Source organism: Staurois parvus, unplaced genomic scaffold, assembly GCF_062004578.1.
Source record: "Staurois parvus isolate SC_StPar_1 unplaced genomic scaffold, SC_StPar_1.0 ptg000012l, whole genome shotgun sequence".
Lineage (NCBI taxonomy): Eukaryota > Metazoa > Chordata > Amphibia > Anura > Ranidae > Staurois > Staurois parvus.
Window position 1 is genome coordinate 8,278,629 of NW_028317808.1, and position 144,179 is coordinate 8,422,807.

General features: G+C 43.2%; 2 protein-coding genes across 3 annotated transcripts; both read right to left on the reverse strand.

Annotated features, from left to right (window-relative positions):
* Positions 1–2,388: 2,388 nt before the first annotated feature.
* Positions 2,389–68,010, reverse strand: LOC149473682 (prostaglandin reductase 1-like). Its single transcript, XM_089674748.1, has 10 exons — positions 67,934–68,010; positions 37,265–37,380; positions 35,176–35,221; positions 30,626–30,685; positions 29,997–30,164; positions 22,781–22,898; positions 20,669–20,824; positions 13,420–13,525; positions 7,680–7,798; positions 2,389–2,721 (listed from the first exon to the last, which is right to left on the reverse strand). Exons 1-10 carry the CDS (start codon positions 67,936–67,938, stop codon positions 2,608–2,610), a joined length of 1,008 nt encoding a protein of 335 aa, XP_089530874.1. The 5' UTR covers positions 67,939–68,010; the 3' UTR covers positions 2,389–2,607.
* Positions 68,011–86,425: 18,415 nt separating this feature from the next.
* On the reverse strand, positions 86,426–130,745 carry LOC149473683 (prostaglandin reductase 1-like). Of its 2 annotated transcripts, XM_089674852.1 has the most exons (10): positions 130,639–130,745; positions 110,881–110,996; positions 109,754–109,799; positions 106,492–106,551; positions 102,336–102,500; positions 100,590–100,707; positions 99,164–99,319; positions 93,943–94,048; positions 92,646–92,764; positions 86,426–86,820 (listed from the first exon to the last, which is right to left on the reverse strand). In XM_089674852.1, the coding sequence occupies exons 2-10, from the start codon at positions 110,984–110,986 to the stop codon at positions 86,710–86,712; spliced, it is 987 nt and encodes a 328-aa protein (XP_089530978.1). In that variant the 5' UTR covers positions 110,987–110,996; positions 130,639–130,745; the 3' UTR covers positions 86,426–86,709. The 2 variants fall into 2 exon arrangements, with proteins under 2 accessions (XP_089530978.1, XP_089530988.1); XM_089674862.1 differs by lacking the exon at positions 106,492–106,551.
* Between the last annotated feature and the right edge of the window lie 13,434 nt (positions 130,746–144,179).

A 144,179-nucleotide genomic window follows, 5' to 3' on the forward strand; every position in this document is an offset into this window, starting at 1 on the left:
TAAAAATGTAAAAACTGTCTACCAGTTGTGCTTCTGAGTATTCATACTGTCACATACTACATAGGGATTTTTAAAAAAAAGCTAAATGCCTTCCAGTTAGGGTTTGTATCTACTTTAATTATAAAAAAATAAACCTCTTTTACTTGAGACACGTGTAAAAACTAGTATGCTCGTGGGCAAGAAGAAACAAGTGTGAGCAGACAGTTGGCTTTGGAAACCCTGCAGCCTTGGCAGGTTTAGATTTTTTTTCTGCTGTGCAAGTAGTATCATATCATTGAGCTCGTATGTTTCTAAATCCCAGTCCCATGGAAAGTTTGGCATTAGTAACACAATTGGTACTCCACCCAGTCATATCATTTCACATGGTAGATATATTGTCTTTCTACAACTACCATTGCATATTTATGTACAGAAGTTCTATTGTTATAGCCTAACTTAGAAATAGTGAAGCCAGTGGGCCATTCTAAAAGCCATTTTACTCATTTTTTTCTTGAAGTCAGCAATGGCAGCATCTACAGTTCCTGCATTATAGGTATATTTTAAAACACTAGACTAGTGGCCTAGTGTGAATGCATTTGTGTTTACAGTGAGTTAATATATCATATAAGAGTCTTCCTTTGATTGCCCTAAAGGTTTCCTTTGGACTTTGATTTGTATTGTTGTGGCCCAATAATATTTTGATTGGTCTGAGGATATATGTGTTACGTTACTGGGAACCCTAGTAATTTGCAGTAATGTAGTCAAAATGAATATATTTGGTTATTACCTCTACATATTCTCTTACATAGGTGCTCTACAATCTCTTGAAGAAGTGACCCAAGTCACAAAAGATGTAGAACATACCTGTGAAAGGTGGGACCCCCGCAGCTGGAGAAATTGGAATACTGGTTCACCTAAAATATTTGTATTACAACTAGGTGCCTCTACTGATTTTGCAGGAATACACCTTATTCCACATATTGAGTGCATAACTTGATAACTTGTGATAAATGGTTTTAGGATTTGTTAATAAATATTATTTTTATTGTAACAATTGGTGTATAGTTTATGTGCCTATAAAGTCAGTATTACACATTTCAGATATTCTTTGTCTCAGGTTATAGGAGGTGGCACTGAATACCTTACCTGCAACTATGGTGCACCCATGTGGATACTATTCTATATTAACTTTCAGCAGGAGAGTATAGAGGTGACATTGCAGATATAAGAACAAGAGTCTTGAAGGGATGGACTGAAAGGAGATCCTTTGTACCGGGGAATTAGAGCAGGCACGGAAGAGGAGAACAGGGAACTGAAGATATTGAACAGGGGGAATGTACAGCAGGAGAAGAGAGTTGGTCCTTAAACCAATCTTTAAAGATTCTTTTTATTAGACTTGCTTTTGAAAAGAAAAAGAAAAAACAATAGTGTTGAGTTACTAAAGGCTAATAGACTGTACATTTGCAAGTACAGTTGCTCCAGGGCTTAGTAAATAAGGAGGAGCTTTGCTAACTTCCATCATCCAATCATGTACAAGCAAAAATGCATTTTTTTTACATTTTCCTTACATGATTGGTTATTCTTTGTAAAGTGAAGTTTTACTTCATTTACTAAGCTCTGGAGCAACTGCACATGCAAATTGCACAGTTTATTTGCCTATAGTAAATCAACCCCATTGTCTAGTGTTAAAGAAACATTTAAAATGGGGTATGGAAATATTTACTAAAGCCACTATTTTTTGGATATTTTGGAAATGTTTGGATAAAACTAATGCTGCATTTATTTGGCACTGATTTGTAGGTATAAAATAGAGTAAGAAAAGAAAATCCCTCATATGCTTACTCTGAACATATTACCCATAAGGAATCCACTCTGGGGGCAAAATTGTTTTTATGCGGCATACAGTTATCGTAATTAGCTGTAGTTTGCAGTGGGCAAAAGTGCAATTTCTTCTTGGAATTGGGGAATGGTTTAAAAATAAATCAATTTAACTGTATGAATTTTTTTAACCACTTCAATACTGGGCACTTTTACCTCCTTCCAGCCCAGGCCTATTTTCGGCTTTTAGTGCTCTTTTTGCCGCAAAAACTTTTTGATTACAATGCCTATTTATAAAAACTGCCAAACTATTTGGCTTTCATTTCACTGCATGTTTTTTTTTACTTGAAATTTAACTTTTATTTTTTATTGTTCATAAAAGTTTGATACAGGGACTTCCAATTAAAATGCAGGGTAAAAAGATTGGCGAGTGGATGGGTTGGTGAAAAAAATATACAAACTGTAAAAAATGATGCTACCTGTTCACTGAATACAACAGATTACCATAAATTAAGAATGCTGTAAATTTCTAATGCAATTCTTAGGACAAAAACAATTTTTTAAAACTGGTAAACTATTTACAAAATAGACTTCAGCAAATAATTTTTAATTTGGTTAAAATACAGACATGGGATATTGCCCAGAACATGTTTATTACCAGGTGAAACTTTCAGAATGGATATTTTTAATGAAAACAAATTGACAGAATAGCAATTTTGACCTTTAAAAGGTGGCCCCATAATACAGAAAGCATCTGTGGCTGAATATAAATCAGTGTTTATCACTCTCCACAGCCAATGCATAATGACATTACTTTGCTGTTATTATGGCTTTGCCAATGTTATCTCCTTTCAACATTCCAATAAACGCAGAGGGCATGTTGTCAAAGCCTTTAGTGATGTGCTCATGGTACTTCAGCTTCCCCTGTGAAATGAGAAATAACCACAAATGAGTCACTGTTGTACTGATTTGTGTAGGTAAGATATGTCATATACTATACATCAAAAATGTTAATAATTATAATCCCTGACTATATATACATAAACAGACAAACACATTTTGGCCTCATACACTTGTGCAGTTGTGAGCAGCTGTGTGCAAGCAGCCTGTTCAGATCAATGACAGGTGGCCGGTTGCACGGATGTGCATGGATCTCCAAGCGCATCCCAGAGCGTACATCTGAGTGGGACTAATGCATGGCTCAAAATGCCATGCTGATCCATGCACTGGATCCATGCAGATGTCATTGATTTGAACAGGCTGCCTGCACATGGCTGCCTGGAACAGTTGTGATCCCGTATCCTCTGCAAGTGATGATGGCCCTTCGCAGGGGTGTGCTAAACAGTAAGCCCTTGTGAATGAGGCCTTTCAGTGGTGCAGGGAAGGTTTTGAACATATGACAATGTTTTTATTTCTGTCTGTACTTTCCAGTCCCAGTGATAACTACTTGCCCCATTTTTGACATGGTATTACAGGGACAGGATGTGAAGTGCAAAAAAAAACAAAAAACCCACTGGGGGTCGCAAGAGACAAAAAATCTGATAGAAGTGTTAAAAAAAAATATTACATGGACATATTTTTGCAGGGAAAAAAAAAGGTGTATTTGTTATTCTTTTCAAAGATGCCTGTAGAGCATTGCACCCGCAATCGCCCCATTTATGTTGCAATTGCTGCAACTAGGGTTGCCACCTTGCTAGTTATTTATTAGTCTGGTCAGCAAAAATAAGATTTATTGCCAATGTTATTAATAGGGATGAGGGATGAGACCATGAGGCCAGTCTTTTTTCCCAGAAAAAGTGGCAGCGCTAACTGCAACACCTAAAATGGTTGTAAAGGCTGAAGGTTTTTTACCTTCATAAATTCTATGCATGAAGCTAAAAGAAACCTGTGTGCAGCAGCGCCACCAATACTTACCTGAGCCCCATTGTGATCCAGCGATGTGCACGAGAGCCTTGACTCTCTGGGGACTCTCCCTCCTCATTGGCTGAGACAGCAGTGGTCCCTGCTGCTGTCAATCACAGCCATTAAGCCAATGAGGAGAGGGAGGGGGGTGGGGTCGGGCTGCGGCTCTGTGTGTGAATGGACAAGCAGAGCAGCAGCTCAGGATTGAGCCTGGATGGGTGCCCAAAGCTGCTTGCTCTGTCTGCACTTACCAAGAGGGAGCGGCCAGGAGTGTCAGGGGAGGACAAGAGAAGAGAAGGATCAGGGCTGCTCTGTGCAAAACCATTACACAGAGCAGGTAAGTATGACATTTCTATTTTTAAAAAATGCCTTTAATATTACTTTAACTTTTTACAGCAACTATTTACCACATGAAAACATGAAAATCGGTTTACGGTGAAACACTACAATTTTTATGGGGCCATAAGGCCCCTTTCACTTGATCGGTTTGGTGGGGTCTGCTTGTCTGTTTGCAGGCAGACCCTCCATTCTCCTCTATAGAGCAGAGGATGTAAATGGAATTGTGTCAATTTAAACCATCCTACCTCCAATCCGATACGCTAAAAAGAAGCAGAAGGGGATCCATTCCCCTCCATATAAGTGGATTGGAGGGCAGTCGGTGGACAAGTACAGCAGGTCAGTTTACATCCAACCGCCCATACAGCAGAGTGGGCTGTGTCCATTCTGCGTACGCGGAGTGAGCACGGACCTGTCATCAGCCCACTCCACTCTGCTCAGTGAAGGATCAGCGGATAGATTACCCTCTGATCAAGTGGATTCCGCCTCGTGTGAAAGGGGCCTTAAGGTGGTAGATATAGGTTTTCTTTCCTACAATCATTTATTTTCCTTACAGAATAGTCAGTATTGTCTGGATATCTTTATTCTAATATTCTATCAAGCTAGTCATCTTGTTGAAGTGTATATTCATGCAGGGGCATATTTACCATAAGGCAAACAAGGCATTTGCCTAGGGCGGCATTTTTCAAGAGGGCAGCACCGGCCCCCTGGAAGAAGGGATGGAAGAAGGGACACATGCGGCTTGGGGACCAGTTGGCATGTGAGAGAGGCTGCGGGCTGCTTGACTCTCGTTCCTAGGGATGTCCAGAGCTGTGAAGGTGAGTGTCTCTTTCGCTGGGAGGGGAGTGGCCAGTGTATGGGAACGATGGTAGTGGAAGGCTCTCTCGGGTGGGACGGGGGGGGCAGGGGTGTTGTTGGTCAATGTCAGGCTCTCTCCGGGTGTGGGGGGGGGGGGATTTTGTGTTGCCTAGGGCAGTGCAAAACTTAAATACACCACTGTACTCATGTGAAACTACAGTATGTCACTAAAATAGTGGAACACATTACGCTACATTCACACCTCTGAGATGCATTAACCAGTCTGGTAATGTGCATTATTTTGTGTGTTACCATGCATTGCGTAGGGCAGCCCTTTCATTTGATGGGGCTTCCTACCACACTAAAATGTATTACAATGCACAGTAAGTTATAGCGTACACACTAAAATGTTCAATTGTTAGCAAGGTTCTTTCGGGTGCAATTAAGATCTAATAACACCACAGCAGCATACCGCACAACCTATAACACATGCTTTCATGCTTTGCATGAACACACATGATGATGCACACATTCGTGCTGTACTAAGGTTCCAACAGAGCCGTAGTGTTAGTGTGGGCATACTAAAGAGTCTATTACCATTTTTTTCCAATTTCACACAACGTTCACTCAGGATTCACACATTTTTCCAATTGAATCCAATTTAAAACATGTCAGTTTCAAGTGAAAACTGCATGACTATTGAGTGAAAACATTTATGAATAGACTCATGAGTGTATAGCTGATCAGTTTGTAGTATGGGCAGAATTTACAATATTTTGGAAGTTATCGAAGTAAAATGAAGCATCCAATGAGAATTCAAAAAGAAAACAAATTATTTGAAGGTAACAGTACTGCTAATCTGATGCCATTTTGTTTCCAGCATTGATTACAAGTTTAGCAAATGCAGCCCTTCTGTATATTAAACCGTTTGCCCTCCTGAGGATTTACTCCCCTTCCTGACCAGGCCATTTTTTGCGTTATGTCACTGTGTTACTTACAATTAACTAACAATTGCGTGGTCATGCAACACTGCACCTAAATGAAATTTACGTCCTTTTTTCCACGAATTGAGCTTTCTTTTGGCAGTATTTGAGCGCCTGTGCGGTTTTTATTTTTTGTGCTATAAAAAAAAAAAAGACTGACAATTTGAGAAAAACACAATATTTTTGAATTTTGCTATCAAACATGTCCAGTAATAAAATTTAAAAATCAAATTTCGTCATAAATTTAGCCCAAAATGTATTCTGCTACATGTCTTTTAGTAGTAATGGCAGTGATCAGTGAATTATAGTGGGACTGCGGTGGACATTCTGACACTGGGGGGAACTGACCTGGTGTCACTGACATCCCCAGTGACACCAATACAGTGATCAGTGCTAAAAAAAAAGCATTGACACTGTACTAATAACATTGGGCAGGAAGGGGTTAACATGAGGGGCAATCAAAGGGTTTATTGTGTGCAGGGAGTGTTTTACTAGGGGGCTGTGTCAGTGTGCTTCACTGTAAGCACACTGCTTTGGATGGCTATGCTATGCACAGCCATCCAAAAACAGTGTGCCCGAGCTGACAGGAAGGAGAACTGTTAGTAAACAAAACAGTCCTCCTCCCCATCGGAGATGCTTGGTAATCACCGGGTGTCGGCAGGTAATCACCGGGTGTCGGCAGGTAATCACCGGCCGGGACCTGGTAATTTACAGCCACGGCCGCAAACAGCAGCGTGGGTAGGGCTCATGCGCGCCCCCTACCCGGAAATGCGAAATCACATATATATGTGATTTTGCACACCCTGCTGCCCTGTAGCAGTATATCTGCTATAGAGCGGCAGGGAAAGCAGTTAAAGAGAACCGGAAACTGTGCTCAGTGAAAGGCAGGGAGAGGGCAAAGGACTAGGCACCAGTATTGCCTATGCTCTGTCCAGCTGATCTTTTCCCCAGGACTGACATTCCATGTTGTGGCTTTGTGTTGGGGGGCAGCCATCTTGGTACATACGGGACATTGCTCTCTCAGGTCGGAGCTGCCCCTCGATAACTGGTGGTTTGGTGACTGATAGAAAAATAATAAAACAGAAGTAAGAGATTCTTAGAAACCAAATTACATAGAAGCAGGAAGATTTTTTTCTCTGCAGCTTTCACTCCAGCAAGGAGAACAGTGAACAGCACAGTAGTAGCATCATTAAATCGCACTCCAAATCCTCTGAGACTAGCAGCCAGAGGCACAGTGACTTAGAACTTACACTGCATATGTACAGCTATGAGGCAGAAAGCAGTGCCTGAGCACGGGAAACGCACTGCTATTTTCAGGAGAAACTGAAGATAAAAGATACATTTTTTGTGTTTCAGCTTAGGCACAATTCACATTTCTATGTTACCTTCAAAATAGCAAATCTCCACTTTTTGAATCCAGGTCCACGTTAACGTTTTACCACAGTTAAAGCCTAATAAAGCCATGTTTTTCTTTTTTTGAAAATAATTTGGAAGATTTAACATTTTTTTTCAAGTATTTATTATTGCCTGTGACCCCTTTGGGTGATTTTTTCTTACTTCCTGTTCTTTTAGGACTAGAACAAGAAATAAGGGGAGGAGATGTCACTGAGATATACAGCCATGGCAAAATAATCATTGAAGTTCTTACCCTTCTCCACTCTGTTAAAAATGTTGTTTTGTGTTTACTGTATCACTGCTGGAGAGATTTCATATCACTTCCTGTCCTGTGAAAGTGAATGGAAATCTAGCCAGTAGTAATACAACCAGCAACAGAAAACCCATTAGAGGCATATTCCTTCCCCAATCTATCCCAAACAAAGTAAAATATAATACATAGTATTAGGATAAATGCTCATCAGTTACCTCTACTACCCATTGCATTAGTTTCTCGAGACCCTCGTCATATCTGTTTAGCCACCTTTGGACTGTGAATCCCTCCATTCGCAATTGTTTGAAGATTAATGGGAAATGGACATATTCCCCTGCAAGAAAGATACAGATTGTAGATTTAGATTGCAGGCTGGCATGTGGATATGATATTTATTGCAAAAACAAAGCTGAACTCTGCAATAAGCAGATGTTGTCTAAATATAATATGCATGTGTGTTCTTACTTGAATCTCAGTTTTCTTTGTGTATTTCCTCCAGATCTGTGCATTAATCCGGTGTGAAACTTAACCTCCCACTATTCAATGTAATAAAGACCAGTCATTGTTGCTCTTTCCTCCTGTGGGGGGTGACTGCTCTTGTATCTACCTCTCCTGTAGTTTTCTACAAGCAGTCTGTAGTGGGTGGATCTGCTGGCTGTCTCCCCTAGTTCAGCTATCTGTTCAAGTGACGTGCAGCATAGTTATGTCATTGATACTTTCATAGGGTAATAACTAGGTTTGGAAAGGTTCTAGGTGAACACAAATTGGATTTATATCCTCTATGTCTATTGAGGAATAAATTGTAAAGCAGTAATAAACACAAACGCAAACATTTATTATATTGCAGCTTACCAATTCTTAGATAGTTACATAGTTAGTCTGGCTGAAAAAAGACAAAAGTCCATCTAGTTTAACCATTAAAAAAAAAGTTATAATCCTATACCCACAGTTGATCCAGAGGAAGGCAAAAAAAACCCAGCAAAGCATGATCCAATTTGCTCCTGCAGGGAAAAATTCCTTCCTGATCCCCCGAGGGGCAATCGGATATTCCCTGAATCAACTTTACCTATACATGTTAGTATCCAGTTATATTCTGTGCAGGGGTGGACTGACCATTTGGAAACTCGGGCACTGCCCGAGGGCCCGGGGTCAGTAGGGGGCCCCATGAGATGCCCCTGGTACCTTTTTCATAGGCTTTTTTGAGTTTGGGCAAGGATACAGGGGCCCCATGATCCCCTATTGCCCGGGGGCCCCATGAGTTGTCAGTCTGCCCCTGATTCTGTGTATCTAAGAAACAATCCAGGCCATTTTTAAAGCAATCCACTGAGCTGGCCAGAACCAACTCTTGAGGGAGTCCATTCCACATTTTCACAGCTCTCACTGTGAAGAAACCTTTCCGTGTTTGGAGATTAAATTTCTTTTCCTTCAGACATAAAGTGTGCCCCTTGTCCTCTGTGATGACCTCAGGGTGAATAGCTCTACACCGAGTTCACTATATGAACCACTGATGTATTTATACATGTTGATCATATCCCCCCTTAATCTCCTCTTCTCAAGAGATAATAAATTCAGTTCCTCTAATCTTTCCTCATAGCTGAGCTCCTCCATGCTTCTTATCAGTTTGGTTGCCCTTCTTTGTACTTTCTCCAGTTCCCCAATGTTCTTTTTTGTGAATCGCTGCCCAAAATTGAACTGCATATTCCAGATGAGGCAAAGGCTGCATTAGTTTTCTTTTTCTATTCTTCTCTGGTGATCCGGACAGTAAATCTGGTATTTTTTCCAAAAGAACAAGTTCTCTTCCAGATGTATCAATTTAGAGTGTTGTGACAAACCATGTACCACTGACATGGGTGCTTACAATGATCAACTTTCATTTTTTGTAATACCTTTATCCCAAAAGGAAAGAAACTGTTTGCTACAACTGCTTAAAAAGTGTTGGAATTTGGATTTGTTTAGTGTATGTAAATCTGCTAGTATATCTAACACTTTCCCCCCCGGACTGACAATGCTGGTATGCAAAGGTGCCCCTGTGCTTCTTCATCCAGAGTGGGGGCACTCTAATACAAGAGGTGTGTTACTGGCCAGATCACTAGGGAAAAAAAGCCTACAAAAAAAACGAATGCTGCCACCACCACTAATGACTGGTAAGCTGCAATATATTACATTTTTTTTTATTTAATGAAAGTTTTTGTGCCCAGAGTTTGGCTTTAGGCAATCAATGCCTTCCTGCCCATGTGTAAGTTTAAAAGAGTAAAAAGGCAACGTTCCTAATCCATTCACAAGTATCATAATCTTTTAATAATGGACATTATAAATCTACATATTTATCTACATTATATATAACTACATATATTAAAAACAATCCTTTTGAAATCTTAAAAACCTTCAATTTTTAAAAAAAATAAGGATCCTTATCCTAGACTGTTAGTTTTTTTTTTATTTGGTCTATTGACCATGCATATGTGTAAACATATGCATGGTCAATAGACCAAATAAAAAAAACCTAACACGTTAGGATAAGGATCCTTATTTAAAAAAAAAAACTATGGTTATTTTCACCTGAGTCCAACAAGATTTGAAAATTACAATCAGATGTCTGAACATATATATCTTTATCCATATGTAAAGCTTGTGTATAATGTTGCAGAACCCAGGATTTACAGAGTTATTAACAGGTATGTGAAGCCAAAATTTTTTCTTCTACATTTGGATTGCATTCATAGCTACGACTAAGACTGTTTACTGAAACATGTGTCTCTCACTGTAATTTTACCAGTTGTGCTAATAAAAGCTATGTTTTAGTAAGGACATACAGGTATGTCGGGTGCGCTCCTTCCTATCTTGGATAGGTGACTAAAACTATCTGGCTAGCCACAGGGGTTAAATCATCACAAATAAGATCGCATGGCACAAACACAGATATTTCCCAACTGATAGGGCTCATGTACACTGCAGCTGATAAACTCACGTTTAGGAGCTGTTCAGCTTTTTTTTCAGCAGCCCCTGAACTCTCCCTAATGTTTTCCTATTTGTCCATGTACACATCTTCGTTTACAGTCATTTACAGGCATTTGAGTTTACAGTTGTTTTTTTGAAGGCAGAAAACGTGCGTTCAGCAGTCAATTTTATCAGCATTTCAAATGCAAAATGCTTGTAAATGCTTGTAAACGCGGTAAATCGCGTTTATAAGCGTTTGCGTTTGAAATTTTTTTTAATTCTTCCAGTTCCCGATGCTGTCCAGAGCCTTTTTCCAGCATGAAAAATGCATGCAAATCATTTTCTAGGTACTCAAATGGACAAAACACTGAACACAGGATGTTCCTACCAAGTTTGTCACACATTGTAATGACCAATTCACACCTCAGACCTCTCCCACCCTTGGAAACAAAAGATATGTTAATGACCATTCACACCTCAAATTCCTCACCCTGCTAGGTGGCCTTAATGACTCACTCCAGCAGACACCTTTCCCACCCTTGGAAACAAAAGAAATGTTAATGAGCAACTCACACCTAAGCTAATCTCAGCACATACTGCTCTCTCTGCTTCTACTCTCTGTATTTCTCTGAAACAGTCTGAAATAGTTAATAATTTACCACTTTTCCGTGCATTCTGGGCATTTGGGAGGTCCTCCTGTGCTTATCTTTAAAAAACGCGCATAAACGCAAACACGCATAAACACGCATAAACGCATTATGCAAACACGGCTAAACAGACGTTTTTTTAACCTACTTTTTCCAGCAGTCAGTTTCCATCGTTCAGAAGTGTCCCGTGTGCATGGGGCCTAAATCCAGAAAACGTCTCATAGGTCAAGATCAGGGACACAGCAGCCTCTAGAGACTTAGAAGTGTCACCTAAAAATAAACAAGGTTTCAACAAGCTATCTTGTCCTTGCCAGTGTACCTACGAAAACCAACAACATCTGGAGATTCCCGAATGGCAGCAGCAAGTGGCTCTAAAGGAAAAGGAAAAAGTGGGGCAAGCGTACGTCCCTGCCATGTACCATGAAAGTGAGTAAAAGGATCAGACAGGATATCATTTACCTCAATACAGGTAATAGAAGCTGAATAGACAATTTTTATCCATTGAATGAATTGTGGACCAAAACCGAATTTATGGAGAACTTGCTGGATAACTGTTTTACGTTTGATTTTCATGCACTTGGAATTACCTGCACATAGCTGAAGCAGCCTTCAAAATCTTTCTGCCATGGATGCACACCCCCTGAACATTCCAAGTGGCTTGTAATGTTGCTAATCAATCAGCCAATGACTGGCCTATAGGAACATGGGAGAGCTTTGTTGCAAGTGCATACAATTATTGGACTTGGTGGAGCTTTGCCTGTCAAAGCCAAGAAATGTCAAGATGGTTTAGGAATATATTATACCTTCAGCAGTTTGCCCTTTTAATAACAATGTCTCTTTAAAGAGATTTTCTGGATATATGAAGTAATTTTTTTTTGTATTTCAATGGTTTTTATTAATTTATAAACATTTCAAGAAAACGTGAGCAACAAGACTCGCCTACGCATGGGCTATCAATTGCACATAAAAAGTAAAGAAAACAGTGCTCTAACACCAACAGAGCAAAAGGTGCACCCACGCAGGGGCTATCAATGGCACATAGATTACAAAAACAGTGATATAACACTGACAGCAGCTCAAAGGCAGCTATCCACCGCCACACAAAAAAACAAACAAAAATAGAAAGGAAAGAGGAGTAGAAAAGGAAGAAGAAAACAAGACCAGGAGCAGGAGTCCAGGAACGCCAATACTGAACAACATCAGAACCCCAGAGTAACCAGGAGGAGCATGGGAAAAGCATATGTCAACGACGGCTCCCATATTTTCAAAAATTTCCAGGGAGTCATTACAGATACTCGACATCTGTTCATTGAGCATCAGAGTGGTCATACGGTCCCTCACCCCTTGAAGAGGGATAGACGGGAATTTGGGATGGTTGTACCTGAATGTATGAATGTGGCAATAGGCCCAAAAATAGTATTTGTGACTGGCAATATCCCAGTCATTTTTTGTATAAAAGGGATGTGTTTGTTCTGTTTAGGTGGGTATGCAATTAAAATAATGCCAAATACCACCAATTACCATTTTTATTGCAGCATGATTGGGCCAATAGCAGGATTGAGACATTGCTAGTTTTAGAGCCAGTTCACACCTGAATGCATTCATTTTAATGAGCTTCCAAATGTGCTGGAATGCTCAAAAAAGTACATCAGGTGTGGCTTTTAAAATCACTGTACATCATACCGCATGGTACTGCGATAACAATGCGGTTTGGTGGCCTACTACACATGTTTCCAAGATGTGTTTGGGGTGCTATTAAGAGTTAATGGAACCCACATGCATCTAACAAGGGCAGTGTACTTGCTGGAAATGCAGAAAACGTGCATTTTCTGCACCGCAATTGGTGTAAATGGGACCATGAGTTAGTGTTTGGACTAGAGTTCCCAAAATCCTCAGGAATTCGGAATTTATTATTCCACCTCATGTGAACATTGTCTTTGTCAAGTCTAGCAGTAGATTTTACAGCAAACTTCTTATTTTTTTTTCTATCCAAAGCTATACATGTAAAAAATACCAAAAGAAAGCTCTATTTGTGATAAACATTCACTTGGATATTGCAAAGTTTAAAAATGAATAAAATTTAAATAGCCAAATACATGGAAATAGCTCTGGTTGCGCATATAGATACTGGAAAGTCAGACATGCATGATATGAATAGCTCCATATGGCTATAGGCATTTTCATGCCCCACAGACAAGCATCACTCTGGTTTATGTTAGGAGTAAAATCAGATAAGATTTCCAATCTCTTAATTCACTAAGAAAGGTCATTTGCGTAGGGAGACTGTCATCTAAGGTTTATGTACACTTCAGAGCAGCAACATACCTCTTGTTCTAAACAGGGGTAACAAATACACTTGGATTATGTTTACCTTTTCGGGGGACTTCATCATTGTATAGAGCAATAGCTCCACAAACAGCAATCCTTCCAAATGGTCTCATTTGTTGTAAAGCCACATCGGCGAAATATCCACCAACCTACATGGACACAACCAATGAATAGCGATTCATGTGTGAAAACCAATACATTTACAGAACAACCATTAAAAAGAAGATATACTGTATGTCCTTTCAAAATGTATTGCAACATACCAATAATTAAATGTGTTGGCTGCATGTGTTTCCTTTTTAGGCTTTTTTCCCTTTATTTTCACCACGTTATGTGGACAGTTACACACTTTATGTTGTCTCTATACTACTGAAGGAGCAACCTGTAGACAGCAGCATTGTCAGTCTGAGAAGAGGGTAGTAAAATTAAAACTGAACTCCAGATAACTTTTTTTTGTATCATCTGTGTTTATTGTTTTCCAACAATTATATTATCAGCTAACATTTTTCAAGCAGTTACGGCAACATTTTTTTGGATACTTGGTACTTTTTGGATAAGTTTTTACATAAATGAATAAAAGCTAACCATTGTAATCATCTCTGCCCATGTTAAATGGTTTGTCTCAATTCTCTAACTGGCACTTTTGCTGGACATCTTGGTCTGCTTAAAGAGGTTGAGATATAACAGACATACTGGCTGGATTACCAAGTGAAAATAAAGGAGAAAAAGCCTTAATACGTCTAAGAATTGGTAAACTGCAATATGTTATATTTGCGGGGCTTTAAAGTGTTACTAAACCCATAACAGTAAAATCAGTCTGTATATGCAGTAAAGCATGCTTGCTATTCTCACTGTGTAACCTGTGTAAAAAGGATACTTGATCCTGTCCTCTGTGATCCTCCCCTTCTTCTACTGTCCCCAATCTGTCTGCTGATGGCACAGTGCTCTTGGAGTCACTCTGCACATGCTCAGTTTAGTGTATATTGCTAGTGAGTTTTTTTTCTTTGGAAGTGTGCATGTGATCAGCACAGGGCCAATCAGCATTGCACAGCACACAAAGGGCCAAGGGTTATGTGGTCTCATAGGACAGTCAGAGGAAAATGAAAACTCCTCCTACAGGCTTTAACTAGTGCTCAGCTGGACACTAATAGAAGTCACAAGACTGCTATATACTGCTGATGAGAAAAGGTATTTAGCAGTTTATTTTTTACTAAAATAATTGCATTTCTATGTTGTGTGTACTGTGGGAGACCAGATATAGTGAAAGCAGGATCCTGGGTTTAGTAACACTTTAATACCGTTTTAAGGAAGCACGGTACCTGAGCTGCTATAGAATGTATAAGGAAATAGGAGAAAAGAGACACACTTTAAAATTGCTTGAAATGCGGTCCTAGAAGAATTGAGGCTGCTATAGCTGCAAAGAGGTGGTGGAACTCCATATTAATGCCCATGGTTTGGAAAAGATATATCCAACAAGTTGATACAGACATGGTGTCAGGAGGTGTCCAAAATTTTTGGCCTTTTGGCACATCATCCTATGTTACCACATCCATTTCTATATGCCTCCAGGAATGTAATGAAAATATGTGCTGCTAGACTGATTCGATAAATTCTGTATTTTCTAAGTCACTGATCAGAAGCTCTGGCCTTTCTGTAACTTTCTAATCTGCACACTTGTTTCTGGTTGGTGTCTCAAAGTACTGAAAGAGGAATACAGGCCACTGCCTCATTCACACCACACTGTCAAACCTGATTGTAATTGCATTTAGGGGACATTTGTAAACACATAAAAATACATGGCATGAGTTTTCAATGGTGACATTCAGATTGAGAATTTACTGTGTTTAGAAGCAATCAGTTTAGCTATGTTTAGAGAGGATAGAATTATGTATATCCAGTGGCAGAACTTACCTAAGCCCTGATTCATATACACTGCTCATAAAAATTAAAGGAACACTTATTAATCAGAGTATAGCATCAAGCCAATTAAACTCCTGGGTTATTGATCTGGTCAGTTAAGTAGCAGAGGGGTTTGTTAATCAGTTTCAGATGCTTTGGTGTTAATGAAAAGTGCACTAGATGGGCAACAATGAGACAATCCCCAAAACAGGAATGGTTTTATAAGTGGAGGCCACTGACATTTATTTTCCTTACTCATCTTTTCACTAGTTTTGCATTTGGCTAGAGTCAGTGTCACTACTGGTAGCTTGAGGTGATACCTGGACCCTATAAAGGATGCACAGGCAGTCCAACTCCTTCAAGATGGCACATCTATACATGCCATTGCCAGAAAGTTTGCTGTGTCTTCCAACACAGTCTCAAGAGCATGGAGGAGATTCCAGGAGACAGGCAGTTACTCTAGGAGAGCTGGACAGGACCGTAGAAGGTTCTTAGGCCAACCAACAGGACCAGTATCTGCTCCTTTGTGCAAGGAGGAACAGGATGAGCACTGCCAGAGTCCTACAAAATTAATAAATGAACATACCCTAAAACTAATAAATAAATACATAAATATATAGATACATGCATGCAAGGATGAACCCCTTTCAATCCCCAGTGGGGGGAAACGTGACCATGTATATGATGGTTACTAAACACATGCAAAGGGACAACACACTGCAGCAGGTGATAAAAAGTGAATAAATGCAGTCCACTCCAAACAAAAATGGTGATTCTTCAGAACGTGAGAGTGCCAATAGTGCCACAATCCTACAATGGTCTGAGTGCCTCCTCACCTCCCCGCATCGACCACAAGGGCCAATACGCCTTGATAATATATAGGGTGTAACCCTCAGATGTCAGCCGGTCACAGATCCACAGTAGATTCCACCTCATGTACTGTATTCCAAAAACCACCTCCAGCCGCTGATAATGGTGGTAATAAGCCACCAGGCGATGCTGCAGCTGCCAGTGAGGTCCCAGCTACTCTAGCTGGGACCTCAGAGTAGCTGGGACCTCACTGGCAGCTGCAGCATCGCCTGGTGGCTTATTACCACCATTATCAGCGGCTGGAGGTGGTTTTTGGAATACAGTACATGAGGTGGAATCTACTGTGGATCTGTGACCGGCTGACATCTGAGGGTTACACCCTATATATTATCAAGGCGTATTGGCCCTTGTGGTCGATGCGGGGAGGTGAGGAGGCACTCAGACCATTGTAGGATTGTGGCACTATTGGCACTCTCACGTTCTGAAGAATCACCATTTTTGTTTGGAGTGGACTGCATTTATTCACTTTTTATCACCTGCTGCAGTGTGTTGTCCCTTTGCATGTGTTTAGTAACCATCATATACATGGTCACGTTTCCCCCCACTGGGGATTGAAAGGGGTTCATCCTTGCATGCATGTATCTATATATTTATGTATTTATTTATTAGTTTTAGGGTATGTTCATTTATATAATGATATTTGTTTAGCGCTGCACCAATTTTTTATTAATTTTCTCATACACTTTTGGTCAAAGAGGGTGCTGGCCGCTTAGTTAGTCTTCATTCATCTGAAGCGCAGGAGGTTTTATCACATAGTCCTACAAAATTACCTCCAGCAGACCACTGGTGTGAATGTCTCTGACCAAACAATCAGTAACAGACTTAATGAGGGTGGCCTGAGGGCCCAACGTCCTCTAGTGGACCCTGTGCTCACTGCCCAACACCACAGAGCTCGATTGGCATTTGCCATTGAACACCAGTCTACCACTGGCACCCTGTGCTTTTCACAGATGAGAGCAGGTTCACCCTGAGCACATGTGACAGACATGAAAGGGTCTGGAGAAGCTGTGGAGAAAGTTCTGCTGCCTGTAACATCGTTCAGCATGACCTTTTGGTAGTGGGTCAGTGATGGTCTGGGGAGGCATATCCATGGGGGGACACACTGACCTCTACAGCCTAGATAATGGCACCCCGACTGCCAATAGGTATCAGGTTGAAATCCTTGGACCCATTGTCAGAGCCTTTGCTGGTGCATGACAATTCCCGGCCTCATGTGGTGAGAATATGCAGGCAGTTCCTGGAGGATGAAGGAATTGATACCATTGACTGATCCCCATGCTCGCCTGACCTAAATCCAATAGAACACCTCTGGGATATCATGTTTTGATCCATCCAACACCGCCAGGTTGCACCTCAGACTGTCCAGGAACTCAGTGATGCCCTGGTCCAGATCTGGGAGGAAATACTCCAGAACACCATCCGTCATCTCATTAGGAGCATGCCCCGACATTGTCAGGCATGCATACAAGCACGTGGGGACCATACAAACTACTGAGTACAATTCTGAGTTGCTGCACTGAAATTTCAGCAAAGTGGGCTAGCCTGCTGCATCATTTTGTCACTTTGATTTTCAGGGTGTCTTTGATGGAAATGAAAATTATCAACCTACAGAGGACTGAATTCAAACGATGGGGCATCCTTATGTTCCTAAGACATTACCCAGTCCATATCAGTATAGATATCCAGCATGATATTTTTCCCCATTGAGATCTGATGGGTTTTCAAATTATTCCTTTAATTTTTTTTTAGCAGTGTATGTGAATGCATTGTTTTGAATGCATTTTAACTGGCACGATTCCGAGGACATTCAAACCAAAATGTTTCAATGGAGACTTTATAGATGTAACGCCCTCCTAGGTAGGTGGTAGGATTAGATAAATAATATTAGTAATGTTTTTGATAGGTAAATTCAGTTGTCACTCTGTAGTCATAGTGCCTGTAATTATTGCTAGGTAAAAGTATAGTCAGCTCACTGTACTGAGTGAGCTGTGATCATTTCGTAAGGTCTGCTCTTTGTGCTCAGGTGCTGTTAGTCTGCCTAGCTTTCTCTGTATCCAGGAGACTGCAGATGTTTTTGGGTGATACATCCTCAGCCCTTCCCAGAGTGAGGGGCTCCAACACATGCTAGGTAACGTTATTTATTCAATGGTGACACAGAGCTCTGGGTCTTTCCTGGCTAGGATTGCCCTGGCCTGGGAGAAGGCATGTTACACTCCCAGGCAGCTGCTGCTGTAGGCCTCAAGTGGACTACCTGAGCACCTGAATTGCTGAGACCTGGGTTTTGCTATGCTGACTAAGGGGCTATCTCCTGAATATCTGGCCTGGTATCACGGAGGAAGGCATCCAGTTGCTCTTGGGCCTTGTGAGTACAGATATCCCTAAGGATCTTAGACTGTGTGCTGTTTAAACCTCTCTGGTGAAACAAAGTCAGCTGTGGGTTTAGCAAAGGGGACGCCCAGGGCAGCCATCAGAAATTTTGGGGCCCCTTACGCAGCCACCTCCAACATTCCCCAGGGCTCGCCCACTGGTAATCCCACCAAATCTGCCCACTAGCCATCCCATTTCCTCCTCCATTTCTATCCCAGTCCCATCTCCCCCATCTCATGTCCTCCTCTTCCAGTTCCATCTCCCCCATTTCACGTCCTCCTCTTCTAGTCTTACATTCCCCATCCCATGCTCTCCTCCTCTTCTATCCCATGTCTTCTTCCTCCTCCAGTCCCATCTCCTCCATCCTATGTCCTCTTCTTTCTCCAGTCCCATCTCCTCCTTCTCCAATTGCATCTCCTCCATCCCATCTCATTTTCCGGTCCCATCTTCTCCATCCCATGTTCTCTTCCTCCTGCAGTCCCATCTCCTCAATCCCATGTCCTCTTCCTCAGGTCCCATCTCCTCCATCCCATGTCCTTCTCCTCTAGTCCTATTTCCTCCATCCCATGTCCTCCTCCAGTCCCATCTCCTCTGTCTTATGTCTTCCTCCAGTCCCATCTCCTCCATCCCATCTCCTGCTCCAATCCCATCTCCTCCGCTTCCTCCAGTCCCCTCTCCTCCCCCCACAGAAGGGAGATAGTGTGACAGGTGGGGGAAGTGAAACAGGAGGGGGGCAGGGGGATTAGAGGGGCAGAGAGTGACAGGAGGTGGACAGTGTGACAGGCACACACCTGGGATCCACCCACCACTCCACCCTCTTCTGCATCCTGGCAGTCCGCTCTGACAGCAGCAGGTTAACGTCAAAGATGGCCCTGGTGATGCCTGGCCCCCCTACATGTGTAGGGGCTGTCCCCCCTGATGGCAGCCCTGGGAATCCTGGCTGGTGTTCCAAAGAGCTTTGTCCATCTGCCTGGGCTCTTTGCTCTAAAGAAGTTACTGCTGTTTGATTCAAGCACAGACTCAAATATAGCTTGTTCTGAAAATTAGATAAAGTCCTCAGTGAACATAGTTTGTTTATTTGGAGTATCCCACTCATCTCCCTAATCGATATCCCTATTCTTCAAAAATAAAAACAACATCCCTAGACTGATTATTGGAGAAACGAGTGAATGTGCCTGGCTGCAGAACAAGGAATTTGGGGAGGACCTAGACAGTATCCCTGTAGCTCCTATGGGAGTAGCATTACATATATATGTGGTGGAGCCGCAGAGCATTTTTATAAAAGGGTCCTGTGTGAGTTTGCAGGAGTGTGATCCAATTTTGTATTATACAGTGTTCAACGGGATTCACATGTATCCTGTGCGATTTTTTGCTTTTAGTTCTGTGTTGGAGAACCGCGTGAGAAAGGTGTTTAAGTAGAACTGCATGTAATTTGGAATGCAACTGCCCTCTGAAATGCACTAAAAATTGTGTGATTTAGCACTGCATATGTGTGAACCTAGCCTTAACATGTCCAATTATTTAAAAGAAGGAACACCAGAACATGGTATGGAAAGCATGAAAGTTGTTTATACTTCCCAAATGATTGCTCCTGCATTTTCAAAGGCTAAGCATAGGAATGCCAGAGTGATTTAAGCCTAATATTTTCAGAAATGGGTTAGCAATAGCTGTCTCTGTATGTTTGTCTAGAAGTTTTGTTTTCCTCAAGTGAACGGTAATGCTAATGTTCTACATTTTTTACAAGGCATAATTTCAGGGTCTCTAGAGTGTGATTTAAAGTGCTCTTTAAGAGTGAAGTTTATAAACCTTGAACTCATGCCTTCTTACTGTAACTGCTGTTGCCATTGAGGAATATAGTACCTTCTATCTTGAGGATTTCAGGGATTTCAAACAGAACAGAAAGTAGTGACACAACACATTTTTAATAATGTGCTTTTAGACCCATTATCCTTTCTTGCCTGTTCATGCTACACATAGATCCCCATGGAAAAGCTGTGCTCCTACCTCAATTTCTCATTATGGAACATCTGTCTTGTATTGACATAAGTAGAGCCCGACCCTAAGACTGTAACATAGTCTAATGAAGTACTGACATTTAAGTAATTGGGAATAGTAATGATTATTTTCAGTTGTCCTGTCTTACAGATCCAACTTACATTCTCAAAGTAACAATCATATCCCTCTGGAGATGCCTTCTTCAGTGCCTCCTCCAAAGAACCAGCTGTCTTGTAGTTGAAAGCTTCATCAAATCCAATTTCTTTCAAAAATTTAATTTTGTCATCTGAGCCAGCAGATCCAACAACTTTACACCCCTAAGACACACCAATAAAAGCACTTAGTGTTGATATTAACAATTTGATTCAAAAAGCAAAACAACAGAAAACACTGCAACAGATAAGGTTTTTCCTTTTTTTTTAAAGTCATCTTAGGGGAATTGTTCTAGATACCTATAGAAACCTAATTATCCCTTTTAATTTTCCATGCATAGAACAGAACAATCCTCTTACACCCTCTAGTGTAAGATAGTTTTCTCGTGTTCATAGTTACAGGCTTGCTAGATGCCTGGGTATGAGTCAGCCTGGGAGTGAGTCAGTGAAGTTACTTCAGGTTAAGGCTGAATGGCTCTGCAGGTCAGTTCTCTGATACCTCCCCCTGCTCTAGAAACTTGGAGACGTTTATAGAAGCAGTGGGTGGGGGTGAGGAGGGGCTGATCTGCTTAGGGCAATCTGGCCAATCCCCAGGCAAGAGGCCTGGCATGGTGGCTAGGTTAGCCCTTAAATATGAGACAGCCTGGTCAGCAAGAAGTTAGGTGTTAGAGGAAGTGCTGTTGGTGTGGAGCCTGGGAGGGGGGCCCCATAGAAGAGGGGTCTGCCTACAGGCTGAAGATGGACAAAGCAACCTCTACTGTCCCACAGTCTACTGGGGGAAAACAGCCTGTCAGCAGGGAAGGAGCCAACCCAGCGTAAGGCCTGAAAGCAGCTTCAACCTTTAAAGCTACAGGAACAAGACAGTGCGAGTACATCTACACCCCCTTGGCCAAAGAATGGAGAGGGCGGTCAGGTGCAATGCCCATCTATTTTTCCCTGGGACTACATTCTTTGTGTGTCTCGGAATCCCTTGCCCTGGGATACTCTTGAGGCAGCCAGGTGGATGAGGAGATTTTCTACTGGGGCCAGGGGTGGTTCACTTAAGGGGTCCAAGTGCTCCTTGAAAGACTGTGTGCTAATCTGTCAGAAGGGATTGTGCCACTCCTAAAGAGTACAAAGCTAAGATCCATTTGTTCTTTTGTTGTTTTTGCTGGATTGTTGACATTTTAATCTAAGAAGTTGTCCTCCAAGTTTATTTATTATAGGTACTTGTATAACGCCATCAATTTACGCAGCGCTTTACATATATATATATATATTGTACATTCATATCAGTCCCTAACCCTCAAGGGGCGTAAAGTCTAAGGTTCCTTACTTACAGTGGTATGGGAAAGTGTGCATTACTCAGTGCAGGGTAATGTGTGTTAAGCACCGTGGTGAGAAGTGGTGCCATTCAATCTTAATGGCACCCTAACACACCTTCCTAAGGCAACTGCAATCTAGTTTTTGTTATTTTTGTTAGTTATTTTATGTTTGGCCAATTATTTTAATGATTTGATAGAGCATTATTAAAATGTTTGTGATGTGCAGTAATTTATTGGAGCCTTTGAACAGTTTTAATATGGATGCAAAAACTTTTCATATTAAATTTTTATATCTTCTTTGATAAAAGTTTTTTCAGTCGGTAGAGTCTAAACCAGACCTTTTTATTGTAGTTTGTTTAACTGCACTGAAGTGCAATGTAGGTTACCATACTACTGTGTGTTGTGGTTTTGCTGCCAAAAAATGGTACGTCCGCTTTTTAGTGTGCTCTGGTATGTTGCCAATGCATTCAACTTAAAGGGATTTTTTAATGCAACACACAATAACATGCAACTTAATGCATGTGTGTTGATGCAACACATCTGACAGTGACAGTATAAATGGGCTTCAGGGTTCTACTAAGGCACAATTTACATATTTAGATGCTCTCTATAATATAGCATATCTTTACAATTCTAGTTCAGGTCCACTGATGCTGTGCTAAAAGGCAAAAAATTTTCTTTTCTGAAGTTAAATATGTGTTTTGCCATACATGACAGTAAAAGCTACAGTATATGAGCCGATTGAGTAGCCGGTTGTATAATATGACAGTTGTGATGTATACAGTAGTAAAAGGCTATTATTACTAAAATTACTCACAATGATTTTTCCTATTTGGCCAGCTATGGATCCCACAGCCCCAGCTGCTCCATTGATAAGAAGTATTTCACCTTTTTTTGCAAGGAGGATCTCGCGTAAACCAAAGTATGCCGTTAAACTGTTTGGAGTATAAGAATGATACAGTATATATAAGTAGCGTAATATTCAGAGGTCAGCTGTAATAATCTAAAGTCGAACAGGACTCTGTTGTAATATAAGTTATGAGCAGCACTAGAACTATTTTATAAAGAATGTTCCCTTTCGTTTTGCTAGGTGCAGCAAATAGATGTGTAGAAGATGTTTACGTGCTACATTCTGTGACAGATAATGTATTTATAAATGGAATCTTTAATGATAGAATATTGAGAATCTGCTATAAAAAACATGAGTTTTTAATAGTAAATGGCTATCATACTCATCTTTGCTTTACTATCAATTGTGTCAATGACTTGGAACAGGCCTACAGCCATTGAAGCATGAAAACCTACCCTGCATGCAAACCAGGCTTGTACCCTGAAAGTTGCACCTTAAAAGACTAATTAGAAGTGGTAGTCCCTACTTTCATTTCTTTTTCTTTTCTTTTCTCCCAGAATCCCTTTAATATTAAAGCCCAACTCCAGTCCAAATGTTTTATTTTTTCTGTATTTTGGACAGAGTGGTAAAGGTTTAAATGATAAGTTAAAAACATAATGAATGCACATATTTTTGCAGATGGCTGTGCTTGAAAAGTGACAGTGGGGAATCCGTGCCCGCTGTTATGGGAAGGGGGGGAGGTCAAGTGAAGTGGGGAAGGAACCACTAGAGCATATATATGGGAGTGCTCCAAAAAGGTGCACTTAGCCTTTGAAATCTATAGTGGCTTTTAAAAGAAATGAGTGTACTGACGTGATAGAGAGTACTGACGTGATACTTTTTTTATTTGCACTATCATACAATTTTGAGGACAAGCTTTTGAGGTATGTCTCCTTCTTCAAGGTCCAGGCAGTACTACTACACAAAGTTTTAGCAGAAAGTTTAAAGAGATGTTGAAAGGGGGAGAGAAAAGAAAAACAGAAAGAAACACACACAAACAAGACTAGGATTAGACTAGAGATAAAACACAGCAAAAGCAAAGACTGGTGGGGGGGCGAACAACACTCACAGAGGGGGTCGTAAAACTGTTGGATAATGAGTGAGGAATCCCATGTTATCTCTTGTGTCAAATAGAATTATCATTCTTAGTTCAAAAGTTTTCCTTTCCTGAATAGATTTGAAATTTCCTTTAAGAACTAAAATATTGAGGTCTCCCATTGTGTGGCCTGGTTCTGCGAAATGGTGTCCCACAGGTGTGCAAAAGTCATCTTCTTTATGTTCCTTGATGGTATGTCTGTGCAAATTCATCCTTGTTTGCAACTTCTGTCCTGTTTCTCCAACATACGATCCTTTGCTACATTTTCTGCACTGGATAAGGTACACAACATTGCCAGAAGTGCAGCTGTATGATCCAGAAATATTGAAGATCCCTTTTGAGTGTCTGACACTTTTTGATGGATTGATTTGGTTGCACAGTTTTAGCAGAATGTTAGAAGGGATGTTGAAAGGGGGAGAGAACCCGAAGAGAAAATCTACTTCAGTACAAAGAGAAAAAAACAAACAACCGTGTACCTCTAGTGACCACATACAACCCAGCACTAGAAGGAATAGGAAAAATAATCAAAGATTTACAACCCATCATAACAGAGGATGGAACTCTGAAAGAAATATTCCAGCAACCACCAATACTGGCTTTCAGACAACCCCCCAACCTCAGAAATAAACTAATCAGTAGGAGACTTCCTTCTGATCAAGATGTCACAAATAATGGAAGCAAACCCTGCAATAAAAAACGCAAACTGTGCAACCAAATCAATCCATCAAAAAGTATCAAACACTCAAAACTTCAATATTTCCGGATAGTAATGTTGTGTACCTTATCCAGTGCAGAAAATGTAGCAAAGGATCTTGTGTTGGCGAAACAGGACAGAAGTTGCAAACAAGGATGAATTTGCACAGACATACCATCAAGGAACATAAAGAAGATGACTTTTGCACACCTGTGGGACACCATTTCACAAAACCAAACCACACTATGGAAGACCTCAATATTTTAGTTCTTAAAGGAAATTGCAAATCTATTCAGGAAAGGAAAACCTTTGAACTAAGAATGATAATTCTATTTGACACAAGAGATAACGGCCTGAATTTGGACATGGGATTCCTCAATCATTATCAAACAGTTTTACGACCCCCTCTGTGAGTGTTGTTTCCCCACCCACCAGTCTTTGCTTTTGCTGTGTCTTATCTCTAGTCTAATCCTAGTCTTATAACCATTGCTGTGTACATTTGTTTGTGTGCGTTTCTGTCTGTTTTTTTTTTCTCTCCCCCTTTCAACATCTCTTCTAACATTCTGCTAAAACTTTATGTAGTAGTACTGCCTGGACCTTGAAGAAGGTGACATACCCCGAAAGCTTGTCCTCAAAATTGTATGATAGTGCAAATAAAAAAAGTATTACGTCAGTACTCAATTGTTTCTGTCGCAAGTGCACTAATACGGCTACAATCACCTCAAGCAAAAGAAATGAATGAAATCAAGAGTTTTCAGTTCCCCAAACTTTTGGCAAAAATCAGGAGAAGTTGACAAAATTTTACATTTGTGGTATAGCGCTTTGTACTTAATTGGCACAGATGAAAATAAAGTGGCTTTTGAAGGTTTTTCACGATATAGTGGGTTACAAAAATCTTTTTTGCCAAAATACAACCTTTTTTTACATAACAGAGAAAATGGTAAAATAAAGCATTTAAAGTGGAAGTACACAAATGTCATCAAATACACAACAAAAGGAAAAACATACAAAAATACTGTATTTAGTAAACCAAACTAGCCTAAACACATCCCATGAAAAAAGAAAAAAGTAGCTATTTTTATTGTTTTTGCCAAAGCAGCTAAATGAGCAAATTTGGGTGTGTCTGTTTTGGGTAAATTTTGCCAATAGTGAAATCAATTTTGTCAAAATCACAATACTTAGTTTTAACTTTTGTGTTCCTGTCCATAGATTTCCATTTATTTTATGTACTGTGTTACATGAACAGTCAGTGAAAAGACATCTGTTCAACTGAGACAAAAATTTCAGTCAAAATTGACAGAGACTCTAACCCTTCACAATTCTAATACATTGTTTATTGTCTGTGTTCGAATGTGATTTCTCCCCATTTCCTGTTCTGTCTTATTCTATCGCACATCCATGAAATACACAGAAAATTTCTTCATGTACACATCAATAAAAAAGGGACAAATGCTCTAATACAGGGGTTTCAAACTGGCGGCCCTCCAGCTGTTGCGAAAGTACAAGTCCCATCCTGCCTCTGCCTTTTGGAGTCATGCTTGTAACTATCAATCTTGCAATGCTTCATGAGATTTGTAGTTTGGTAACAGCTGGAGGGCTGCCAGTTTGACACCCGTGCTCTAATATATTCCCTAACTCTGACAGCTGATTCACACTATACCAATCAGCTGTGGCGCATTAATGCACACAAACGGCCATTATGAATGGGCATCATGAACATCAGGACTTATGAAAAAATGTACATCACCCTCTGTGACGAATGTGGCATCAGACCCCTGATCTTCTCACCAAACTCGTGACCGAAGGACTAGCCAATCTAAAACTGCGATGTCACGTGCGTAACAATGCCACGCCCAGCTGCACCCTGCACAACGATTTTTCAGATAATTGGACCACAATCAATGTACCGGCAGCCTGGGAGCGATTGTTACTGGGTCAGGTTAATTACGCAATTAACTCTTCACACTGCCACCACCTCCTTTTTGTACAGAGAAAGAGGAAACTCAGCAATCTCAGCAATAACACTATGATGGTTGAGGTAATCGTCTGTATAACACTGTCACTACAGAATGGTTATACAGAGGGTAAACAAACGCAGTAGCGCTCTTTTAGAGGCAGGAATTCATAAATTGCATTAACAAGCTATAGAAATAGTTCAACACTTTCAGCAAGTAAGATTTATTACTAAAAGGTCAAAAGGGTGCAATAAAAATATTTACAGAAAAAAGATGTAACCAATATATATATAAATATACAGAGAACAACAGCACAGAAAAGAAGAAACAGAAAGGAGGTTAAAGGTTTAAAGTACTTGCCAATCAGTCTTGGGTTTGCAGATAAAGTTTCAGAGCGAAAGGGTTGTCTCCCAAGTTGGTTCTGATGTTAAACAGGAGAATTCTTCAACTTAGCTCTCTTAGGCCTGACAGCCCATTTTGTAATTCCCCAGCAGGGGTGTCTCTGAAGTCAAGGACCAATGCCCTGTTTAGGGAGGGAAGGTCTGGGCGTAGACCTAAACTAGAGCCAAAATCTCTAATAGTTCATATTTTGGCTCATAACTTTTCCTATGTGCAAGTGACATTCCACCCGTGGGTAGATTACTATGCAGACGCATCTGAGGAACGGGTAGATATGAAATATGAAATACATATTTGAAGGGTTCCAGAGATGTAATTTTCTGCTTTCCTAGGTATTCCAGTCAGGGAGTGTGACCTATCAAACTGTTTGTCTTCTTGTTGCCAATCTGAAGATATACCTGGTTTTTATGTAGGTCTCTCATATTCCAAGATATGAGACATAGGGGAAAAATGGATTTTAAAAAATGTTATCTGGTTCTTACTCCTCTGGAAGGTCTTTGAACTCCTGGGAAGGCTTGGGTTATCCTTTACGATGTACTAGATTGCACAACTCTCTTAGACAACCAGGTACTTCAGCTCAGAGTTGGTTTATAGCTCTGAGCCCCTGCTGTGCCCTGCACGGCCTGTGACACTTCTAACACACAGGCCATATGTCCCTGTGTATGAACAGAGAAGAAGGGGGAGAATGAGGACAGATATGTTTGTACAAGATGCTTGATCCTTTGCCAAGATGGAGATTGGAGCAACATGGTTGAAACGCTTCCATCTCTGGGTGTACACTTGCTACACCCTCATTTGCCATTGCACCACACCATAATGCATGGTATGTGTAGCGTTGTGCACTGCACTCTACTATACAGTGCATTCTGGGTGCCATTTACAATGAAGGGCACCACAATACAGTGTAGACAGATCAGGTGCATTGCAGGAGTGCTTGTTAACATGCATGTTTTTTAACATATTGCCAATATTTTACAGTTGGGTTTTAAATCAGTACATAATTACAAGCAATAGGAAAACGTGGAAGAAAAAGCTGAAAAAGGACTGCTTAGCCCATCAACCAATCAGATGTTCAGTATGCTTCCTAGCCTGCTCTAGAAATTTTCTAGCAGTATTCTGGTTGTCGCTGCCAGTCTAACAGCCTGTTTCTGTAAATCTGTGGTATATTGTTATCTCACCAAGCTGTAATTATGTTGAAGAGAAGATCAGTTAAGCCCTCATGCACACTGGACATTTTGACATTTTGATAACGCTGGTAACGTTAGCTGTGTACAGTCACATTAAAACGTGAGTTTTTCAGCTTTTTTTTATCGTTTTTTTCATTAGCGTTCAGCAACATTTTTTTGGGATTAGCAGCTTATTCCCGCATTTTCCTGCATTTTCAGTTTTTAGCAGGTTTTTTTTAACCGAAAATAATTTTTTTTTTCGCTCCACAAACGCGGTTTGTGGCGTTTTACCACATTTTTTTTCAACATTAGAACGTTTTTACAGCTAAAAAATCTCCTCTAGAAACCCACTAGTCCTGGGGTTTTTTTCCAGCCAAAAAAATGTCCAAGCCAAAAAACGTTCACTACAGTCTATGTATGCATGGACACATAGGATAACATGCTGGGGGGTTTACTGGCTGTAGAAAAAAACGTCAAAAGCCAAAACCAGCCGTTGTAAAAACGTCCAGTGTGAATGAGGGCAAAAGGCTATATTCAGATGGCTGAATAGCAGCGACCAGGGCAGTAGCTGGCAAGAACCAGTAGATTCCTGCTGGCGGTTGTAAATGCTGCCTGCACACACTGTTAGCAGTGGCAGTCAGAGTTGTACTCTATACACATCTATGGCTGGTGCTGCCACCGTTCACATGTAAACACTCATCTGAGCAGTTTTTACATTTTCTGCCTAAAAATGTCCCTATATGACACCCTTAAAATGTAAGTTTGATTCAGGCTTAGGAATAATGTAAACGTACTTACCAGTATTGTAAGGGGACAGCACCAAGTTCTAGGGGCCCGTTCTGACCTCTATAGACTATTGTAGTTTTTTGCAGTAATGCATGTGCATTAACATGTTGTGTTAGGAGGCCACTTCATTATTAATAGGCCTCCAAAACACCTCAATGAACATGCACCACAGTGCATGATACATCTGTGCATTGTGCCTTGGCACCTACTGTACAGTGCATTAGTGTCCCTATTGCAATGAATGGCACAGTGGCTAGAGTCGTGTGTTGATTTACACTGTCTTAACATGCATTACTGCAAATCAATAGACGGGTCCCTAAAATTTACTAATTGCTTTATCTTTTTCATAACTTTCTTTATATTTTCTGTTTCCCTTTTGGATATTTATGTTTCAATTTAGCAGCAGAAATGAAGTGGAAGGGGGTGTTTGGAATGTGAAGAGAACCTACTCATCTTACGCACACCTTAGAGTCTTATAGAGAGTATGTTTTGCTGCCACATTACCCATGTTTTGCAGCCATGTTACCCTGACTACATCACAGACATATTGCTGTAAGAGTCCATGTTTGTGCAGCTTTCGTAATCTGTTTTGTATTATTCTGCAATGTATACATGCTTCTTGCCATTCTGACCCTGTTTTGAGTTATTTAATCTAAATTTGCACATTCCTATTTCCCTATACTGGTTTTCATATCTGCCAAGAAATGGCTGCCTGGTTTTGGGTAGGGATTCATGAAAATGCACTCATCATGCCCCACTCACTTATTAACGCCCACTACATGGTCTGTAAATGCTACATTCTGTCACAGCTTGGGATTTGCCATTATTAGATCTAGAGCCAGAAGCTCATGCAGAGTGGCTTTTCTCTGCTACCCCATGCGGCCCATCAGTGGAATAAACTGCAATTGATTTCAAATACAAAGCTTTGGATTTCACAGGTGGTAAATACATTTCACAACATACTGAAACAGCATATGAAATATCAATATCTCTCTTAGAATGACTACAGATCAGCTGTAGAAATAATTTGTAGATGGTAGTTACTCACCCAGGCATTCCTATTGTCCCAAGTGCCAGGGATTTGGGGATACGGGCAGGCCAGTTTTTCAGCAGAGGACTCAGGTCTTTGCCTTGAGAGATTGAATGAGTAGTCCAGCCAGCATTTGATATGGCATAACTACCAACTGGAAATGCTACGTCTTTGCTTTCCAAAACCCTACAGATATAACACAATATAGTTCAAATGCAAAATATGCATACTTTTATCAGCTCAATGAAAAAAGATTTTGTATAATAATTTTTACCAACAACCTTACTGTATTTTAAAAGATGTGCACTAGGTGGACATACTGTAAGCCCATAACACTTTACTAAAGTTTAGGCAAGGAAGGAAGCAAGTTTTCATCCTAAAGCTATAAGTATCATTTTGACATTTTTGGCTTTTTTTGGTCAGTTCTCATTTCATAAAGGAAAAATCAACAACTTCCATGGGGTGTACTTCCATTTTCATGTGACTTTTATAATGTAAATAACATAAAAAAAATATAGTAAATGTAGATATATCATTAAAGTATGTTATGTTCATTGTTACTAAGAAACATGAAACATCCTATGACTGTTTTTACTAATGGAAAAAGTAATGAAATATGCAGCCAGAAGATAATACTAAACTGTTACCTTGCAACCTGAGTTCCCATCATGATGTCCCCTTCTTTCATCATTCTCTTACTGTATGGCCTGGTACATGGATAAAATTGGTCACGTTTAGGATATCACAAACATGTCCAAGGCAGCTTTACATGTTTTTACACGTACATTTTATTTTTCTATTGATGCAGGTAAGTAAAACAGAAGAATCTTACTGAATACTGTGGTCAATCGTGGTACTTTATCATTCAGGTACTTCTGACATACAAGTCCTATAAGGACCCTTCCCTATGCTGTTCTGTCACTACTTAAATTTAGTATTTTTTCTGCTGGGATGTCCCCAGCCTGAACATTATTTATGATTTCTTAGGCTCTGCAAGTCTTCCTTAACCACTTGCCCTCCAGAGGATTTACCCCCCTTCCTGACCAGGCCATTTTTTGCGTTAGGGCGCTGCGTTACTTTAACTGACAACTACACGGTAATGCAGCGCTGCACCCAAATGAAATTTATGTCCATTTTTTCCCACAAATAGAGCTTTCTTTTGGTGGTATTTGATTGCCTGTGCAGTTTTTATTTTTTTGTGCTGTAAAAAAAAAAAGACCGACAATTTTGAGAAAAAAAAAACAATATTTTTGACTTTTTGCAATTAAACATGTCCAGTGAAAAAAAAATAAAAAAATCAAATTTCGCTATAAATTTAGGCCAAAATGTATTCTGCTACATGTCTTTGCTAAAAAAAAAAGTCCCAATACGTGTAAATTGATTGGTTTACATGAAAGGTATAGCATTTACAAATGGCGGTATAGATACTGGAAATTTATTTTTTTTTGTGCTAGTAATGGCAGCGATCAGCGACTTATAGCGGGACTGCAGTGAGCATTTTGACACTGGCATCCCTAGTGACACCAATACAATGATCAGTGCTAACAAAAAGCACTGACACTGTACTAATGGCACTGGGCAGGAAGGGGTTAACATGTGTGGCGATCAAAGGGCTAACTGTGTGCTGTTTCACAGTAAGCTGTGTCTGTGCATTCAACTGTAAGCACACTGCTTTGTATGTCTCTGCTATGCAGAACCATACAGAGCAGTGTGCTGGAGCTGCCAGGGGAGAGAACTGTATTGTTTACATACAGTTCTCTCCCTCCCATCGGTAATACTGGGTGCTGGCGAGTAATCACTGGCTGGAACCTGGTGAATGACAGCCGAGGCCGCGAATATCGGCACGGGTAGGGCATGCATGCGGCTCGTGTGCGCCCACTACCCGGAAATGCGAAATCATGTATATATACATGTAATTTTGCACATCCCTGCCGCCCTGTAGCAGTATTTCGGTTATAAGGTGATGGGAAAGCGGTTAAAGGATAAGATCATCTTTTAAAAAAAATAATTAATGCAACTTTTTTGCAGGTATAAAATGTGCATTTACTATTTTTTTAGGAGCCTGCAAAGCATTGCATTCACATTTAGGACTCCTGCAGATTGTCAGTGTAATCTGTCTGCTCGTACCTCGTATGGACAGGCAGTTTCACACTGACAGGAAGAATCAATGAACTACCACAGTAATCAACAGTGCCTTGGTAGTTCATTGAGAAGTGCAAGCCAACATCCGCAAGGAATGTGGGTACTTGTAGGTCATTCATTCACAAAGCTCTATGAATAACTGATGCTACCGTGTGGACGGAGCCCTGCACAGCCATGTTTTTTTCAAAAAGTGACAGCTGGAACGGGGAATTTCTCCTCATACTGCTGTCACACCCAAAACAATTGGTGGAACATGTTACATGTTCCCGAAGGTGAAGTTATCCTTTAACTTTAGCCTTTATGACTGTCTAACATATACAGTATTTGTGGCAACAAAAGGGTGGGTTTTAATGATCACATACCAGCCGGTGGGACTGGCTTCCGATCTTGGTCAGTGGTCACATGATCGCCAATCCTTCCCGCTCCCACAGATGCTCAGAACTGTTTAAAGGGACACGGGGGGGGGGGCAGGAAGGGGTTAAGCTGGGTGGCTTGACTGTGTTTCCCTGTTACTGTGAAGGAGGCTTTAGTAACCAGTGTGGGAAGGACAATCATTGCATTATGAATATACAGTATATCTGATTCATCCTCTTTGTCTAGAGGTATGGTTTGGGAAGATAAGCATGTGTCACCTTTCTAGAGTGTTCTGTCTACTCCATGGACTTTTCTGTGGAGAGTATGTGTGTTTAGAGTTCATCTCCACTTGGGCAGCCTGAGGCATGTTCCAGAGGCCCACAATTAAGCTACTTGCTGAGGTAGATATCTAGAGCTGAATGGGCTTGTGAAAATTTTTGCTGAAGATTGTCGCAGAGAGGCTTGGTAGATGCTACTGTATGGACATTGTAAGAAGGATTCACCACCTTAATCAAGGTATCTTAACTGCTATTAGAGCGTCAAGAGACATATTTATTAGAGAGCCATCCACTGCAACCTAAAGTACATCCATTTTTGCAAATTTGAGAAAACCCTACTATATGTTTATGTGTTCCTGTTACATTTGGTAACTATACACAGTTACATCAGATTCTGTGTGCATCAGTTGGTTACAGCCAATCACATGGTACAGGATGTTGTGATTGGCCCAAGTACCATGTGATAGCTGTGGACTAATTACATAGTTAGTCTGGCTGAAAGTCCATACAGTTCAACCATAAAAAAAAAAGTTATAATCCTATACCCACAGTTGATCCAGAGGAAGGCAAAAAACCCAACAAAGCATGATCCAATTTGCTCCTGCTAGGAAAGAAATTCCTTCCTTATCCCCCAAGAGGCAATCGGATATTCCCTGGATCAACTTTACCTATAAATGTTAGTATCCAGTTATATTTTGTGTATCTAACAAAGAATCCAGGCCTTTTTTGAAGCAATTCACTGAGCTGGCCAGAACCAACTCTTGAGGGAGTCTACTCCACATTTTCACAGCTCTCACTGTGAAGAAACCTTCCCATGTTTGGAGATTACATTTCTTTTCCTTCAGACGTAAAGAGTGCCCCCTTGTACTCTGTGATGACCTCAGTGTGAATAGCTCTACACCAAGTTCATTATATAAACCACTGATGTATTTATACATGTTGATCATATCCCCCCTTAATCTCCTCTTCTCAAGAGAGAATAAATTCAGTTCCTCTAATCTTTCCTCATAGCTGAGCTCCTCCATGCCTCGTGTCAGTTTGGTTGCCCTTCTCTGTATTTTCTCCAGTTCCCCAATGTTCTTTTTGTGAATTGGTGCCCAAAACTGAACTGCATATTCCAGATGAGGTATTAGTAATTATTTGTACAGGGGTAATATGATATCTCTCTCTCTGGAGTCTATACCTCTTTTAATACAAGAGAGGATTTTGCTTGCTTTTAGAAGCCGCAGCTTAGCATTGCATGCCATTAAGCTTGTGATCTACCAGAACTCCCAGATCCTTCTATAATTACACATCACTATAGAAAGCACAGCTGTTATTAATATTTATTCATAACAGCTTTGTTGACATTGTGATCATGTGATCGTAGAGCAGTCGCATGATCCCCCGACTGCTATCGGGGTACCAGTTCCTGGTACCCCGATACGACTGAGGCAGGGTACCAGGAACTGACGGTTACAGGATCGGCGCACTGTGCATTCCAGTGTGCACTACAGAGCACATGTGCCAAGCAATGTAATTTCACGTTGCTGAGCCTGGCTGTGCTGCTCGTCAAAAGTAAAATTACTATTGGTGGGCGGCAAGTGGTTAAGAAAGCCTGTGACTACTCATACAGGGCCATAGATCTGCCTGGCTGCCTTACTAAGAGGATGCTCTTACACAGGCTACCACTGCTACTTCAGAATACCAGTCTTAGTTCCATGCAATGTTTGGGCATCCTGCACCTCTAAACCCTATCTCCTAGAACTGAGTTCAGCAATAAAAACTAAAAATACTAAAGCTATTGGCACCTTATTTATTGTTCACCTCACCATACACCATGGACCAGAACCTGAAATTGAAATGTTAGCCTGCCACACTACTTAGGGGGTTATTCCACATGATCACTCCAAAGGAAGAAGTACTATAATCCCTCATCACTATCCACTTAATGGATGTAACTGGGATAATTTACTATAGGCATAGAGGCTGAATATTTCCCAAAGTAAATGCTAGTAAACAAGGTGACAACAGTTTCCAGTATGCTGAACAGCTTCTACTTTATTAGGAAATCAATCATGATGATGAATAGGCATATCTGACTGATGTTTGTTCAAACTCCTACTAAATCTCTGATTATTTCAGGTGTTTAATAATAACTTTGAGCAATGACTGTTACTGTAATATTTGATTTTTTTTCTCCTGCCCATTCAACATACACGTTATCCACAGTTTTCCTCTGTATGAGGATTGTCTAGGTAGGTTGAGGAATGACAACAGATTCTGACAAGCACAATAAGCAGGAAAGATCAATGGAAGAACTTTACAACCACTGACACCAGCCTGCTGTCATCTCAAGACTTTTGGGTAGAGTTTCTCAGTTGGCAGATAACTGAATCCTTTGTTAATACACTTAATCATAGAAGAATTAAATAATTTCATACCTCATGTATGGGTCCACACTAAAACACTCAGCTTCCAACAAAACCTCTGTAGAGTGAAAATACATTCAATTAGTTGGCAACATACTGTACAACACTGACATATACAGTATAACATTACATAGACAGTATAGCATTGTACAAACCACAAAAAAAGTGTGTAATTTAATTTACGTACATCCTTTTCGCATAATATGCTTTACAGGATATTAGTTGTACATATATATATTCAAATATTTGTGCATTAGAGATGAACTTCTGCTGGTGTTATGCCATCATAAAGCATCTGTTTGCTTCAAAGACTTAGTTAAAGTTATACCAAAGGTTCACGTTTAAAAAAAAACCAAACAAACATGGTATACTTACCTGCTCTGTGCAGTGGTTTTGCACAGAGCAGCCCCAGGTGCCCCAGCAATCCTCCTGGCTCCTCCCCCCTGCTGAGTTCACTCACTCGTGTGTGCTCGCTCCTGAGCCACCTCTGGGTGTGGCCCCGCCCCCAGCTCTCTCCTCAGTGGCTGTGATTGACAGTAGCAGGAGCCAATGGCTACTGTGTCCAAGCCAATGAGAAGGGAGAGACTCGGGAGAACTGCTCCTCTCGTGCACAGGGCTGGATCATGATCAGACTCAGGTAAGTATTAGAGGGGGCTAAGAGGAGAGCTGAACACTGAATGTTTTTTACCTTCATGCATAGAATGCATGAAGGTAAAAAAACACTTTAAATTAACCGCTTCCTGCCCCACTATAGCAGAAATACTGCTACAGGGTAGCACGGTTGCGCAACATCAAGTATATATACGTGATTTTGCAGTTCCGGGTAAGGGGCGGGCGCAATCTGCGTGCACGCCCTACCTGTACCATTCATGTATCAGTATTTTTACCATTCATGATACCATTCATGTATCAGTATTTTTTTGTAGCAAAGACATGTAGCAGAATACATTTTGACAAAATTTGAGATGAAATTTGATTTTTAAAATTTTTTATTAGGCAAGTTTAATAGCAAAAAGTCAAAAATATTGTTCCGCATAAGGGTCACGCCCAACCCTGGCCACCGCTGAACGCCGCCATTACCAGTGAAAAAAAAAATCCCAGTATCTATACCGCCATTTGTAAATGCTATAACTTTCACATAAACCAATTAATTTACACGTATTGGGACTTTTATTTAGCAAAGACTTGTAGCAGAATACATTTTGGCCTAAATTTATGATGAAATTTGATTTTTAAAAAAAATTTTATTAGACATGTTTAATAGCAAAAAGTGAAAAATATTTTTTTCTCTTAATTGTCGGTCTTTTTTTGTTTATAGCTCAAAAAATAAGAAATGCACAGGCGATCAAATACCACTGAAAGAAAGCTCTATTTGTGGGGAAAAATGGACGCAAATTTCCTTTGGATGCAGCGTTGCACCGCCCAATTGTCAGTTAAAATAATGCAGCGCCGTAACACAAAAATGGCCTGGTCAGGAAGGGGGATAAATCATCTGGAGGGTAAGTGGTTAAAGGAGTTTTACATCTAACAGCAGTCATAACATGCATATTTATTTATTACAGGTACCGTACTTATATAGCGCCGTCAATTTACGCAGCGCTTTACATATATATATATATATATATATATATATATATATATTACATTCACATCAGTCCCTAACCCTCAAGGGGTGTATAATCTAAGGTCCCTAACTTACATACATACATACAAATACTGGGGCCAATTTAGACAGGAGCCAATTAACCTACCAACATGTCTTTGGAGTATGGGAAGAAACCGGAGTACCCGGAGGAAACCCACGCAGGCACAGGGAGAACATGCAAACTCCAGGCAGGTGATGCCGTGGTTGGGATTCGAACCAACGACCCTAGTACTGCCAGGCGTATGTGTATATAGTATAATAGAATGTAAAAAGTGCAGTAACTCATAACAACCATTGAGATTTCATCTATTTTTAAGTAAAAAATGTCAGAAAGCTTGTTGCTAAGGTTTAATGGGATGCTGGCCTTTGCAACCTGCTTTTGCCTTTTTAAATAAGCCTGACAGATATGCAGTCTATGGTATAATCCTGCAATATAAGAAAAACATACAGACCTACCTCCATTTTTTAACTTTTGCAATTGAGTTTCTACTAATTTGAAGTCAGACAGTTTGGGTGCACCCTCGAAGTGCTTCACCAGGGTCCATGAACGAGCAAGCACCATTCTGTGGAGACTGCAAGACAGCAAAACCAGGTAAAATCACACTCAAGTGCACGGCGTCCACACTGTCCCAGCAAGGAGGTGGTTCCATCTAAATACCTGTGCAGCTTTATTGGCTGCATGAACAATGCCCTGTGCCACACCAAGATGTCCTGCCAAAAAATCATATTCGTGTTTGTATTTTCATGGGGCTGCTCAGGCTCTCTGTTATATTCTGGGCAAATATTTGTCTTATATACATAATGACTCAAACATCTGCAAACTAGCATTTCACAAAGGATGACTAAGCAAATGACATATAATGAACTGTTTTTGGTATGCAGTTGTTCTTGCCATAGCTCGCAAAATACAGAAAATATCCACCAGAAAATGTCTTTATGATGTACACATATCAGTAATTATAATTTACTTATACTTTAAGATGTGTATCTAATACAGACTCAAGTAGTTATTAAGCAGTATAATTTTCCTTGATCTTGTCAGTTCACAATTAAGCAAGTGAGTTCCGGTGTTGGGCCAACAACACTCCTCTATCCATTCAAACTGAGAATGCATTAGCAGTGTACGCACCTGGCAGCTTTCTCTTTTCGATCATAATGGCACAGGCTCCTTCTCTGCTCCCTGCCTTTACACTTTGCTCCTCAGATTGTAACTGTTCACCAAATGCAAACAAGGGAGACAGTTTTTATAGAGAAAATAGAGAAAAGGCCTGAAATGCATTGAAAACATGCATAAAAAACACACGTTACGTTTTTGATGTGTTTTGTGTTTTTAATCTGCCCAGCAAGGAGCTGGCCAAAAATAAAAAACATTCAAAAAATGCAAAACATATAAAAAAAATGCATCAAAAACATGCATGCAAAAATGCACTGCAAAAAAAGCACAACAAAATGGATAAAACACAAACTGCATTGGTGTGAACCAGGCCTGAAATGCATTGAAAATGCAGCAAAAACGATTCAAAAGCACACGTGTTATGTTTTTGATGCTTTTTGTGTTTTTAATCTGCCCAACAACAAGTTGACAAAAAAAAAAGAATGCAAAATGCATTAGAAAACATAAAAAATGCGAATGCAAAAACGCAAAATGCACTGCAAAAATCACTGTAACATGGACAAAATGCAAACTGCATTGGTGTGGACCAGACTTGAAATGCATTGAAACCACAGCAAAAGCGCATCAAAAACACACACGTGCTGCCATTTGTTGAGTCACATGACCTATGAAAAATGCACCCTAAACGTGGTAAAATCGCTGCACAATTGTGGGTAAAATCACAGCAAAATTGCGAGTACAATCATGGCAAAATCACAGGTAAAATTGCAGGAAAATTCCAGGCAAAATCGTGAGTAAAATTGTGGCAAAATCAGGGGTGAAAAATGCTGCAAAATTGCAGGCAAAATTGTGGCAAAATCTTGGGTAAAATGGCAGCAAAATCGCTGGCAAAATCGCGTTTTCGGTGGTCATTATCAGAATCTTTTTCTTATGGGCAAAATGGAGATAAGGAGGAGGAGGTGCGGAGACTCCTAGCTAAAGCTATGAAAGTGTCCTGAGCTGTCATTCTTAGATCACTGCCTGGGTGGGAGTCAGACTCCGTCCACTACAGTGAGCAGGGAGGAAATACATCACCTTCCCACATCAGCTTCCTGGAGAAAGAACTACAGAGGGGATGTGCCAAGACCAGTGTGGCTGGGGGAATAGGAGGCATAGCAGATGCTAGTCTTACAAACAGGAAACCACAGGGGATTAACAGTTTGATTTTAAAATCATCAGCTTGTTTCAGAGAACTAATGAGTGAACCAGAAGATGGAAGACATACAGTATGCAGTGAAGGTAGGAGATCAGCAGCAAGGACATAGAAAAAGTTTTTGCCCTGAGTTCTGGTTTAACCCTACTGAGCAATCGGGAGTCAAATGTAAACTATGGACAAAATCAACCTTTCTCATTTGTTTGGTCTTCTGGAGAACACATCTGGCAACATCTGTCTGCGGCATAACTACTGCTTGAGAAAAAAATGGCAGGTGACAGGATGACTTTCTTGTGCCTTGCTGCTATTTCTCACTAATGCCATGGCGTGAGCTTTGAAGGCTAAACCACCAGATATACTGCAACCAGGGGTGGACTGACCATTTGGAAACTCGGGCACTGCCCGAGGGCCCGGGGTCAGTAGGGGGCCCCATGAGATGCCCCTGGTACCTTTTTCATAGGCTTTTTTGAGTTTGGGCAAGGTCACAGGGGCCCCATGGTCCCCTATTGCCCGGGGGCCCCATAAGTTGTCAGTCCGCCCCTGACTGCAACCTTGTCTGTTTATTACGATTTCTATTCTTTCGTCCAATTTTCCTACCTCTAAACAGCTGTTTCTCTTTAAGGTGTTCAGTTTGGGTAAACCAACATAATACGTAATTGATCATTAGCTGTTTGTTATATTTGCTTCGTTAAACACTGAGTTATATACTCACAAGGAGCACACAATTTTTTTTACTGAAAAATTGTCTATTACTATATTAGTTTCTTTCTAGAAAAAGTATGTAAACCCTAACAGTGTAAAAATGTACAGAAAATGGAAAAGAATGGGTTTTCGATTATACTTTACCAGTGTTGTGGAAAGCTAACACAATATTACATAAAAATATCCATGTTATTATTCAGAATAATAAAATTCAGTAGGAAAATACTTCATCACATATGTTTTAGACCAATGGTCTCCAAACTGTGGCCGAGGGGCTGGATGCCGCCCTTTACTTGCTGTTTTCCAGCCCTTGGGGCACTATTCCATCCACTAACACAAACAAAAGGGCATGTGTCCTCCTACTGTCACCAACGATGGGGTACTATTCCTACCACTGACATCAATGATGGGGCATTGTTTACTCCCACTGACACAAGGACATTTTCTACACCCACTGGCCTCAGTCAGCCCCCCACATCTGAAGGACAGTATATTGGCCCTTTGTTTAGAAAGTTTGGAGACCCCTGGTCTAGGGCATGGGATATCCCAATATGCTAAGCCAGTGGTCTCCAAACTGTGGCCTGGGGACCGGATGCGGCCCTTTGCATAATTTTATCTGGCCCTTGGGGTTCTATTTCTCCCATTATAACCAACAATGGTGCTCTATTACTTCCCCTAATACCAAAGATGGGGCTCTGTTTACTACCACTCACACCGGGACAATTTTTACTCCCACTGGCCACAGTCTGGCCTCCCCAAAGCCCAAAGAACAGTAAAGTGGCCCTTTGCTTAAAATGTTTGGAGACCCCTGTTTTAGATATAAGAGCTTCTTGTCTATGTGTTTCGCGGTTTCTTACTGCTTCTTTAGGACATTGTTTTGAAGCAGTTTACATGACAGACAAAGTAGGAAAATATATATTCCATCTGAAAATACAATATAACATAAGTATAAACTAGTGATGGGCTGCATGTTCGAGACAAACATAAGTTCGACTCGAACATGGGCCATTTTTGTGTTTGTTGAACACATAAACGGTATGGGTGTTCAGAGGTCAGGTGCAATGCTTTCACCAATCACAGGGCATGATGACGTAACACGGGGGTGGGGTGATCCTGCCCCCTTGTGACATCATCACCCTATTTAAGAACTGTCATCACGGTGCAGCTGTGAGGGCAGAGCGGATATTTCTTTTTCCTTTTTTTGGGTAGCGGCGGGCATCGTGATTGATGTTGGATCTACTTCAGGCGATATTTTTTTTATTTTTAATAAAGGACTTGTCAAAGACTGTCTACTGTCTTTTTTTACACTACACTTTTTTTGTATTGTGTATGGGTAGCGGTACCGCATGCACATTCACATGGGGGGGGGGCAGGATCTGGGGGACCCCTTGTTAAAAGGGGCTTCCAGATTCCGATAAGCCCCCCATCCACAGACCCCCACAACCACCGGCCAGGGTTGACAAGGTGCTTTGGGGGGGAGCTCCCCTTCCTCAAAGCACCCCCCTATGTTGAGGGCATATGGCCTGGTATGGTTCAGGAGGGGGGCCGCTCACTCATTCCCCCTCCTTTTCTGACCTGCTGGGCTGCATGCTCAGATAAGGGTCTGGTATGGATTTTTGGGGGGACCCCTATGCCTTTTTTTAAAAAAAATTTGGCATGGGGGGTTCCCATCAAAATCCATACTAGACCCGAAGGGCTTAGTATGGATGGGAGGGGGGACCCTATGTCATTTTTTAAATTGTCGGGCAATGCCGACAATTCGTTTGACATTCGGCTGTCAGCAGGGAATTCCGCTAACAGCTGAAACATGAATGAATGTTTCACTACTAAAATACCGCATGACTCATGTGGTATTTTAGTAACTGAGCAGTATCTTACCGCATACTCAGATGAGGTAATATACCTCTCAGTAAACTATCCCTGTTCGAAGTTTGCGGTCAAACTTTCGGTAACTTCAAATATTTGACCGCGAACTGAACAGGGGGGTGTTCAGCCCATCACTAGTATAAACACAGGTCTGGCAAAAAGAAAAAAAAAACCTTAATGGTGAACTTCACATTTCTTCATTGCTCACTGAGACATTCAGCTTGATGATATCTGAGCAATGAAAAGTTATATTGCCGCCTTCAAGAGAAATGGACACCAGGACCATTCTTATATGCCTCTTTGCACCTTAATGCAAAGGCTAGTTGTAGGTTGAGGCAGTTGCCACTTTTTTTGCTTGGAATGCTACATCTGCATCATGGAATGTGCGACAGGAACTTCCCCAGAAGCAGCTGTGTGGCCAGGGTCACATCGCCAGTGTCTCACCCAACCAAGAAGCAGGAAAAGAGAATTTGTACGTAAAAGCAAAAAATGTTTGTTTAACTAATGAAGGTAAGATTATTTCATATCAGCATGAAGAGTTGTATACTGATGTAATTTTTAGTGAAAGAAGGGGGGTCCTCTTTAATGTTTGCTGCTGCCTGCTCTTCTCCTCTTGTTCCTGGAGAGAGACTCACAGAAAAATGCCAATGAGGACTGAAGAGGGATTGAATGACCAATTATAACAGTAATGGTCAAGAGGATCAAAAGAAGAGAAGAAATCAATTTGCTTTGGATTTGGTTATGTGGACTTTATATGGACTGTATTGGGATTTTATATGATTATTAACAAATTATGCTATGATTGCTAAATATATGTGAGCAATTTTGTTTTCTTTTCTTTCGTTTTTTTTTTTCATGATTCTTGTATTGTTTGGCATTATATGGTATATTATGTAAATTCTTTATAGCGCTGCTCATTTCCTTTACACAACTATAGAGGACACTGCCTGAGGCTGAAATCAAGTTAAATACAGGTATTTTCATTAGCTGCATTTAAAAACACAATTAATGGTTTTATAATAAGATATAGTGGTGTTGCGCTTAGGATTAGATATTCGTGCAACTTTGATAAATATATGCTGCAGTCCTAATTTGTGAACCAATAACACAAAGACAAACAAAATACCATGTGAACCGCACATAAATTAAGTGCATTCAATTTGCAAATACATGAGTAATATTACTTCACATATGCAAAGTGAATAATTGTAACATTCAGTCCGAATACGGAAAAATAAAGTGCCCAGTTGTTGAATACTAATTGGTGAACTTTGTGCAAAAATGACAGGTGCTCCTCTGTGCTCAATCGGTGCCCAACGTGGATGTGCACTCACCGTTAGCCGTGGACCACCTATCTCTAGGTTGGTCTTAAGCGCCTGGTTAGGGACTAGCCCAATGCGTGATGGTAAGAATGGCACCAATATTCATTCCTGGGAATCATGCGATCTGGCTGATAGTAACCAATAGGATGATGACCAGCATGGATATAAATGACAGTGAAGTTTCAGCCTTTTTAAACTTTCTTCTCTCCTTCCAGGTAGTAAACCAAGTTTCAGCATGTAAACAGAAACAAAAGCAAACATCCCATAGTGTAAAACCATCATTCCCAGGAATGAATATTGGTGCCATTCTTACCATCATGCATTGGTCCCTAACCAGGCACTTAAGACCAACCTAGAGATAGGTGGTCCACGGCTAACAGTGAGTGCACATCCATGTGGGGCACCAATTGAGCACAGAGGAGCACCTGTCATTTTTGCATGAAGTTCACCCATTAGTATTCAATACCTGGGCACGTTATTTTTCCGTATTGGGACTGAATGTTACAATTATTCATTTTGCATATGTAAAATAATATTACTCATGTATTGTCAAATTTAATGCACTTAATTTATGTGCGGTTCACATGGTATTTTGTTTTTTTTTTAATGGTTTTATAATAACTGCACAAGGCCTCATTCATATGAGTAATAATGCCAGTATAACCAAGATAGATCATGTTTTTCAGCGTGCAGGCAGCCTTTTGAAGTCTATTAGTGGTCACCGAAACCTGGATCCAAGCCACTGACTCCACCTCCCCTTGCGGCACTCTCCTATGGAGGCCTCGCCTGGACCCACTCACCCAGACCGAACGGTCGTAGAGGCGGTGGGGTCGGCATGCTTCTGTCACCGCTGAGCACCTTCCAGGTCCTCCCAAACCCCCCCCTCTCTATCCTTCTCCTCCTTCGAGGCCCACTGCATCCGGCTCTTCTCTCCCACTCCTCTAAGGATTGCAGTAATCTATCGGCCTCCTGGACCCGTATCCCGCTTCCTCGAGGACTTTTCCGCCTGGCTACCCTTCTTCCTCTCCTCTGAGCTACCCACCATCATCCTTAGTGACTTCAATATCCCTATCAACGTCAACAACCCGACTACATCCCAACTCCTCCACTTAACCTCTTCTTTCGCACTCACACAGTGCACACAGTCCTCCACCCACACTGACGGGAACACCCTGGACCTCGTTTTCTCTCATCTCTGCACCCTCCACAACTTCACTAACCCCCCCCCCCCTTCCCTCTCACTGACCACAACCTCATTACGTTCTCCGTCTCCCCATCCTCTAACTCCCTCCCCCCAAAACATCAAACCATCACCAGCCGCAACCTCCGCAACCTGAACCCGGCCCCTCTCCACTCGGCAGTTGACCGTCTGTACGACAGTATCCTTCCACTGTCATGCCCTGACCTGGCCACTACTGCGTACAACGACTCGCTGTCAGCTGCCCTAGACTCCTTAGCACCCCTAACCATACGTAGCATTAGACCCCGACCGCTTCAACCCTGGCAGAACGACCACACTAAAAATCGCAGTCATGCGCTGGAGCGATTATGGCGCAAAACCAGATCCCCTCAAGCGTTCTCCCTCTACAAATCCGCCTTCCTCACCTACACCTCCTCCCTCCACGCCGCCAAGCAAGCCTACTCGTAACCCTCATTAACACCCTCTCCTCCTGTCCTCGCCAGCTCTTCTCCACTTCTCCTACTCTCTCCCCCCCCCACCCTAACCCAGTACCTCACTCACCGCCCACGAGATTGCCAATCACTTCCAAAACAAGATTGATGCAATCCGTAAGGACATTGCCAATACTCAATCTACCTCCCCACCTAGCCTCCCTCCCACAATTACCCCATCAACTCTCTCCTCCTCTGACCTCGCAACCACCCTGCTCCCCACCACACCTAACATCCCGCACACTATAACCTCCCCAACACTCAGCTCCTGCAGCCCTGCTACCACTGAGGAGATCACTAAGGTCTTCTCAGAAGCCTGCCTCACCACTTGCCCCCTTGACCCTGTCCCCACACAACTCCTCCGGTCACCCTCCTCCATCCTACACTCCCTCACTCACATCTTCAATCTCTCCCTCTCTACTGGCGTATTCCCCTCCCCCCTAAAGCACGTGCACATCACCCCCATACTCAAAAAACCTTCCCTGGACCCCACCGACCTGAACAACCTTAGACCCATCTCCCTGCTGCCATTCACATCCAAGCTCCTTGAGCGCTTACTCTACAATCGCCTAAGCTCCCACCTCACTGACAACTCACTGACAACAACCTCCTCGATCCTCTACAGTCTGGCTTCCATCCCCTACACTCCACCGAAACTGCCCTACTCAAAATCACTAATGACCTGCTAACCGCCAAAGCTAATGGCCACTATTCAGTCCTACTACTCCTCGACCTCTCCACGGCCTTCGACACAGTTGACCACCCCCTTCTCCTTAATAAACTACACTTCCTTGGCATCAGAGACTCTGCTCTCTCCTGGCTTTCCTCCTATCTATCCCAACGCTCCTTCGGCGTTACCTATAACTAGAGATGAGCGAATCGAAGTATCCGAAGTGGAATTCGAGTCGAATATCGGAAAAATTTCGATTCGTGCCGAATCCGAAAAACAGCCTAATTCGGACGCGCGAATCGAAATTTTTCCGAAAATGGCGGCTGACATGTGCGGCGACGGAGCGGGGATGTCGGGGAAGGCGCGCAGACAAGGCGCGCTGCCCCATAATGCATTCCTCAACGACATGTGATCGCATCAGCCAATCAGCAGCCAGCCAGCCAGCACTGTGTAATGGTCGAGGTATATATAGCGGCCATTTTGGAAATCTTCATTTGCCTGCAGTCATTGAACAGAGGCAGACCGCTCTGTACTAGGGACAGGGACAGAGTTAGGGCCACAGAAACGAGAATTGGGGACAGAGAGAAGTTACTTAGGGACAGAGAACCATTACTCAGGGACACAGACTTGTTAATGAGGGCCACAGAATCGTTATTTAGGGACAAAGAAACGCTAGTTAGGGCCACAGAATTCATACTCAGGGACAGACAGAATTGTTACTCAGTGCCAGAGAATTGTTACTTAGGGCCACAGAAACGTTATTAGGGCCACAGAATTTTTACTCAGGGACAGACAGAATTGTTACTGAGTGCCAGAGAATTGTTACTCAGGGACAGACAGAATTGTTACTGAGTGCCAGAGAATTCTTACTCAGGGCCACAGAATTCATTCTCAGGGACAGACAGAATTGTTACTCAGGGACAGACAGAATTGTTACTGAGTGCCAGAGAATTGTTACTCAGGGACAGACAGAATTGTTACTGAGTGCCAGAGAATTGTTACTCAGGGACAGACAGAATTGTTACTGAGTGCCAGAGAATTGTTACTCAGGGACAGACAGAATTGTTACTGAGTGCCAGAGAATTGTTACTCTCACAGACACAAAATTGTTACTTGCACAGACACAGAATTGTTACTTGCACAGACACACAATTGTTACTCAGGGCCACAGAATTCATACTCAGGGACAGACAGAATTGTTACTGAGTGCCAGAGAATTCTTACTCAGGGCCACAGAATTCATACTCAGGGACAGACAGAATTGTTACTCAGGGACAGACAGAATTGTTACTGAGTGCCAGAGAATTGTTACTCAGGGACAGACAGAATTGTTACTGAGTGCCAGAGAATTCTTACTCAGGGACAGACAGAATTGTTACTGAGTGCCAGAGAATTGTTACTCTCACAGACACAAAATTGTTACTTGCACAGACACAGAATTGTTACTCGCACAGAGACAGAATTGTTACTCAGGGCCACAGAATTCATACTCAGGGACAGACAGAATTGTTACTGAGTGCCAGAGAATTGTTACTCAGGGACAGACAGAATTGTTACTGAGTGCCAGAGAATTGTTACTCTCACAGACACAAAATTGTTACTTGCACAGACACAGAATTGTTACTTGCACAGACACACAATTGTTACTCAGGGCCACAGAATTCATACTCAGGGACAGACAGAATTGTTACTGAGTGCCAGAGAATTCTTACTCAGGGCCACAGAATTCATACTCAGGGACAGACAGAATTGTTACTCAGGGACAGACAGAATTGTTACTGAGTGCCAGAGAATTGTTACTCAGGGACAGACAGAATTGTTACTGAGTGCCAGAGAATTGTTACTCTCACAGACACAAAATTGTTACTTGCACAGACACAGAATTGTTACTTGCACAGACACACAATTGTTACTCAGGGCCACAGAATTCATACTCAGGGACAGACAGAATTGTTACTGAGTGCCAGAGAATTGTTACTCAGGGACAGACAGAATTGTTACTGAGTGCCAGAGAATTGTTACTCTCACAGACACAAAATTGTTACTTGCACAGACACAGAATTGTTACTCGCACAGAGACAGAATTGTTACTCAGGGCCACAGAATTCATACTCAGGGACAGACAGAATTGTTACTGAGTGCCAGAGAATTGTTACTCAGGGAAGACAGAATTGTTACTGAGTGCCAGAGAATTGTTACTCAGGGACAGACAGAATTGTTACTGAGTGCCAGAGAATTGTTACTCTCACAGACACAAAATTGTTACTTGCACAGACACAGAATTGTTACTCGCACAGAGACAGAATTGTTACTCAGGGCCACAGAATTCATACTCAGGGACAGACAGAATTGTTACTGAGTGCCAGAGAATTGTTACTCAGGGACAGACAGAATTGTTACTGAGTGCCAGAGAATTGTTACTCTCACAGACACAAAATTGTTACTTGCACAGACACAGAATTGTTACTTGCACAGACACACAATTGTTACTGAGTGCCAGAGAATTGTTACTCAGGGACAGACAGAATTGTTACTGAGTGCCAGAGAATTGTTACTCAGGGACAGACAGAATTGTTACTGAGTGCCAGAGAATTGTTACTCGCACAGACACAAAATTGTTACTTGCACAGACACAAAATTGTTACTTGCACAGACACAGAATTGTTACTCGCGCAGACACAGAATTGTTACTCAGGGCCACAGAATTCATACTCAGGGACAGACAGAATTGTTACTGAGTGCCAGAGAATTGTTACTCAGGGACAGACAGAATTGTTACTGAGTGCCAGAGAATTGTTACTCAGGGACAGACAGAATTGTTACTGAGTGCCAGAGAATTGTTACTCAGGGACAGACAGAATTGTTACTGAGTGCCAGAGAATTGTTACTCGCACAGACACAAAATTGTTACTTGCACAGACACAGAATTGTTACTCGCACAGACACAGAATTGTTACTCGCACAGACACAGAATTGTTACTCAGGGCCACAGAATTCATACTCAGGGACAGACAGAATTGTTACTGAGTGCCAGAGAATTGTTACTCAGGGACACCTAATCGTTGAATTAAATAGTATGTCAGACAACATGCAGAGGAGTGGCAGAGGAGGCAATGTTTTAGGAGCGAGCAGACGTGGCAGCAGAGGAAGGGGTCGAGGCAGCAGTATTCGCAGCCAGAGGCCAGTGCTCCCGGTGTCATCCAGCGGTCGTGTCTCCACCGACAACCCTGCCGTCATTGATTGGTTGGCTCGGTCGTCTTCCTCTTCCCAGGTCACCTCTGACACCTACAGCCAACGGTCGGTGGGTACGTCAGACACAACCGTTAGTTGGCATGGCCCGGGACCAAGCCCACTGAAATCACGTGTCCTCTACCTGCCCCTGTCCTTTGCTGTTCCCTCACCAAGCGAAGTATCGCATGCTGTGGGCTCAGCCCCACTGTACAGTGAGGAAGAGCTAACAGAGGGCGGTCAGGAACGGGGGGAGACATCGGCCTTTTCAGCAGCCAAGCGAACAAGTACTGGCGAGGAGAGTGGCTCGGTAGCCGGTCTAGAGACAGGTCTGTCTCCTGACCCAGACGCAGCCGAGGGGGCTAGTAGTGAGGCGGAGACCCTACTTGATGATGAGGAGGTTGATCGCACTTGGCAGCCTCGTCGTCATCAGGCAATTTCTTCCGCATCATCAGGAGAAGAGGGTGGCAGCTTGGCAGCGAGCAAAACAGTCGGTGGGTTGCCCAGGAGACAGCAGCAGGGTCGCATCAGTGTCAGTGGAGCCAAACGTCCACGGAGTAGAGCACCAGCTCCACTGCAGCCTACCACCACGGCCAGTAGTGGTGCCGGTGCGCACGGAGGAAGTAGCAGTCAGCCAGTGAAGAGTAGCGGGGGCAAAGTTTCCTACTCGGTGGTGTGGCAATTTTTCCTCAAGCCGCCCGAGGAAGTAAATGTAGCCGTATGTCGACTATGTGGCCAGAAATGCAAGCGTGGCCAGGGGGCCCATGTTGGGACTACAGCGTTGCGTCAGCATATGCAGCGTCACCATTCGGTGGCCTGGGAAAACCGTGATAAACATACGGCGGTTCTGCCTGCCCCAGCCCCCGCTCCATCACCCGCTCCGTTACTTGCTCCGTCACCCGACGTCGTCAATCGCCCTCTATCAGCCAGTCAAGGCTCCAACACCTCTGCTGAGGGGAGTTGTCGCTCATTGGCATCTTCCGCTCGTTCAGATGCTCCTTCTCCTGCTACTCCTCTTCTCGGATTCCGTCAACAGTCTTTCTTGGAATCCGTATCCAAGAGACAACAGTTTGCGAGCACGCACCCGACGGTGCAAAAGCTGAACGTCCTCCTGTCCAAGTTGCTGGTGCTGCAGTCCCTCCCTTTCCAACTGGTGGACTCAGCACCTTTCCGAGAAATGATGGCTTGTGCCGCGCCGCGGTGGAGAGTGCCAAGCCGTCATTTCTTTGCCCAAAAGGCAGTGCCAGCCCTGCATTCACATGTAGAAGAGATGGTGGGCCAGTCTTTGAGCATGTCGGTCTCTGCCAAAGTGCACGGCAGCGCCGACGTGTGGAGCTGTAACTACGGTCAGGGACAGTACATGTCATTTACGGCCCACTGGGTGAACGTGGTGCCGGCACAGCCGCACCAGCAACTTGGACAGGTCACGACGCTTTTGCCTCCACGTTTGCACGTCCTTGGTCCAGCAAGCATGTCCGCCTCTACCACCTCTTTTTCCGCCGTGTCCTCAGCCGCCACCCCCGTGCCAAGTCCCATTACCCGACCGGCATATCACATGTGCAGGGCGCAACGGTGTCACGCTGTGCTGCACCTGGTATGCCTTGGCGAACGTAGTCACACAGGGGAGGAACTGCTGAGTGTAATGAACAGAGAAATCGACAGATGGCTGTCTCCGCGCAAACTAAAAATCGGAACCATGTTGACTGACAACGGAAAGAACATGGTGTCTGCTCTGCGTCAAGGAAGGTTGTGCCATGCGCCATGCATGGCTCACGTGTTCAATCTGGTTGTCAAGCGGTTCCTAAAATCCACCATCCCACTGCAAGACATCCTTAAAATGTCACGTAAACTGTGCATGCATTTCAGCCATTCCTACACCGCAAAGAACACCCTCATTGAGCTGCAGCGGCAGAACGGAATTCCACAGCATCGCCTGATCTGCGACGTTGCAACAAGGTGGAATTCAACCCTACACATGTTAGACCGCCTTTACGAGCAGCGAAAGGCCATCACCGATTTCCTGATGTTACAAGCGGATAAAGGTACTCCCCTGTGTAACTTAGATGTCAGCCATTGGCAGCTCATGCGTGACACCTGCCGCTTGCTCAGGCCCTTTGAGGAGGCCACGCTATTCGTGAGTCGGCAGGACTATGGGATGAACGACGTCATTCCTCTGTTGCACGTCCTGGAACAAATGCTGTTAACAATGGCTGGTCAGGGTGCGGTAGACGTGGCGCACAGATCTCAACGCCACATGACCCCTGTGGGGGCAGGACAGGAAGAAGAGGAGGAGGTAGAGGAGGACATTTGTGCTCAGGAATTATTGAGTGAAATGGGTGGTTTTTCCACTCAGCGGACAGGAGTGGAGGAGCAGGAGCATCTGGTAGAGGAGGAGGAGGAGGAGACAGAGGACCCAGACGCACCGTGGCAGTATGCTGTGGAGATGGAGGCAGGGAGTCCCTCGCATTCCTTGGCACAAATGGCCCATAGCATGCTCGGTTGCTTGCGTAGCGACAGCCGAATAATAACCATCAGACAGAGGGATGACTTTTGGCTGTCCACCTTGTTGGACCCTCGCTACCGGTCCAAAATGGTGGCCTTTTTCACACCTGCTGAGAGGGAGGCCAAAATTACGTACTATAAAAACCACCTATGTAGTCAGTTGGTCTCTGCCTTTGTGCGCCATCGTCCATCCTCAGACACTGTGGGCCCTGTGCGCTCGCGTTCCGCTGGCATGGCAGCAGGGGAGGGGTGGGGTGGTAGGAGCAGTGGCAGCTCCACCAGCAGCGGCTGCCTCAGTCTGCAGTCGATGATGAGTAGCTTTCTTCACCAGCGCAGTGAGGAAACTACTAACCAGCCGCAGCAGCAGCAGCAGCATCAGGTGGACCTGGAGCAGGAGCTCAAACAACAGGCTTGGGCCTACTTGGACAGCACCCTGCCAACCGAGGTAGACAATCCCCTTGACTACTGGGCAACGAAACTTGACCTTTGGCCCCAACTAGCTGAATTTGCCCTTGAAAGGCTGTCATGCCCGGCCAGTAGCGTGGCATCGGAGCGCGTGTTTAGTGCGGCAGGAGGTATTGTAACTCCGCGGAGGACACGACTGTCCACCCAAAGTGTGGAGAGACTCACGTTTGTGAAAATGAATCAGGCGTGGATTAGTCTGGATTTCAAACCACCAGTTCCTGACACAACTGACTAAATCCGCCATGAATCATGCCTCAAACATGTGCCACTTTCAGGTCTCCTCACACTGCTGGTGTGTTGAATTTTTTGACATAGGGTGCTGGCAGATTACGGGCCTCCTATAGCTGCTGCCAGGCCCCTAATCTGCCATAGGCCCCTATATACCACCTCCTCCTGCTGCTGCCAGGTCCAGAGTCTCTCATGGGTCCCTGTACGGCCTCCCATTGCTGCTGTCTCCATCGCCACACTCTGCTGCCATGTGCCACTTTCAGGTCTCTTCACACTGCTGGTGTGTTAAATTTTTTGACATAGGGTGCAGGCAGATTACGGGCCTCACATAGCTGCTGCCAGGCCCCTAATCTGCCATGGGCCCCTATATACCACCTCCTCCTGCTGCTGCCAGGTCCAGAGTCTCTCATGGGTCCCTGTACGGCCTCCCATTGCTGCTGTCTCCATCGCCACACTCTGCTGCCATGTGCCACTTTCAGGTCTCTTCACACTGCTGGTGTGTTAAATTTTTTGACATAGGGTGCTGCAAGATAACGGGCCTCACATAGCTGCTGCCAGGCCCCTAATCAGCCATGGGCCCCTATACCGCCTCCTCCTGCTGCTGCCAGGTCCAGAGTCTCTCATGCCATGTGCCACTTTCAGGTCTCTTCACACTGCTGGTGTGTTAAATTTTTTGACATAGGGTGCAGGCAGATTACGGGCCTCACATAGCTGCTGCCAGGCCCCTAATCTGCCATAGGCCCCTATATACCGCCTCCTCATGCTGCTGCCAGGTCCAGAGTCTCTCATGGGTCCCTGTACGGCCTCCCATTGCTGCTTTCTCCATCGCCACACTCTGCTGCCATGTGCCACTTTCAGGTCTCTTCACACTGCTGGTGTGTTAAATTTTTTGACATAGGGTGCAGGCAGATTACGGGCCTCACATAGCTGCTGCCAGGCCCCTAATCTGCCATGGGCCCCTATATACCGCCTCCTCATGCTGCTGCCAAGTCCAGAGTCTGTCATGGTCCCTGTACGGCCTCCCATTGCTGCTGTCTCCATCGCCACACTCTGCTGCCATGTGCCACTTTCAGGTCTCTTCATACTGCTGGTGTGTTAAATTTTTTGACATAGGGTGCAGGCAGATTACGGGCCTCACATAGCTGCTGCCAGGCCCCTAATCTGCCATGGGCCCCTATATACCGCCTCCTCATGCTGCTGCCAAGTCCAGAGTCTGTCATGGTCCCTGTACGGCCTCCCATTGCTGCTGTCTCCATCGCCACACTCTGCTGCCATGTGCCACTTTCAGGTCTCTTCACACTGCTGGTGTGTTTAATTTTTTGACATAGGGTGCAGGCAGATTACGGGCCTCACATAGCTGCTGCCAGGCCCCTAATCTGCCATGGGCCCCTATATACCGCCTCCTCATGCTGCTGCCAAGTCCAGAGTCTGTCATGGTCCCTGTACGGCCTCCCATTGCTGCTGTCTCCATCGCCACACTCTGCTGCCATGTGCCACTTTCAGGTCTCTTCACACTGCTGGTGTGTTAAATTTTTTGACATAGGGTGCAGGCAGATTACGGGCCTCACATAGCTGCTGCCAGGCCCCTAATCTGCCATAGGCCCCTATATACCGCCTCCTCATGCTGCTGCCAAGTCCAGAGTCTGTCATGGTCCCTGTACGGCCTCCCATTGCTGCTGTCTCCATCGCCACACTCTGCTGCCATGTGCCACTTTCAGGTCTCTTCACACTGCTGGTGTGTTAAATTTTTTGACATAGGGTGCTGCAAGATAACGGGCCTCACATAGCTGCTGCCAGGCCCCTAATCAGCCATGGGCCCCTATACCGCCTCCTCCTGCTGCTGCCAGGTCCAGAGTCTCTCATGCCATGTGCCACTTTCAGGTCTCTTCACACTGCTGGTGTGTTTAATTTTTTGACATAGGGTGCAGGCAGATTACGGGCCTCACATAGCTGCTGCCAGGCCCCTAATCTGCCATGGGCCCCTATATACCGCCTCCTCATGCTGCTGCCAAGTCCAGAGTCTGTCATGGTCCCTGTACGGCCTCCCATTGCTGCTGTCTCCATCGCCACACTCTGCTGCCATGTGCCACTTTCAGGTCTCTTCACACTGCTGGTGTGTTAAATTTTTTGACATAGGGTGCAGGCAGATTACGGGCCTCACATAGCTGCTGCCAGGCCCCTAATCTGCCATGGGCCCCTATATACCGCCTCCTCATGCTGCTGCCAAGTCCAGAGTCTGTCATGGTCCCTGTACGGCCTCCCATTGCTGCTGTCTCCATCGCCACACTCTGCTGCCATGTGCCACTTTCAGGTCTCTTCACACTGCTGGTGTGTTAAATTTTTTGACATAGGGTGCAGGCAGATTACGGGCCTCACATAGCTGCTGCCAGGCCCCTAATCTGCCATGGGCCCCTATATACCACCTCCTCCTGCTGCTGCCAGGTCCAGAGTCTCTCATGGGTCCCTGTACGGCCTCCCATTGCTGCTGTCTCCATCGCCACACTCTGCTGCCATGTGCCACTTTCAGGTCTCTTCACACTGCTGGTGTGTTAAATTTTTTGACATAGGGTGCTGCAAGATAACGGGCCTCACATAGCTGCTGCCAGGCCCCTAATCAGCCATGGGCCCCTATACCGCCTCCTCCTGCTGCTGCCAGGTCCAGAGTCTCTCATGCCATGTGCCACTTTCAGGTCTCTTCACACTGCTGGTGTGTTTAATTTTTTGACATAGGGTGCAGGCAGATTACGGGCCTCACATAGCTGCTGCCAGGCCCCTAATCTGCCATGGGCCCCTATATACCGCCTCCTCATGCTGCTGCCAAGTCCAGAGTCTGTCATGGTCCCTGTACGGCCTCCCATTGCTGCTGTCTCCATCGCCACACTCTGCTGCCATGTGCCACTTTCAGGTCTCTTCACACTGCTGGTGTGTTAAATTTTTTGACATAGGGTGCAGGCAGATTACGGGCCTCACATAGCTGCTGCCAGGCCCCTAATCTGCCATGGGCCCCTATATACCGCCTCCTCATGCTGCTGCCAAGTCCAGAGTCTGTCATGGTCCCTGTACGGCCTCCCATTGCTGCTGTCTCCATCGCCACACTCTGCTGCCATGTGCCACTTTCAGGTCTCTTCACACTGCTGGTGTGTTAAATTTTTTGACATAGGGTGCAGGCAGATTACGGGCCTCACATAGCTGCTGCCAGGCCCCTAATCTGCCATAGGCCCCTATATACCGCCTCCTCATGCTGCTGCCAAGTCCAGAGTCTGTCATGGTCCCTGTACGGCCTCCCATTGCTGCTGTCTCCATCGCCACACTCTGCTGCCATGTGCCACTTTCAGGTCTCTTCACACTGCTGGTGTGTTAAATTTTTTGACATAGGGTGCTGCAAGATAACGGGCCTCACATAGCTGCTGCCAGGCCCCTAATCAGCCATGGGCCCCTATACCGCCTCCTCCTGCTGCTGCCAGGTCCAGAGTCTCTCATGCCATGTGCCACTTTCAGGTCTCTTCACACTGCTGGTGTGTTTAATTTTTTGACATAGGGTGCAGGCAGATTACGGGCCTCACATAGCTGCTGCCAGGCCCCTAATCTGCCATGGGCCCCTATATACCGCCTCCTCATGCTGCTGCCAAGTCCAGAGTCTGTCATGGTCCCTGTACGGCCTCCCATTGCTGCTGTCTCCATCGCCACACTCTGCTGCCATGTGCCACTTTCAGGTCTCTTCACACTGCTGGTGTGTTAAATTTTTTGACATAGGGTGCAGGCAGATTACGGGCCTCACATAGCTGCTGCCAGGCCCCTAATCTGCCATGGGCCCCTATATACCGCCTCCTCATGCTGCTGCCAAGTCCAGAGTCTGTCATGGTCCCTGTACGGCCTCCCATTGCTGCTGTCTCCATCGCCACACTCTGCTGCCATGTGCCACTTTCAGGTCTCTTCACACTGCTGGTGTGTTAAATTTTTTGACATAGGGTGCAGGCAGATTACGGGCCTCACATAGCTGCTGCCAGGCCCCTAATCTGCCATAGGCCCCTATATACCGCCTCCTCATGCTGCTGCCAAGTCCAGAGTCTGTCATGGTCCCTGTACGGCCTCCCATTGCTGCTGTCTCCATCGCCACACTCTGCTGCCATGTGCCACTTTCAGGTCTCTTCACACTGCTGGTGTGTTAAATTTTTTGACATAGGGTGCAGGCAGATTACGGGCCTCACATAGCTGCTGCCAGGCCCCTAATCTGCCATGGGCCCCTATATACCACCTCCTCCTGCTGCTGCCAGGTCCAGAGTCTCTCATGGGTCCCTGTACGGCCTCCCATTGCTGCTGTCTCCATCGCCACACTCTGCTGCCATGTGCCACTTTCAGGTCTCTTCACACTGCTGGTGTGTTAAATTTTTTGACATAGGGTGCTGCAAGATAACGGGCCTCACATAGCTGCTGCCAGGCCCCTAATCAGCCATGGGCCCCTATACCGCCTCCTCCTGCTGCTGCCAGGTCCAGAGTCTCTCATGCCATGTGCCACTTTCAGGTCTCTTCACACTGCTGGTGTGTTTAATTTTTTGACATAGGGTGCAGGCAGATTACGGGCCTCACATAGCTGCTGCCAGGCCCCTAATCTGCCATGGGCCCCTATATACCGCCTCCTCATGCTGCTGCCAAGTCCAGAGTCTGTCATGGTCCCTGTACGGCCTCCCATTGCTGCTGTCTCCATCGCCACACTCTGCTGCCATGTGCCACTTTCAGGTCTCTTCACACTGCTGGTGTGTTAAATTTTTTGACATAGGGTGCAGGCAGATTACGGGCCTCACATAGCTGCTGCCAGGCCCCTAATCTGCCATGGGCCCCTATATACCGCCTCCTCATGCTGCTGCCAAGTCCAGAGTCTGTCATGGTCCCTGTACGGCCTCCCATTGCTGCTGTCTCCATCGCCACACTCTGCCATGTGCCACTTTCAGGTCTCTTCACACTGCTGGTGTGTTTAATTTTTTGACATAGGGTGCAGGCAGATTACGGGCCTCACATAGCTGCTGCCAGGCCCCTAATCTGCCATAGGCCCCTATATACCGCCTCCTCATGCTGCTGCCAGGTCCAGAGTCTCTCATGGGTCCCTGTACGGCCTCCCATTGCTGCTTTCTCCATCGCCACACTCTGCCATGTGCCACTTTCAGGTCTCCTCACACACTGCTGGTGTGTTGAATTTTTTGACATAGGGTGCTGGCAGATTACGGGCCTCCCATAGCTGCTGCCAGGCCCCTAATCTGCCATGGGCCCCTATATACCGCCTCCTCATGCTGCTGCCAAGTCCAGAGTCTGTCATGGGTCCCTGTACGGCCTCCCATTGCTGCTGTCTCCATCGCCACACTCTGCCATGTGCCACTTTCAGGTCTCCTCACACACTGCTGGTGTGTAGAATTTTTTGACATAGGGTGCTGGCAGATTACGGGCCTCCCATAGCTGCTGCCAGGCCCCTAATCTGCCATGGGCCCCTATATACCGCCTCCTCATGCTGCTGCCAAGTCCAGAGTCTGTCATGGGTCCCTGTACGGCCTCCCATTGCTGCTGTCTCCATCGCCACACTCTGCCATGTGCCACTTTCAGGTCTCCTCACACTGCTGGTGTGTTGAATTTTTTGACATAGGGTGCTGGCAGATTACGGGCCTCCTATAGCTGCTGCCAGGCCCCTAATCTGCCATGGGCCCCTATATACCGCCTCCTCATGCTGCTGCCAAGTTCAGAGTCTGTCATGGGTCCCTGTACGGCCTCCCATTGCTGCTGTCTCCATCGCCACACTCTGCCATGTGCCACTTTCAGGTCTCCTCACACTGCTGGTGTGTTGAATTTTTTGACATAGGGTGCTGGCAGATTACGGGCCTCCTATAGCTGCTGCCAGGCCCCTAATCTGCCATAAGCCCCTATATACCGCCTCCTCATGCTGCTGCCAAGTCCAGAGTCTGTCATGGGTCCCTGTACGGCCTCCCATTGCTGCTGTCTCCATCGCCACACTCTGCCATGTGCCACTTTCAGGTCTCCTCACACACTGCTGGTGTGTTGAATTTTTTGACATAGGGTGCTGGCAGATTACGGGCCTCCTATAGCTGCTGCCAGGCCCCTAATCTGCCGTAGGCCCCTATATACCGCCTCCTCATGCTGCTGCCAGGTCCAGAGTCTCTCATGGGTCCCTGTACGGCCTCCCATTGCTGCTGTCTCCATCGCCACACTCTGCCATGTGCCACTTTCAGGTCTCCTCACACTGCTGGTGTGTTCCATTTTTTGTCATAGGGTGCTGGCAGATTATGGGCCTCCCATAACTGCTGCCAGGCCCCTAATCTGCCATGGGCCCCTATACCGACTCCTCATGCTGTGACGTTGCAACAAGGTGGAATTCAACCCTACATATGTTAGACCGCCTTTACGAACAGCAAAAGGCCATCACAGATTTCCTGATGTTAAAAGCAGATAAAGGTACTCCCTGTGTAACTTAGATGTCAGCCATTGGCAGCTCATGCGTGACACCTGCGCTTGCTCAGGCCCTTTGAGGAGGCCACGCTATTCGTGAGTCGGCAGGACTATGGGATGAACGACGTCATTCCTCTGTTGCACGTCCTGGAACAAATGCTGTTAACAATGGCTGGTCAGGGTGCGGTAGACGTGGCGCACAGATCTCAACGCCACATGGCCCCTGTGGGGGCAGGACTGGAAGAAGAGGAGGAGGTAGAGGAGGACATTGGTGCTCAGGAATTATTGAGTGAAATGGGTGGTTTTTCCACTCAGCGGACAGGAGTGGAGGAGCAGGAGCATCTGGTAGAGGAGGAGGAAGAGGAGACAGAGGACCTAGACGCACCGTGGCAGTATGCTGTGGAGATGGAGGCAGGGAGTCCCTCGCATTCCTTGGCACAAATGGCCCATAGCATGCTCGGTTGCTTGCGTAGCGACAGCCGAATAATAACCATCAGACAGAGGGATGACTTTTGGCTGTCCACCTTGTTGGACCCTCGCTACCGTTCAAAAATGGTGGCCTTTTTCACACCTGCTGAGAGGGAGGCCAAAATAACGTACTATAAAAAACACCTATGTAGTCAGCTGGTCTCTGCCTGTCTGCGCCAACGTCCATCCTCAGACACTGTGGGCCCTGTGCGCTCGTGTTCCGCTGCCATGGCAGCAGGGGAGGGGTGGGGTGGTAGGAGCAGTGGCAGCTCCACCAGCAGCGGCTGCCTCAGTCTGCAGTCGATGATGAGTAGCTTTCTTCACCAGCGCAGTGAGGAAACTACTAACCAGCCGCAGCAGCAGCAGCAGCATCAGGTGGACCTGGAGCAGGACCTCAAACAACAGGCTTAGGCCTACTTGGACAGCACCCTGCCAACCGAGGTAGACAATCCCCTTGACTACTGGGCAACGAAACTTGACCTTTGGCCCCAACTAGCTGAATTTGCCCTTGAAAGGCTGTCATGCCCGGCCAGTAGCGTGGCATCGGAGCGCGTGTTTAGTGCGGCAGGAGGTATTGCAACTCCGCGGAGGACACGACTGTCCACCCAAAGTGTGGAGAGACTCACGTTTGTGAAAATGAATCAGGCGTGGATTAGTCTGGATTTCAAACCACCAGTTCCTGACACAACTGACTAAATCCGCCATGAATCATGCCCCAAACATGTGCCACTTTCAGGTCTCCTCACACTGCTGGTGTGTTCCATTTTTTGTCATAGGGTGCTGGCAGATTACGGGCCTCCCATAGCTGCTGCCAGGCCCCTAATCTGCCATGGGCCCCTATACCGCCTCCTCATGCTGCTGCCAGGTCCAGAGTCTCTCATGGGTCCCTGTACGGCCTCCCATTGCTGCTGTCTCCATCGCCACACTCTGCCATGTGCCACTTTCAGGTCTCCTCACACTGCTGGTGGGTTCCATTTTTTGTCATAGGGTGCTGGCAGATTACGGGCCTCCCATAGCTGCTGCCAGGCCCGTAATCTGCCATGGGCCCCCGTACCGACTCCTCATGCTGCTGCCAGGCCCGTAATCTGTCATGGGCCACTGTTGTCGCTTGTTGGCATATTCCGCTCGTTCAGATGCTCCTTCTCCTGCTACTCCTCTTCACGGATTCCGTCAGCAGTCTTTCTTGGAATCCGTTTCCAAGAGACAACAGTTTGCGAGCACGCACCCGACGGTGCAGAAGCTGAACGTCCTCCTGTCCAAGTTGCTGCTGCCAGGCTCGTAATCTGTCATGCGCCCCTGTACCGCCTCCTCATGCTGCTGCCAGGTCCAGAGTGTGTCATGGGCCCCCGTACCGACTCCTCATGCTGCTGCCAGGCCCGTAATCTGTCATGGGCCCCTGTACCGCCTCCCCATGCTGCTGCCAGGTCCAGAGTGTGTCATGGGTCCCTGTACGGCCTCCCATTGCTGCTGCCAGGCCCGTAATCTGCCATGGGCCCCTGTACCGACTCCTCATGCTGCTGCCAGGCCCGTAATCTGTCATGGGCCCCTGTACCGCCTCCTCATGCTGCTGCCAGGTCCAGAGTGTGTCATGGGTCCCTGTACGGCCTCCCATTGCTGCTGTCTCTATCGCCACACTCTGCCATGTGCCACTTTCAGGTCTCCTCACACTGCTGGTGGTTTCCATTTTTGTCATAGGGTGCTGTATGGCCTCCCATTGCTGCTGCCTCCACCGCCACACTGTGGCTCCACACTCTGGTTTTGGCCCCGTGACTGCCCAAATGAGTGAAGTGTGCGGTGATTCTAAGATCGACGGCACTCATCTGCATGTCATACTGACTGACAGTATTATTTCTCTTCCCCAGCAGACTCCAAGGGCATTTAAATTAAAGGTACAGTGTTCTGCACTAATATTAAGTCTCTCTGAAGCCTAGAAACACCCTTTTTTAAGTTAAATTCACAGCGAATTTATTCGACTCGAATCGAATATTGTCCACGAATTCGCCGAATCAGTCGAATCGAATTTTTCATTTCTTCGCTCATCTCTACCTATAACGCTACCACCTCCCCCTCTCTCCCCCTCTCTGTTGGGGTCCCCCAAGGCTCTGTCCACGGGCCCCTTCTTTTCTCCATCTACACCTCCTCCATCGGCAAACTGATACACTCCCACGGCTTCAACTATCACCACTACGCCGAAGACACGCAAATTTATCTCTCCACCCCTCACCTCACCCCTTCAGTCTCCACCCATATCACCCACCTACTGAATGACATATCAGACTGGATGTCGCCCCAATTTCATCAAATTGAACCTTTCCAAAACCGAGCTCCTAGTTTTCCCCCCAGCCCGCGCCCCCCCCCCCATCCTTTCCATCATGACCAACAACGCCACCATCAATCCCACAGCTCAAGCCAAAGTCCTAGGTGTCACCCTAGACTCCGACCTGTCCTTCCAACCCCATGTCCAATCGCTGGCAAATTGATGCAGGCTCCACCTCCTCAACATCTCCAAGATACGTACGTTCCTAACCCCAGACACTACTAAACAACTCGTTCACTCCCTTATTATCTCACGTCTGGACTACTGCAACTCCTTTCTCACCGGCCTACCCCAACACAGGCTATCCCCGCTTCAGTCTACCCTGAACTCAGTGGCCAGACTCATCCACCTTACCAACCGCTCCACTTCCACCAGCCCCCTCTGTCATTCCCTCCACTGGCTTCCGATTGCCCAACGCATTAAATTCAAACTACTAACATTGACATACAAAGCCATTCATAACACTGCCCCAAACTACCTCACCGACCTGATACCCAAATACCACCCAACCTGTACTCTTCGCTCCTCATAAGACCTCCTACTTTCTAGCTCCCTGGTCTCCTCCTCCCACGCCCGACTGCAGGACTTCAACAGGACTTCCCCCATCCTCTGGAACTCTCTACCCCAATCCATCAGACTGTCACCTACCCTCCTCACCTTCAGGCACACCCTGAAAACCCATCTCTTCAGGGAAGCCTATCCCACCCGCACCTAACAGCTGATCTCCACTCCTCCTACCACTCCATCCCCCACAGCCACTTCCTCCTGTACCACTATCCCCTCCCTCCTAGATTGTAAGCTCAAAAGAGCAGGGCCCTCGAACCCCTCGTGTATTGTTTTATTGCTGTATTGTCTCATGTACTGTCCCCCACTATAATGTACAATGCTGAGCAAACCTTTTGGCTCTATATAAAGACTGTATAATAATAATCATATAATAATATTAGAATGAACTGGTTGCACAGGCACAGCCACTGGTCCAAATGTGAAAAGCGTGCAGGTGAGAAGCCCTGAAAGCAGACAGTGTGCATTTGGAGCTACTCACCCACACACGTGTCTCATTTTACAGATCCGTGTAGTCTCTCTGCCCTAATAGACTTCAATGGGTTGCTTGCATGCAGCACCTGGAAGTTCAGTCTTTGCAAAAAACTACCTGTTCATACTATGAGGCAATCATCACCCATGTGAAAAAGGCCTAAGTGGATTCATGGATGTTTTCTATATCTACTTGGAGTTCAGCTTTAAGCAGTAGTAAACCAAAAACAAAAATGTAATATGTTGCAGTTTGCCAGTCCTTAGATGTGGTGGCTGCATTAGTTTTCTTTTTTTCCCCTTTCTATCACCTGGTGATCCAGCCAGTAACATACTTCCTGTCTTGGGGTATCTGCATTCTGGATGAAGTGGTAAAAGCAGAAACCTTTGGACAGCAATATTATCAGTCTGGGGGGAGGGTAGTATTAGATGTACAGTACTAGCAGATTTAGATGGACTTGGCTAACAAACTGAACCCGAACTCCAACTCACACGTTATAAGCAGTTACAGTAACAGCTTTTTCTTACTGGCCAGATCACCAGATGAAAATAAAGGATAAAAGCCCCCGAAAAAGAACACTAATGCAACCACCACATCTAAGAATCGGTAAGCTGCAATTTAAAAGAGAAGCTGGGGCTTGTAAAAAAACAAACATTCATACTTACCTGGGTGGATGCAGCATCGGTCCAATGCAGCAGCTGTCCCCCGCCACTTCTAAGACCAAGAGATCAAACACCACTGATTGATCAGTTCTTGGTCTTCACTGAGCACTTCACTGAGAACTTGGGTCTTGGTCTTCACTGAGCAGAGAGCGGGTGACTGTAAGTCAACCGCTCTCTGCTCTGCCCTCCAGTGCTCACTAGACCACTTAGCTGTGGAGGGGGCAGGATTACTGGCTCAAACGGCAAGCTGAGAGGCTAAGCCAGCTGCTGGTCTAGGTAGATCAAGTAAAAATGTAGCACAGCCAGCCTGCCTGTACCAGGCCTGGGTCTTGTCAGTTCAGCTGTATTGTCTTATTGCTGACTCTTGTGCCTCCCCCTGCAACACTTCCCACTTCTTCCCTCTTTTTCCCTTCTTCTGCACTGCAGAGGGATCGGTATCTGCACTCCAACCCACTGCTCTCTTGGCCCCCTTGTGTGCCCCCTTCCCCTGCAGCGCTGCCAGCTTCCTATTTACTGGCTCCCTCCTTTCTTGAATGAATCAGGAATCTGTACCAATCACTCCTGTGGCCATTCATCACTGAAGCATAATGAACTGCGTTTGCTATGCTTCAGGTTGTGAATGAGCAGGAAGTCTCAGAGCACTGCCCATTCATTCACGGTCCAGTGCAGTTGAGGCTGCATTGAAAGGGACTGATGAATGTTCTCAGTCCCTTTCTCGGTCTCAAAAGTGAGACATTTAAGGTCTGATTAGACCCCTGATATTTCACCAAAGGACCCCCAACAGGGCAGTTAAAAAAACGCAAAAACAAACACAATTCTAAAAAAAATATTAAAATTGTAAACAACCTTTGAAAAGCACTAACGCTGAACTTCCCTCTCTCAGTCAACATTGACTATTTTTAATTTTTATACTGCTAGCATTGGTAAATAGATAGGAAAGTATTGTATGCAGGGATGTTGAATTTGCATCGCCCGACACCCGGGACATGTAGTTCCAGGTGCCAGGCAGGTATTTTTCTTCAACATTCAGCCCTGCTGCGGGCAAGCAGCAGGGCTTACCTGTCAGGTGGAAGCAGTCGGGTGGTAGCGCTGCCACGATTGCTTTCACACAGTGTCAGCCTCTCTCCTCCCCCCCTGTGTGAACCTCCCTCCGCTATGTCTCCCGGGCTCCAGTTGCCCATCTGTGGGCCCGGGACCTGTTCACCGCCGTCGGTTAGAGGGGAGGGAAGAGAGCGGATGTGTCCATTCTGCTCCCCTTCTTGTCCCAATAGGGAAGGGACATTATGATGTCACTTCCGGGTCCCCATTGAGAGATTCCATGGAGGACAGGCAAGAATGTAATGTGGTGCGATGTGCTCCGTATTACATTCAGTGGAGCAGAGGGGAAACATCCAGGGTCTTTTGGATCTTGGATGTCTCAATAAACAGAACCTGTCACCAAAAATCATTACATAAGGGGCTTTGTACCCTATGTTGTGAAAAAAGTTTATTTTAATTGTAAAAAATGAAAGTTACACGCAAGCACAACCCCCCCAAAAATTGAGGCCCCCCCACCCCCACATATCCAAACGTAAAAGTAGACATTGGGGCGCCAACACTTGAAAACATTGATTGTGATACACGTTATATATCGCCCCGCATGCCAGAATGAGAGCAATAATTCTAGCACAGAACATCCTCCATAACACTATACTGATGACCGATGAGGGGCTTTAAAAGTGTCGCCTCTAGAAAATATAGGGTACTAAAGTTCGTCGCCATTTCACGAGTGCAAATTTAAGGTTTGATAAGTTGGATATCTATTTACACGGTGCAACCTCATCTTTTATATTTTACAAAAAATATAGTAATTAATTGGTACTAGCGACATAAAAAATTGGAACTACCACTATTTTATTCTCTAGGGTGCCTGCTTTCAGAAAATATATAATGGGGGTTTTGTGTAATCTTTAGGCTTAAAATTATTGTTTAAACTTGTGCAAAAAATGCAAAAAACAGCTCTGGTAGCAAAAAACGCAAAAATGGCTCTGGCAGCTAAAGGGATAAAGCTGGACACTCCTTTCCTGAGGAGCAGCCAATCAGTGATCATTACACTGCAAGGTCTCTCCCCTCCCTGCTAGTTCCCGGGTGCAGTGCTGGAGACAGGCAGGGAGGGGAGGAGGAGATAAACAGCCCAATGTTAAAAATATTACATGTTCAAGTCTTCATAAAGCCTCTCCCCCCCTTTTTTTTTTAAAGCCCCAGACATTCCTAAAAGCACCCCAGATTTAAATACGGTTTTGGTTAAAAAAACATTTTTTTTATCTGGACAAGTAGATTGTCATGAGGGAAAAGCAGATTGGGGCCCCGATTTAGTCCCGGGACAAGTAGCTTTTTCAAAAATTTCCACACTCCTGTGTATGTCATATATCAACTTTTTAAAAAATATTTCATTCGTTACTTTCTGGTTTTCATGCCGACGTAAATGATGTCATATATCCCAGGAGTCTAGAGGCGGGGAGGAAGGGTTTTCTTAGCTAAGCACACCCTCCAGCCTGCATGCTTGGGATAAGGGCAGATGGATTCCAGGAATTAAATGGTACATGAATTATCTGCCCTTACTCAAAATGGCCACAGCCCAAAATGCTGGGGGGGGGGGGGGGGTTCAACGTGATTTCTAAACAAGATAAAGAATGGAGACATGGGTGTATGGGGGAGTTTACTTTGACTATTAAAAATGAATTAAAGAGCATTTTTGGTTTGTGGTGCTCAGATGCAGTGAGTTCTGCTTTAAGGACGCTCTGAAGAGCAGTCAGCATTTGGATAGGCAGTAAGGAGGTATATTGCCTCCTCAACTACTTGCTTTAATCCTGCAATAGCGCACCGCAACCATATGCTTTGCACACAGTTGCAAGGTGCTTGCAGAGCAGCACTTTTCACCTGAATGGGTCTTGTTTGATGGGGGTATAAGCTCTGCCATAGCTGCAAAGCATTGCATTTTAGCAAAAATATCTTGCATGATCACTAACAGCAGTCCTGGGTCCAGGTATCTGGGTGGATTCCAACTTCTGCAGGGCCTGGACTGTCTGAGTGATATCAGCTGACAGCAAACTTTAGCCCGTTGTCAGCTGAAAACGTGTCATAGGAGTGCAGAACGAAATAATCCCAAGAAGTAGGGCCAACAAGAGCTTTGGGCCTACTTCTCCTTTAATACATTTCTGTTTTTGATATAATTCTGCTTTAAAGTAGAACTATAGGCAAACCTATATAACCCGTCAGATTTTGTTTCGCCATCTGTGTCCCATTGTGGAGATTTCCCTTCACTTTCTGTCTGATAGCCAAATAGGAAGTGAGAGAAAATCCATTCTAATAAGGGAATTCCTTGGGGCTCCCCAGGTCACCAGAACTATTGTCCCCATTGGAAGATTTCCCCTCTATTACTTTTCTGGGGATAACCTAATATTTGGGATTTTCTTTTACTTTCAATGATTCACCTTTCGTAACATGTTACACCCATATTCAGGGTGCAACAGTAACATGATACAGCTATCAGAGGATCTTCTCCTCCCTGCTAGCTGTCACAATTTAAACAGTTTCCGATTGTGCTATAGCCACCCATGGACGTCCTCCGAGAACCGCACCTCCCGCGTGCCCCAGGGGGCGCGCACTGTGCGAGGTCTGTGATTGCTGTGTCCTTCGGGCATAGCTGATCACAGGACTAAGGAGTGAGCCAATCACAGCCGCTTTTACCATCACAGCTGATCACAGGGTAAATCGGAAATGCCGGTTATTGGTGCGTGAGGAGAGGAGAGCCAGAGTGAGGAGAGCTAGTAAGCAGCATTTTGCAGGGGGACATCTACACTGATCAATAGGGCAGCCCCATCAGTTCGACCAATAGTACCCATCAGTGCCCATGTGTGCTGGAAATCGGTGCCCATCAGTTGAATCAGAGACCATCAATGCCCATCAGTTGAATCAGCGCCCATCAGTGCCACCTATCAGTGCCCATCAGTGCCCTTAATGCTGCCCATAAGTGCCACATAACAGTGCCCATCAGTGCTGCCTAACAGTGCCCATCAGTGCTGCCCATCAGTGCCAGCTAACAGTGCCCATCAATACCACCTATCAGTGCAGCTTCATCAGTTCTCATCAGTTGAATCAGTGACCATCAGTGCCACTTATCAGTGCCCATCAGTGCCCCTTTGTACTGCCCATCAGTGCCACCTAACAGTGCCCATCAGTGCCCCCTAACAGTGCCCATCAGTGCTGCCCATCAATGCCACCTAACAGTGCCCAGTACCTTTATACCAGAAACTAAGAACATTGTTTTTTACATTTTTGTTTGTTTAGCAAAAAATGAAAACCCCAGTGGTGATTAAATACCACCAAAAGAAAGCTCTATTTGTTTAAAAAAAAAGATAAAAATTTAGTTTGGTTACAGTGTTGCATGACCACGCAATTGTCATTCAAAGTATGAGAGTGCTGAAAGCTGAAAATTGGTCTAGGCAAGAAGGAGGTAAAAGTGTCCGGTAGGCAAGTGGTTAAATTAAAATATGGCCGTGTGGGGCTCTGCCCTCCCAGCTGCGTGATTCATTCACGGTGTTCTGTGAATGTATGAACTACTAGTCCTGACAGCCTTTGTGGCTGTTAGTTTTTAGTTCTCAATAAACAACCATGGTGCTGTTGAGTTCCATGGTAGTTCATTGATTCTTGTGGTCAATATAAGTATCTGCTTGCCCGTACATGATGTACGGACAAGCAGATATGCTGACAGGTCTGCAGGAGACCTGCATGGCACCAGCGATCTGCTGATTGCTGGTGCGTTGCTTTAGAGGCTTGCTATCTGCAAAAAAAATTTATTTTTTTTTATATAAAAAGGTGATATAATCCTTTAACGGGGCCACAGACACCAGTAAAAACTGACAGCTGATCTAATCCCTCTGCACTGTATACAAAACTAGAAAAAAAAGGGAAAAAAAGTGTACTTCATAGTTGTTGCAGGAATGACAATTTGCATCTTGCAAAATAAAATGTAGCATTAACAATGTGCAGCATAGTGATACGCAGCATAAGCTGAGTTTCCATGAAGATAAACGTACAAAAATAGGATACAGAATGTGTCCTTAGATGACCTGCATTATCCAATCTATTAACAATAACTAAAGACAAGTATTTTCAGTTTCTGATAAGTGATATACAACAGGCTGCAAAACATAAATAAAATATTTTGTGAAGAGACATAATCGTCCATTTTACCTCATGGTTCTATGATGAAAGTTTTCCCAGTTTTAGGAAGTTTCTAAATGCGGCTGGCAAGCTTGTGTACTTCTACAGACTCCTCCCTCCTCTAAGTGGCAGCGTAGTTAAAGGGGAAATCTCATCTAACAGCTAGATTATGCTTTGCATATGTAAGATGTGAATAATTTAAATAAAATGTGAAAAACATACAATTTGGAGATGGAGAGTTTGTGCAAACGTTTAGGTTAACTGATGTGGTACGCAGAATCTTTACATCTCAGTGTATTACCATGTACAGTACTGTGCAAAGGTATTAGGCAGGTGTGAAAGAATGCTGTAAATTAACCACTTCAAGGCTGGACATTTTCACCCCCTTCCTGTCCAAGTCAATTTTCAGCTTTCAGTGCTATCACACTTTGAATGACAATTGCGTGGTCATGCAACACTGTACCCATATGAATTTGTTAGCATTTTTTTGAGACAGATAAAACTTTATTGTGGTGGTATTTATTTACCACTGGGATTTTTATTTTTTTGCTATATAAATGAAAAAGTCCAAACATTTTGAAAAAAAAGTGTTTTTCTTATAAAATTTTGCAAATAAATAATCTTTCTGTATAAATCTTGGCCAAAATGTATTCAGCTATCTTTTTAGTAAAAAAAATAACCCAAATTAGTTTATAAACAAAAATTATAATTTTTCTAAAAAATGTTTTACATTTTTATTTTATTTTTTCATATTATTATTTATGGGGCTTTTACATACCATAGTGACACTGTACTACTTGTGGGGGGTGATGAAAATGTATTTTTCTTTTTTTAACACTGATTGTTTTTACACCCATAATGGTTGTAAAAGCAATCATTTCTCCTTCTCTTTGGCTGCATTCTTGCAGCCATTGAGAAATACTGTGAGCTGTGATTGGTAACAGCTTGTCACATGGTACAAGGCTGTTGTGAATAGCCTTGTACCATGTGACCTCTGTGATCATTCACAGATTTCATAAGTAGTAAGCAATGACGTGGAAGTGACATCTTGCTTACTACTATTCATGTGATCACCGATCGGCCAATCAGTGATCACATGAATCGGGACCTCACACAGAGGTCCCATACACGATTGGTGTCCTCCGGACACAACGGGCATCGGATTGTGGTGCCGCGAGCTCCCAGGGAGCGTGCACAGGCAGTGAATATGGGAACCATTTATAAACGGCAACCTGCTTCGGCACTGCTCCCATCCTGCCGTTTATGTACATGGGCCGGACCAGAAGTGGTTAAGAATGCTGTTAGAAATAGAAGTGGTAATAGTTTATTTTTATCAATTGACAAAATAGAAAGTAAATGAAAAGAATAGAAATCCAAATCGAATCAATATTTGGTGTGATCACCCTTTGGCTTCAAAACAGCATCAATTCTCCAGTTTTTTCAAGGTATACTTGCACACAGTTTTTCAAGGAACTCAGCAGGTAGGTTGTTCCAAACATCTTGGAGAACTAACCACAGATCTTCTGTGAATGTAGGCTGCCTCAAATCCTTTTGTCTCTTCATGCAATCCCAGATAGTTCTTAACCTCTTGGTGCCGGTGTTCCGCAAATATGCTGCCTCTCGAGGGGTGGGTCTTAATGCCGAGAAGCCACATATTTGAGTACCTGATGTAAACAAACGTGCCAACAGCATGCGTCCTGCTTGCTACCTGCACAGTTGCCCGCACCTATAGGAAACCTCCTGATCGCTACTTGCGATCAGGAGCTTTCCGATCATGTGACTGCTGCACAGCCAATCACAACGGTTACATAATCATAAACCCAGCATCACAAACCCCTTAAAGGGCTAGGAGGCATGACGCGAAGGGGTTAATGACATTAGCTGCATGTTTGGGGTCATTGTCCTGCTGCAGAATAAATTTGGGGCCAATCACACACCTCCCTGATGGTATGGCATGATTGACAAGTATATGCCTGTATTTCTCAGCAACAATGACACCATTAATCCGGACCAAATCTCCAACTCTGTTTGCAAAAATGCAGCCCCAAACAGGCAAGGAACCTCCACCATGCTTCACCGTTGCCTGCAGACAGTCATTATTGTACCACTCTCCAGTCCTTCATGAACAACCTGACTTTCACTACAGCAAAACATTTTGACTCATCAGTTCAAAGCACCTGCTACCATTTCCCTGTATCCTAGTTCCTAGTTTTCAAGCATAGTTAGGTCACTTAGCCTGGTTTCCATGTCCTATGTTCAAAAACATCGGAACTGGGGTACAGAAAAATGACAGCAGGTACTCTGGACTGATCAGTCAAAATTTTAAATATTTTGCTGTAGTAGGAGGCAGTTTCATTGGCTGAAGTGCTGGAAAGTTGTACAGTATTGAGTGTCTGCAGACAGCGGTGAAGCATGGAGGAATTTCCTTGCAAGCTTGGATCTGCATTTCTGCGAATGGAGTTGGAGATTTGGGATGGATCAATGGTGTCCTCAATGCTGAGAAATACAGGCAGATACTTATCCATCACTCCAAACCATCAGGGAGGCATGTGATTGGCCACAAATTGATTCTGCAGCAGGACAATGACCCCAAACATACAGCCAATGTCACTAAGAACTATCTTCAGCATAAAGAAGAACAAGGAGTCCTGAAAGTCATGGTTTGGCCCCCTGATCTCAACATCATTAAGTCTGTCTGGGAGTACATAAAATGACAGAACGATATGAGGCAGCCTATATCCACAAACGATCTGTGGTTAGTTCTACAAGATGTTTGGAACAACCTACATGCCATATTCCTTCAAAACCCATGTGCAAGTGTACCTAGAATTGAAGAATTGATACTGTTTTGAAGCCAAAGCGTGGTCACACCAAATATTGATTTGATTTGGATTTCTCTTATCTTCATTTACTTTCTATTTTGTTAATTGATAAAAATAAACTATTACCACTTCTAGTTCAGAAAATATTCTTCATTTACAGCAACAACTGCCTAAGACGTTTGCAGTACAATGTGCAATAGGTTTCTGGTTAAAGTGGAACTCTAGTCCAAACTGGATACGGTGTGGGAAGGGTTGTAACCTCTCAACTTTGGGCTGAGAACGTGAAAAGGAGGTCAGTAACTCTAAATGACAGCCTTACTCTAGGTTCACACTAATGCAGTACGGGAAACACTGTTATTCGTATGCGTTTTCCACACCACATTCCACTTGCACTGCCTTGCAACCTGCTGAGTGTGTCAATTCAAGGTTAACAACACTCCAAACACAGTGCATTGGCTTGAAGTGGATTGCACCAGATCACATGGTAAAAAACAACCATGCAATCCAGTTATGGTGCGGATCCAAAAAAGGTGCTGTGTAATTTGAGCTTATTTAAAATGAATGGGCTCAAATCACACTGTACTGAATGGCATGTGAATTGCACTGGAATGCAATGCGGTTTCTGTGTGATTCACATGTGGTGTACAGTGTGAACCAGGCCCGGATTGGCCTTAGGGCACATCGGGCATTTGCCCGGTGGACCGGGGCCACCTGGATAGGAGAGGTGGCCGGGAGGCACATAGAGAGCCATGCATTTCTCGGTTCCTCTATGTTCTGCCCAGCTGCCTCTCCTATCCATCTCCTGCAGGCTGCATGCCCTGAGCTCCTGTATGCTCCCCCCCCCCTCATCCCCGGAGCACTGCGGAGATCTGTCAGCATACGCCCTCCCTACTGATGACAGTTCCTTCCTCCCACCACAGACAGGAGAGGAGAATGAAAGCTACCCCTCCTCCTCCCACCCTCTCCTCCTATGTCTGCCCCGCCCACACTCCCAGCCAGCCTTGTGTCTTCTCTCCCCCTTCTTCTTTCTTTCTCTCTTTCTCTGTCTCCTGTTTCTCTCCTTTATTTCTCTTTCTCTTTCTTTCATTATCTCTCTGTCTCCCGTTTCTCTCATTTTTTTGTCTCTCTTTCTTTCTTTCTTATACTTCTCTCTTTTTTTTCTCTCTGTCGGTCTCCTGTTTCCCTCCTTCCTTCCTTCCTCTCTTTCCATCCATCCTTTTCCTCTTTCCTTGTCTCCCTTCTTCCTTCCTTCTTTCCCTCCTTCCTTCTTTCTGCTTTATTTTCCCTCCTTCCTTCCTTTCGTCTATCCTTCCTCCTTTCTTTCCCTCATCCTATACGTCTCTCTTTCTCTCTCTCTCTCTCCTCTCTCTCTCTGTTTCTCTCCTTTCTTTCTTTTTTTCCATCCTTCTTTCTCTCCTTCCTTGTCTCCCTTTTTCCTTTCCTTCTTTCTTTCCCTTCTTTCTTTACCTCCTTCTTTCTTTATCTCTCTCCTTCTTTCCCTCCTTCCTTCTTTCGTTTGTTCCCTCCTTCTTTCTTCCTTCCCTTCTCTGTCTCCGTTTCTCTCATTTTTCTCTTTTTCTTTCTTTTTCTCTTTCTTTCTCTCTCTCTTCATTTCTTTCTCTCTTTCTTTCCATCCATCCTTCTTTCTCTCTGTCGTTCTCTCTCTCTCTCTTTCTTTCCTTCCATCATCCTCCTTTCTTTCCATCCATCCATCTTTCCATCCATTCATCCTCCTTCCTTTTCCTCTTTCTCTCTCTTTCCCTCCTTCTATACATCTCTCTTTCTTTCTATCTCTGTCTCCTTTTTCCCTCCTTCTATATATCTCTTTGTTTCTCTCTCTGTCTCCTGTTTCCCTCCTTCCCTGCTTTTTTCTTTCTTTTTCTCCTTCCCCTCCTTCCTTCTTTCCCTTTTATTTCCATCCTTCTTTCCCTTTATCTTTCCCTCCTTTCTTTTCCTCCTTCCTTATTTCTTTCTTTCCATCCTTCCTTCTTTATATATGTCTCTCTTTCTTTTTCTCTCTCTCTCTCCTGTTACTCTCCCTTCTCTTAGTTGCTTTCTTTCTTTCTTTCCTTCCTTCCTTCTTTCTCTCTTTAATTTCCCTCCTTATGTATTTCCTTCTTTTCCTCTTTCCCTCCTTCCTTTTTTTCCCTCCTTCTATACATCTCACTTTCTCTCTCTCTCTCTCTCTCTCTCTATCCTTTCCCTCCTTCCTTATTTCACTCTTTCCTTCTTTCCCTGCTTCCTTCTCTTTCTTTTTCCTTTCCTCTATCTTACTTTCTTTCCCTCCTATCTTTCTTTCTTTCTCTCTCTCTCTGTCTTCTGTTTCCCTCCTCCCTTCCTTTATTTTTCTCTCTCTCTGTTTCTCTTTTCTTCTTTCTTTCTTTCCTTCCTTCTTTCCTTGCCTCTCTCCTTCCTTATTTCCCTCCGTCCTTTCTTTCCCTCTCTTTCTTTCCCTTCTTCTGTCTTTCCCTCCTTCTTTCTTTCTTTCTTTCCTTCCTTCTTTCCCTCCTTTCTTTCCTTAATTCCCTTCTTCCTTTCTATACATCTCTTTCTTTTTCTCTCTCTCTCTGTCTCCTGTTTCTCCCCTTTCTTTCTCTTTTTTTTTCTTTCTTTCCTTCTTTCCTTTCTCATTTCCTTCCTTTTTTCCCTCCTTCTTTCTCTCTGTCTCCTTTTTCCCTCCTTCCTTCTTTTTTTTCCTCCTTTATTTCCCCCTTTCCTTCTTTCTCTGCTTCTTTCTTACTTTCCTTCTATACGTCTCTTTTTTTCTCTCTCTCTAGTTTCCCTCCTTCCTTCTTTCTTTCCCTCCTTTTATACTTCTCTCTTTCTTTCTTTCTTTCTCTCTCTCTGTCTCCTGTTCCCCTCCTTCCTTCTTTCTTTCCCTCCTTCCTTCTTTTCCTCCTTCCTTCCTTCCCCATTTCTTTTCCTCCTTTTCCTCTCTTTCTTTCCCTCCTTTTATACGTCTCTCATTCTCTCTCTCCTGTTTCCCTCATTCCTTCTTTCTTTCCGTCCTTCTATATGTCTGTTTCTCTCTCTTTCTCTGTCTCCTGTTTCCCTCCTTTCTTTCCCTCCTTCCTTTTTCTTTCCCTCCTGCTATTTCTCTCTCTCCCCTTCTTCTCTCTCTCTTTCCCTCCCTATTTTCTTTCTTTTCCTCCTTCGCTCCTACAAAAAAAAATGTAAAACAATAATAACATATAAAATTGTAAAAAATTAAAGAAAAAAAAAACAAACTTACTTACACTAGTGGCAGAACTACCAGGTTTGCAAAGGTCACTTTTCATTCCGCCACTGGGCTCCTAGGAAAGCGTCCCTGGGCTTTGGACTGCTCAGTCCAAAATGCCTGGGTCTATTTCTTGTCCCAGTCCAGGCCTGGTGTGAACCAAAGCTAAAAGTAGGAAATTGATAAAAACAGAAAACAGGCAGATTTTTGAATGCAGAAGAGACATACTGCATTAAATTTTCTTACATGCCTATCTGCACTGTGTACAATTTCAGCATCAGTCAAGATGAATGAACTGCCAACCGTGTGCTGCAGTGATGTCATCTTGGCCCAGCCAAGCAAAACAGGTGAATATTGGTACCAGGAAGAAGACCACTGATGGGGGATTTTCAGGACACTGCAGCGCTGGAGTGGAGGTGAGTAGAGTTCTGCTTTCATCTACTTATAGTAAAGCATAATGCAGACTGTCATTTGGGGGCACACAGGCCCCATTAATCACATTTTCACCTTGGTAAAGTGGGCCTGCATGCTTTATGTATGAGTACTTTTCTCCCCTTCATAGACTGTACCACTGTTGACCTTGCACCCAGTTTTACTACCTGGTTTACAAGGTATTCTGGAATGGTGATTTAAACCCAAAGAGATGAATAGATTGCAGACAAAACAGAAGGGGCAAATCTAGTTGTTGGGGTACAGTAGATTCCTCCTATTCCTGGTAATAGGGACAAGAAGGGAGGGCGTAAGATGCAGAGAATGGTGGTAACATGATGATGTCAGCATGATTCTCTGCATCATTACAAAGTGCAGGGGATCATGGTGATAACTCCTCAGGGGAGCAAAACCATGATGTCCTGCACTCACAGGATGCCCTCAGTCTTCCAGGCTGAATGACAATTGGTGCCATTCAACACAGAAAACTGATGACATCTAGTAGCAAAAAGTAATTACTGTGGTGAACAGAGTGAGAAGAGGCGTGTATTGCAGCATGAGCTGCATTTTTGTTATGTCTTAAGTTTAGGACTGAATATATCAAATTTTAATTTTTAATACTGGTGGACAGTTTGCTGAGAAGTACATGACAAAGTGTAAATCTAAATCTACAGTATTCTCTAATTGTTGACCATAGATACGGTTTAATCTTTAAACTTTATAAGGACATACAGTATATACACAGTAGAAGGACTGGACATTTTGCAAACAAAAAATACTGTAGGTCAGTCCAGGAAAACCTCTCCAACCACCAGCATGCCTTATTTTTATAGCAAAGCAGAACCAGGAAGTAGGAAGATGTTTCAGGAGAAAAAATGTATAGAACAGAGTGTATTGATCCCACTGAACCACCATAGCATCCACTGCTTGTACCAATAAATCCCTGAACCTTGATAGAAACCTCTCCAGTTTATTGTTGACTCTGGAGGCCAGTAAGTCCACCTCAGGGGCCCCTTACCTATGACACAGATCCTGGACTACTTCAGGGTATAGAGAACACTCCTCGAGATCCAGACATTGCTGGCTGTCTTACATTTGTCCACATCTGGAATGTACATGACTAAAACATTTAAAAAAAAGGATCCATCCTAGCTCACTTGCTGCTGCAAGACTGCTGGTTCCTGCCCAATGTCCAAATGATTTCAGCTCAAATGGCCCTCCAACAGATTCGTTTAAAGCTGTTGAAAAGTGAAATCACTCAAAACTGCAAGATGTTTATTGGGAGATGAAGTCCCCTGCACCAACAGGGTGCCCAAAAGGTTGTCCCCCCTTTGTGAGAATCTTCCAAGGAACAGCAAAAAAAGACTTTCCCAACTCCACAGCCAGATTCCTGAGCCACCAAGCTTGGTCCTTGGTATCAAACTGCCTTGTACCAATTTGTCCCAAGATATAAAAATGGAGTGGAACTGAGTGAAATTGAACAACCTTGGAGGAGGCTACTACCAGCCCCATGACTCTCAAACAGACCCGGAGAGTCTAGCAGATTCTAGACTGAAAAGTTCACACCTCAGACCAGGGTCTGAAGCTTTTTCTGGGGAAGGAACATTCTGGCCTGAGAAATGTCCAGGACCAAATTCACATTCTCCGAGCAAAGAGTTAGTTCCAGCAATGATTTCTGAAAATTCAGGATCCACCAAAACCACTGCAACATTTATATAGTCAGAAGTACGTTGCCTCAAAGAGCTGCAGCCATCCATTCCCTCAACAAGAGGTCATCTATGTATTAAACAACGGGGGTGACAGGAGAGCACAACAGGGTAACTTTGGAGCCAATTTCTTGGTGAATACCAGAGCTACTGCCAATAGGCAAAATATCAGGGCCACAAACTGGTAGTAGTGGCCTACACCAAACCTCAGAAAGCAGTGGTGAGCTGAAAAGATGAGAACATGCAAATAAGCATCTTTGATATCTACAGAAGCCAGAAAGGGAGGAAATGACAGATCTGATGAATGCCATACATAATTTGTGGACATTCAAAGTTTTGAGGCCTGAGAAAGGGTGAATGTTCCCTTTTGGGTTTTGGTACAGTAAACAAATTAGAGTAAAATCCCAGGAACCCTGGAACCCTTTCACAGGAGATCTTTGACACATTGGTCCAGAAGACTCCAGAGAGCTGGATCTTCCAGTCTGTGAGGAGATGAATTAAGGTGTGAAAGAAAGCGAGGAGGGGGAAAGGAATTAAATTTGAATTTGTAGCCTTGGGATACCACTTCCTGCACCCAAGCATCTGTAATCAAAATGTCCAAGTGTCCACAAAAGTCAACAGATGTCCTTGCAATATGGAAAGTGTGAGAGCACTTTTATGTGGAAGAAGGCTTTTCTGAAAATTTGGCAGACTTGGAATGCCAGACTTTGTGAGTGACCTAAAAGCACAGCTTGTCAGGTTTCAATGCTGCAGCCAAAGAAGTGGAGAAAGGAAAATAATATTTCTTGACAGTCAGAGGGGGAGAGGACTTTGCAGTCTGCACCTTAGAATCCTTCCACTTGGCAAGATGAGTGTTCTTACCACCAGTAACATCTTGGGAATAACAAGGGGCAGTCCAAAGAGGCATTGTTGATTGAAGGTCATGCGAATCAAGTACATCTTACACGTCAGTTCCCCAGACAAGCACTTTAACCAAGTTAGCCATGCGCACCTACAGGAGACTCATGCAAGAAACAAGGTGCAAGCTTTCTAGTAAGCTATCAAGGATTAAATTCAACACCACAGCATCTCCACACATTCCACAAGGAGATGGTCAATTGCAGCAGTGGTTAGATCCCTTTTAAAGGATATCACATAGTCAAATATGCTCTGACAAAGCAAATTCACAGCCAGAATCAGGTGCAAGGCAAGACCCACCAGTGAGAACAGAGTACTGTAAAGGACCTTCAACCACTTATTGGTATGGTCCTTAAAAGCAGGTGAATCCTCCACCAGTAGTTGCCTTGTTAAGACAAAACAGGTCTGGATCCACAGAGGGAATAGACCACTTATTCTACTCTGTACCAAACAGAGATTAGGACAGCAAGGGTAAGCTATCTTCACACAGAAGTGGTTGAAAAAGCAAGAGAGGCAAGGTTTCTGCTGCTTTAGGGGTCCTATATGGCCTATAAGGCTGGAAACAACACTGGTAGAAACAACAGGCCTATCCTCTAGTTTCAAAGTGGGGTTCACTGCATCAAAAGGAGCTGAAATAAAATGGTTTTCTTTAACTTGAGAATGACAGGAGTAGACTCCAACCTCTTAGGGGTAAGCCTGTCCAAGTATTTCAGTGACTCAGAATCAGCCAAATTGTCTTCAGCCATTAGCTCTGAAGCTGCTAAGGCCACAGATCAATCGGATACAGAATCTTATGGCCTCTGAGATCAGTCAGAAAATAAATGGGTAATTTTGGTCATTAAGTCCTACATAACTGTTGTAAAATAAAATTAAGCGGAGAGGACAGAGGACCCAGCTAAATCCATCTGAGCCAAAGAGGACTCAAAAAACCAGAGAAACTGTATGACTAGAGGGCAGCATAATTTCAGGCTGCAGACATTGGCACCATCAGTGGACCTGCTGTGAGCAGTACTCGACTGGTAAGTAGAAAGTGAGCTGGGGGCACCTGGTGCAGTGGGGCTGACTCTCCCCCTTCTCCCATTTCTTGCATCAGACATGTTCATGCTTCAGTGAAGAAATGTACAGTCTCAGGGTAAGAGCAAGGCATCCCAATGACTGGAGTGTAAGATAACCAGAGGTGAGTAAAGTCAGTGTAGGCAGACAGCAGGAACAGATCAAAGAGATCAAAGATCTAATTTCACATGGCTATTTGCAACATGAGCAGCAGTGTGGAGATGCTTTCTCAACACTGTAAGGCAGGACTGCTCAAAACTCCACTAATTGGATGACATCAATGCTCAGTTCCAGAGGGACTGGGAAATAATGGCATCCAGCAACCATCATGTTTGATGGGGGCCTCATTGATGTTCCAACTGATGAGCCTACTCAGTAAGTGAGTCTTCATAGATAGGGCAAGTGCAGAGGCACACTATTCAGCTGGAAGAACATGACTCCCTCACTTCTCACATTTTTCAGCAAGAGATTAAGTCCATCTTGTCCCGCTCTTGTTACAAGAAATTGGTGCTCATCATTTGGGGTTAACAAAAACAAAATGCATATCATAGGGGTGGGTTTCGGAATGGTAGCCTCAGTTGTATCTTGTCATCAGGAACTCAGATATTAGTTTTTCTGAGTACAAGATGTGTCATTGGTTTGCTTTGAATATTTATGTTCCGATGTGTTTTCCTGGTCACAGCTGGAGGTTCACCCTTTAGTGGGCTGAGGTGGCAGATGCCTGATGGAGTTAATAAAGTTGATTACTTGGGTCACATGCTTGAGATCATGATTAGGTATTAAGTTGTCAACAGAATTGTTGGCAGGAAGCCCAAGTAAGCCATGGAGACTAACCTTGGTGGGTGGAGGCTAAAATGGTTGATGATAAAAATTGAAAATTGGTGGCAAAGAAGTGTTAGTCCACTCAGCACTACGAAAGGAATTCTGCATTTGGCCATTGCATGTTTATTTTATTTGATTGTATTTGATCAATTTATGGTCAATACTTATTAAAAGTATCAACCCAGCTGAAAAGGATGTTGGCCTGGATATTTAATGTAATATTTATGTAAGAGGTGAAGTGAATGCTGCACCAGTCATGCCTGTTAGCTCCCACCATCAATTTTATTTTACTATGTTTCTGCTATTTTGTGTACAGTGGGTGTGCATGACTTATACTTTTAGTTAGGTATATTATTAACTTTCGAATCATACGAGATCGGAATAAGTTCAGATAGATTCTGCTATCTTTTACAGTTAAGTTAGCATTGGCAGAATTTTTAAGGTGTGACATAAGGTGCAGTATAACAAATAATGAAGCAATTTAGAGCGAATTAATCATGTACAATTGAAAATTCAGTTGTTAATCCTACAGTAATAAGGAAAGAAATGTGTGTAATTGCTATATATTAGTATAAGCCATTAAATTCTCCTCATTCTTACATGTATGACTTCTGTATGGCTTTTTTTTTTATCTGGAACTTGCTGGTACTCAGTACTTGCAGCTCTGACACTGGTATTAGAAGACACTAAGGGGTTTATTTACTAAAGCTGGAAAGTCCAAAATCAGACTCCCTTTTGCATAGAAACCAATCAGCTTCTAACCTCAGCTTGTTAAATGAAGCTTTGGCAATGAAACCTGGAAGCGGATTGGTTTCTATGCAGAAGGGAGTCTGATTTTGGACTCTCCAGCTTTAATAAATAAACCCCTAAGCATCTAAGTCATAACCAACAGCCCATGAGCCACCCCCCATTCCTCCTGATCTTAGTGGCAATTTTCTTATCCAGGGGATGGCTTTCTAGTGCATGTGATCTGGCGGCTATAGAGCTGTAGAGAAGCTGGTGAGGCATGATCTTTGCTTCATAAGTTTCAGTGGGGTCCATAGGTGATATTAGGGGTCCAATAGGTTCCTTATGTCTCTAGAAAAAGTACCTGTCACTTCCATTATGCTATTACATAGGGAGCTTGTTAACCCTCTATATCACGTGTCAAACAAAAGGCCTGAGAGTCACATTTCATGTGGCCCTCACACCTCTCCTGCAGCTGTGGCAACCCCTCATCTTTGCCTCCACCTTGTCTCAGCAGTAGAGAGGAGGACAGAACACCTCTGCCAGATCCTGTGCCTCTCTATGCAGCCGCTGTGGAGAGGCTGTTATCTGCTGCCCCAGCAGTTGGTAGCAGAGAGGACAGAGGAGGAATTAAAACTAATTTTAGAGTAAAATGGCTTAGGATGGCTCTGCAAGTGTATCAAGAGTATCACCATGACAGGAGGTGCAGGGAAATCTCAGTTAGGGAGAGGGGTGGTGTTAGGAGGGCACTTTGTTGTGCTTCAACATCCCAAAAATTCCCAAAGCACCCCCATGAGCAGCAACCCAGGCGCCTCAGGGAAGGAGTTCACAGTTTGAAGCCTGGATCTTCTGCGTGTCATGATGACTGCAGGCAGGCCTGGCCCCTGATGTAAGAAGTGTTCCTGCACCCATGCCTGCCTCTGTGTGTACATGTGCTACTCAAGGAGTAAAGAGGCACTTCCTCTAGCTGTGCTCCACAGCAATCTGCCTGGACATTACCTAATTATAACGTAAGTATGCTGTAGCATTCTGGATTGTTTGTGGTGAAGTATACTGTAATATTTGTGGTGAAGCAGCATATTGTACTATTTGTGGTGGAGCATACTGTACTATTTGTACACATACTGTGCATGCAGAGGGAAAGAATGACGGCTTTTAAATGTCCCCAAGCTCACTGAATTAGTGAATACTTTGGAAACATTTAAGGAGATCCCTAGTTACCATAATATTATAATACTTTTTGATAAAAATAGAAAGAAATATGAGGATGACTTTATATCCACCAAGGGTAGTAAATTTTCTAGAGATATTGCGAAATATGAGAGAGGGTTTATTTTCAGTTGGAATAAAACCCATAGATATGCCAATAGTGGGAAGCAGCCCAAGTCTTCTATTCCAGAACCTCATGGCTTTGATTCATTTTATAACACCTTGAATAGGCCCACTGGGAGCAATAGATAGACAGAATGTTCAGACCCCTTAGGGATGGACCCTTGGGAACCACTAATTTACCGCAGAGGCATATTTACCCATAATCCCTAGGGTGTCCAAAGAGGGTGCACCCAACATTCAGGCCAAGCACAGTGGCTAAATGGTTAGCCCTTCTGCCTAACAACCCTAGAGTTGTTGGTTTGAAGTGACTGAGTTGACCAGCATTCCAGCACACCTCCTACCCCCCCCCCAAAGAGGTTAGTATCCATTGTCACAACCCATTGGCAAAGTGGAAGAAAGGTCCAACCCACTAGGCGCATAAGAGACCAAAGCCACCACACAAGAGGCCCACATCATTTGACTTGCCTAAATCTTCCTTAAGTACTGTGTATGCTTTCTGGAGTGTGTGTGTACATTTGTGCTGCAGGGGCAAAGAGGGGTTCATGAACTTGGACCATCAGAGACTCTGCCCGAGGTGACAGAAGGCTCTTACCTCACCTCTTATAAGATATTTAGTTAGTTAAATGTCTGAGAGGCTGAAGCCAAAACTGGTCAAAACTAAAGCTCTAACAATGGCATAGATGGTGCTGGATGCAGCTTCCTCCTACCCATGTGTAGGACATTTGAAAGAAAAGGACTTCTGTACTAGAATGACCTTAGCCTTAGTGAGATTAGAAACTAGAGGATCCACCACCAAAGGAAATATGACTATTTTTTTTGGCATATTTATCATTTTTAAATAAATCCTACCAAGCAAAAATAAGAGTGAAAAATAAAAGTCCAAAATAAAGTCCAAATTCAAATATCATAAACCACACACATATCCCTCCTGTGTAATATAGGTGATTAAAAAAAAAAAAGTCTAAATTTTTGAGCCTCCCAACAGCTTCCACGACCAGCGTTACCTTAAAAGGTAAAGAAATAACACATAGTGCATTATCCTTTATTATAATAATCTTAACAACAGTATGTGAATTCACTCTAGTGTGTCGCACACAAGTGACCCTTTAGTGAAAAATAAGTGAAAAAACGTATGTGAAACAAAAACGTGTATGTGAAGCACTCTTTAGTGCCAAAAATCAAGCAAAACCGTGTACACTTCTAATTCAAGTAAGGAGTGAATACCCTTACCAATAAATCAATATCTCGCCTTATTGCCATCCAGCTACACAACGATAAAAACATAGCCCTCCTGAAGAGATCCTCAAGGATTACCACACTCCCACGATGACACCTGGGTCCATCAACAATAGTATTCCATGTACCTCCTCACACCATGCGCCATCAAGATGCCCATATATGAGGAATAGATAGTGTAATACCACCAAAAACACCATAAAATCGCTTTAATTGAAATGCTCTCATTAACAGCCTTTAAAAACTGCCTTAAAATAGGTTTTTCAAACCTTTCTGCCATCCAGGAAATGTCCAGGCCATTTCAGATGCTCTTTTCCACTTTCCAAAATGGCCACTGCTTCACTTCCGGTTCCTGTGTGCATCTGACGTCACTTCCCTTGACGCATTTCATCATCAGACTTAGCTTCCTGCACAGATTTAACATCAGTTCCTAAAACATAACAGAAGCAGACCCTTCATCCTCAGTACTGGATAGGTCAGACACAAGATCCTCCTCTGGTCTAGTGCCGCAGCAGTGTACTCAATATCCATATAGTGGTTGACCTTCAGCAGAAGCTTTTTTTTGTGCCTAGCCTCTTACTCCTGCAGGTGACACCAGAACAAGAGATCTAGAGAGAAATTCCACATCATACTTAAACATTTGCCAAAATACTTTGGCCACATTAACCACTTGCCCTCCTGAGGATTTACCCCCCTCCCCCCCCCCCCCCCCAACCAGGCCAATTTGTTGTGTTGTGGTGCTGCATTATTTTAACTGACAATTACACAGTCATTCAATGCTGCATCAAAATTAAATTTACATCTTTTTCCCCCCATGGTGGTATTTGATAGACTGTGCGGTCTTTATTTTATGCGCTAAAAAAAAAATACCCACGACAATTTAATATTTTTGACTTTCTGCAATTAAACATGTCCAGTAAAAAAAATTAAAAACCCCACCACCACATTTAGGCCAAAATGTACATGTCTGCTGGAAAAAAAAAAAAAAATTCAATACATGTACATTAATTGGTTTGCATGAAAGTTATAGCATTTACAAATGGCAGTATAGACATTGGAATTTCCCCCCCCCCCCTACTAGTAATGGCAGTGATCAGCGACATAGTGGGACTGCACTGGGGGGGAACTGTCACCGACCTCCCCAGTGACACTGTACCAATGGCACAGGGCATAAAGGGGTTAACATGAGGGGCGATCAAAGGGTTAACTGTGTGCCTGAAATGTTCTATTGGGGGGGGGGGGGGTGCTTCACTGCAAGCACACTGCTCTGGAGCATCCAGAGCAGTATGCCCAAGCTGAGAGGACAACTGTCAGTAAACAAAGCAGTCCTCCTCCCTGTAGATGCTCGGTAATCACTGGCTGGGACCTGGTGATTGACAGCCGCAAATTGCGGCGCAGGTAAGGCTCTCGTGTGCCCCCTACCAAGAAATACAAAATCACATACACACGATTTTGTACACCCCTACTGCCCTGTAGCCATATATCTGATATAAAGCAGTCGGTATGTAATTAAAACTGCACACACGACCTACTTTTCTGTTCTGATAACTATGCAAATTGTAAAACCTCTATTACATATGCGTGCAGATTGCCTAGGATTCCTATTTTGAACCCATATTGTTAGATGCATTCTGTGTACAGTGGATGTGCATGGCTTTTACTTTTATGTACAGCAGGTAGTTTTCTTTTTATAGAATATTGACATTTTGCAACAAGGATAAAAAACTAGTAGCAGGTGCAATATTCAAAGCCAACAGCGCAAAAAAAAACAAAAAAAAAAACCCCCCACACATCTTTCAATTGATTTAACCAAACAGAATATTACCTCAATTTATGTAGACAATTAGAACATTCCAATCATAGGAGATGGGAGAGTTTAGCTAGCTTTTGCTATCTTTTCTGTTAAATTAGCAGAATTTTTAAAAAGTGTGACAAATGCGCAGTACAAATCAATTTAGAGCAGGTCAATCATGTGAAATTCAAAACCTCAATATTAGAAAAATTGTAATTTATAGGATTAGAAAGGGGTTGAGCACAAAAAGGAAATGGTGCACAATTCAAAGCAAAATTGAGTATCCAGGTTCTAAACCAAAAAGGAAAGTACCAGACATGTTGAAAAAGCATGTGCCTTGTATAGATTAAAAAAAATTATATATACACACCCACACAAATATATATTTATTATACACCCACAAAATGAAAGGAACACTTTTTAATCAGAGTATAGCATCGAGTCAATTAAACTCCTGGGATATTGATCTGGTCAGTTCACAGAGGGGGTTGTTAATCAGTTTCAGCTGCTTTGGTGTTAAAATGAACAGGTGTACTAGATTGGCAACAGCGAGATAATCCCCAAAGCAGGAATGGTTTTACAGGTGGAGGCCACTGACTTTTTTCTACTCTTTTCACTAGTTTTGAATTTGGCTAGGGTCAGTGTCACTACTGGTAGCATAAAGGCAACACCTGGATCATACAGAGATTGCACAGGCAGTCCAACTCCTCCAGGATGGCACATCAATACGCACCATTGCCAGAAGGTTTGCTATGTCTCCTAGAACAGTATCAAGAGCATGGAGGAGATTCCAGGAGACAGGCAGTTACTCTAGGAGAGTAAGACAGCGCTGTAGAAGGTCCTTACCCATCACTAGGACCAGTAGCCACTCCTTTGTGCAAGGAGGAACAGGATGAGCACTGCCAGAGTCCTACATAATGACCTCCAGCAGGCCCCTGGTGTGAATGTCTGACCAAACAATCAGAAACAGACTTCATGAGAGTGGCCTGACATCCTCTAGTGGGCCCTGTGCTCACTTCCTGGCACCATAGCGCTCGATTGGCATTTGCCATTGAACACCAGAATTGGCAGGTCCCCCACTGGCACCCTGTGCTTTTCACAGATGAGTTGGTTCACCCTGAGCACATTTGAAAGGGTCTGGAGAAGCTGTGGAGAACATTATGCTGCCAGTAACCTCATTTAGCATGACCATTTTGGAGATGGGTCAATGATTGTCTGGGGAGGCATATCCATGGAGGGATGCACAGACCTCTGCAGGCTAGACAATGGCATCCTGACTGCCATTAGGTATCAGAATGAAATCCTTGGACCCATTGTCAGACCCTACCCTGGTGCAGTGGGTCCTGGATGCCTCCTGATCCATGACAACGCTCAGCCTCATGTAGTGAGAGTATGCAGGCAGTTCCTGGAGGATGAAGGAATACCATTGAATGGCCCCCACACTTGCCTGACCTAAATCCAATATAACACATCTGGGATATCATATTTTGGTCCATCCAATACCGCCAGGTTGCACCTCAGACTGTCCAGGAGCTCAGGCAATGCGCTGATCCAGATCTGGGAGAATGTCCCCTAGGACACCAACCGTCCTCTCAATAGGTGCATGCCCCACATTGTCAGGCATGCATACAAGCATGTGTGGGCCATACAAATTACTGAGTAACATTTTGAGTTGCTGCCATGAAAGTTCAGCAAAAATGGACTAGCCTGCTGCATCATTTTTTCACTTTGATTTTCGGGGTGTCTTTGAATTCAGTCCTCCGTAGGCTGATAATTTTCATGAAAAACGATGGGGCATGCTTACATTCCTCACTCCATATCAGTATAGATATCCTGCATGCTATTTTTCCCCAGAGAGATCTGATGTGTTATTTTGAGAGATCACCCCCCCCCCCCTCCCAAAACAGGTATATTTAAAAAAAAAAAAAAAAAAAAAAAACACACAAAAAGAAGGTAGGGGAAGGGGAGCAGCACAGGGCCAGTCACTAGTGTTGACAGAGACCTTCACAAGTTAGCACCAGTTTCCTGGCTGTGTTATATTGCATGATATTCCTGTGATATTACATTACTCTCCAGGTTGGAGCACTGATTTTATCCTGTTAAAGGAGCTTTTACATTGATGTAGTGTGATTTTTCCCACATCACAGTGCAGTGTACCCAAGGGTTTTGTGTGGGTTACCTGTGATTTGCCATAGGTTTCTTTTATATTAGACAGTTTTGGTACATTTTCTGAAAGTGCATGAGAAGTCCTGGACTCTGGCAGGACCAAAAATGCTGTCACAAAACGTTCCTATAACCCCTACAATGCAGAAGGGGGTAACTACAGCAACACCTTTTAGGAAGAGGCTGTGTGAAAATTGAACAAAGGGTACTGACCCTTTTACACAAATATAGTTACATGTAAATCAATTATTTGTAGCACCCTTGACAAAAATCACTGATCATACATATATATCCCTACAGAAAAAAACAAAACAAAAACCAGATACATTAAATGTAATCACAGATCTTTTAATGCAGAGTTAAATATAAATTCTTAGGCACATATGATGTTCAGCTTGTTTTTAAATACATTTTTCCCCAGTATGGTCATATTTATCCTGGTTTTACTCTGTAGTGAGTCAAGAACTCAGAAAAAGCATGCAGCCTTTGACGTGCCAGGACACCTTTGTAGGTCAGTGAGTAGCCCAGTAAGTAGGGGAGGGCAAGGATTGGGCCCCAGATAAAAATCAAAAATATAGCTGCCAGGTTTGTTCTTTTCCATTAATGAAAATCTACACTTTGATAATGGCTTTCCCAATGTTCTCTCCCTTGAGCATTCCCATGAATGCTGCTGGCATGTTCTCAAATCCATTGGTGATGTGCTCATGATATTTCAATTTGCCCTGAAAAAAAAAAGGAAGAAGGATCATCAATTTAAAAACAAACAGTACATGAACACTCAGGGTGTATTAATTTTTTTTAACATTTGTGCATTCACTCTTCCTCTCATGACCAATGGACATTTAATTTTGGCCAAGGTGCCATAAAATACACTAGCAGATAATGATTAGAATGTATTCTGGCATAATGCATCCAGAAAGTTTTCAGTGCTTAACTTTAGCCACATTTTGTTGTTACAGCCTTATTTCAAAGTGGATCAATTCATTTTTTTCCCCTCATTCTACAAACAATACCCTAGAATAACAATGTGAAAGAAGTTAAATTGCAAAAAGATATTTAAAAAAAAAAAAAAAAAAAAAAAAAGAAGTGTACCACAGTTAACAGTGCATGTCAGAGCACAAACCAAGCCATGAAGTCCAAGGAATTGTCTGTAGACCTCCAAGAAAAGATTGTATCAAAGCACAGATCTGGGAAAGTGTACAGAAAAATTTCGGCAGCATTGAAGGTCCCAATGAGCACAGTGGCCTCCATCATCCGTAAATGGAAGAAGTTTGGAAGCACCAGGAATCTTCCTAGAGTGGGCCGCCTGGCCAAAATGAGCAATCGAGGGAGAAGGGCCTTTGCCAGGGAGGTAACCAAGCACCTGATGGTCACTCTGAAAGAGCTTCAGCATTTCTGTGGAGCGAGGCGAACCTTCCAGAAGAACCACCATCTCTGCAGCACTCCACCAGTCAGGCCTGTATGGTAGAGTGGCCAGACGGAAGCCACCCTGTAAAAAAAGGCAAAAAAATGGCAGTCCGCCTGGAGTTTGCCAAAAGGCACCCGAGGGACTCTCAGACCAGAGTTTTGTTTCTCGTGATCTGAAACAGATTGAACTCTTTAGCCTGAATGCCAAGTGTCATGTCTGGAGGAAACCAGGCACCGCTCACCAACTGGCCAATACCATCCCTACAGTGAAGCATGGTGGTGGCAGCATCATGCTGTGGGGAGGTTTTTCAGTGGCAAACCAGGGAGACTAGTCAGGATCGAAGGAAAGAGGAATGCAACAATGTACAGAGACATCCTTGATGTAAACCTGTTCCATAGTGCTCTGGACCTTAGAGTGGGGCAACGGTTCATCTTTCAACAGGACAACGACCCTAAGCATACAGCCCACAAAACAAAAAAAGGAGGGGCTATGGGCCAACTCTGGCTGGTCTACTCCAAGATAGTCAGAGCCCAGACTTGACCCCAATTTAACATCTCTGGAGAGATCTGAAAATGGCTGTGCACCGACGCTCCCCATCCAATCTGATGGAGCTTGAGAGGTACTGCAAAGAAGAACAGGAGAAATTGCTCAAAAATAGGTGTGCCAAGCTTGTAGCATCATACTCAAAATTACATGAGGCTGTAATTGGTGCTAAAAATGACTTGAGGCTGTAATTGGTGCGTCAAAGTATTGAGAAAAGGCTGTGAATACTTCTGTACATGCGTTTAATAAAATTGCAAAGATTTCAAAAAACGAAAGTCTTCCACATTGTCATTCTGGGGTATTGTTTGGATTAAATTCATTTTTTTCCCCTCAACGTTCCACATTTTAGAATAAGGCTGTAACAAAAATGTGGCAAAAGTCAAGCGCGGTGAATACTTTCTGGATGCACTGTACATAGATTCTTTGACATATGGATTTTATACATTTAACCAATTTTTTGCTCATTTTAAAAATTTATTCATAAATTTACCCATTTTAGAGGTCTTTTTTTTGGGGCCCCTAAAGTTTATAGGAATTAACTTTAACACCAATTTGTGAGTACACATTTCTCATTTTAGAATTTATTTTTCTTTGTATAGTACATAGGAGGAATTTGCAATATCTGTAGTGCGATTTCGTGTGGCCACGAACATGGCGCTGTAGTCTGCCAAAGTTAGTTGTCCATCAATCCCACCCACAAAATGGCCTTTGACATAGCCTGAGGAAGGAACATGCATGCCCCGTAACTGCTCACAGCATCAGTCTTCGGGAGTGTCACAGCCGCCTGATCTGTGTGCCCACACTGACCAGGAAGTCTTAGGATTCTCTGATGCACCATGACGATCTAATGGCTGTACTAAACAAGCAGATTGAGACCTCATGGGGACAGCAGTGCATTCCATGTTTGAAAAGCTCTTTGTATTCGCACAAGATTAAACAGTCTGAACCAAATTTTAGTAAATCTCCTACTCAGAATCCAGCGCATGGTAGCCAGCTTCTAACCTCAGCTTATTCAGTTAGGCTTTGGAAATGAAACCTGGAAGTGAATTGGTTTCTATGCTGAAGTGTGCCTGATTTTGCACTCTCCAGCTTTAGTAAAATAAACCTGTGTCCAATGCTACAATCAGATCTGTTTCCTTCTCCCCTCTAAAAGCTGATAAACCTTTTAAGAGCTCATGGAACAAAGCGAGAATCTATTTGCTAAAATAAGCAGTGGCCGATTGAAAGTTGTAAAGACCTTCCAGATTTACCAGACAGACAAAAATTGAGGGAGATCCACTTAAGGTGAACACGAGGATAAAAAATATCCTTATGGCAAAAAAAAAAAAAAAAAAAAAAAGCAGAGATCACTTTAGGCAAAAAGGTTTTTGGTTTCAAAATCAAATTGGGCCCTTACAGGACAGTGCTACTAACTCGGTGACCCTTGTCAAAAGTGATCGCTATAAGAAAGTCAACCTTACAGAACAAAGTCAAGCTAAGGTTCTTACTAGGTTCAAATGGGTACACATCAGTAAATTAGTAAGATGTTCAAAAATTTCACCTTCAAGGGTCAGGTGTCTGCCCTGTCAGTTAAGGGCTAAATGTTAAAGCTACCCCCAACAGAAGGAAAGGACACAGCCCACTGAAAAGGCACGTGATAAAAAAACACCAGTTAAAATAAGCAACTGTGATAGATATTGCAAGAATCATATTGATTAACTTTAGGCAAGGGTAAAATAATTGAATCTGCAATGTCCCAGTCTCTCAGAATTTGGCTTTCAAAAACCAGGCAGTCAAAGCCAGGGAATAAGAAGATAGTCAGTAGCCAGATCTAAACCTAGTAGCTCTTCCCTACTGTGTCCGTTTACCCCATATTGGCACTGAGTCCACAGTAGCATTTGCGTTGGCAGAGCAGGAGTAGGATTGGACAAAAGATTACTTTGACAGTTGGCCAGCTTAAACATGTATTGCAATGTGTGAACTATAAATTGGTATTTTTTTAGTGCAAATTGTGCTGGAAAAAGGAATCGCAGGGTGCAGAGGGTCCTTTCAGAATTTCTAGGGAGAAGAGGATAGGTCACTGGCCAACAGATCTGACCACAAACAGACAATGCTCTGAGGCCAATCTAGAGAAGGGAAAAAAAAAAAAAAAAAAAAAGGAAGGAGCACACCCCACAACACACGCCTGAGTCGAGTCAAACATTTATAGCTGTTCTGTGCACATGTCCTGTGTTCTCAAAGTCTAGTTAGCCTTTACAGTTCTTGTCAGCCTAATGCAAGATTAGTTTCTGTTGTGAAAAATAGGAATGGGGAGAGAGACTTTGAGTAGTTTCACAAAAGAACTGGGCAGGACTGACACCAGTCTAAAATGCTGTGCATTATCAGTTCTCAGACTTAGGGGCTGTGTGCTTTAAGCAGATTGCAAGTACAGAAAAATATCGATTTAGAGTATTTAAAAAAAAAAAAAAAAAAAAAAAAAGGGCTAATGTGCATATATTGTAGATTTACTGCAAGATGCATTTACTTTGCCCTGACATACTTAATATAAATGTAAAAATTTGTGGGGAGCTTTTTGTAGAGCAGACCTTCTGAAGTCAAATCACCTGCAAAAAGGGAAAAAAAAAAAAAAAAAAAAAAAAACCCAGTTCCAGGTGCACCCAAGCTAGTGTTGTCTAGTCCTTGGGTGCAATGCCCAGCTATAATACCTTGGTCATGTGTCCCAGCGGCAGGAAGCACCCAGATAGGGTGCCAGGTGGTCCGTCACATTTAGGGACAGCAGTGGGATGTGTAGTGAGATAGAAATGCTCAAGTTTGGAGTCATCAAGCCGTCCAGCAGCCCCTCAACTCTCCTGGTGGTCCATGTACCAAAGCAGGATGGCACAACCCACTTCCGGTGGACTACTGCCGACTAAATGATTTTAACACCATGGCACGCTTGCCCTGGGTGGATGATCCGTTAGATTGTATTACTCGGGGAACATTCGACAACCCTCAACCTATGGAAAGGGTACTGGCAAATGCCTCTGGATGTGAAATCTATTCCAAAGTCAGCATTCAACCCAATTGGCCAATACCAGTCTAAGGTAATGCCATTTGGAAAGAATACTCTGATGTTGTCCAGATACTGTATGCACAAGCATAGTCCTAGACACCATTGAAAAGTCTATCTACTATCTTCTGGAAAGTCACCAATCTACAGCAATGTGAGGGAATGAAGGAATGCCAGGACATTTGTCCCAGAGTATAAATCAAAAATATAAAGAGGATCCTCCTGTGCTTAAATGGAGCCCTAACCCTAAAGCTGTTAACACTAACCTTATACCTGATAAGTGTGACAATAAATACCACAGCGTAGCGCTAAAACAAAACTAGATAATGTCGACAATCAAATAATATATGTGATAAACAGATAAGTGCACAACCATCAATCCCACCTAAAATCCACACTTGAGGGATCCCAATAAAATACTATGTGCAACACGTGAATTCCCTCTCCTTGGGAACATAAACAGTGCAAACAGTGTTAAGTGTCATACAACACACAACAAATATGTGAACACTAATATCCAGAGCCAACAGCAAACAAAATCATGAATTAAAGTCCCAAAACAACAACACATATAATAGTGCTCCAACTCCACTCTCGCAAGTAGTGATGTGTAGGCGATATGCCCCCTCCCCTCCTTACATAGACCCCAAAGGGCCAGCTCGCTTTAGGGATCACACCAATCCTAAGGACAGACTCCTCACAGGCTTCCACTCAGTGAGTGATGGTATATGTTCTCCAATCCCAAGCCTCCACACAGCTACCAGAAAGCATCTCCCAGGATCATAGTGAAACAAAAAGATCCTCCATAGTGCAAACTGTTTAATCCAGCATAAATAAAAATGCCCACTCACATTGTATGCTTTACATATCCGCTTTTCTACCACATGCTAAGGGTCTACTGCATGGGTATCTGGAAAGGTGTTCCAATATGGCCCCCACATTACCGGAAGTTCCTCCCCGCGTACTGACCTGTTGATTCCCTGAGGAAGTCACGTGCTAAGCGTGACGCAACACGTTGGTATGCGGGGAGGAACTTCCGGCGTGTGTGGGGGTTCAACTATCCCTTCCTTTTTTTATACAGGCTCCTGTCCCTAGGTTATTTTCTATGGATTCTGTAGTTCAATTTCAGCTCAACCATTGGGAAATTCTGCTTTCAACATAATTCCCAGAAGTCTCTGTGCACCTGTAATAAGGCTGTGTCAAAGTGCTGAACACTGCCATCTTGTGGATAAATACAAATCTGCATCCCATTACAATGCACAGTGTTACATGTGCATTTTTAACTGCTCATTCTTTAATGACTCTACAGAGCACCTATACCTGCCAAAATCCATCACTGACAGCACCACACACTACTTTGGTTCCTAAACTTCTGATAATGAAAAGGTCTAGAACTGGTTTGCAAAAAATTAGGTTTCCCACCAAGCTGTCTGTATTTTAAACCACTGCTATCAAATTATAGCAACTGGATGTGTCAAACATTGTTTGCAGTAATGCAGCTTTCAGCTGGTAACCCAATGATTGCAAAGTATGAATATCCAGAGTATAATTTGCCAACATAATCTTACCTCTAAAACCCACTGCAGTAGCTGCTTCTCGCCTTCCTCAAATCTATTCTTCCAGCGTGTCACAATGAATCCTTCCATTCGGAGTTGTTTAAGCAGGATAGTTGGATGTATAGAAGGTCCTTTGACCACGACATGATCAATGGGAAAAAAATAAAGTTTAAAGATAAAATATATGCCCCATACTGGTCACACAGAAGTCTTAGTAAACACGAAGTATGAATAACTGGCTCTCTTCTCATATTTAGGAGTCACCCTAATGACTAGGATTTGTACTTTGCTTTTAAACCAGTATCTGTACAGTGGCTCATTTATAGTCTTCCAAAATTTAATTTGTAGCAAGACTTGCTGTATGTGGCCATCTCCATGTACGCAGAATAAAAGGAAACTTGTAGCTCACATCCCCATCACCCTAATCACTGGTTATCTGTTCTGAAAGTACATGTAAACTCTTAAGCCCTTATTTGTTCCTTTTTGTTCTGGTAATATACCATAAAGCATTTGATTATATCTGTTCTACAGGCTAAAGAAAAAAAGGCAGCTGTTGATCCAGCCAGAAATGTGACCCGATACATGTGTTTAGTACCCACATCATTCCATTATAAATATATTTCAGAAAAAGAAATTTATATTTTTGCAAAACACGCTTCCTTTGTAATTTTGTCTTGTAAAAATAGTCTTATTTTCTGTACAATCCATAGACAAAAGAATGGGGGGGGAAAAAAAAAAAAAAAAAAAAAAAAGCGCAAATCACTGCACGGTCTCCCAAAAACACATGTAAAACATAAAGAGTTGTTTGAGTCGTACCTCAATAGATTCCAGTTATCACAAAAAATTGTACATTAAAATAAAATTCTACTTTTGAAAGGAGTTGTGTGCACCAGTGTTAATTTAGTAGATTAAAATCGTGTTAAGATCGTTGGATAAAATATTTTCGTCGACAAACAGCATTTTAGTGAAAAAAACTGGCTAAAAACGAAATCAAAATTAACACTGGTTATATATCAAAATGGCTAAATCTGTCTGTAGTGCATGTTCAAACCTTAATACCATAAACATGTTAGATTTTTAAACCAGGAGTATACGAGTTTGCAAATTCTAGAGAAAGGCTTAAATAAATATTAAAATTTAACTAAACCCATTAGATTTTAGTCAACTAAAAGCTCCAGAGACTAATTGACGTCAAATTTCGATTTAGTTTAGTTTTAGCACTGGTGTGCATGTATGTTGCTGCAATATTACTTGGTAATAAACTATTGTGCTCAGTTTCAAATATTTCAGAAGAAAAACATTAATCTACCTGAAGGAGGCACTGCGTCATTGTACATAGAGATGGCACCACATACAGCAATTCTTCCAAAATCTCTCATTTGTTGCAAGGCAGCATCTGCAAATTTACCTCCAACCTAAAAGCAGAAGAAAAAAAAAAAAAAAAAAAAAAAAAAAAAAAAATTATATTGTGTTATATATCTTTCCAATACCGCAACAAAATGACTATAGGAAATACACTCTGCAAAAAAAAAAAAAAAAAAAAAAAAACCCACACATGGGAGCTACAAGACTGCCCTACTTCTATTGTGGGCTTGAAAATGTAAAAAAAAAAAAAAAAAAAAAAAAGATTTGCTTCAGACAACATGTCCGAGTATTCTTTGGTAGAGTCGACTTTATACAGACTTCCATAAGAAAAATGATCTTGATAAATGTTCTGTCTCTCCAATGTAAGCATTGAAAGTGTGATCTCCAACTTACAGTTGTGGTGAGATAGAAATAACTCCAATCTCAGTTGGATACCACAGACAGTGACTCAATCGGATGACACCTTGTAGATCTTGTGAAGTTTATGCCATAAACAGAGACTTACAACAATGAACATCCAATAGGTCAAAAGATCATAATGTGACCTGCTTCATGACATGAGGCTATAAGCTGCAATGCCTTACTGGGAAAAAAAGGGTGGGCTATCTATACAGCATGAACTAAACCAAAAGGAAAGTGAGGAGCAGAGACAAAATATAAAGAACACTAAAAAGGCATATAACAGTCATGGGAAACATGACAATGGAACTGAGATCCGTTTCTTTCATAATGTTCTTGGTCCTGGAAGCTCCACATTCCTAGTAAAACACAAAAAAAAAAAAAAAAAAAAAAAAAAAAAGAAGACCAGGGGCATGTCATGGGGCCCCCTGCTGACCCCGGGCAGTGCCAAAGTGTTCGAATGGTCAGTCCGCCCCTGCTAGACCCATTAAAAACTACAAAATCCAGCATGCCTCGATGAGGGGCTATATAACTTAGGAAGCTCAAGAAACCACAAGGCAGTCTGTGGAGAGAGTCACTGGTGTGTGGAGAGCGGAAGGTCTTGTCAGAAAGAGGAAGATACATGGTCTCATGTAATGTCTTACCCTGCATGTCATTTTTGGAGAATTGAAAAAGCTGCTGCAATCTAACAAGTCCAGTCTGTGCTGCTGTCACTGGATCTCAGGATTAACTGGACGCTTAGTACCGGAGCTACCAGAGATCCAGACCCACCAATTTCTGCTGTGAGGCTGCTGCTAAATCTAGTGAAAGCTGTACTGCACTATCCCTCTTAAAGAGCACCACATTATCCACTAGTCCTGCAACTGAGCATCTATGATCTAAAAATTATACCTCTGACAATTACCCCTTGCTGAACACTTTGCCACACAAGGAAATCAGTGTACTACAACAGTGCTTGTCGCAGAAATTGTTCTCTCCTCTAGTGCTTAAACTTCAAGAGCTCCAATGTGGCCAGCTGAAGACTTACTTTGCAGGATATCAGGTGCTCTATTACAGTTCTGGAGAGTTGAGAGTGTTAGTTGCCTTGCAGTTATTGCATTATAGCCTTGGTCCCAGCCTCTTTGGACATGTTGGATGTCTTAAAGCAGTCCAAATGAGGGGTAGGCAAATGCACCGAGTGGTCCTACATACTTACAAGAGTAGGGGAAAAAAAAAAAAGTACCAACATCTGAAAAATAGGGATTTGTGGAGAACAGTGAAATCATTATAGAATTGTCAGTATTGATGGAATTATATCTTGTTAAAAAGGAAAGCAAATACTACCAGAAGGGGAAACTAGAACCTGGAAGCAATGGGACTCAACTCAAAATGAAGAAGAAGATGTAACCACTCACCTTGGAAAGACCAATACATCAACCACCAAAACCTGAACAGAAGAATACCTTAGACCATCAGCTTAAGGTGGGTCAAACGCCTAAGCCTAGCATACCCAACCCTGGATACAGGGAAAATAGTGTGGACAGATACAGTATGTCAATTAGAACACACACACACACACACACACACACACACACACACACCTAATTAACAGAAGAAAAGAGCTGGTAACCCTGACCCCTGTAAAAATGATAGAACAAAAAAAAAAAAAACTAACGCCAATAAAGTGAGGCAATAGCCATCTGCCAAAGTAATATATGATATCAATAATTAGGATGCTTAGTTTTATAAATGCAGATTCCACCATAAAGTCATTAAGGATCGAATTCACCTACAAGCACAAGAATATGTACAAACAGAAATTTAGCATCTCTTAAGGAACTAGGTCCCACAAAAGGCCCCTTGACTGCAATATGCCCTGTAAGTGGAAAGTGCAATGGGATCAGAGTGCCCTTTCTGTGGGCCCTCCAGGGGCTTGTTAGAGATGGAAGGTTCCTTATGAAGCTAGCTTTCAGTTGCTGCCGAGAGCCACACTAGGGATCAGTTCCTGCAATTGCCTCCTCATTGCAGCAATCATCCTCTCCTGTCCACTGTGATACCCCCCAGCTGCCTGGACCTCTGTGTGCCCCTGTTCCAGGAGAATAGACAGTTTCCCTCTTTTCCTGCATGGAGGGGGGGGGGGGGGGGAATTCAGAGGGCAATTTTTAATACATGCTTCATCCTGTTGCCTGGGCCTCTTGTTTATGAGGATGCATCGGCTGTATGATCACAGCTGCAGGTCCTTGACAATGAGCAGGTGTGGGTAGTGGCCCCAAATGCATACTGTGTATTCAGGGTTATACACTGGCATCCACATGCCTGTCCATGAAAGACCTGCAGCTAGTCATACAGCTGCTGCATCCTGATAGCTTATCATAGCCTGCCTACACAGCTCCAGTTACACAAAAACACCGATTCATACTGTACTGGCCACAGCACCCATGTGAATGAGGCCCATGATACCAAACACTGAACTTAATTAGCTCAAATATTTAATCTTTTGTATTTAGCAGGGTTTTGCAAGTTATGTTGTGTTTGTGTCCACCAATAATTTTTAGCAAAAAATATTTTTGGTATGGGGGGCCCTGTCTGGTGAGCTGTACAATGTCCTGTGATTTCTAACAGTATCCCTGAACTCAATAATAGAGGTCTACCAGGGTAGGAATCAGAGCTCTCAGATACATGGAACTCAGGCAAGCCTAGAAAAATGCACAAGAAATGCAAATAGGTCTGAAATTTTAGAGTAGTTAGTCAAGGGAAAACCTGGAGCATGAAAATCTGCTAGGGTACCATCAAAAGACCCATCAGGACAATGGACAGCCTCCTACTTAAAGTGGGGTAGAACATTGAGAGGGTTGAACATAACAGGATTTTTGACCTCTAATCTGCCTCAAGTGGGATATTGACCAGGACGGTTTCTAAAGTACAGCTGTAGAAGCAGATTGGGAATGGTTTCTCCGTCCCATCTACAGACCTTCTGCGCTGAGGTAGGTGTACACTCCAACCACCAGAAGTATCAGGAATTAAATTGTCAAGTACAGTACTTAGGAGATGTCCGTTCATAGTGGGTGTCTAAAAATGTATTTTCAGGAAACCCTCAGTGTGCCAGGCTCAAAGCCAAAAGAGCCCTATGCAAGTGGGCAAACATTAAGCCCATGTGATACACAAGCTTAAAAATACTGCCAATAAGACCACAACAGCTGCAACACATTGCTTTAGATATTCACTTCGAAAGCCCTAGGGTAGGACTGTTTGACCTAGAAATTGAGCAGTCTCTTTAAAAAGACTTCAAGTGATTGCTATATTTAAAAATGCACTAGCAAAAAACAGGTTTCTATACTTACCTGATCTGCTTACAAAAAGGAGAGACTGCAAAGACTGGGTCACACTAGTGGTTGGATGTCCCGTGTGGCCAATGCTACTCAGAGGTCTGGAAAGGACCAAAATTCTAAGTCCAGGGAGTGAAAGTCAAATTCGGACTAACCTTCCATGTATCAGTTATGTGGGGAGGGGGGGGGTGGGGACCCCCCCACACAACTAGCTGCTGACTTTAAAAAAAAAACAGCCACTCACCTGTCCCACGATCCTGCATTGCCCCTGCTGCAGCCTGCTTTACTGGCCATCCTGTATTCCAGGCGCCGGCATCTTCAGTGTGGGCATCCGGCTGTGACAGCTTGCAGCTTCATGGCCAGATACCTACTGTGCATGCGTGAGTAGCGCTGCGCTTCCTGAATGCGCCTGTCTTCTGGGACCTGTTACGTGTCCCACAAGGCTTGGGGAGGGAGGGTAGGACGACAACTTTGGGTACCTGTTAAACTCGGCTACCTGTTTCCCCGCTCCCCAAAGCCCCTAATCCTTAATGGGGAGCGGGGACCAGTCTTTAAAGCAGAACTTTCCCTTTCGGGTGGATCTCCGCTTTAATCTCCCAAAGGCAGCATTATAAAACCTACATGCCTGAAGAGTTTCTACTATCCCATGCCCTTTAGTGAACATAAGAAAAAAATTTGAAACCAATACCATGTTCAATTAAACATGCAAGAAAATGTTGCTGTTCAGCCATAATTCTCAGTATAGAGAACTAGGGGTTTCTTCTAAACCTGTACTAAGGAAGCATTGATGCTGCTAATTCTGACATTTTGACTTGATTGCTAAGGAAAAAAAAAAAAAAAAAAATCCCCACACTTGAACAGGTTGGCCCATTTTGCAAGTATAGCTATGTAAAACATTAAAATAAGTGACTAGAATGTTTAAAATCCAGTAATACAATTCAGTTGCTCTCCATTTTTAAGTACAGTACTGAATGTGTAGAAGTCAATCTGCTGCCAGCCTAAAGATTTACTGCTGCTCAGGACTCTGGGCTTTTAGCAAAATGGCAGCCTCCAGCAAGAAAACAATGCTGAAGGCAATTTATAGCACACTCATTTTGGTAGCATAGTTGTTAATGTGGAACACAAGTTTCTTGCTAAATAACTCAACTTATGGGTAAAGTTCTACTTCTGTTGGTCATTTAGACACACACACGGCATTCTGTGTCTCAAACAATGTAGCTGTGCCATCTGCTGGTCATCTAAACAAAATAGGCTACCCTGCAAAAATGTCCAGGGCCGCACGTTACTGTATAGACATGTAAATACATTACTGAGGCTACGGAATGTAGCCCTTTAGTAACCCATAGCAGGTCATTTATAAAAATGTTTTTGCCGATTTATTGGCTATTGCACTCGAAGTTTTTCAGTTAAAAACAAAAGCAAATGTGGTTTTTAATACATACAAAATGCAGGTAAACTTACATTCTCAAAGTAACAGGTGTATCCCTCTGGAGATGTTGCCTTCAGTGCTTCTTCCAGAGAGTTCACAGTCTTATAGTTGAAAGCTTCATCAAAACCGATTTCTTTTAAATACACAACTTTTTCATCTGAGCCAGCAGATCCGACTACTTTACAGCCCTGGTTAAACAAAAAAAAAAAAAAAAAAAAAAAAAAAAACCACCACACATTTTAGGCTTATGTATTATTCATTACAGGTCACTGAACTCTGCACTGTGTTCTCAACTTGAAGCTGTGTACTTTTACATAGTTACTTTAACACAACTGCTGATGTGAGAGCTCTAAAGTGTCACAGCTATGAATGTCAGAGTGCAGCGAGAATGCTGCAGTGCCAATGTGTTGGAAATGCAGCAAGCTTCCCCCCCGCCCCACGAACTTTAATGAAATGTCACAGGACCATTTCATGTAGTGCCATCAGCTGCAGAGGATTAGGTTTCATTTTTTTTTTGGCGCACCTCACCTGCATCAGTGTTGTGAGCTGAGTCAATTGTAAAAAAAAAAAAAAAAAAAAAAAAAGGGAAAAAATTTGCCTTGTATTTTGTAGGGACTGTACTTTCCAAGTACAGTCCCATGGTAGCTGGTGTCCCCCAGCTCTAAACATTATGTAATGTTTGCAATATTTAGGCACAGAGGACACAGCCTCCCTGCTCAGTGTCACTCATTTGCATCCTGGCATGTGTCATGAGCACAGTGCTATGTAAATCACTATAGTTCTGATCTTTTGCTGAATGACTTTGAATATGAGACTAGTTCCAGGACCTGCTTTCTCCAAACCCTCTGCAGCCTTGCCCTCACACAGTGATGGATTAATAGGACACTTCATAGCATAGAATTCTGTGACAAGGGGCTACAATACAGGCAGAACCACACTAAACCATCAATAAGTACCCTTTGTAGGATTCTACGATTAGAAAAATGAAGTGGACTTTGTTGGTTTAGAATTTGGACAAATGGACCTAGAGCATATTCACACATTTATGCCAATTGTATCAGCTTGGAGGAGTTGCTCTCTAAAAGAAATCTGTAAAGATTTCACTACTGACCTTCAGAAAATACTAGTTGCCTGGCTTCCACAGTATTCCTCTGGTCTCTGAACAACTGACCTGCACTAAGTTTGCAGATTAGAGTTCTGACTTGATGCAAACTTGTTCTGGGCTAGGGTCTCAAAGAATGGAAGCCATGTGACCTGCATGACAGCCAGGCAAGTTTGCATGTTCAAAGGAAGGAATTTAGGCCTCGTTCACATCATACATGCAGAAAAACTGACCCATGGTGCAGAGACAGCAGTTTTCAGGTGCGCGTCAAAGTTATATACAGGTTGCAGATTCCTGTGCAGAAAAATAAAAGTATACACAAGGGAATCAAAATTTGGGTTCCCCCCACCACTTACCTTGATCTTTGCAATCTGTCCCACTACAGAACCTACAGCACCAGCAGCACAGTTAACAAGAACCACGTCTCCTTCCTTGAGACTGCAGATTTCCAGCAAGCCGAAGTATGCTGCCAGACTGTTTAAATGAAAGCACACATTTCAAAGTGGTGGTGGTTTTTGTTGAATCACAAAATGCCTTAATTTACCATTAACCATAGCATTCAATTAGAATTCAACTTAACAGTGTTAGTACATCAAAACACTAATGTCACACAAAAAGCATGTTGGTTATGTCTGCATTTTACTGAGATAAGCAAAAGTTTGTTAAAAAAAAAAAAAAAAAAAACCCCCCCCACCACCAAGTGCCCACACAGGACCCGAGATTGGTTTGATCTGGCTCATTTATGTAGCACCCTTGTCTTAAACAGGGGCTACCAGTAAATTTAACTTTGGTTGTAGTTAACCTAGCTGATTTGTAGTCTGATCATTTGGGTTTTCTCCTAAGCTCAGTATAGCTGTAGTTCCTCCCTTCTCCCAGTAGGTGTCACTGGTACCTTTGGCATTACTATGATGAAATACAGTGAAACGGAGTTATGAATAGCATGCTGGGAGAGAGAATATTTAGAAAGGTCAGATGATCATGGTCTTCCCACCCAGATCTTGGCCTGGTGTGTAAGTGAGGAACTGCTGTGCAGGGTAGGCCTGAAGCCTAGCCATGTACTCGAGGCTCTACCAGAGGGGGCCTGTTTGTTGCCTGGAGGCATGAAGGAAGGAATGGAGACCCAAGATGAAGTACCAGAGGTTACACTGCCATAGACCGGTGAACTGGAGAGCCTGGTAAACTCAGGATTGTCTCATCCAGAGAATGCCTGCATTTTCGTGTGAGTTTTTTGCAGTTGCTATAGTAGACTGTTGCTAGAGAAATAATTGCTAGGTACAGCTTAAAAAGGCTGTCTGTACTGCAGTCTACTTTGTCTAAGGAATCTGCTGCTTTGCACTACGGTGTCCTTTGCCCTATAGATGCTTGATTTAACTTCAGCAAGTCTTCACCATATCTAGATGCCTAAATGCATTGACTTGCTGTCATGTGATTGGCAATTCGTGCTACCAAGCAATTGAACAGGTGTACCTAATAAAGAGGCCAGTGAGTGTACATTAGAGGTAGTCTGTAGACCTGCCCAGTTTGATGGATCAGGAGGTAACTGATAGCTAGCCTTGGGGACAGGATTCAGGGGGAACCCCCCCCCCCCACACACACAAACTTTCCCCAAGCAAAGTTAGAATTTTACCTACTCCTGTGCCTTTAATAAAGAATCTTATATGGATGTTGGAGGAGTTGTCGGCCAAGTTTTTATGTTTCAATATGGTTTTCCACCTGTGGCAGGACTAGAATCGTGTGACTCACCTTCCCTCCTTTGTCCTAAACATTTCAGCAGAAAAGAAGCTAGCCAGAAAGACACCATGACACAGTAGGGCTGGGCATGGACATCCCACTATATTAACACCGCTGGCCATTTCTTTCCCATCCATTTGATCAACATCACATCCTTCTCAACCCTAGGTTTATGCTGAAACAGATTAGACTAAAAGTCAAAGCAACAGAAAACCTTTTTACCTTTCAATATGGATTATTCTTTATTTTGGACAATACTCCAAAGCCATAAGTAACCAATATATTCGGTAGTCAGACCATGTGGTTGGTGCATCCATGTGGAAGATTTAGATAAATAAAAAAAGTACTTTGGTGATGTCTGTACAACTCACCCAGGCATGCCTATGGCTCCAAGTGCTAGTGATTTCGGCAGAGATTCAGGCCAGGAGAGTAATGCACGTAGCCCTTGGCCATCAGATATAAAGTGCGTTGTCCAGCCAGCAAATACAACATGGTATCCTCCCACTGGGAACTCAGGATGTTTACTCTCCGTTACCCTACAGAACACAAAGCAAAGTTGAGAATTGTACAATGCATAATACTAAAAAAGGAGGCAAAGCAAAACCAAATATTAGTCCAAGCTTAAGAAAGTTTAATATCCAAAACAGTAGTGGCTGTGGGGAGAAATATATATATATATATTTTTTTTTTTTTTTTTTTTTTCCCCCTTCATTGCCCCCTCACCATACCACCACATGATTCATGGAAGAGCATGTGACTCACTTATCTCCTGTAACATGCACTGGTGCTTTAAAAAAAAAAAAACACAAAAAAACAAAAAAACAAAAACACATTAACACCCAAGGCAGACATGGGTAAAGGCGAATTCCAGGCATGGTACATTTTTACAGTTACATTGATCCAGTATGTACCAATGCAACTATGTATATACCATACTTGGTTAATGCCCCTGGAAGCTGGAAATCACGGAAGTAAACATTGCTACTAGACTTGCTTTAGGGTCTTGTGCCAGAGTGGTTGGCCTGCTGCATTGTGAACACAAGGGGCCGAGATGTTAACACCCTGGAGAGGAAGTTGACGGGAACCAGTTCCTCTATGGTTTCATGGGTCAACGCAGCAGCGCTCCAGTTTGCTATGCTGCGGCCATGTGAACCTTGGAAGCAATCTTTGGTCAGTTCCTGCCCCTGGGTTTTGGCATGCATTTTGCAAGTGGCTAGTGTAGAGACCCCAATTGTTAGGGAAATTAGCAGTAGGGAAAGGTTCCTACTAAGCAGGGACTCTCCTCAGCCACAGCTTTGACTGCAAGTTATTTCCCTAAGCAGCGCTTTCTTGCTGGGGTGTTTGTAACATTAACATTGTGATCAATACAGGTTTCACTGCAACGGGTCTGTGTTCACTGCTGCCACGCTTCCCCACACACAATTTGCTATAGTTAGCCTGTTTTTATTCAAAGACAAGACAACTCCCCATTCCAGGTCACACAACTTACAGTGCCTGCACTGCCATCTGCTCTGTTTGCATTACAAATGTGGAGTGCTAATGTAATAACATTCAGGCTCCATCATGGAGTTTGTGTGCCTGTGAATGCTCTGCTTGTGACTGGCATATTTATTAAATTATTCAGCTAGCTCCAACCTGCACCAAACATGACTGAGCAGATCCAGGATTGTGGGATATGTAGTTTGCTCACAGTTCTTACGACAAAAAGGTCATGCATTAACTTATGCAGTACCAGGCCGCATGTCTCATGTTTGTACAGAAATCACTCACAAAAGGAAATGTGAAGATGTACGTGACACCATGAAACTATGATAAATGCATATGAAACTCAATGTGCAGGTAGAAAGATGTATAAATAACAGATTTATAAAGTAAAAAAAAAAAAAAAAAATTTGAGGAGACCACTATGCAAGTTTGTGTATAGCTAGTTGACGGTCCCTGCCCTTAGGCCAAGCTGCTCTGATATGTTCCCCCCCTAGGGCTTAATGAGTCAATGACCTCTGCATAAGCCCTAGGAGGGGCAAAACATGTCACAGGGGTGTGGCCTAAGGGCAGGGGCTGTGACAACAGCCAGCTATTACACAACAAACTTACTAGAGGGACTTGTGTGGAACAAGGCTTTATTCTTCAAATTTTGCTATGTGCGGATCTAAACAAGGGCTTTTGGCATGTTTTAATGAAGTCACATATCTGATGCAGTGTGCTTGTACTACATTTTACAATGTCAGAGGGCATAGGAGTTTACCTATACAATCAACTTTGTATCTGGAAACCAAAGCAATAATTAAAATCGAATCAGGACTTTTTTTATGCAGAAATCGGAATATTCAGCTGCCATATACTTGTGCAGGCTAACCAAATAAATACATTTGTTTAATTTAGCTTTGTTTATTTTGTCACCTTAGCTAGAGTGTCAGGGAGTCTAAAGCCACTTTAGATAGAGATGTGTACAACAGAAACATTGGTTCAAGTTAATCATTTCGTTTCATCATATTCATTATGTCAGGATTAGTTTTCAGAATTATACAGGATTTTTATAGCAGCAACAGTTTGTGCAGTGTTTTACAATATAAAAAGGGAGACAGTACAATTACAAAACATAAGGAATAGGAGGGTGCTGCTTGTGGAGCTTACACTCTAAAAGGCAATGTTCTGATGGAGGTGGCTTAAGTACAGTTCTTCAGTGGAGTTGGGGTAGGCTTCCCTGAAGAAGTGAGAGTTTTCAAAGATCGCCTAAAGGCAGACAGGGTGGGGGCTCACTGGACATACTGCAGTAGGGAGTTCCAGAGGATGGGAGAGACTCGAGAAGTCCTGGAGAAGAGTGTGGAAGGAGGCGACCAGGGAGCTAGAGAGCAAGATGTATTGGGAGGAGCAGAGCAGGTCATTAGGACGATATCTGCGGATGAGGTTTGCGATGTAGCGAGCAGCAGTGTTGGGGACGGCTTTGTATGCAGTGGTTAGCATTTTGAATTTTATATGTTGGGTTAGTGGAAGCCAATGAAGGGATTGGCAGCAGTCACCGATTGGTTGGTAAGGTGTACGAGTCTAGCAACAGCATTCATGATAGACTGAAGGGGGTTAACCTGTGTAACTAGACAAGTGAGGAGGGAGTTGCAGTAATCAAGGCAGGATAAAACCAAGACATGGTTAAGTTTTGTGGTGTCATTGGTCAGAGGGGTGGATTTTGGACATTTTTGGGAGATTGAGGCGGTAGGATTTAGCCAATGATTGGATGTGGGGGCCAAAAGGAGGATCAGAGTCTAGGATTACACCTAGCACTCTGGCATGAGGGGAAGGACCAATGGTTGTGCTGTTGATCTTAATGGTAAAGTCATGAGTGGGGGAATCGGAAGAGAAGGAGCTACAAGCTTTGTTTTGGAAAGACTGAGTTCAAGGTAGTGGTGGGACATCCATGCCGATAGGTCGCTTAGTAGACTTGTAATACGTGAGGAGATTGAGGGGGTGAGCTGGGCGGGCGCGGAGAGATAGAGCTGGATGTCATCAGCATAGAGGTGGTATTGGAAGCCATAGGAAGTTATCAATTAGCCCAGGAAGGAGGTGTAGATAGAGAAAAGGAGGGGCCCAAGGACAGAGCCTTAGGGTACCCCAACAGAAAGAGGTAGAGGCGTTGAGGAGGAAAAAAAAAAAAAAAAAAAAAAAAGTGTAAGAACCAGGGGAGAGAGAGTCATGAAGGCCAATGGAGTGGAGTTTACTCCTTTTCGGATTTGTTTTGTATATTCCTTAAATTCAAATTTATTTAAAATTTGGAAGAAACCATTTTCGCTCTCAGTTCTATTCTATAAAGCAGCCCAAGTAGGAATAGTCAAACTATTTCACTTTTTACTATACTGTATTTATTGCAATAGGTTTCCATTTTGAATTAAGTTTCAAAATTTGAATTGGATAATTAGTTTGGTTCTAATTCATTTCAGATTTGTTGAAATTTGTTACCATTGGAATGTGGAAGTTCAGATGCATTCAATTCTGAATGAAAATATCATCCAAATATTGACTTGTAATGAGACACACACGCCCACTTGAAGGCTGCTGGGTTCACCTCATTTTAACCAAGGCTGTCCAAGCCAACAGCCACCACACATTAGGAGATTGTGATTGACCCAGCACTGTGATTGACCCAGCACTGGAAAAGTGCTTTAAGGGCCTGTACACACCTTGGTGCAGAGTCATCGGTTTTTCTGCAAGGACCCAATCAAATTTTCCATCTTATGTGCCCAGTTCACACCATAACACTAGTATGTGCAGATTTTTCTCTGCGCAGGAATCTGCAACATGTATAAAACTCATTGAAGCATGCATGAAAACTGATCTCTGCAAGTGAAATCTGCATGTTGGTTTCAATCAGTTTTTCTGCATGTATGGTGTGAACAAAGCCCAATACATATTCACTGGTCAGTAGTTTGTGAGAATCCATGCAAGGAAAGCAGGCCCCAACCTCAAAACCCCAATATGTAACACTTTAAAAGATAAAATATCAGTTTCTTATGTGGAGATGTGAACATGATTTACCTGGCAACTTGGCTTCCTAACATAACGTCCCCTTCCTTCATTGTCTGTCTACTGTATGGTCTGTGAGATGCAAAACAAGACAGACAAAATCAAAACAATTTAAATAAAGAAAATCCACTAAGAGTACCCATAAATTTGCAAAGGATCTCTTTTTTTTCCCATACATGAAGAAAAAAAAAATAATCTTTATTCACAAAATCTGGTTCTCCCAAAGTTCAGGAAATGCATTTTTTACTTACGGTAGCATGGAAAGACTTTAACGAAGGCAAATCTTTAGCCTTCATGCACATTGGACGTTTTGATAACGCTGGTAAGATTAACTGTGTAAGGTCATATTAAAAAGAGAGTTCAGCTTTTTTGCATTAGCGTTTAGCCACAATTAGCGCTTTTGGTCAAACATCAAAAAAAAAAAAACAAACAAAAAACCACGCTGGTTTGCGGTGTTTTACAGCTACATATCTCTAGAAACCCACTAGTTCTGGGTTTATTTCCTAGCAAAAAAAAAAACAAAAAAAAAAAACCGACCATTGATAACAGTCTATGTGCATGGGCACATCAGATAACATGCTGGGGGGGGGGTTTACTAGCTGTAGGGAAAAAAATAAATAAATAAATTTAAAGTCAAAAGCCAAAGTAAAAACAGCAAGTGTGCATGAGGACTTACTCTCCATGCAGTGTCATGAAAGGAGTAAGATTTTTAGGTAAGCACTTACCTAATCAGCATCATGAAAGCGGGGGGGGGGGGGACCCACACAAACACCCCAACCCTGGGTTGCTTCTTAATGCAGAACAGCAACCAGTTTTGTTAAGTCATACTGTGACCTTCCCATCCTGCTCCCCTGGACTTTCAATTGTCCACATATTTGATGGGTGACTAAAAAGGGCCAATAGAGAGGCAAGGGAGCAGAAAGCCACATTAAGTGCGATAGTCCCTGATGATTAGTAGGGAGGATACTTTCCCCTAGCAAGACAGAAATAAACCAGGAGGTTCTAAATCATCCCCATTGTAGGAAAGCTTGAGTACATCTTTGGCTGAGGTTCCTGGCAAGGTGCAAGCAACAGCTTCAGAATCCTGCCAGAGGCCACAGCCTCTATTTCAAGGATTAGTGCACCTATAATGCAATTAAAGCAGCTATGAATACCGCTCTGGCAGGTAACCATTTCTGTACATCTAATTATGAAAACATTTGGCGATGTGTTCACACTTCTATGGAGAGGTTAAAAGTGAGCAAGAAATGGAACGCCCTTCTTGTGGCCAGAAATTTACAGAAAAAAAAAAAAAAAGTTATCTGTAAAAGTATTTTACCTGCCTATCCTTAGGAATTACATTTTGAATATTAAGCTGCAATGTATTACATTTTTGGTTTGGGGTTTATCAATCAGTAGATGTGGTGGCGTTAGGCTCTCTTCCACCCCCCTGGCAATCTCTAATCTCTCTTGTCCTAGTACCAAACTAGCCCCAGAGAAGAATCACTGGTTATCACTTACTACTTGACCCAGTGAACACATTGGTTACCATTAGCAACATCGTGGAAAATAGTATTGGCACCATTAACACATGGCATTTTGGGATAGTCCTAATTAAAGAGTTAATGACCTACCTAGAGATAGGTGGTCATGGGATGATTGCAAGTGTAAATTCATGTGGGGCACCAGTGTGAGCACAGTGAAGCACTTGTCACCTTAATATGGGAGTTTGCCATCAAGGATTCAGCATGTTTGCACTTTATTTGCACATATTGGGACTGCACGAAAAAAAAAAAAAAATTTAATGTGTATGTTTTATAAAAGGTGTATAAAATATATATAATTTCTGTGTCTTCCACTTATGAGTGTTCTATATGGTATATTAGCTAACACATTACTGATAGTATGGCTGATCAGTCAAAAGTAACATAAGGGCCAACTGGGCAGATTGCCACCTAGTGCCAACGCTAGATCTTACAATTGTTTGTAATGTAGTTTAAGAATATTAGGAAGGTGGGGTGTAGAGATTAAATATATTTATGTTCTAATTATTTGCACATTGTAATTTTACAACCAATATGCAAATATGGGTTTGGCACTCATATGTGCACTTGTTCGAAGACAGGCATGCACCACCTTCAAGTTCTACTGCAGCCAGTGGACCAGAAAATACAGCCCTTTGCTCATGCAAGGGATTTCCGGTGAAATGAATTGTGAATAGAAATGCGCATAGAAACGTCCGGAGAAGGATGACCGGTTGTGCACATGCGTGCGGAAATGCGCGATCATGCATGGCGAAGATTGGCGCCAGACGGACTATTTAAAGGTTGTCCCTGCCCATGTTGAGGGCTGACTGGTCTTCAGCTCCCCGTGTCCTGCGTGATTGCCTTGTTGCTGACCCGGCTTGTTCCTGACCTGACTGATTGCTCTCCTGATTGATACTGGTTCCTGACTTCAGTTCTGCTCCTGACTTTGCTTCTGATTCTGTACCTCGCTGTCCGCCTGTTGATGACCCTTGCTATTCCTATGACACTGCTCCTATCTCTCTCTCTTCCTGCCTTGCTCTGGTGCACACTTGGCGATCTACAAAACCAGCTCTGCATGTTACCACTGTGCCTGAATCAGAGGATCATCAGTCTTCCAAGGTCATCATCTGCAAGAGCTGCAAACAACAACTACTGGTGCTCTTGTTCCCCTGGGTCCTAGACTCCCTCTGTTCCAACTCCAGTGGGGCTCAGGGCTAGTGACACAAGTGAGGCTGACCTAGTCATTTCAGGTATGTGACAGCTCACCTTTATTAAGCCCTTGAGAGACTTAATAAAAGGAGAGCCGACACCAATGATGGTCACTATTCCATCCCACTGAAACCAATGATGGGGCACCATATCTCCCACAGACACCAATGAAGGGCACCATTCCTCCCTTGAATGCCAACAATTGGCACTATTCCTCCCACTGACACCAGCAATGGATTACCAGTCTTCCCACTAAAACCAAATGGGGCATTGGTTACTCCCACTGACACCAGGGCATATTCTGGTCCCATTGGCCACAGTTTAACCTAAAGCTTAAAAGGACAGTAAACTGGCTCTTTGTTTAGAAAGTTTGGAGACCCCTGGACTACAGAATGACTACAAAGTTACAAAACATTTGATATATCAAACTGACATACATAGTTAACATAATACCACTAATAAATAAAAAAAAAAAAAAAAAAAAAAAAAAAGGGAAGAAGAAGTGGTCTTGCTTATGAATCATACCAATTGAAACAACTTTCTCAGTTGATATCATTTACCTCATATATGGGTCCACACTCAAAAACACCGATTCCAACAACAATTCTAAAAATCAAACAAAAAGATGATCAAATCCTAGTTACAGGTACACAAAAGCAGCTACTAAAACAACTTTGCTTCACAAAACACAGCTTTTTAATTCTTAGCATCAACTGAATCTTAGAATGTATAGAACAGTCAAGTTCAAGAGGAAACCATAAATCCCTGGATTGGAGTTGTGGTAATGCACAATATCATTTGCAATGGATTTTGGTGCATTCAGTTAGACTGGCTCCCTAATGCACCTCTATAGTAGCTACTAACACAGCTGCAGTACAGTGCACCATAATGAATGTGGAGGTTAGGATGGCATTTATAAAAGGGTGTCATACACCCTTTAAAATTCTGTTGGGTCACTGAACTGGTGCTTTCGCACGATTCCAAGACTGGTACATGCATCTGTCAGTGTCCACACTGAGGTGGAGTGTCCATACTGCACATTCCTTCTCCAGTGCAGTCCCATCCCAGCAAATGCACCTGTCTCACAGATAGGCACATGGCGGAAGAGTTCTGTAGTGAGGAGAGTTTCCACCCCCCCCCCCCCCCCCCCATCAGGTCTGCCTTGCTAGTGATTGACAGCACACAGCAGCTGGTAGATCCATAGCCACTATTCAGTGTGAGCAACTATTTTCAGTAAACTGGCAGGTCATTCAAAATGAAAAGCCTAGTAGCATTCAATTTTGCCACCAATCACATCCTGTAGTAGGAATGGGCCATTAAAAGGAATTCTGCCTTCAGATGCCCAACAAAGCAGGTGGATGGCTGGCCTGTGTCCACTCCACTTATACAGCCTGCTCTCCTCTATGGGTGGTAGTATGTAAACAGACCACCTGTCCATTTACACCTGACAGCCATCTGATCCTAGCCGCTAGAAGGAAGGGGATCCCCATCTGTCCATTTTTATGGATCGGATGTAGGCTGGTGTAAATGGACATATCCGTTTGCATCTACTGCTCGATAAGAGGAGAATAGAGGATCCACCTAGAACACACACACACACAAATGTAACAAGAGTTTATTTTGTACATAGTCGCATGCAATGAATGATTACAGATAATAAACACTTAGAAAGCCAGATATCCCTTACCTCCATCATTGAGTGGCGGAAGTTCCTTTTCAACAAGCTTAAAATCTTCAGGTTTTGGGGCACCAACAAAATGCTGCACCATTGTCCAGGACTTGGATACAACCATGATAACTGGCCTGTCAGAAAATAACTTCTTAAAATACAAATAAGACCTGTCACAAGAATAAATAATTTTATACTGTATTTGTAATCTATAAGCAGGAGAGGGTGGACAAACCATATGTAAACCCAAAAATTATATTGCAGCTTACCAGACCTTAGATTTCAACTTTCAGTTGAACAACATTTCAGCAATTATAGAACATACCTTTTAATCTTGGCAGAAATGAAGTGTGTCGTTGTGAATGGACCTGGTCTTTATTGGGTAAACTAAAGTGGATATAAAAAGTCTACACACCCTGTTAAAATGTCAGGTTTCTGTGAAACCCCCAAAGATAAAATTTCAGAACTTTACACCTTTAACCACTTGCTCTCTAGAGGATTTACCCCCCTTAATGACCAGGCCTCTTTTTACTACTCGGCGCTGCACTAATTCAACAGAAAATTGCACAGTCACGCAATACTGTACCCAAACAAAATGTCCTTCCCCCCCCCCCCCCCACACACACAAAGCTTTTTGGTGGTATTTGATCACCTGTGCGCTTTTATTTTTCACGAGATGAGAGATAAGAGAGATGAGAGAGATGAGAGATAAGAGATATATAAATTTAGAAAACTCAAAGTTAGTAATTAATTTAGGCCAAAAAGTATTCTGCTACATGTTTTTGGTTAAAAATCCCAATAAGTGTATATTTATTGGTTTGTGCAAAAGTTAACATCTAAAAACTATGGTATAGATAATGGAATTTACATAGCTTTTACTCCGACTGCCCACCATATTTCTTGAGGTGCTAAATTACCAGGATAGTACAAACACCCTCAATTGACCCCTTTTTGGAAATTAGACACCATAAGCTATCTGCTGAGGCATATTGAGTCCATGGAAGATTTATTTTTTTTACCACAAGTTTCTGGAAAAATAAACTTACACAAAGTTGTCATTTAAATGATACATTTTTCACACAAGCCATGGGTATGTGGAATTACACTCCAAAATATATTCTGCTACTTCTACCAAGTATGTAGGTACCACATGAGACTTTTTGGGAGCCTAGCCACATACAGGAGCCTGAAATCCAATGACCACTTTGAAAGCCTGAAGGTGTGCAACTTCCTGACTACCCATCAGTTTCAAAGGCCCTGAAATGCCAGGATAGCACCAACCCCCCCAACTGTCTCCCTCTGCTTGTAAAAGCAATCCTGAAGCCAATTAGCCACGAGGATTGCTTTTATATGAAATACGATTGCCAGCTGAAAAAAACGATACCAGGATGATACCTGCAGCTTTAGGCATCCTGGTATAACCAAAGTCCAGTGATGTACCAGCACCTCGGTTTACGAATTTAATTCGATCTGCAGGACATTTTGTATAGCAAAAAAATTTGTAAACCAAAACACTGTTTCCCATAGGAATGCACTGAAAACCAATTAATCCATTCCAAAGATCAGAAAAACCGTAAATGCTACTAAAATACCGCACAAGTTATTTTATCAACTCATGTGGTATTTTAGTAGTGACAACCATGTGTTAATGCTTCAGTTGTCAGTGGGGTCCCCCACTGGCAGCTGAATGTAAAAATTGCTGGCAATTTTTTTTTAATTGCCGGCAATTCATTCAGCTGTCAGTTTAATAGTTAAAATAATATTTCCTTTGTTTCTTAAAAAGATACAAAGTATCCTATAGCTCCAGGGAAACTGACAGCTAATGTGAGCTATAGTAAAAAAAAAAAAAAAAGGAAGAAATCTCTGCCAAAAAAAAAAAAAAGTGTGTGGTATGCCCACCATTAGAATATACCACCCTGCATCCACCCACTTCTAATGGTGGGCACACATTAGGTCACACTTTGCCACATGCGTCACTTCCAAGATTGAACAAATAACACGCTTGAATAAAAATGGTCCATGTATAAGTGGTACCCCATATGGAAAAAGGATGACACCAAGTCCCAAACCATCTTGCCACTGCTCCCCATGTAGTCTGGGCATCCGGGGCTCCACATGACTCCTTTCTCTTGTAAATCTGAAACTTATAAGTATAGCCAGTTGTCCTCTCACAGGTCTTCTACATCTTGACCCCACATCTGGCACACTTGCTGGGAAGAATGTTTGAATGCAAGGCTGCCAGAAAAATTAATGGAGGGACTCATAAACTCAATTTTTTTTGCTAGGGTGTATAGACATCTGCAAATTTTTTGTTAAGACGATTTTTGAGGGGCTGAATTTTGTGGAGCCGGTCAAATTCAGGGTCACCCCAAGGACGACAGTGTATTGGGCATATGATTAATCTGGTCTGTGGGTCAATACGATCGCAATTAATTTTTTTTCTTAAAGTAATGCCTATGTTGAGGGTTAGGTCCACAAAAAAAAAAAAAAAAAAAAAAAAATTAAATTTTGAAACCATAATGAGACAATACAGGAGGGCCCTGCCCCTTGGAGCTTACAATCTGAGAGGTATGTAAAAGACCAGGATGTACTAGGCCACTAGTACTCAACAGTTCACCAAAAGGTAGCGTGGCACTAGTACTGGCACTCTGCTGCATATGGAGAGTCAGCAAAATTTACCGGCAAGTGCTAACAGTGATCAGGACTGATTCTGCCAACACTGCGGTTTTGTGTGCAAGGTATCAAGTGACAGTCGGGGGGGGGGGGGTGGAGGATGGAGAAGCATATGGGCTGGGGCTGATCCAACTAACGCTGCATTTTTGGGGACACTATAGTGGTATAGTGCTGATCTGATCAAAGATATTGATCAGTTCAGACATTATACTAGCAATGGAGGTTTGTTGTGTATATGTGTGTTGCTTGCAATCAAGGGGTTAAATGTGATGACTGGTGTATTGATGGGCAATCTGACACCATCTGGGAGGGACGTGAAAACCACGGGGGGCGCAAAATACATCCATGATTTTGTGCCGTCCTGTAGCAGTAATTATGCTATAAGGCGTTCAGGAAGCAGTTTGTGTTATGGCGCTACGTCATTTTACTGACAAAACAGAGGGCGCACAGGCCTAGTGTATTACCATAAAAAATGTTTAATAAAAAATAAAGTAGGTGTTATACTCACAAACGACAATATAGTCAAGGCACATCATAAAGAACAGCTGGGTCAACACCGCGCTGAGTAACAGTCCGCAATAGGGAGTTTAGACATCCAAAAGACCGACGCGTTTCGAGGACTTGCCTCTTCCTCAGAGCCAACTGACCAAATGTCTGCTCCCTCTTTTATATGCTCACTACTAGTTAAACCAAAGGTCACATGGGCCATCCTGGACACTCCCCTGTGCAGGTGGAGGAGTCACAGGGGCAATCGACAGTGTAAGTAAAACACAAAAAGGTCTATAAAAAAAAAAAAAAAAAAATATATATATATATATATATATATATATTAAATAAAAATCCTTCCCTGGTGATGCACTGCACTGCTCGCCTTTAAATAAATGGATGAGCAACGCTACAAAGCTGCCTAGTGCTCTGCTTGCCATAGACAACCATGGGACATGGATTCAATATAGAGAGTAGAGCTGAAACCCAGCAGAGACACTTATTAATTCATAGAGATGCAGCCTAAAGGGTGTGTGCTTATCATTCCAGTATAGTCATATGATGAAATGTAGGCATGTGTGGCAATGTAGTGCACCATGGATGGATATGCGATGCTATATACAACAAAGGAGATAAATCACTAGTAAAACATAAATGTTGATATAAAACGTTACAAAAAACTTCTTAATATGGTTCACAAAGTTTAAATAAAGTAAAATTAAATAAGTAGTTACAATATAGTATAATATCTGGTAAAATTGGTATAGTGTATGGTATATGTGTGTATGCATAGACATGGAAGCATAAGAAATATAAATATATAGGACATTAAAGAGAAAAAAAAAATTATATAAAAAAAAAATATATAAAAAGATGTATGTGTGTGTTATATATAAGAATTATATAAAAATGTCAAAGGCGTTATGGAACAAGCACCTGCAGGATGAGAAAGCAGTGCTCGAAGAGAGCTCACTGGACAACATGCGTGCGCACATGTGTGTGTAACACGTCCACATGAGCAACTGCTTTTTGGTAAAACACACACACACACACAAAATGGGTGACCAATGAATGACCCATAGACACAAGCGTATGGGAATGCGATCATACGCATGCGCCTAAGGGTGACACAATAAATATGAAGTGAGCAACCTAATGTGTAAGGATGCAGGGTAATGGTAGCTATACTGATGATACTATAGTAATCATAGCTGATAAAAATGAATATATCTAAAGCATACATCTGTAGTGGATGGTGTACCCACTATAGGTCACAAGGGAAATGATGGTACTAGCACTAAAGGGGGGGGGGGGGGGGGGGGGGGGAAGGGAGGGGGAAAAAAAAAAAAAAAAAAAAAAAAAAAAAAAAAAAAAAAAAGGGGGAGGGGGTTTGGGAGAGAGACAAAAAGGATGAGAGTAGGACTCTAGGGAACATGTGCAGCTCAGCAGAAGGTACCCATTCATAACAGGGAGTCAGGGGATGACCCCATGTATCTCAAGATCTTCATTAAGCCCAGTGGGAGAGAGGGAACCCAGAGTGAAGATCCAATAGGTCTCCCTCTTATATAGTCTTTGGAATTTTCTTCCACCATCTGAATCTCCTGTGATGGATTCAATACCAAATACTTTCATGCCTGATGGATCACCACTGTGTGCCTCCCGAAAGTGCCGTTGTACGGAATATTTGTTTTTGCCTTTATTGCTCTCCTTGTAATTAATGTTGTTACATTTGCGTTCGCCAAACCTGACCCTCAAGGGGCGCATGGTTTGGCCAACATATAGGAGGCCACAGGGGCAGATGAGCCCATAGATCACAAAAGTACCACAGTTGATGAACTGCTTAATCTTATATGTATGGCCATTGGTGCCAGCCACCTCTTTCTTTCTGTGGCACATGTATTTGCAGGTTCCACAATTGCTCACACCGCATTTGAAACTGCCCCTTTGATCAAACAGGGCAGACCAAGGATTGACCGTATTACTGGCACCAGCAAGAAGCTTCTTAATTCTACTGGGTGCTATGTGACTCCTGAGATCCCTAGGTTTCCTCAACACAATTTCAGGTCTGGGGGCAAGGCTTTGACCAAGAACTGGGTCCTGCTTAAGAATTTTCCAATGCTTTGCTGTATGTCGAAGGCTTTAGTATTGAACCTGGTGCAAAACCTGACCTGGTTATTAAATCTATTGTTGGGGTCTTTAGTGGCTTTTTTGGCAGCTGTGTGTGGTATATGCAGTGGACTCTTATTATAATTTTTTTTCTCTTTAATTTCCTATATATTTATATTTCTTATGCTTCCATGTCTGTGCATACACACATATACCATACACTATACCCATTTTACCAGATATTATACTATATTGTAATACTTATTTAATTTTACTTTATTTAAACTTTGTGAACCATATTAAGAAGTTTTTTGTAACATTTTATATCAACATTTATGTTTTACTAGTGATTTATCTCCTTTGTTCTTGTATATAGTATCGCATATCCATCCATGGTGCACTACATTGCCACACATGCCTACGTTTCATCATATGACTATACTGGAATGATAAGCACACACCCTTTAGGCTGCATCTCTATGAATTAATAAGTATCTCTGCTGGGTTTCAGATCTACTCTCTATATTAAATCCATGTTCCATAGTTGTCTATGGCAAGCAGAGCACTAGGCAGCTTTGCTCATCCATCCATTTATTTAAAGGCGAGCAGTGCAGTGCATCACCAGGGAAGGATTTTTAATTTTTTTTTTTTTTTTATATACCGTATATACGAGTATAAGCTGACCCGAATATAAGCCGAGGTACCTAATTTTACCACAAAAAACTGGGAAAAACTATTGACTCGAGTATAAGCCGAGGGTGGGAACACCAGTGGGAGGAATAGCGCCCCATCATTGGCGTCAGTGGGAGGAATAGCGCCCCATCATTGGCGTCAGTGGGAGGAATAGCGCCCCATCATTGGCGTCAGTGGGAGGAATAGCGCCCCATCATTGGCGTCAGTGGGAGGAATAGCGCCCCATCATTGGCGTCAGTGGGAGGAATAGCGCCCCATCATTGGCGTCAGTGGGAGGAATAGCGCCCCATCATTGGCGTCAGTGGGAGGAATAGCGCCCCATCATTGGCGTCAGTGGGGGGGTGGAGGAATAGTGCCCCATCATTGGGGTCAGTGGGGGGTGGAATAGTGCCCCATCATTGGGGTCAGTGGGGGGTGGAATAGTGCCCCATCATTGGGGTCAGTGGGGGGTGGAATAGTGCCCCATCATTGGTGTCAGTGGGAGGAATAATGCCCCATCATTGGTATCAGTGACACCAATGATGGGGCACTATTCCTCCCACTGACACTTGCTGACCCCTGTTCCAGTATGGTGCTGCTGCAGCCAGCATATGTGGTTGCAGCAGCACCTAAGCACGGCACACTTACCTGCATCTCCTTCACTCGACTTTCGCAGGGCCGTTCAGCTCCGCCTCCTCGCCGGTGATTGGCCGCCTGTGTGCCTTTCCTGAGCTACAGTTCTGGCGGCCAATCACCGGTGAGAAGGCGGAGCCAAGCAGCCGCACGAACATCCAGTGGACGAACCGAATGAAGGAGCAGACGCGCTTCCTGGACCAGAGCCAGGTAAGAGACAGCAGCCCCCCGCCCACCCCTGTACTTAGTGTCCCTTCTGTTGGAAGGGGGGGGAGCCATCTGCAGACGTTGACTCGAGTATAAGCCGAGGGGGCCGTTTTTCAGCACAAAAAATATGCTGAAAAACTCGGCTTATACGGTATGTGTAACTTTCCATCTATTTATTTTTTTCACTGTGCACACTTCTTATGGTTCATATGATTTTATGATTGAAACTAGTGACAATGGTTTTATTTATATATATATATATATATATATATATACACATACACACACACACACACACACACATATATATATATTTTATAGACCTTTCGTGTTTACTTACACTATGTCGATTGCCCCTGTGACTCCACCTGCACAGGGGAGTGTCCAGGACAGCCCATGTGACCTTTGGTTTAACTAGTAGTGAGCATATAAAAGAGGGAGCAGACATTTGGTCAGTTGGCTCTGAGGAAGAGGCAAGTCCTCGAAACGCGTCAACCTTTTGGATGTCTATACTCCCTATTGCGGACTGTTACTCAGCGCGGTGTTGACCCAGCTGTTCTTTATGATGTGCCTTGACTATATTGTCGTTTGTGAGTACAACACCTACTTTATTTTTTATTAAACATTTTTTATGGTAATGCACTAGGCCTGTGAGCCCTCTGTTTTGTCTTTCCTCATTCAGTATATTTGGATTTCCCCGGTCCATTTGAGGGCAGCAAGGTGTGCATGTTCCAGGACATTCTTAATGTGGTTGTAGCATCGAGTCCATCCCCAAGCACAGGAGCATTTGTGTTTGCTGGTTTTGTCATTTTACTGACAACTGTGCGGTCATGCAATGCTGCACCAAAATTAAATTTACATATTTTACCCCCATGAATTGGGCTTTTGGTGGTATTTGATCGCCTGTGCGTTTGTTTTGTGCTATAAAACACAACTGAGAAAAAATATTTATTTTGGACCTTCTGCTATAAAACATGTCCAGTAAAAAAGTAAAAATCAAATTTAATCATAAATATGCCAAAATTTATTCTGCTACATCTTTGCTAGAAAAGAAAAAATCCCAATTCGTGTAAATTAATTGGTTTATGTGACATTTATAGCATTTACAAACGGCAGTATATATACTGGGATTTTAGTTAATTTTTTTTTAACTAGTAATGGCAGCGATCAGCGACTTATAGCAGGCATTCTGACACTGGGGAGAACTGACTGTCACTGACACCAATACAGTGATCAAGAAAAAAAAACCCCACACACTGTACTAATGGCACTGGGCAGGAAGGGGTTAACATGAGGGTTGATCAAAGGGTTAAGTGCTGTGCTGAGTGTTTTACTGCAGGGTAATGTGTTGGTGCTTCACTGTAAGCACAGCCATCCAGAGCAGTGTGCCCGAGCCGACAAGGAGGACTGTTGGTAAACAAAGCAGTTGTCACGGTCTGGGTCAGGTTCAGAAACCAGTTGCTACAGCAGTGTAAGGCTTACCTGAAACCAGCAGGATAGGTACACCAGTGGGTCCCCCTGGGAATGACACAGGCTTACCTGAGGTGCGGGGTCTAAGTATTAACTGGTTTTCACCAGAGCTCCTAATGGTGGAGATGGAATTGGCTGCGTGTTAATACCAAGTCGTAGATCTCATGATCACCCCACCAGGGAATGAGCAAGCTGGAAGCCAATAGCAGATCAAACAGTTTAGGGATCAAAACGGAAGCAGAGTCAGTCACAAGCCAAGGGTCGGTCACAAATGGTAGTAGATAGGATGAGGCAGAATCGTAGTCTGGCAAGGAGAAAGTGCATGGACATGGCTTTTATAGGACGTTCATGGGAGGAGCAAGGAGTTAAAGGTTCAAGACAAACAGGGCCAAGACAGGATCATCCAAAGAATTGTCAAGGGAGCTGTCCAGCATTCCAGGTGGCTCAGTGAGAAGAAACATTGCCTCTCACTGTAGAAGGCCCAGGTTCAATCCTAGGCTCCGACAGCAGTTCTCCTCCCCATTGGAGATCCTTGGTAATCACAAGGCACTGGTGGGGAATCAGTGGCCAGGACCTGGTGATTGACAGCCACAAATGACAGCATGGGTACGGCACGTGTGACTCGCTCAAGCCCCCTACCTGGAAATACAAAAAAAAAAAAATCACGTACATCTGATTTTGTGCACCCCTGCTGCCCTGTAACAGTACTTTGCTATAGGGCAGTCTGGATGTGGTTAAAAAGGGATGTTTTGAAAACTTTAATTTGATCACTGGCTGCAGCCAATTGGAAGAGTCCCTGTCAGAATTTCTCTAGCCACTTTATTTACGTGGATGGGTGATTTTGCCAATGCTCTTTGATATAAAATAAGTGTGTATATCCACATTTAATCCATTTTGCCTGTGCCCCCTGCACCACCATTTTGAAAAGGTTTGTCCAGGGCCATCTTGCAATATAGTTGTATTGTTCATGTGCAAGATTGCCACACAGCTCATCTTACACATGTTCCATATGACATTACGTTAATCTGTTAATGAAGCCTTCTCCCTGAGATCTCACAAATGAGTGTGCTGTCATACAGTATATGTGACATTAGGTGCAGGACATCTCATGCTTCCTCTTGTGCATGTACAATATGTCAAGGCCGCAAGAGATCTCCCTAAAGGCACTGATATTGTTTTCCCAGGGAGCATCAGAGCAGCTGGGGAAACCAAGAAGGAGTCACAAGAAAGTTAAGTAAATAAGAAAAGAAAAACAGTGTTACTAAAGTTTACATCAGCATGCATCTCATACGGATATGAAATTTCCTAAGTTTTGCTGCATTCCATACAGAAAAATATGCGACACTTGACTGCAGTGGTGTGAACTAGGGCCATTGCAATCAATCAATTTTAAACACTGTCCATGCATTTTTAATGCCAAAAAACAAAAGAATGCACTGGTGTGAACCAGTCCTTCGTTATCTAATGTAAGGTACCGGGTCAGGATGAAGTTTTGGGTCATTGCACATTTACAACCCTGACTATCTGTATACAGTTGCAAGAAAAAGTATGTGAACCCCTTGGGATTACGTGGAGTTTTGCATGAATTGGGCATATTATGTGCTCCGAACGTCATCTAAGTCACAACAATAGAAGAACAGTCTGCTGAACATAACACTACACAAACATTAGATGTTGTCATGGTTTAATTGCACATAACATGTAAACATTCACATTGCAGGGAGGAAAAAGTATGTGAGGCCCTAGCTTAATGACTTCTCCCAGCTAATTGGAGCCAGGAGTGAGCCAACCTTGACTCCAATCCCAATCAGTGTGATGATATTGGATGTGTTGCTGACAGCTGTCCTGCCCCTAAAAAAAAAAAAAAAAAAAATCTGTTTTGGGTTTACTGGTTTCAAGAAGCACTGTCAGATGTGAACCATGCCTCGCAGAAAAGAGCTCTCAGAAGACCTACGATCAAGAATTGTTGACTTGCATGAAGCTGGAAAGGGTTACAAAAGTATCTCCAAAAGCCTTGATGTTCATGTGTCCATGGTAAGACAGACTGTGTACAAATGGAGAAAGTTTAGCACTGTTACTACTCTCCCTAGGCGTGGTCGTCCTGTAAAAATGACTGCAAGAGCACAGCGCAGAATGCTGCATGAGGTAAAGAAGAATCCCAGAGTGTCAGCTAAAGACCTACAGAAATCTCTGGCACATGCTAACATTTTTGTTGACACATCTACAATAAGGAAAACATTAAACAAGAATGGAGTACATGGGAGGACACCACGGAGGAAGCCATTGCTGTCCAAAAAGAATATTGCAGCACGTTTGAAGTTTGCAAAAGAGCACCTGGATGTTCCACAGCACTACTGGCAAAATATACTGTGGACAGATGAAACCAAGATTGAGTTGTTTGGGAAGAACACACAACACTATGTGTGGAGAAAAAAAAAGGCACAGCACACCAACATCAAAACCTCATCCCCACTGTAAAACATGGCGGAGGGAGCATCATGGTTTGGGGCTGCTTTGCTGCCTCAGGGCCTGGACAGATTGTCGTCATTGATGGGAAAATGAATTCCAGAGTTTATCAAGACATTTTGCAGGAAAACGTACGACCATCTGTCTGCCAACTGAAGCTCCACAGAGGATTTTGTGAAGGAGTGGTCCAAAATTACTCCAGATCGTTGTGCAGGTCTGATCTGCGACTACAGGAAATGTTTGGCTGAGGTTATTGCTGCCAAAAGGAGGGTCAACCAGTTATTAAGTCCAAAGGTTCATATACTTTTTACTCCCTGCACTGTGAATGTTTACATGTTATGTGCAATTAAACCATGGCAACATCTAAGGTTTGTGTAGCATTATGTTCAGCAGACTGTGTTCTTCTATTGTTGTGATTTAGATGACGTTCAGAGCACATTTTATGCAAAACTCCATGTAATCCTAGGGGTTCACATACTTTTTCTTGCAACTGTATCCTGTAAGACAATGATTGGTAATGCTGTAGGTAGAAGGCAGAGTATGAAGAACTGTACGTGGCAGCAGGGGCGTCCCTAGGGTTGGTGTCACCCGGTGTGATAGCACCCCCTCCGACGATCCCCGCAGAATGGATCGGATCTGCAGATGGAGCATAATGGATCGGACTGTAAGGGTGTGGAGGCATTGATAAATACTAATGTGTAATGTTAAACTGTAATATACCAGAAATATGCTCTTTGGTCAGTAGATGGCAGCAAAGTACAAGAATAGATTTTTCAGTGATGTTTGCCAAGACAAAATAAATGCTTATTTACCCCATAAAGTTTAATGAATGCTAATTTAGGGGTTGAGTAGGACCCTCAGAAGGGTCATAGTGAACTGTAAATACAGGTTTGAGGCTGCAATTAAGAAATTGCTTACTGCATCACAAACTCTATGGGAAGGGGAGGAGTTCCTGTGCAGAGGAGGGTGAGAGAGAGTCTGGCTGGTGTATACTGAGGGCATCTGGAGAATTTGTGTGGGGCCTGGAAGAGGATTTACAGATCACAATGGAGTCTGGCGACGGCACCTAGGGAAGATTCACTGCGACAAGACCAGAAACAAATTACTGTATGGTCTGGTTCTGGAGTGGACCAGTGGATCAGGAAAAAGCACCAAGAGCCTGCCATGGAACTGTAAGTGCGGCTTTGCCGCAGCACATCGCACCACACATGTTCAGTAACATTTTGGATATACCAGAAAGCTACAAAAGACATACTCCACTTTCCTTTGGATTACAAATAGTATTGCGCAATACTTAGGGTGCACCACAATGTTATATCTTGCTCAGGAACATTCAGGTGCAGCCAGGCTGCTTTCTGGACATTGAGGAAAAGTCCGCAAGTACGGGGTTAGTGTTAGACAATATTATTCTTACTGTATGGTTAGGCGCTGTTATCATTCTGTTTACGTATGCTCAACTACTTGTTCACTATAACTGTTCAGTAAACGTAATTGTTGTAAAAGAACCGCTGTGTGTGGCATCGTGTACCCTCTGAATCTGTGGGCCCAGCTCTCGGTTTTCCTTCAGGACTCCGATCCATTATGCTCAATCCGCAGATCCGATCCATCCTGCAGGGATAGTTGGCATGCAACATATAAGGGGTGACAACAGTCCCACTCCACGAAAAGGTAAGCTGTAAAGCAAGCAGATGATCCCCACAAGATGGATCAGATCTGCGGATTGGGGAGCATAATGGACCGGAGTCTGATCCATTATGCTCCCCAATCTGCAGATCTGATTCCATCCTGCGGGGATCATCAGTTTACAACTTACCTTTTTGTGGCAAGGGTCTAGTGTCACCCCATGCGGTAGGTGTCACCTGGTGCAGCATGCACCCCCTGCACTTGCCTAGGGACACCACTGTGTGGCAGTACTGCATGATGAAAACCATTGTGATAATACAGTACAAGACTGTAACATGGGGCAGACTGACCATTTGGAAACTCTGGCACTGCCCGAGGGCCCAGGGTCAGTAGGGGGCCCCATGAGATGCCCCTGGTACCTTTTTCATAGGCTTTTGAGTTTGGGCAAGGACACAGGGGCCCCATGATCCCCTATTGCTCGGGGGCCCCATGAGTTGTCAGTCCGCCCCTGCTGTATACTGAGCATCAGAGTGCAATACAGAGGGACTACTTGTATAGTTGGAGCTGTAACAGGGAGCAAGAGCCACATAATCCGATGACTCCTCTGTAGTGCTGACTCCTGTACCATGCTGAGTGATACCAACTGCACTATGCCTCTTATAACAGCTAGTGGTCTCCAGAGTGGTGCCAGCAGGACAGAAGAGATCTTCACCTGTGGGAAGCAATACACTGTGCATATTGGCGTATAGGGCTGCTTTCACACCAATATGCTGCAGTTTACCTGCACCGCAGGTGCTGTGCATGTGCAGCTTTCCTACACTTAGCCATAGACTTCTATTATATCCTGCAGGTTTCTGAAAGTGCACCACACCTGCAGGATATAATAGAAGTCTATGGAAAAGTGTAGCTAATCCAGGAAATTTGCTGATGTGCTGTGCTACATGTAAACCACAGCACATCAGTGTGAAAGCAGCCTTATAGGGGGCTCATTGACATGTGCAGTTTGGGAGGTGGGGGTAGTAAAACCCCATAGTTAAGACAGGTTTTTAGCACCCCACTCCCATTTTAGTTGCAGGGGCCAGGGCTGTACACATCACAGTGAGGGCCAATGCTACTGGCAAACTAGGGTGCACTGGAATGGGGTGTCTCTCTCCCCCGCCCCCAGAACAAGATCCGTCCTCTGACCACCCCAGGTCTTGGGCATACTTTTTTTTTTTTTTTTTTAAATGAGAAATCTCTTCCAGCAATGCTGCAAGCATGGATGTATACATTCTGAAAGCATACCTTACAAAATATCGTGACCTCCCTCTTGTCTCCTCCTGCTTCCCAACATTCTTGGACCAGCCTAGCTGAACTGCAGAGCAGGGACACCATGCCCTTCACCTCCCAGTGGAGGAAAGAGCTGGTGGACAGGCCCAGCATGGAGGTGGTGGTGCCAGGGACCGGTGGCTCTTCTCCTCTGAGCCCAACCTCTGCCACTCCGGGACTAACTCCTTACCCTCCAGTGCCCCCTGTAGTAGCCCTGGCAGCAGTGCCAGTATCCTTGAGCCCAGCTCCACCCTGTGCTGCCTCCAGGATCACCTCCTACCCTACAACCGGAGTTGGGACCCCCGGAATGTAGATGGACACCAAGGATCAGACTAAGACTAGCAGATGACACCAGCTGTCCCATCAGAAGATGCCCAGCAATGAGTGCATTTACCAGCTACTGCACCCATTCAGCACGAAGGACAAGGTGAGCGAGATCTGATAGACTGAGTGATTGGGGAGGGGGCTGTATGATTACATCATCCTGGTGCAGAGTTTACCCATCATTGGGGCTCCATGTCACTGTTCCTCCTACCCCCTGGAGGGATCTGGGAAAGTCTGCATTGTCCTCTAGCTGCAGTCAGTACAGGACAGACAGGGAGCATCCCATCAGAGGCTCTCCATGGCTACCCCTGACCTGACAGCATTGTAAGGGCTAAAAATAGATTTACAGTATTTCATTTTACCGGTTTAAATATTCAGCAATTTTATTTGGGGTGGGGGTTGCGGACAAGTAGCTGGTCTCGCCTAGGGCGCAAAATAGTCTAGCACTGGCTGCAGCCCTAGTTATATAACCAGTCATGGTTGGGGGGGGGGGGGGGGGGGGGTGTAGCATCTGCCAAGCATGACCCATTAAAGTGACTGCTTTGCTAGTGCCCTGCAACCTTGTGCAGTACAGAAAACAGAGGGCAAGTTCACACTACATGCATTAGTTGCTTAGTAAGCATCAGCACATGCAGTTCTAGTGCGCTTCAGTTGCAAAAAAAAAAAAAAAAAAAAAAAAAAAAGTAGAACATGCTGCATTTTTCTGCACAGGACTGTACTGGAATGTGGTAAAGGCATCAAAAACACATGTCCCTATTTATATTGAAGAAAAATAAGGAAAGAATCTGGAATGCATAAAAAGTGCACGCCAAAAATGCACACTAGATGCAGTTCAGTGTGCTTTTCTCCTGTATCAAAAAATGCATGCACAGTGTTCTCCATGTATTCCAATGGCCCCAGTCCAGGCTAGCACAGTCAGTTCCCAGACAAGGGGGAAAAAAAAAAAAAACTGCACAGACCCATACTGGAACATGGCAAAGTGCATTAATACTGCACCGGAACGGAGTGTGGTGTGAACTGTAAGCAAAAATGTATCCTGAATGTGTTTTTGTAGTGTGAAATGGCCCTAAAAGCTGACAGCATTGTGTTGCTTTCTCACCACCTGCTTTAACCCCTTGGACCCCACAGAAGCACACAGTTGCAGGGCGCTTGCAATAAGGTTGCCTCCTCATCCCTTTAACCCACTTGCCTACCGGGCACTTATACCCCTTCTTTACCAGGCCAATTTTCAGCTTTCAGTGCTGTCGCACTTTGATAATTGCGCGGTCATGCAACATTGTACCCATATGAAATCTATCATTGTTTTCGCACAAATAGAGCTTTCTTTTGGTGGTATTTACTCATCGCTGGGAGTTTTACTTTTTGCGCTATAAACAAAAAAAGTGCGGAAAAAAAAAGTTTGTTTCTATTATAAAATTTTGCAAACAGGTAATTTTTCTCCTTCACTGATGAGCATTGATGAGGCAGCACTGATAGGTGGCATCACTGCTGGGCACTGACTGGCGCAACTGCTGGGCACAGGTGGGTGGCACTGGTGGGCACCGATCAGGGCACGGATTATCGGTGCCGTGATCCCTGCTCTAATTGCCGGTTCTCGGCAGTACTTTCCTCATGATCTGACAGCGTGAGGAAAGTGCAGCCGAGAATTGGCAATTGCATTTCCCTGTGATCAGTGTGTCATTGGACACGGCTGATCACGTGGTAAAAGGCGGCTGTGATTGGCCTTTTACCACATCACGTGATCAGCTGTGTCTGTAGGACAACGATCACAGAGATCGCCGGGTGCACGCCCCAGGGGGGCATGCAGGAGAGCGCGCTCTGGGGAGGACGTCATATGACACCCTCCAAGAACTGGCTGGCCGCAGTATAGCCGTCATTCGGCTATCTGCGGTCGGCAACTGGTTAAGTACCGGTGCGCACTGCTGTGAATTCCATGCAGATCAGATGCATTCAGAAAAACAGATTCGCATGTAATGTCAAAAAGTTTTATTTTCAATGAGGCCTGTACTAAAACTATGCGGTGTGAATATGATGCGTTTGAAAATGGTGCTGTGTGAGTTTAATATGGTGCAAATGTCATCTCCTGCTATGCCCAGTCTGTAGCTGGCCAGCTAAGACCAGTCCTAGGTTGCTAATATGGTTCACATATATGTATATACCGAATCTGCCAATAACCTCAGTACAGTGTATATGTGCATATGCTAAAGCCAAAAGCAGAATCATTGCTGTAATTTATGTCTTTGATTGTTATATAACATTTATATATTCATTGTGTTAGCAGAAAAGGAAAAATATGCCTTTAAGAGTATATAGGTGAGCCAATCACAGACAGCCTCACTGTACAGAGCCGTAACCAATCCCAGCCAGTTTCACATTTATGCCTGTGTAAAACTCCCTGCTAGATTGTTCTAGAGACACATGCTCACCAGACAGAGGAGGAAACAGAGAAGTTCCAGTCAGAGAAGCTTTATGGAAACAGAAGGCCAAATAGGTATTTAATGCACTTGTGTGTTCCTCTGTTGTTTAACAGTGCAGGTAGATCTGTGTGTAAAAACTGTTGTATGTGTTTACTTGTAGTTCCACCGAATTTAACAAATTAATCTAACATAAGCCAACGAATCCAATCGAATCTATCGAGATAAGCTATCGAATCAACCCAATGTAATACAAATTAAACTATTGTAATACAAAATAAATAAGTCACTGTAAGATAAACGAAACAAGCCATTGTAAGCCGTGTTATATGAAGAAGATTGAAGTTATTAAAGAAGTTAAGGTATTCGGTGTGCTCTTTAAACCTACTGCATCCATAGAGCGGCATTGGAGGAATTACAGAGTAAAGTCAGTCTAATCAAACAAAGAAACAGCAATTGCATCATTTTTCTAATGCCACAGCGCACAAGGCACCAAAGGTTGCTGCGCCTGCCACACAGTCCACTCAGAAATTGCATTCAATTCGCACCCGTCAGAACAGAAGTGTGAACCAGCACTCAAAGTGAACACATTACACAGGTTCTGTGGCTGATTAAGCTGGTAATTAAACCTCACCGTGCCTTATTTGCAATAAATAGCCTCAGAACCAGTGTAATTAATATGCATTTGGTTTTTTAAAGGGATGAGGTGGCAACCCTAGCTTGCAGAGAGTCCCCATTTACTTGAATGGGTGATTGGCATCTGGTAGCACCCACCAAAAGCAACAGGGGGTTTAATTCCTGCTGCAGCATGTAGGAATTGTGGGTGGCAAAAATGACAACTCATCCACAGGGTTTTACAACCTCCCCAACTGTGTGAGCAAGCCGTATGGCTGCTGCTGCCCATTGCAACTAAGGGATCATTCACAAGTGCAGTAGTCACTAATGCTCCTCTGAGAAGTGATCCAAGTGTGTTTGACATGTGGTGAGGAGGTGATACGTTGCCTCACCACCTAATTTAAACCCATGATTACAACACAATAGGAGGATAGAGGTTTCTCTCAGGTGTGAGGAGGCAATATCGTGCCCAGAGATCTTTGACTTCTCCCATGTTTTTCAGGGAAATCTCCATGTCTTTGACCGCCTCCCATATAAGTAAATGACGGATGGGCAGCAGTTCTCTCGTTCTGGGAGGACGTCCTCCCACGCCAACCGGGGGGCGCGTCGATTGGTGGTGTGCTGTGTCTCTAGGACAGCGGATCACCAATCAGCGGAAAGAGCTGGGGGACGTTGGCTCATTCATGTGATCAGCTGAGTCCAATCACAGCTGATTGCATGTAAACAAGGAAACGCCGGTTATCGGCATTCCTCAGAGTAAACATCTACACTGATAATCAGTGTAGCCCCATCAGAGCTGCCTTTCAGTGTCCATCAGTGATGCCTGTCAATGCCCATCAGTGCAGGCTCTCATTGTCCATCACTACAGCCTCAGTGTACATCAGTGAAGGAGAAAAATTACTTAGTTTGTTATAAAATTTTATATAAAAAAATAAAAAAAAAATCCATATGAGTAGTGTTGCATGACCACACAGTTGTCAAAGTGCGATAGCTCTGAAAGTTGGCCTGGGCAGGAAGGGGGTGAAAGTGCCCGGTAGGCAAGTGGTTAAGGTTACCTACCCCTGGTAAACAGTAACATCAGTTACATGACCTGTTCAGTGCAGATGTCATTCCAATCCACAATAGCCACCTATTGGTGTACTACATTTCATCCAATGCTGTAGCACAGATGAAAAGTTCTAGAACAAATGTAGAAACTATAAGCAAAATTCAGGCAGCACAGTGGCTAAATGGTTAGCACTTCCACCTGGCAGTACTAGGGTCGTTGGTTCGAATCCCAACCATGGCACCACCTGCTTGGAGTTTGCATGTTCTCCCTGTGCCTGCATGGGTTTCCTCTGGGTACTCTGGTTTCCTCCCACACTCCAAAGACATGCTGGTAGGTTAATTTGATCCTGTCTATATTGGCCCTAGTATGTGAATGTGAGTTAGGGACCTTAGATTGTACACTTAAGGGTCAGGGACTGATGTGAATGTACAGTAAATATGTAAATTGTTGTGTAAGTGCATGTAATAATAATTACAGTAAAATGTTATCTTGCATTTGTATGCAAGAAGTACAAATTAAAATGTCACTGTTCTTTATACAAAATTGGCTGTTTTTCCCTTGTTATCCCCTGCCATTCACTAGTAAGTGTCCATCTTTATTGCAGTAATTAACTTTAGTACTCATTTACAAAATATTGACCTGCAGGGGGGGGGGGGGGGGGGGGGGGGAATCTCTTTTTTTTTTAAGAGGACAGTTGACATCAACACCATACCACAACTACGTTCATTACACATTGTTCCGTGCAGACCCATTTACTCAAGCTGCTCGACAAACAACACAGGGTATCATTTTTGGTCACAGATGTAAGGCTCAGCATCACATCTTCAGCATGTGCACCACCACGTCCAGCAATCATGTGTGGTTAAGGGGAAATGGGGGATGGTGGGGAAGAGAGCAAAACCACAACATTAATACCCATTAACACCCCCCCCCCCCCCCAAGCCAAGTGTAAGCCCTGGTTCACATTGATGCGGTCCGGAATTCACAGCATTTTCTGTGTGAATTCCACACCGCATCAGAATCATACCAGCCTAAATGAGACCATAGTGCTGCCAACAGCTGAAAACAATTGGACTCTTACAAGATGTTGCATAATTGGCTTGTCATGATCAGATCTCAGATTGCAATTATCTCCTGGCATAAAGACAAATCTGGATTAGATAACACTCACATTCTGCATAGGCTCTACTATTGCCTATTATAAAAAAAAAAACGGTTAGCCTAAGTTGACACTACAGCGGTGCGGTAAATGCCATGTGATTTGCACAAGAACTGCACTCCTGTACAAATCACATGCGGTTTGTATGCAGTGTGATCAGAGCCATACATTTTGTATGGCTCTATTAGCACGGCACCAAAAACATGAGGGACCCTTTTTTGGTCTGCAATATAATTGGATCACATAAGTATTCACACCTATGCAATCCAATTCTGCACATCACACCGCATTTTGCTGACCAGTGCTGGGGTGTTAACACACACACCTACACCTGTTCATATGAACTGGGTGCAATTGCAATGCAGAATGCGCCGCATCAGCATGAACAAATCACTTTCAGGGAAAGATTTCTGGTTAGCTGGGAGTGTCCCTAGAAATGAGAGACATTTAGCAGCTACACAGGATTAAGATCTCATGATTGCACAGCAGATAGGACTGAGCTGGCAGAGGGAACAAGCACACTGCACACCATGTTCCCCGCAGATTTCCAGGAAGGAGATCATGACACTTACTTGCTGGGAGCTTCTGTATGGAGAATAGGTTTTCTTGTTGGTCACTGAGCAAGTAAGAATGCAGAAGTGAGGGGTTAGCCCGCTATTATACAAGCCTGAGAATGTCCTCCCCACCCACCTCATTCATGATCACCAGTATTCACTCCCCTTCTCTGTCTCCTCCTCTTTCACACATGGATGGAGGAGTTCTACCTTTTACTAGGATGACACTTAATTTACTTATTAATCCACTTTCTGATCTTGTGATGTAGATGTAAACCTGAACTGAAAGACGTATAGTTTGCTAAAGCAATATGTATTATAAATTTAATATAAGGCCCCTTGCAGGCAGGGCTGTCTATCTGCAGTGCACCCAGGAGGATCAGGTGCAGCAATCATCCCCACTGCAGGCATCCTATCAAAGTCCATGGAGGGACAGAGCGATACCAGTGTTTAGGGCCCTGTAAATTTAGAGCAAAGTTTCCAGAACCTCATCCCTCAACACACAAAACCTTAAAGACTGGTACTACATGGGGCAGCACAGTGGCTACTGGTTAGCACTTCCGCCTGGCAGTACTAGGGTCATTAGTTCAAATCTCAACCATGGCACCACCTGCCTGGAGTTTACATGTTCTCCCTGTGCCTGTGTGGGTTTCCTCCAGATACTCCAGTTTCCTCCCACACTCCAAAGACATGCTGGTAGGTTAATTGGCTCCTGTCTTAATTTGCCCTAGTATGTGTATGTATGAATGTGAGTTATGAACCTTAGATTGTACACCCCTTGAAGGTTAGGGACTGATGTGAATGTACAATATATATATGTAAAGTGCTGCATAAATTGATAGTACTATAGAAGTACCTGTAATAAATACTCAGAACACTGTCCAGCTGCAACCTGCCATAGACCTTGGCCAGCTGCCTGTAATGGGGGTGAATGCTGCACCTGGCCCTCCCAGTCGCAATAAAACACCAGGAGGAATGCACTGAAGATAGATGGCCCCGTGTGCAAGTCATCTTATAGGGCTCATTCATGCCACTGCAGTTGAACTTCATTGATCTACATAGGTCAACACAGGCTCAACACCAAGGCAAAAAGGAAATGTGCCCTGTTTACACCACAACACTACCTTGAGATGGGTTGCATAAAAATACAGACATGCTGCATTTTATTCACAATGCAGATCACCTCGTATCACTGACCACTACAGCTGCGGTAAGAGAAAATGAAATGACATTTTGTGACATTTAAATTATTCGTACAAACATAAATAAAAAAGGAAAATAGTGCCTTGCGTTGTAACAACCCAAGGCACTGCCCATTACTGCTGATTCCCAACAGACACCAGCCGGACAGCACCTAGGCTGGTGTGAGTGATCCCGTAGTCCTCATGCACACTGGACGGTTTGATAACGCTGGTAACGTTAGCTATGTAAAGTCACATTAAAAGTTTTTAGCTTTGTTTAGCGTTTTTGCATCAGCGCTTAGTGGCGTTTTTCCATGTTTAGCTTTGTTTTCCCACTTTTTCCCGCATTCGTTTTTTTTACCAAAAAAAAAGATTTTTTTGTTGTCAAAAAAGGCCAAAAATGCCGGTTTGAGGTGTTTTACAGCATTTTGCCATGTTTTTCAGCATTAGAGCGTTTTTACAGCTAAACAACTCCTCCAGAAACCCACTAGTCCTGGGTTTTTTTTCCAGCCAAAGAACGTTGATTACAGTCTATGTGTGCATGGACACATAGGATAACATGCTGGGGAGTTTAATAGCTGTAGAAAAAAAGCCAAAAACAGCAGCTGTAAAAACGTCCAGTGTCCAAAATACTTACAGTATTTTTGCCTTGTTTTCTGCTTTTATTACATGTCAGAGCTGCTGATCACCTGCAACATCTTTGAAGCCACTTCTTCTCTACATGCACTCACTCCCATTGTAAGGAGGTAGATAGGATCAGCTCAGTGTGTTTTATTTATTTCAAACAGCTTTACAGCTACATCTCGGTTACAATCTTGGCATATTTGGACACCCAGTGTCCTCCCCAAAATGACCCAGCATATGATAAATTGTATAAAATTTGTCCACTTCTCAATTTTTTCTCTGAGAAATTTGCCCAATTATTTGTCCCGGACAAAAATATCTCTGTGGATGAGTCGCTTGTCGCCTTCACTGGCAGGCTGAGCTTCAAGCAATTTATCCCCAACAAAAGGGCCCGATATGGGGTTAAACTCTATAAATTATGCAACAGTGCCATGGGGTATGTGTACACCTTCCTCGTGTAAGAAGGAAAGGCCACCCAGCTGCATCCCCCTGAATGCCCAGATTACATTGGAGCAAGTGGAAAAATTGTTTGGGAGCTTGTATTTCCACTCCTTGAAAAGGGTTATCATCTCTATGTTGATCATTTTTACACCAGCCTGCCCCTTTTCCGAAATCTTCACTGAAGGAAAACACTAGCATGTGGCACCATGAGAGCTAGTAGAAAGGGCTTCCCACAAAGGCTGGTGAACACAAGACTACAACGAGGGGAGTTGGTGAGTTTGCGGAACAAAGAAATATTGGCTATGAAGTGGAGGGACAAATGAGACATCTACATGCAAATCACCAGAAGAAATGGCACAATCCAAAAACCCGAATGTGCCCACGATTATAATTTGTTCATAGGGGGAGTCAACTTCAATGAGCAGATGATCCAGCCCTACCTTGCTGTAACAAGAACCCACCATTGGTACAAAAAAGTCTCCATTTATTTTTTCAATTTGGCCATTTATAATACATGTTAGTGATCTATCGGAAATCCACCCATGTCCTTGCTTCGCTATCAGGAGGAAATTGTCACTGCCCTTTTGTACCCTGGAGGCACACCAGAAAATGTTCACTCAGATGCAGTGAGCAGACTCCACGAACACCATTTTCCCAAAAAAGTCCCTCCCGGAGAAAGTCAAATATGTAAAAAAAATTTAAGGTGTGCTCCAGAAGAGGAGTTTGACGAGACACCGTTTTTTTTAGTCCCCAGTGTCCTTCCCAACCAGGCCTCTGCATAGGTGACTATTTCTGCTGTTACCATACTTCTCTACAATACCAGTGAAGTATGGTAAACGTAATTCTGAATTTACTGCCATTCACTCCTCACTGCCTGCTCCTGAACTGACCCTAGCCTGTTATTTGACAACGCCACTGTCTGCTGCCTAAACTGACCATACCTCTGCCTGTTCTGAAATTGACCCTAGCCTGTTATTTGACCAAGCCTCTGCCTTGCCTGCCACCTAAACTGACCATACCTCTGCCTGCCCTGGAACTGACCCTGTTCTATTTATTGATGATGCCTCTGTTTGCCGTCTAAACTGTCAACCATGTTTCTGCCTGCCATCTGAACTGACCTCGGCTTGTGCATTGACCATGTTTTTTGTCTGCCTCTTGGACTGTTCTTCTGCCCTGCTACTGTAGTAGTAGGATTATATCACAGGGGTCTCACATATGTGAAGGGCTTCAGAATGTTTTTTTGGAGTGGAGAAAACAAAGTTTTTGATTTTCTCTGGGTTTATAAGTCCCAGAAAAGGGTCTGTTATTCCGGAGGCTTTGAAGAGATGGGTGGGACAAAGCCTCTACCCCTGTGCCGAGGTCTTATCTGACCAACACCCTAAACCTGATATTTCTGCTTGCTGCCAACTTATTGCCAACATGCCTCTGTCTGCCGCATGGACTGACCACAGCTCTGCCTGCTACCTGTACCATGGACCATGTTCCTGCCTACTACCAGGACTGATATTTTGGCTGTGCTGACCATGTCTCTGCCTGGACAATTCCTTTGGCTGCTGCTGACCACATCTTTGCCTGATGCCAGGACCAATGGTTTGGCTGTGCTGACGATATCTCTGCCTGCTGCCTGTGCTGACTATGGACAATATTCCTGTCTGCTGCCTGGACAATTGCTTTTGATGTTGCTGACCATGTCTCTGCCTGCTGCCTGGACCAATGCTCTCCTCTGTGGACAACTGCACTACTAAAACCACAGGTAATCTTTTGCTTACCATTTTCTCAACAGAATGTATTTTGGGGTGTAATTCTTGGTATGTACATGCTATGTGTTAGAAATATGAAGGACCTTCAAAAATGATAGGTTGTCTGGAAATTACATGTGTAATTTATGTCCCTAGAACACCTGACTGTGCTACTTGGATGTCGGGCCTCTGTATGTGGCCGGGCTGTTAAAAAGTCTCACACGTGGTATTGTCATACTCAGGATGAGTAGCAGAATGTATTTTGGGGTGTATTTTTTGGTATTTACATGCTATGAGTTAGAAATATGTTATAAATGGACAACTTTGTGCAAAAAAAAAGTTTTCATTTTCTTCCCGCATATTCCGAAAACTTTGGGAAATAAACAACATGTTCAAAAGACTCATTATGCCTCACAGAATATACGTCGGGGTATTTACTTCTCAAAATGGAGTCATTTTGTGGGTAATTCCATTGTCCTGGTGCATCAGGACCTTCAACAGTGTAATAGGTAGTCAAGATATTAGATGTGTAATTTATGTCCCTAGAACACCTGATGGTGCTCCTTGCATGTTGGGACTCTCTATGTGGTCAGGCTGTGAAAGAGTCTTACACATTTGGTAACGTTATATTCAGGAGGAGTAGCAGAATGTATTTTGGGGTCAATTTTGTGGTATTTACATGCTATGTGTTAGAAATATCTTATAAATGGACAACTTTGTGTAAAAAAAAGGTACATTTTCATTTTCTTCCCACATATTCTGAAAACCTTTGGAAATAAACAACATGTTCAAAATACTCATTATGCCTCGCCGAATATACGTTGGGGTGTTTGCTTCTCAAAATGGGGTCATTTTGTGGGTAATCCCATTGTCCTGGTGCTTCAGGGCCTTCAAAAGTGTAATAGGTAGTCAAGATATTATATGTGTAATTTTAGACCCTAGAACACCTGATGGTGCTCCTTGTATTTTGGGACTCTCTATGTGGTCAGGCTGTTGAAAAGTTTCAAACATTTGGTATTGTTATATTCAGGAGGAGTAGCAGAATGTATTTTGGGGTGTAGTTGCAAGTATACCTGTGCTGTGTATGAGAAATAAGTAGTTAATATGATTTTGAGGGGGGAGGGGGAATCTTAATATTCCAAAGAATTGTGGGGAAAATTACAACTTCAAAAAACTCACCATGCCTCTGAATACATACTTTGGAATGTCTACTTTCCAAAAAAGGGTCATTTGGGGGGTATTTGTACTGTCCTGGCTTGTTAGGGCCTCAAGAAACTAAATTGGCTGTCAGTACGTCAGGTGTCATCAATTTTCAATGATTGGTACCATAGCTTATACAGTAAATCCTTTTCCATTTTTATAGTTCCATAACCTTGTTATGACACTAATTGCAATTTAAAAAGCCACGGATGTGGGAAATGAACCTTTAATTGCAATTTTAACCAGTGTGTCACCATGGGGTTTATTTACTAAAGCTGGAGAGTCCAAAATCAGACTCCCTTCTGCATAGAAACCAATCAGCTTCTAACCTCAGCTTGTTCAATGAAGCTTTGGCAATGAAACCTGGAAGCTGATTGGTTTCTATGCAGTAGAGAGTCTGATTTTGGACTCTCCAGCTTTAGTAAATAAACCCCCATGTGTCTATACAGAGGCCAAACGTTTCTGGATATGTAAACTTTTGATCAGGGCCATTTGGGTGATTTCTGTTATCATGATGTATAAAGGAGCCAAACAAGTAAGTGAAAATAAATTGCTTCATATGATCACCTTCCTTAAATAAAAGACAGTTTTTTGGCATATTTTCAATATCAATGCCAAAAGTTCATGATTTCTGCCAGGGTATGTAAATGTTTGAGCTCAACTGTACATATATAGAAGGAGTAGACAATGACAAACAAAAAACTTTAGGCCAGTCCAGGATAAGCTCTCCTACTAACAGCATACCTCAGTTTTATAGCAAAGCAATACCAGGAATAAATAAGAAAAAGTTTCATGAAAAAAGAATGCATAGAACAGAGTATATTGATCCCACTGAACCAGCAGAGTATCCATAACATCAACAAATTAATCCCTGCACCTTGATAGAAACCTCTCCTGTTTGTTGTGGACCCTGGAGGCCAAGAAGTCCACCTGACCTAAGATCTGCCCCCCCCAGGGCATGACATCAGCCCACGGCCATCTTGGATTTCGGCTGGATGCACATGTATCACATACTTTCCAAACTAGCAAGGGTTACAGTGCTCCATTTTGTAAGTGCAATTACATTCTTTTAATAAAATTATGTGTCTAAACTGAGAACACTAGGTCCTCTGTTTCTTTTTGATCCTACTTTTTATACCTGAAGATGGAATGTGCCTGTGTGTGGTGACATTTAGGAAAAAGAGTGACATCTGGAGGCGCATTCCCTGAGGGGAACAAAGTGACCTTACTTGTAATGCAGGGGTTATATCTGTGAGGTGAGCCCCCACTGTACACAAGTGGTGGAGACACAAGGCACCTTTTCATTATCAGACGTTTTGTACCATTTATTGGAACACAGTGCTAATTAAATTGACTTTGGACCTTATGGCATCTATACACTCACAAGAGAAGTGCAGTAACTTTGGTATTTGGAATATAGCAGTGTTGTGGAATCACTTTATAATTGTCAGCTGGCAACTAAAATACTTTTATACATATGAATTTTATTTAGTTTTTTTTTATTTATGATTGCACTAATTGTTTTTTTTGTAAGAATTTTGGTCATAAAGCCCTATATAAAACTGTAATAAAAAATGTGGGGCAAGAGGACAGAGGACCCAGCTAAACTCATCTGAGCCAAAGAGGACTCCAAAGACAGAAGCCACTCTGAGACCAGAGGACAACATAATTCCAGGCTGCAGACATTGACACCATCTGTGAACTTACCGTGAGAAGTCCCCGACTGGTTAGTAGAAAGTGAGCTGGCGGCACCTGGTACAGTGGGACTGACTCTCCCCTTTTTCCCATTTCTTGAATCAGACATGTTCATGTTGCAGTGAAGAAATTTACAGTCTCAGGGTAAGATCAAGGCATCCCACTGACTGAAGGGTGGAATGGCCAGAGGTTACAAAAGTCAGTGTAGGCAGGCAGTAGCAATATATAAAACACATTGAAAATTTAGTTCCACCTGGCTCTTTGCAACAGGAGCAATAAATTGGTGATGCTTTCTCAACACTGTAAAGCAGGAGTGCACAACACTCCACCAATCAGAGTCAGTGCTCAGTCCCAGAATGACTGGGGATTAATAGCACCCAGCAATCAACAAAATTGATGAGGGGCCTCAGTGATATAACAGCTGACCGGCCTATTCAATAAATGAGTCTTCATAGATAGGACAAGTGCAGAGGCACACTGTTCAAGAAGAAGAACATGACTCCCTCAGTCTGTTCATTTTTTAGCATTTGGTCATGTCATGACTGTTTACTTGTTTATTTTTTACGTTTATATTTTATCAAGCTGTGGTCGATGCCTATCAAAAATATCAACCCAGCTGGAAAAGATGTTGGTCTCTCGAATTGTTTTGCTTTCTTTTTTATCTGTTCCTTTTGTAATATACTGTATATCCAGATGGTCATTTGGATCTTGACTATACATGCCTTTGAGAGCACTTTGATAATTGTGACAAGCGTTAGGCTTGTATTTATCATATATAGTCCTTTATTGGTCTATTACAGTTTCCTGTACTGGGTGATGTAACATTGCCCCCTTGTTACAATCAGTTGGTTGTCTTGACCCTTATCCTTGACTCTCTCTTTTCCCTCTTCCCCTTTTTTTTCTCCCTTCCCTTCAGGATACAGGCATTGTTTTGCTATTTATAAAGGACAATGTGTGCAGTGTTACTGTATATGATAGATCCATGCTCTATTTGCTGTTGGCTCTTTTTGACAATGCTGTTTTTCTCATTAGATGACATTTCTTGTTTTTAATGACTGTATGCTGAAACTTTTCAATTAAAAAAATATTGAAATAGAAAAGATGTTGGGCTGGTCATTTAGGGTCTTTTTACTCGGGGCGTTCTGTTTGTTTCGTCAGTTCAGTCACGTTTTTTTTAAAGAAAAAACTGATTAAGTTCACATCAGTTTTACATCAGTTTTTTACACCTGCTACCAATGCAAAAAAGGACCGTTTGCCCATTTACATCCATTTTTAATCCGTTCTGTTTTTTTAAAGGAACAAAGATACAGATGTTGGCAGATGTAAACGGATGATCATCGGTTTCTATTCGATTTTCCATAGAGATGCATTGATTTCTGTTTTTCATTCATCAACCTTAATGTAATGTTTTAGTAAGGGGGGAAGTGAACGTTCCACCAGTCATGCATGTTTGCTCCCACCATCAACTTTAGTTTCTGCTATTTTGTGTACAGTGGGTGCGCATGGCTTGTACCTTTACCTACGTATTTTTTTAGAAAGTACAAGTTCTCATCACATGTAATTGGAATAAGTCCAGCTAGCTTCTGCTATCTTCTACAGTTCAGCTAGAATTGGCAGGATTTTTAAAGGTGTGGCATAAGGTGGAGTACAACAAACAACAAACAATAAGCAATTTAGAGCAAATTAATAATTTACAATTGAAAATTCATTTGTTCATACCACAGTGATAAGAAAAGAAATGTGTGCAATTGCTAGATATCAGTTTGAGCCACGGAATTCTTCTCATCTCTATATGTATGACTTACTGTATGTATGGCTTTTTTTCATTTAGGACTTGCTGGTATGCAGTACTGGCACCTCAGCCAATGGTATACGGAGCTACTAAGCATCCTAAAACTTAGCACCAACAGTGAATGAGTTGGCCATTTCATCAGGCCCTCACACATCTCCTGCAGCACCCCTCTGGTCTCCTCCCCTACCTTGTCTTAGCAGTTGGCAACAGAGAGCAGGACAGAACTCCTCCTACAGATCCTGCACTTCTTAGTGCAGCCACAGCACCTCCTAGTCTCCACTTCCCCTGGTCCCAGCATTCAGCAAACTGCGGCAGCTGATTCCAGCACTTCTCTGATCCTCCTCCAGCCCCTGTACTTTCTGCTTCTCCACCCCCTCAGCTTCTTCCCAACAGTAGCACAAGGTGAGGGGGTGCACTGTGATGGAAGGGAGGGTGGGGATCTCTTGACTTCTGATGGTGGAGGGGCTCTTGCTATCTGACATAAAGGGTTAGGGTGGAGTGCTCTGAACATCTGCTTATATGTATTATTAGAATAATACAAATCTGTGCCACCTGAAAAGGAGGGTTGTACACTGCTAGTATCATCCCAAGAAGAGCCTACTGAGACAAAACACCATGACAGAACCATTTTCTGTCTGAGCAATCTCCAATAAAGTTTCTTGGATGATACCAGCGGTGTGCAACCCTCCTTTTCAGAATTACATCATCTGCTACAGGAGTGTGAGAGGGCTCCGTGACGGTCTGCACCTGTCCTTCACAGCTTAAATTATTCCTAAAACCAGTAGTAATCGAATGCAGAGGGAATTATTTAATATGATAAAAAGAGTAGATACATTTATATAGTCTTACAGATACAACCAGACCTATAAGGACAACCATAATGCTGAGGTGGCCCACAATGAAATAAAGTTTGAAACCGCTGCAGTGTAGTAGTAATAATTTTAAGTGTAAAGTGTAGGTTTTAAAATTAAAGTGTTTCTAAACCCAGAACCCTGCATTTACTATACCTAGTCTCCCACAGTACACAAAACAGGGAAATGCATTTATTTTAGTAAATATAAACTGCTAAATACCTTTTCTCATCAGCTGTTGGAGCAGTCTTGTGACTTCGATCAGTGCCCAGCTGAACACATGTTAAAGCTTGTAGGAGGAGTTTTCATTCTGCTCTAGTAAGATGTAGGACCCCTGACCTCTGTCTGGACAGTGCTGATTGGGCCTCTGCTGATCACATGCACTCTCCCAAGAATAAAAAAAAAAACCTCTCTAGCAATACTCACCAAAATGAGCATGTGCAGAGTGATTCCACACAATATGCCTTATTAGGAGATAAAAGGGGGACACTGGAAGAAGGAGAGGATCAGAGAAGTCAGGATCAAACAGTGTTTTACACAATGTAGAGGATTAACCCCTTAGGTTCCACAGTGAGTGTAACAAGCATGCTTTACTGCGTATGCAGACTGATTTTACTGTTGTGAGTTTAGTAACACTTTAAAGTGCCATGTAATAAAAAAAATAAAAATATGTGAAGGTCAGGAGAGCAAGCATGCACATGGAGTACACAGTAGAACTGTCAGAGAGGCTGCTGCAGTGAGGTTGGGCCTTTTGGTGTCTTTAGTAATGGATTGAGGATAGTCTCAATAGTACCAACAGGTGTGGAAGATAAAATGAGACCCCATGCCAGGTACTCCTGGAAGCTTAGTTGTCAACCTTAGTTGTCAACCTTTCATACAGTCATGCCTATGTAATTTACAAGATCTGTGACATAATTGATGCTACTTACAACCAAGATACTTTCAAAACTTGTACTATAGCTATATGCCCTAGAAAACGGATGGTAAAAAACCAAGTGCATACTATCTGGCAGCCTGGGAAAATAACAGGCTTGCCTCAAAATGTTTTTTTTTTTTATTCAACTTCTAACCATTAAAGCAAGCATGCGTCTTCTTGAAGAGCCCTGCCTAGTAAAGTTTGAGATTAGGAGTCCTGGAGAAGTGCTGGGTAATGTGATGGATGTCTGCTCACTCAGGAATTACAAGGTCCTTCCAACTAGCTACCACTTTTAAAGGACTTAAAGTAGAATGGCATTAGAAGCTCATATATAATCAAAACAAGCCTCCCAAATACTGTTTGAAAAAAAAGAAGAAAAAAACACCTACACACCAAAAACTACCAGATAATATGCTTAGACCAGCATTTTCTTTTCTAGGGCATGCATATTTTTTCTGACTTTTATTTTATCAAACTAGCAAACATACTGTATGTCATAAACTGCATGCATTTTACAGATAAGGTTTTAAAAAAATGAAAAAACAGAATCAGATATTCTTTGAGAAATGGTATGAAAACTGGGAGCAGCACATGACCCATCACTAATGTAGACTACAGGGGTGGACTGACAACTCATGGGGCCCCTGGGCAATAGGGGATCATAGGGCCCCTGTGTCCTCGCCCACACTCAAACCACACCCAAAAAAGCCTATAAAAAGGTACCAGGGACATATCACGGGGCCCCCTACTGACCCCGGGCCCTCGGGCAGTGCCCGAGTTCTCCAATGGTCAGTCCGCCCCTGGTAGACTGTCCAGACTTATACAAGTAACTACTAGTTCCTTGGTGTGCTATACTACATTACAGTTCTGCAATGTGATCTACCTTACAAGTTGAAGAACTGATGTTATCCTGTTACTGTTCGAATACAATGCCAAATGTGCAGACATGAAGTCCCTCTGACACTTAAGGGTGTAACTATGTCAATACCTGTGGCGAATGCCCTACAAAAAGGTACCATCTGTTTTATGCAAACACAATTAAACATACGTAATGCAATTATTTGTCCAGTCTCTTAGGGTCTATGCTCACTGGGCTTAAAAAAAAACTCTAGTTACCTTGGCAGAAAAAAAACGCTCATATTGGAGCATTTTTGTAAATTTTAAAGGGTTTTTTTCCCTTTCTGTAAACTTCTCTGCTACTAAATTCCTGAAAACACATGCATGTGCATGGATACTGTGACAAACCCAACCAGGACAGGGGCTTTTGGAGGGGACTAGGGGCTAGCTGTCTACCTACTGATTATGACCCATGCAGGAGACCTAAGATTTGGTCTGCTTCTCCCAGTTAGAGCATGGAAAATAGCTCAGTTCAGCTTTTGATCAAATGGAGAGAACAGATCAATCTGTGATGATGGATAGTAATGTGATGACTGCGGAGAGTAAGGCTTGGATTAATTCTCTGAGTAAAGACAATACAGCTTCCCTTCTGGAGTGGATGGAAAGGTGTCATTTTAATCTTGTACAGGCTAATGGTCAGAGGAAATATTCGGCCTCCTGGGTTGGAGAAACTCCTGATCTTGGAACAGAAATATTTATCAACAATCTCCCTCAATAAATCTACGAAGATACTGTAGATGAATTCCACTTATTCAGACCATTGGAATATTGTATGAGTTTTGTCTTATGATGGACAGATTATACACGTCAAACACCTGAAAGACAGCATGTAAAATGGACTTTGTGTATTCAGGGTTGGAGGTTCCGGACTGTCTGGGGTGGGCTTCCTGACTTGGCTGGGTGCTTGGTTGTTGATTAGCCTACTGTTAATTAGATCATTGTTACATGTTAGTTGCTAGCTGTTGATTAGCTTACTCTTTTCATTTTTAAATCAGATCTTTTTTATTAGGTTTTTGAACATTTAGGTTTTTTTTTAACAAACCAAACGCACAATTTGTGTGCGCCAAATTAAAAAAAAACTGAATAACATTGGTCATACAGTGATAAATCAGCAATCAGCAAGTAACACAAACATCCCAGACCATACAACAGTATTTTTACCTTTGTTTTTCAATTGGAATTGCATATAAAATATACAGCAGCTTTCAAAAAGAAAGGAGTAATTTTTAGACACCGTATTAACATATATCTTACAAAAAAAACTATTAAACCAGCACAAGTCTGTTACCCCTTCCAATAGTGTCAAGCTGGATGAGCTTACTCTTAATTAGATCACTGTTAGCTGTACTGTTTACTGTCTGCACTGTTTATGATAATGTGATTAGGCTCTTACCTATTCAGTGTGATATGTTTATCCCAATGTGTAATATTTGTTTTTATTGTTCATGTGGGGACTGCCCCTATTTCTGAAGTGTATAAAAACCTGTATTTCTTTTCAATAAAGTAGTTCTAGTTTGCACCTAAGCTAGCATCGTCTAGTTCTTGGGTGCAATGTTCAGCTATAATACCTTGGTCCTGTGTCCGAACGGCGAGGAAGCAGTTCTTTGATGGAGGCACTCAAGTGGGGTGTCAAGCGGTCCATCACAGACACATAGGCTAACATGGAGGGGAGTTAACAGGTGGAGAAAAATAAAAGCTCAAAACAGCTCAAACACACTGCAGCTTCTTTGAGCTGCAGTGTACATGATAGCTTAGTGCAAGCTGGCAGCCTTGTTCACACGTATTTATATTAGATCTTTTTCATGGGTTGTGATTCTGTTATTAAATCACTGATTTACAGGGGTGCAGAAGCCTACAAAGCTGGAATGTCTATTTGTTTGTGTGCCTGGAGCAGCATGCAGGCAGTCTATGTCAGTGAATGGGATACAGCGCTTGTACAGACACACCCGCACATCTACGTTTGAAGGTACAGTATGCAGAGGCAGCTGCATGGTTATTTCTCATTTCTTGTTTACATTTTCAGCAGTGTCTACAACTGCTCTTGTGATACAGAGGCGGGTAAATAAGAGCAGGGTGGACACCAAGTCTACTTTGTTGAAGTTTTTTTTCTAGGGTCTAAGTCCTAGGTCCTTAACTGGTTAAAGTAGATGTAAACCCTCACATTTAGTTTGCTAAAGTACTGTGTACAATAAACAGCTGCTATATTTTTCTCTTTCTTTGCAT

Excerpts from the sequence above, each read along its gene's own strand:
- LOC149473682 (XM_089674748.1), bottom strand. Across the intron at positions 22,899-29,996 it reads GGGACAATAGGAATGCCTGG|TTTAACGGCATACTTTGGTT; the intron begins GTGAGTAACTAC and ends TACTCCAAACAG. Across the intron at positions 2,722-7,679 it reads TAATGCAATGGGTAGTAGAG|GGGAAGCTGAAGTACCATGA; the intron begins GTAACTGATGAG and ends CTCATTTCACAG.
- LOC149473683 (XM_089674852.1), bottom strand. The coding sequence starts at position 110,986 with ATGGTTGTATCCAAGTCCTGGACAATGGTGCAGCATTTTGTTGGTGCC. Across the intron at positions 109,800-110,880 it reads TCCGCCACTCAATGATGGAG|AATTGTTGTTGGAATCGGTG; the intron begins GTAAGGGATATC and ends TTTGATTTTTAG. Across the intron at positions 86,821-92,645 it reads TACTGCAGTGGGTTTTAGAG|GGCAAATTGAAATATCATGA; the intron begins GTAAGATTATGT and ends TTTTTTTTTCAG.